The 144,179-nt window shown below is 38.6% G+C and overlaps 1 protein-coding gene across 1 annotated transcript; it reads left to right on the top strand.

Moving 5' to 3' along the window:
- Window positions 1-51,798: 51,798 nt before the first annotated feature.
- On the top strand, window positions 51,799-124,710 carry EDA2R (ectodysplasin A2 receptor; the record flags this gene model as incomplete). The annotated part of the gene is made up of 5 exons (XM_080795288.1): window positions 51,799-51,876; window positions 118,383-118,561; window positions 119,117-119,202; window positions 121,234-121,398; window positions 124,346-124,710. 5 exons carry the CDS (start codon window positions 51,799-51,801, stop codon window positions 124,708-124,710), a joined length of 873 nt encoding a protein of 290 aa, XP_080651414.1.
- Window positions 124,711-144,179: the final 19,469 nt, after the last annotated feature.

The following is a 144,179-nucleotide window of genomic DNA, read 5'->3' as shown; positions in this document are numbered from 1 at the left end:
TTTTATTTTATTATTTTTATTTTTATTTTTCCAGTGTTCCAAGATTCATTGTTTATGCACCACACCCAGTGCTCCATGTAATGCGTACCCTCCTTAATACCCACCACCAGGCTCACCCATCCCTTCACCCTTCCCTTCTAAAACCCTCAGTTTGTTTCTCAGATTCCACAATCTCTTATGCTTCATCTCCCCCTCCAATTTCCCCCAATTCACTTATCCTTTATTCTCCTAATGTCCTTCATGTTATTTCTTATGCTCCACAAGTAAGTGAAAACATATGATAATTGACTCTCTCTGCTCGACTTATTTCAGTCAGCATAATCTTAAAAAAACAAAAACAAAAACAAACAAACAAACAAACAAACAAACAAAAATTTATGCATAGGGGCGCCTGGGTGGCTCAGTCATTAAGCATCTGCCTTCCGCTCAGGTCATGATTCTGGGGTCCTGGGATTGAGTCCCACCTCAGACTCCCTGTTTGGCCAGGAGCCTGCTTCTCCCTCTCCCACTGCTTGTGTTCCATCTTTCACTGTGTCTCTCTCTGTCAAATAAATAAAATCTTTTAAAAAACCCTTATACATAAAAAAAGAAAAGAAAAAGAGAAAAACTTATGCATGTCAAACGACACCATAAATAAAAACAGATGACAATTGACAAGAAATATTTGCAAATAAATAAATATTGCAATAAATATAAATAAATAAAATAAATAAAATCTTCAAAAAAAACAATTGAGGAAGAGATTTCCTTTTTATGGACTACAATGAGGGCAGACATGAACCTTTTACTAGTGGGGGATACCCTATGATGAGAACATTACTAAATGACATCAGTATAGGGAAAAGGGGGGCTGAAAGATATTGGGTCCTGGTGATATGGGTTGGACTCTTAGATAGAGCCATGACTGAAGTCATTTACTCCTACATTTTTTCAGTGTATTTATTTAGCAAATATTTGTTGAGTGCTTATTACATTTCAAGCACTGCTTCAGATATTGAGATATTGCAGGAAACAAGACAGATGTGGTCCTTTGTCCTTAACTACATGAGTTAATAAATTCCTTTCTCTGCTTAAACTCAATCTGAGCTTTTTAAAATTTCTTTCACTTCAACTGAAAGAGTCCTTACCATTACAAGAATGGTAATAATAACTTCTAAGGGTATTTGTGTGGATTGAAATGCTGTAATATTTGTATGTTAAGTGCTTAGCATAGCGTCTGGCATGTACTAAGTGCCCAATAAATAATTTTGTGACTCCATATTGAATATCCTCAGGGACCTTTCTAAATGGATTATTCTACTTCACAATAAAATACTAGCAAATCAAATTCAATAATACACTAAAAGTATTATTCACCATGATTAAGTGGAATTTATTCCTGGGCTGCAGGGGTGGTTCAACATTCACAAATCAATAAACATGATATACCACATTAATAAAAGACAGGTTAAGAACCAAATGATCCTGGGGTGCTTGGGTGGCTCAGTCATTAAGAATCTGCCTTCAGGGACGCCTGGGTGGCTCAGTTGGTTAAGCAGCTGCCTTCGGCTCAGGTCATGATCCCAGCATCCTGAGATCGAGTCCCGCATCGGGCTCCTTGCTTGGCGGGGAGCCTGCTTCTCCCTCTGCCTCTGCCGGTGCTCGCTCACTCTCCCTCTCTCTCTCTGACAAATAAATAAATAAAATCTTAAAAAAAAAAAGAATCTGCCTTCAGCTCAGGTCATGATCCTCCAGTACTGAGATCCAGCCCCACTTGGGGCTCCCTGCTCAGCAGGGAGCCTCTTTCGCCCTCTGCCTGCTGCTCCCCCTACTTGTGCTCTCTCTCTCTCTGCCAAATAAATAAATAAATTAAATATTTTTTAAAAAGAACCATATGATCCTGTCAATAGTTGCAGAAAAAGCATTTGACAAAATATAGCATCTTTCTTGATAAAAACCCTCAACAAAGCAGGAATAGATGGAATATACCTCAACATTATAAAGGCCATATGTGAAAGATCAACAGCTAGTGTAAACTTCAATGGAGAAAAACAAAGAGCCTTTCCCTTATGGTCAGGAACAACACAAGGATGTCCACTCTCCCCATTACTATTTAACATAGTACTGGAAGCCTTAGCCTCAGGAATCAAACAAAAAGAAATAAAAGGGATCCAAATCAGGCAGGAAGAAGTCAAACTTTCACTGTTCACAGATGACATGATACTCTATGTAGAAAACCCAAAAGACTCCACCAAAAACTTTCTAGAATGAATACATGAATTCAGCAAAGTTGCAGTATGTAAAAATAATGTACAGAAATATGTTGGATTTCTATACACCAATAATGAAACAGCAGAAAAACAAATGAAGGACTTGATCCCATTTGCAATTACACCCAGAACAATGAGATACCCAGAAATAAACCTAAATAAAGAGGTAGAAGATCTGTACTTTGAAAACTACAGAATACTTATGAAAGAAATTGAAGAGGACACAAGAATTGAATGAAACTGGACCAATTTCTGATACCATACACAAAAATAAATTTAAAATGTATGAAAAATCTAAATGAGAGAGAGGAATCCATCAAAATCCTAAAGGAGAGCACAGGCAGAAGCCTCTTTGACCTTGGCTGTCACAACGGTTTACTGGTGGCAAAGGAAACAAAAACAAAAGTGAACTATTGAGACTTCTTCAAGATAAAAAGCTTCTGCAGTGAAAGAAACAATTGACAAAACTAAGATGCAGCTTATGGAATAAGAAAAGGTATTTCTAAACTGTGTATGTCATAAAGGGTTAGTATTAAAAATCTATAAAGAACTTACCAAACTCAACATCCCCAAAACAAATAAACTAGTTAGGAAATGGGCAGAATACATGAATAGACAGAGTTCCAAAGAAGGCATCCATATGGTTAACAGACACATATAAAGATCAGGGAAATATAAATAAAAGCCATGATGAGATACCACCTCATACCTGTCAGAATGGCTAAAATTAACACAGGAAACAACAGGTGTTGGTGAGGATATGGAGAAAAGTGAACCCTCTTGCACTATTTGTAGGAATGCAAACTGGTACAGCCACTCTGGAGAACAGTTTGGAGGTTTCTCAAAATGTTAAAAAAATAAGCACGAGGCTTTCTGTTCCCCTCATCCTCCCTCCACAGCACCCGCTCCCCAGGCCTGCAAGTCCCGCCCTGATTGGCTGCCGCTTGCTGGCCTGGCCCCTTGGGCCCTCGGAAGGGTGGCGGGGACAGGTCTAGGGCCATGGCCAGGATCCACAAGCTGGAGCTGGAGGAAGCCTGGTACTGGGGTCTGGCTGGCGGCACACGTGCCACTCGCTGTAATAGGGGCGCCAGACCAGGGATGCTGTTTGGCCGCATCCTGCCCCCTTAGGCCATCTTGAAGAGATGTGCTTTGATGGGCACCTTGGCTTTCCCGGGGGCTTCGTCAACACGCAGGATGGCAGTCTGGAGACCCGGCTGAACCGTGAGCTGACTTAGGATTTGGGCAACACCGTGGCCGACTTCCACGTGGAGCATGCCAACTACTGCAGCTCACTCACGGGGCCTGGGACACGCATCGTGGCCCACTTCAATGCCAAGCGCCTGACGCTCCAGCAGCTGGTCGCAGTGGAGATGGGCACTCCTCGCACCAAGGACCACGGGCTGAAGGTGCTAAGCCTGGTACTGATGCTGCTGTATACCCTACGGGATAGTGTGCGAGGCCTGCCTGCCTATAGAATACCTTCATTGGAGCTGCATAGTAACAGCTGATTTAGAACTGGTGGAACCTGGTTCTCTTACAGCCTGGAAGATCTTCCTACCTTGCTAAAGGAACCCCTTTGTGGACCCATGGAAACTGAGATGAGGATCTTGGTACAAACGAAGGGAGGTGGGTATGGGAGAGGTTTCCTCTTACAGGCCTGGGACCGATGATGATAATAGATTAAAAGAAGTACGTGCAGTTAAAAAAAAAAGTTAAAAATAGAACTACCCTATAGTCCAGGAATTTCACTACTAGGTATTTACCCAAAGGATAAAAAAATATAGATTTGAAGGGGGTATAGGCACCCCAGTGTTTATAGCAGCATTATCAACAATAGCCAATTATGGAGAGAGCCCAAATATCCATCAACTGATGTATGGATAAAAAAAGATTTTTATAGTGGGATATTAATTAATTAATTAATTTTATATTATTTTATTATTTTATTATTTATTTATATTAATTATATATTATTTATATTATTTATATTAATTAATTAATATAATTTTACAGTGGAATATTAATCAGTCATCAAAAATGAATTATTGCCATTTCCAATGATGTGGATGGAGCTAGAGTGTATTTTTATGCTAATTGAAATGACCCAGAGAAAGACAAATACCATATGATCTCCTTCATATGTGGGATTTAAGAAAGAAAACATGGAAAGGGGAGAAAGAAAAAAAGGAGAAAGGGAGAAAAGCCAGAATGGAAAAAATTGAGTGTTGATGGAGAGAGGTGGACGTGGGAGTAGGCTAGATGGGTGGTGGGTATTAAAGAGGGCACTTGTAATGAGCACTGGGTGTTGTATGTAAGTGGTGAATCACTGAATTCTATTCTAGAAACCCATATTGCTCTGTATGTTAACTGACTAATGTTTAAATTAAAAAGTAGATTATCCTATTTCCTATTGAAATATTTCAGGTATCTTTTAAATTTAATAAAAATAAAACAGTCCCTGGAAATCTGTATATAAAGAGAGATTTAAGAGACGTATCAACAGCAACATATGGACTTTATTTGAACAACACACAAAAGTTAGGCAATGGTGAGTGACATTTGAAAACTGATCATAAATTTGATATATTAATATTTTAGGTGTGATATTATTATAGTTACGGCTTTAAAAGCTTTGTTTCAACAATCTGAAAAAACTCACACACAAACTATGTAGCCTAGAAATACCAAAAACAAAGTTAAGAAAAAAGTTAGGTATTATTTTAAAAATACAGTATATACTACATATAACATAAAAAATATGTGTTAATCAAATGTTCATATTCTTGGTATGGCTCCCAGTCCACAGTAGGGTATTAGTAGTCAAGTTTTGGGGGAGCCAAAAGTTATGTGTGGATTTTTTACTGTGCTGGAAGATCAGTACAGTAAAATCTTCTGTTATTCAAGTGTCAGCTATAAAACATTTCTGTCTGCCTACTATGTTCTACACCTATACTGCCAACTACCAACCTGTCTACTGAATATTTCCACTTGTTCCCCTGGGCACCTCAAACTAAGTATGTTTAAAACTAAACTTATAGGGCACCTGGGTGGCTCAGTGGGTTAAAGCCTCTGCCTTCAGCTCGGGTCATGATCCCAGAGTCCTGGGATTGAGCCCCACATCAGGCTCTCTGCTCTGCGGGGAGCCTGCTTCCTCCTCTCTCTGCCTGCCTCTCTGCCTACTTGTGACCTCTGTCTGTCAAATAAATAAATAAAATCTTAAAAAAAACAACTAAACATATTCACACCCCCAACCCTCACTTGACCCCCAAAACTTGATCCCCAGTGCTTCCCTTCTAAATGACTGGCAGCATTATGATTTTGGTAAACTTCTGATCCAAGCCAGAAATACTATACTCTCCCACTCCATTCACACAAGATATCTGCTGCCTTTTCATTCGTTCATTCATTTATTTATTCATCCTGCCTGTGGATTCTATTTAGATGTAACTTAAAAGGTGTATGTTTAAATAAATGATAAACTATACCTGATTACATCATCTTTAACAGTTTACTTATTCATTCTAGTAAAAACTATCTTGGGGTGTATTTTTCCATTAGGAGAATGAGGGATTGCTTATATTGCTTATATTCAGAGGTCACTTTATATTCAGGCATGTATATAGCATACATGTGATGACCATCCATGCTATCTTAGGGGTAAGATCCTTTTTTTTTTCTCTTGTCTTGATGATTGAAATAGCATGTAATTGGTTTCTAGTCCCTTCCACTTCTGTAACACCTACCAGAGTTGGTTTCCAAATGTTTATTTTGTCATCACTCTCCTACTTAAAACTTTCCCATGGCCCAAGTCTTCTACAAAATGATTTTTACACACTTCTAAAATAATGACCTGTAATAGAACTGTGAACTCTTACCTCTAGAAGCATAAGAGTATGATCTAAAGTGGACAGCTTGGAGGCATGAGATTTCTTTAAAATCCTATGTTTTGTCAAAAAAATTAAAGTTTATATATCCTTGTGTGCTCTAAAATATTAAAATAGTTTTTAAAATTATTATTGAACATTAGTATTATTTCAAAAGGATGTGCCAGATAAATTAAAATACTCTCTAACATTTCCATGCATGCTGGGAAACCTCTTGCCAATATTTGCGAAGAATGACCTATAGAATGAAGCCAAAATTTCTGATTTCATGCACAAGGCCCTCTGGGATATATGGCTCTGTCCTACCTTATTAATTTTCTTTATTGACATTCCCTGCCCTTTTGTGCCCCTAGACCACTAGGCTCTAAACACTATAGCCAATGATAGACCCCTGAATTATTTTACTAAAAACAGGAGGAACACCTGGGTGGCTCAGTCAATTGAATGCCCAACTCTTGGGTTTGGTTCAGGTCCTAATATCCCAGTTGTGAGATTGAGCCCCGCATTAGGCTCTGCAATCAGTGTGGAGTCTGCTTGTCCCTCTCTCTCCCCCCTGCTCCTCCCCCTGCTCTATAAATAAATAAACAAATAAACAAATAAACTAAATTAAATGTTGTAAAAAACAGGACAAAAACCCCAGTACACAAAGAAGAGGGACAGATGAACTTATGTCACCTTCACCCCATGAATGGACTCTTTAAAAAATTTTGTAAGTATTTTTGACACACAGTGTTACATTAACTCCAGGTGTACAACATAATGATTCAAATTCTCCAATATATTATACTAAGGTTACCACCAGCATAGCTACCATCTGTCACCATACAATGCTATTACAATATAATTGACTATATTTCTTCTGTGTGTCTTTTATTCTTGTTACTTATTAATTCCATAATTTGATGCCTGTATCTATCACTTCCCTTTACTCATTTTTCTAATATTGCATTCCCTCTCCTGAAGCAACCATTGTTTAGTTTTCTGTATTTATAGGTGCGGTTCTACTTTTTTTATTATGTTAAGTTCGCCACTATAAAGTATATAATTAGTTTTTGATGTAGTGTTCAATGATTCATTAGTTGTGTAAAACACCCAATGTTCATTACAACCCATGCCCTCCTTAATACCCATCACCTGGCTACCTCAACGCCCCACCACCTACCCTCTGAAACCCTCAGTGTGTTTCACAGCATCCATAGTCTCTCATGGTTTTTCTCCCTCTCTTATTCTTCCCCTTCAGTTTTCCCTTCCTTCCACTATTTTCCTCTGTGCTATTCTCTGTGTTCCACAAATGAGTAAAACCATATGATAATTTTCTTTCTCTGCTTGACTTATTCCACTTGGCAAAATCCCCTCCAGTTCCAACTATGCTGATGCAAATGGTCGGTATTCATCCTTTCAGATGGCTGAGTACTATTCCATTGTATATATGAACCACATCTTCTTTATCCATTCATCTGTCAAAAGGATTCTACTTTTTTGTTTGTTTATTCAATTGTTTTTTTTAAGATTACATATATAAGTGAAATCATATTTTTTCTTGACTGATTTATTTTACTTAGCATAATACCCTCTAGGTCCCTCCATGTCATCACAATGTCATAATTTCATCCTTTTTTTTTTTTTAATTTGCTAGCAGGATCTCCTGTATTTCACTCAGTTAGCGTCCCCAATTTAACATCAGTTTGGTCTAAAATAAAATCAGCTTGGTTTTAAACTGAATGCTCTTTAGCATATTTTTTCCCACAGTATTATTTTTTTAAAATTTTTATTAACATATAATGTATTATTTGTCCCAGGAGTACAGATCTGTGAATCATCAGGCTTACCATTTCACAGCTCACATCACAGGCTTACATTTCACATGAGCACTTATCATAGCTCATACCCTCCCCCATGTCTATAAACCAACCACCCTCTCCATACGCCACCCCCCAGCAACCCTCAGTTTCTTTTGTGAGATTAAGAGTCTCTTATGGTTTCTCTCCCTCCTGATCCCATCTTGTTTCATTTTTTCCTTCCATACCCCCCAAAACCTCCCCTGTCTGTCAACTTCCTCATATCAGAGAGATCATACGATAATTGTCTTTATCTGATTGGCTTATTTTACTCAGCATAATACCTTCTTAGTTGCATCCATGTTGTTGCAAACGGCAAGATTTCATTTCTTTTCATGGCTGCATAGTATTCCTGTGTGTGTGTGTGTGTGTGTGTGTGTGTGTGTGTGTGTGTACCACATGTTCTTTATCCATTCATCTGTTGATGGACATCTAGGTTCTTTCCATAGTTTGGCTATTGTGGACATTGCTGCTATAAACATTTGGATGCACGTGCCCCTTCGAATCCCTACATTTGTATCCTTAGGATAAATACCAAGTAGTGTGAATGCTGGGTCATAGGGTAGCCTATTTTCAACATTTTGAGGAACTTCCATGCTGTTTTCCAGAGTGGCTAAACCACCAACAGCGTAGGAGTTTTCCCTTTTCTCCACATCCTTGCCAACATCTATCATTTCCTGACTTCTTAATTTTAGCCATTCTGACTGGTATGAGGTGGTATCTCATTGCGGTTTTGATTTGTATTTCCCTGATGCCAAGAGCTGTTGAGCACTTTTTCATGTGTCTGTTGGCCATCTGGATGTCTTCTTTGCAGAAACGTCTGTTCAGGTCTTCTGCCCATTTCCTGATTGGATTATTTGTTCTTTGGGTGTTGAGTTTGATAAGTTCTTTATAGATTTTGGATACTAGCCCTTTATTTGATATGTCGTTAGCAAATATCTTCTTTCATTTTGTCAGTTGTCTTTTGGTTTTGTTGACTATTTCCTTTGCTGTGTAAAAGCTTTGATCTTGATGAATTCCCAATAGTTCAATTTTGTCCTTGCTTCCCTTGCCTTTGGTGATGTTTCTAGGAAGAAGTTGCTGTGGCTGAGGTCAAAGCGGTTGCTTCCTGTGTTCTCCTCAAGGATTTTGATGGATTCCTTTCTCACATTGAGGTCTTTCATCCATTTGGAGTCTGGTTTTATGTATGGTAGAAGGAAATGCTCCAGTTTCATTCTTCTGCATATGGCTGTCCAATTTTCCCAGCAGCATTTGTTGAAGAGACTGTCTTTTTTCCATTGGACATTCTTTCCTGCTTTGTCGAAGATTAGTTGACCATATAGTTGAGCGTCTATTTCTTGGCTCTCTATTCTGTTCCATTGATCTACGTGTCTGTTTTGTGCCAGAAACATACTGTCTTGATGATGACAGCTTTGTAATAGAGCTTGAAGTCTGGAATTGTGGTGCCACCAAATTTGGCTTTCTTTCTCAACATTCCTCTGGCTATTTGGGGTCTTTTATGGTTCCATATAAATTTTAGGATTATTTATTCCATTTATTTGAAAAAAAATGATGGTATTTTGATAGCAGTTGCATTAAATATGTAGACCGCTTTAGGTAACATAGACATTTTCACCATATTTGTTCTTCCAATCCATGAGCATGGAATGTTTTCCCATTTCTTTGTGTCTTCCTCAATTTCTTTCATGAGTACTTTAGAGTTTTCTGGGTACAGATCCTTTGCCTCTTTGGTTAGGTTTATTCCTAGGTATCTTAAGGTTTTGGGAGCAATTGTAAATGAGATCGACTCATTAATTTCTTTCTTCTGTCTTGCTGTTGGTGCATAGAAATGCAACTGATTTCTGCACATTGATTTTACATCCTGACACTCTACTGAATTCCTGTATGAGTTCTAGCAGTTTTGGAGTAGAGTCCTTTCGGTTTTCCACATAAAGTATCATATCATCTGCAAAGAGTGAGAGTTTGACTACTTCTTTGCTGATTCTGATGCCTTTTATTTCTTTCTGTTGTATGATTACTGAGGCTAGGACTTCTAGTACTATGTTGAATAGCAATGGTGATAGTGGACAGCCCTGCCATGTTCCTGAGCTTAGGGAAAAAGCTCTCAGTTTTTTCTCCATTGAGGATGATATTCGCTATGGGTTTTCCATAGATGGTGTTGATGATATTGGAGAATGTTCCTGCTATCCCTACCCCTCAAAGAGTTTTGATCAAGAAAGGATGCTGTAATTTGTCAAAGGCTTTTTCAGCATCTATTGAGAGTATCATATGGTTCTTGTTCTTTCTTTTATTAATGTATTGTATCCCATTGATTGATTTGCAGTTGTTCGACCAAACTTGCAGCCCAGGAATAAATCCCACTTGGCCGTGATGAATAATCCTTTTAATGTACTGTTTGGTCCTATTTGCTAGTATTTTGGTGAGAATTTTTGCATCCGTGTTCATCAAGGGTATTGGTCTGGAATTCTCATTATTGCTGGGGTCTTTGTCTGGTTTGGGGATCTAGGTAATGCTTGGCCCATATAATGAATTGGGAAATTTTCCTTCCATTTCTTTTTCTTTCTTTCTTTTTTTTTTTTTTTGGAACAGTTTCAGGAGAATAGGTATTAATCCTTCTGTAAATGTTTGGTAGAATTCCCCTGGGAAGCCGTCTGGCCCTGGGCTCTTGTTTTTGGCAGATTTTTGATGACTGCTTGAATTTCCTTTCTGGTTATGCATCTGTTCACGTTTTCTATTTCTTCCTGGTTCAGTTTTGGTAGTTTATATGTCTCTAGAAATTTATCCAATACTTCCTAGTTGTCAAATTTGCTGGCGTATATTTGCTTGTAATATGTTCTTATAATTGTTTGTATTTCTTTGGTGTTGGTTATGATCTCTCCTCTTTCATTCATAATTTTATTTATTTGGGTCCCTTCTCTTTTCTTTTTGGTAAGTCTGGCCAGGGATTTATCTCTTATTGTTTTTTTCTAAGAACCTGTTCCTAGTTTTGTTGATTTGTTCTACTCTTCTTTGGTTTCTATTTCATTGATTTCTGCTCTGATCTTTATTATTTCTCTTATCCTTCAGGGTTTAGGCTTTCTTTGCTGTTCTTTCTCCATCTCCTTCAGGTGTATGGTTAGGTTGTGTACTTGAGACCTTTTTTGTTTCTTGAGAAAGGCTTCTATCGCTATATACTTTCCTCTTAGGACCTCCTTTGCTGTATCCCCAAAATTTCGAACAGTTGTGTTTTCATTTTCATTTGTCTCCAAAAAATTTTTTTTCAATTCTTTAATTTCCTGGTTGACCCATTCATTCTTTAGTAGGATGCTCTTTAGCCTCCACGTATTTGAGTTCTTTCCAGATTTCCTCTTGTGATTGAGTTCTAGCTTCAGAGCATTGTGGTCTGAAAATATGCAGGTAATAATCCCAAGGTTTTGGTACTGGTTGAGACCAGATTTGTGACCCAGGATGTGATCTATTCTGGAGAATGTTCCATGTGCACTAGAGAAGAATGTGTATTTTGTTGCTTTGGGATGGAATGTTCTGAATATATCTGTGGTGTCCATCCGGTCAAGTGTGTCATTTAAGCCTTTATTTCCTTGTTGATCTTTTTGCTTGGGTAATCTGTCCATTTCGGTGAGGGGGTTGTTAATGTCCCCTACTATTGTGTTATTGTCAATGTGTTTCTTTGATTGTGTTATTAATTGGTTTATATAGTTGGCTGCTCCCACGTTAGGGACATAGATATTTAAAATAGTTAGATATTCTTGTTGGACAGACTCTTTGAATATGATATAGTGGCCTTCCTCATCTCTTATTATAGTCTTTGGCTTAAAATCTAATTTATCTGATATAGGGATTGCCACTCCAGCTTTCTTCTGATTAGCATGGTAAATTGTTTTCTGCCCCTCCCTTTAAATCTGTAGGTGTCTTTGGGTCTAAAATGGGTTTCTTGTAGCCAACATATCAATGGGTCTTGTTTTTTTAACCATTCTGATACCCTGCATCTTCTGATTGGGGCATTTCATCCATTTACATTCAGGACAACTATTGAAAGATATGAATTTAGTGCCATTGTATTGCCAGTGAGGTGACTGTTACTGTATATTGTCTGTTTCCTTCTGGTATACTACTTTTAGGGTCTCTCTTGCTTAGAGGACCCCTTTCAATATTTCCTGTAGGACTGATTTGGAGTTTGCAAATTCTTTTAATTTTTGTTTGTTCTGGAAGATTTTGTCTCTCCCTTTATCATCAATGACAGTCTGGCTGTATATAGTGTTCTTGTCTGAATACTTTTCTCATTTAGTGCTCTGAATATATCATGCCAGTCCTTTCTGGCCTGCCAGGTCTCTGTGGATAGGTCTGCTGCCAGTCTAATACTTCTACCATTGTATGTCACAGACCTCTTGTCCTGAGCTGCTTTCAGGATTTTCTCTTTGTCACTAAGACTTGTAAGTTTTACTATTAGATGACAGGGTGTGGAACTATTTTTATTGATTTTGAGGGAGCTTATCTGTGCCTCTTGGATTTTGGTGCTTATTCCCCTTGCCATATTAGGGGAATTCTCTATTATAATTTGCTCCAATATACCTTCTGCCCCTCTCTCTCATTCTTCTTCTTCTGGAATCCCAATTATTCTAATACTGTTTTGTCTTATGATATCAGGTATCTCTTGAAATCGTCCCTCATGGTCCAGTAGTTGTTTGTCTCTCTTTTGCTCAGCTTCTTTATTCTCCATCATTTGGTTATCTATATCACTAATTCTCTCCTCTGCCTCATTTTTCCTGGCAGTAAGAGGCTTCATTTTTTATTACACCTCATTAATAGTTTTTTGTTTTATTTCAACTTTGTTAGATTTTAGTTCTTTTATTTCTCTAGAAAGGGATTTTATTTCTATAGAAAGTGTTCTTCTAATATATTCCATGCCTTTTTTGAGCCCAGCTAGCACTTTGATAATCATCATTCTGAAGTCTAGTTCTGACATATTACCAATGTCCATATTGATTATGTCCCTAGCCATCGGTACTGCCTCTTGGTTTTTTGTTTTTGTTTTGTTTGCTTTGGTTTGGTTTTTGTGGTGAGTTTTTCTACCTTGTCATTTTATCTAGACAAGAATATATGAATGAGAGAGTAAAATACTAAAAGTGTGGCAGGACCCCAGAAAAACATATGCTAACGAAATCAGAAGAGACCCAAAAGTGGGGGGAGAAGAAAGGGGAAAATTTTATATATATATATATATATTTTTTTTTTTTTTTGATTAGTGAATGGAGCAGAGCCATGCACTTGATTTTGGGCATATTCTGGTCTCTTAGAAGAAACTACCTCCCAAAATTTTAAAGAAAGAAAACTCATATATATACAAAAAAAGGGTAAACATGATGAAGGGATGGGATATGACTGTAAAGATGGAAATTTTAAAAAGATCCTAAAATAGGAAGTGATAAGATAAGTTGGTTCGAGAAAGAAAATAAAGAAGGGAGAATGTTATCAGACTGGAGACTAGAGCAAAGCCATGTGCTAGATTTAGGGTATATTTTGATCTATTAGAAGAAATTGTATCCTAAATTTTAAAGAAAAAAAAACTATATGTATACTAAAAATAAGATTAAATACAATGAAGGGATAAAATATGACTATAAAAATGAAACCTTAAAAAAGATTTTTTTTTAGAAAAGGTATTTTTAAGGTAAAATAGTTAAACAACATTAAAAGCAGAAAGAGAAAAAGTTTAAAAAGTAGAATAAGAAAAAAATAAAATAAAAGTAATTCAATTTGCAAGACTAGAGGATCATGGGAAAAATGCTATGAATTCTTTATGTTGCTTTCCCCTAGCTCTGGAGTTCCCAGTTCTCATTGATAGGCGAACTTGGTCTTGGCTGAATGTTCTTACTGATCTTCTGGGGGACGTGTCTGTTGTAGTAATTCTCAAATGTCCTTGCCTGAGGTGGAATTGTGCCACCCTTGCCAGGGGCCAGGCTAAGTAATCTGCTCAGAGTCACTCTCGGGAGCTTTTGTTCCCTGAACACTTTCCATAGAGTTTTGCAGGACAAGAGTAAAAATGGTGGCCTCACAATCTCCTGCAGGAGGAACCGAGAGCTTGAGGCTCCACTCCTTGGTGTGCTCTCAGAGAAAAGCAGTCAATCTCTCCTGTCTCCTTGGTCTCTGGCCCCACTCTGTGCTTGCCCAGCCTGAGACCGAGCATTTCTGTCCCTGGTGCATGGCCCCATTTGGAGTCTCCAAACCCAGCAAATTCTTTCAGCATGCTCCTGTGCCAGTCCTCCTGAAGGAGGAAGGAGGGGGGTCTCTCCAGATCTGCCACTTGTGGGGTCTCTGCTCAAAGGGCAGTGGTCCAACTGTGCCTTGGATCACAGCTTAATGTAACTCCGAGCTGAGCACTCACTCCTCAGCTCCAACTCTGTCTCTGCAACCAGCTTCCCTGCTCTGATACCTGGAAGCACTCCCACATTCAGGCACCCCTGGTCTTTCTGTGACCCCGTGGGTCCTGAAACCACCCTGTCCCTGTGAGGTCTCTACCCCTGCTTAGCCTCTGGAGCGATGTCCATCAGTGGAGCAGACTTCTAAAAGTTCTGATTTTGTGCTCCACTGCTCCAGTGCTTGCCAGCAGTCAGCCCCTATTCCCGGGATCTATACTCCTGTCTCATTTGGATTCACTTCCCCACACATCTTACCTTAAGGAAAGTGGTCGAATTTTTGCTCCTAGAATTGCTGCTCTTCTTCTCTTCTATCTCCTGTTGAGTTTGCAGGTGTTCAGAATGATTTGATAACTATTTAGCTGAACTTCTGAGGCCTAATGCTGTTTCAGTCTGCTACTTCTCCACCATCTTGCTTCCTCCCTCATCCTTTTTAAATACCTGCATAATATATATGCCACACCTTCCTTATACATTTATCTATTGATGAATACTTAGGATGCTTCCATAACTTGGCTATTGTAAAAATGTTGAAATAAACATAAGGGCCCATATGTATTTTCAAATTGGTGTTGTTGTTGTTGTTGCTTTTAATTTTCTATGGGTAAATAACCAGAAGTAAATTATTGGATTGTATGGTATTTCTATTTTTTAATGTTTTTGAGAAAAGATATTTCAAAGAAAGTTTTTTTTTCACTTCAATGACTTTATTGAAAAGTATATCCCTTTGTACCAATGCAATCTTGAGATAGAAGAACAAAGCTGGAGGTATCACAATTTCAGATTCAAGATATACTATGAAGACGAAGTAATCAAACACCATAGTACTGGCAGAAAAATAGACATATTGATCAATGGAACCAGATAGGGAGCCCAGAAATAAACCCACATTTATATGGTCAATTAATCTGACAAACCAAGACAAGATTATACAATGGAGAAAAGACAATCTCTTCAATACATGGTCCTGAGAAAACTGGACAGATATATGCAAAAGAATAAAACACGATTACTTACATCATACAGAAAAAAGCAAACTCAAAATGGATGAAAAATCTAAATGTGAAAAATGAAATCATAAAACTAGAAATCACAGACAGTAATTACTTTGACATCAGCCCTTGAAATATTATTATTCATGCCACTACTATACTATTTTGATAAGTAGAGCTTTGTAGTATATATTGAAATCTGGAGTTGTGATACCACTACCTTTGTTCTTTCTCAAGATTGCTTTGGCTGTTTGGAGGGGGTCTTTTTTGTTTCTGTATCAATTTGAGGATAATTTCTTCTAGTTCTGTGAAAAATGCATTTTGATAGGAATTACATTAAATCTGAAGATTGTGGGGCACCTGGGTGGCTCAGTTGGTTAAGCATCCTACTCAATTTCAACTTATGTCATGATCTCAGCGTCATGAAATTGAGCCCCATGCTGGGCTCCATACTCAGTGTGGAGTCTGCTGGAGATTCTCTCTCTCCCTGTGCCTCTCAAATAAATAAATAAAACCTTTAAAAATATCCATAGATTGCTTTGGGCTGAACAGGCATTTCAACAAAGTTGATTCTCCCAAATCACGAGCATAGAGTATCTCCATTTGTTTGTGTCATCTTCAGTTTCTTTCATCAATGTTTAATAGTTTTCAAAGTACAGGTCTTTCATCTCCTTGGTTAAGTTTATTCCTAGGTATTTTATTATTTGTGGTGTCATTGTAAATGGGATTTTTTTTTGCAATAGAGTGCTCTTTACTGAATGCCTTCCATGTGCCAGATATTGTAATGCATAAATTGTGTTACCTAATTTTATCCTCACGGCAGCACTGCTTACTGAATGTCAACAGCTAAGAAGCATGAATAAGAACTAAACCCATAATACAAAGGTCCCTATTCATAACCTTCATATTGCCTCACTTTTACTGATAGCCCAGAGAGAACTGTCCAGCCTAGTGAGCCAGATTCTATCCCTTCCCATTCTGCTTCTCTTTGCTCTTCTATAAACTAAGCCTAATGCCAGAGTTTTAATGTTAAAAGCAGTAATTCTCGCAAGTATTCCTGTAGATGTCAACAAGCAATTTTATCAAACAGACCTTGAACTGAAGCAGGGGTGACAGGTCGAAGTACATTGGGTTGCTCTATTATGTCACACCAGCAGCCATTCCACATGCCTGCTAAAAGAGTTGCCCCCTAAGAAACTGCTCCCAGCAACTGGTCTTTGCCTTTGGAGTTTGTAAAGCTGGTTTGATGGTGTAGTTTGGGGATTAGATTACTCTAATTTGTATTTTCCCAGAGAAAGCTGCTACTGATGGAAGCCTCAATGGAATAGGGCATAGGATGGATAGTGCCTTTTTTCCTACGGGAAATCCAGAATTATCTTAGTAGATGATGTTGAGGAACAACTACTTGATTGATATTTTATTTGCGCTCACCTGTCTTCCTCAAAATTATTGCCACACACAGAAAAATTGGCCTCATCCATCAAATGGACAAGGCACTGCCTTTGGAGATGGTCTGAAAGCATAGGGAAGACTACCTGTGAAGACTCTCTACCATCATTAATGGCTGACATTTCAAAACAGATCCATATAAACATATGTATCAATACCAGTGTCCAGATAGTTTTATTAAATCCTTTTTTAAAGATTTTGTTTATTTATCTGACAGACGGAGATCACAAATAGGCAGAGAAGCAGTCAGAGAGAGAGGAGGAAGCATGCTCCCTGTTGAGCAGAGAGCCCGATGTAGGGCTCAATCCCAGGACCCCGGGATCATGACCTGAGCTGAAGGCAGAGGCTTTAACCCACTGAGTCAACCAGGCATCCCTTTTTTTTTTAAATTTATTTTCAATGTACCAGAATTCATTGTTTATGTACCACACCCATTGTTCCATTCAATATGTGCCCTCCATAATACCTACTACCAGGCTCATGCAACCTCCCAATCTGTGCCACTTCAAAACCCTCAGATTATTTTTCAGAGTCCATAGTCTCTCATGGATCATCTCCCCCTCCAATGTCCCCCAACTCCCTTCTCCTCTCCATCTTCCCATGTCCTCCGTGTTATTTCTTATGCTCCACAAATAAGTAAAACCATATGATAATTGACTTTCTCTGCTTGACTTATTTCACTCAACATAATCTCTTCCAGCCCACACCATGTTGATACAAAATTTGGGTATTCATCCTTTCTGATGGAGGCATAATACTCCATAGTGTATATGGACCGCATCTTCCTTATCCATTCTTCTGTTGAAGGGCATCTTGGTTCTTTCCACAGTTTGGTGACTGTGGCCATTGCTGTTAGGAATGTAGAGGTGTAGATGGCCCTTCTTTTCACTCCATCTGTATCTTTGGGGTAAATACCCAGTAGTGGAATTGCAGGGTCATAGGGAAGCTCAATTTTTAATTTCTTAAGGAATCTCCACATGGTTTTCCAAAGTGGCTGTAACAACAGTGTAAGAGGGTTCCTCTACTCCACAACCTCTCCAACACATGTTTTTACTGTATTGTTAATTTTGGCCATTCTAACTGGTGTAAGGTGGCATCTCAACGTGGTTTTGAATTGAATCTCCCTGATGTCTAGTGATGATGAACATTTTCTCATGTGTATGATAGCTATTTGTATGTTTTCATTGGAGAAGTGTCTGTTCATGTCTTCTGCCCATTTTTTGAAATGATTATCAGTTTTGTGTGTGTTGAGTTTGAGGAGTTCTTTATAGATCCTGGATATCATCCTTTTATCTGTACTGTCATTTGCGACTATCTTCTCCCATTCCTTGGGTTGCTCTTCATTTTGTTCACTATTTCCTTTGTTGTGCAGAAGCTTTTGATCTTGAAGTTCCAAAAATTCATTTTTGCTTTTGTTTCCTTTACCTTTGGAGACATATCTTGAAAGAAGTTGCTGTGGCCGATATCGAAGACGAACAGCCTATGTTCTCCTCTGTAATTCTGATGGATTCCTGCCTCACACTGAGGTCTTTTATCCATTTCAAGTTTATCTTTGTGTACGGTATAAGAGAATGGTCGAGTTTCATTCTTCTGCCTATAGCTGTCCAATTTTCCCAGCACCATTTATTGAAGAGACTCTCTTTTTTCCACTGTATATTTTTTCATGCTTCCTTGAAGATTATTTGGCCATAGAGGTGAGGGTCCATATCTGGGCTCTCTACTCTTTTCCACTGGTCTATGTGTCTCTTTTTATGCCAGTACCATGCTGTCTTGATGATCACAGCTTTGTAGTAAACCTTGAAATCTGGCATGCATGCCCTACATGCTGGGGACACCTGAACAATACCAGAGGACTCCACCTGTCACCCACTGATGCCCGCACTTTTGTTTTTCTTTTTCAACAATTCCTTAGCAATTTGGGGTCTATTCTGATTCCATACAAATTTTAGGATTGTTTTCTCTAACTCTTTGAAAAATGCTGGTGGAATTATAATCAGAATGGAATTAAAAGTATAGATTGCTCTAGGAAGTATAGATATCTTAACAATGTTTATTCTTCTGATCCAAGAAGATGGGATGGTCTTCCATCTTTTTGTGTCTTCTTCAGTTTCTTTCATGAGTGTTCTGTAGTTCCTTGAGTACAGATCCTTTACCTCTTTGGTTAGGATTATTCCCAGGTATCTTATTGTTCTTAGTGCTATAGTAAATGGAATTGATTCTCTAATTTCCCTTTCTGTATTTTCATTGTTAGTGTATAAGAAAGCAACTGATTTCTGTACATTGACTTTGTATCCTGCCACATTACTGAATTGCTGTATGAGTTCTAGTAGTTTGGGGGTGGAGTCTTTTGTTTTTTCCATATAAAGTATCATGTAATCTGCGAAGAGAGAGAGTTTGACTTCTTCATTGCTAATTTGTATACCTTTTATTTCTCTTTGTTGTCTGATTGCTGTTGCTAGAACTTCTAATACTACGTTGAACAAGAGTGGTGAGAGTGGGCATCCTTGTCGTGTTCCTGATCTCAAAGGGAAGGCTGTCAGCTTTTTCCCATTGAGGATGATATTGAGGATGAGGATGATATCCCTCTATCCCTAAACTTTGAAGCGTTTTAATCAGGAACGGATGCTGGATTTTGTTAAATGTTTTTTCTGCATCAATTGAGAGGACCATGTGGTTCTTCTCTCTTCTCTTATTGATTTGTTCTTTCACATTGATTGATTTGCCAATGTTGAACCATCCTTGCAACCCAGGGATGAATCCCACCTGGTCATAATGGATAATCTTTTTAATGTGCTGTTGGATCCTATTAGCTATGATCTTGTTGAGAATCTCAGCATCCATATTCATCATGAATATTCGTCTGAAATTCTCCTTTTTGGTGGGGTCTGTACCTGGTTTAAGGATCAGGGTAATGCTGACTTCATAAAAAGAGTCTGGAAATTTTCCTCCTGCTTCAATTTTTTGAAACAGTTTCAGGAGAATAGGTATTATTTCTTCTCTGAAAGTTTGGTAGAATTCCCCAGGGACTCATTCAGGTCCAGGGCTTTTGATTCTTGGGAGGTTTTTGATCACTGCTTCAGTCTTGTTACTAGATATTGGTCTATTCAGGTTGTCAATCTCTTCCTGGTTCAGTTTTGGAAGTTTATAGTTTTCCAGGAATGCATCCATTTCGTCTAGGTTGCTTAAGTTATTGGCATGCAACTGTTGATAATAATTTCTGATGATTGTTTCTATTTCCTTGGTGTTAGTTGTGATCTCTCCATTTTCATTCATAACTTTATTAATTTGGGCCTTCTCTCTTTTCTTTTGGATTAGTTTGGTCAATGGTTTATTGATCTTATTGATTCTTTCAAAAAACCAGCTTCTAGTTTCATTGATGCATTCTACTGTGTCTTTATTTCTATCTCATCGATCTCTGCTCTAATCTTGATTATTTCCCTTCTTGTGTGTGGAGTTGGCTTAATTTGTTGTTGATTCGCCAGTTCTTTAAGGTGTAAAGACAGCTGCTGTATTCTGGATTTTTCCATTTTTTTTTTTTTAAGGGAGACTTGGACAGCTATGTATTTCCCCCTTAGGACCACCTTTGCTGTATCCCATAGGTTTTGGAGTGAAGTGTCTTCATTCTCATTGGTTTCCATCTATTGTTTAAGTTCTTCTTTGATCTCCTGGTTGATCCAAGCATTCTTAAGCAAGGTGGTCTTTAGCTTCCAGGTGTTTGAGTTCCTTCCAATCTTTTCCTTGTGATTGAGCTCCACTTTCAAAGCATTGTGATCTGAGAATATACAGGGAATAATCTCAGTCTATTGGTATCAGTTGAGCCCTGATTTGTGACCCAGTATGTGGTCTATTCTGGAGAAGGTTCCATGTGCACTTGAGAAGAATGAATATTCTGTTCTTTTAGGGTAGAATGTTCTCTATATATCTATGCAGTCCATTTGGTCCAATGTGCCATTCAATGCTCTTGTTTCTTTATGGATTTTCCGCTTGGATGATCTGTCTATTACTGAAAGAGGCGTGTTAAGATCTCCTATTAATGTATTCATAACAATATGACTCTTTATCTTGATTAATACTTTTCTTATGTAATTGGCTGCTCCCATATTGGGGGCATAGATATTTACAATTGTTAGATCATCTTGGTGGATAGTCCTTTTAAGAATTATGTAGTGTCCTTCTGTATCTCTGACTACAGTCTTTAGTTTAAAATCTCATTTATCTGATATGAGAATCGCTACCCCGGCCTTCTTTTGAGGTCCATTGGCATGAAAAATGCTTCTCCATCCCTTCACTTTCAGTCTGGGTGTATCCTTAGGTTCAAAATGGGTCTCTTGTAGACAACATATGGATGGGTCCTGTCGTTTTATCCAATCTGCAACCCTGTGTTTTTTTATGGGCGCATTTAGGCCATTCACATTGAGAGTGATTATTGATAGATACGTTTTTATTGACATTGTGTTACCTTTGAAGTCTTTCTTTCTGTAGATTGTCTCTATATTTCTGTTCAATGCTATTCTTAGGATTTTTCTTCTTTTATAGAACCCCCCCTTAATATTTCCTGCAGTGTCGGCTTGGTGGTTGCATAGTCTTTTAAGTCTTGCAAGTCTTGGAAACTCTTTATCTCTCTATCCATTTTGAATGTCAGTCTTGCTGGATAAAGTATTCTTGGTTGCATGTTCTTCTCATTTAGTGTCCTGAATATATCTTGCCAGCCCTTTCTGGCTTGCCAGGTTTCTGTGGACAGGTCTGACGTTATTCTGATGGGCTTTCCTCTGTATGTAAGGAGCCTCTTTGTCGTAGCGGCTTTCAAGAAATTGTATCTACAATTATGATTTCTCAATTTTACTATCAGGTGCCTTGATGTTTTTTTGGAATTTATAATCTTGGGGAGAGACTGTTCTGCCTCTAGTACATGAATGCTGGTTCCATTTGCGAGATTGGGAAAATTTTCATGAAGAACTTGTTCCACTATATCTTCTAGACTTCTTTCTTTCTCCTCCCCTTCAGGGATTCCAATAATTCTGACGTTGGAACGTTTCATGGCATCATTTATTTCCCTGATTCTGTTTTCGTGGCTTCTAAGCTGTTTGTTCCAGGCTTCCTCCTGATCCTTTCTCTCCATCTGTTTGTCCTCCAGATCACTAATTCTATCTTCTGTCTCAGTTACCCTAGCTTTTAGAGAATTTAGATTAGATTGAAACTCATTGAGAGCATTGTGAACATCATCCCTGGTGGCTTTCAGTTCATCCCTAATCAATTCTGTTAGGTCATCCATGACTTTCTCCAACCTAGCTATTGCCTGGATAATTGTTAGCCTGAATTCTCTTTCTGACATATTGTCTATGTTGATAGCCATTAGCTCTGTTGCAGATGGCCCATCCTCTGTATTTTTCTTCTGTTGGGCATTCCTTCTCCTAGTCATTTTGGTGAGAGATGGCTGAATGGATGTAGCTGGATATATCTACCATGGTGCAGTCAAGGTGCACCCTGGAATGCTTCTGAGCATCAGGATTCCCCACCCAAGTCAGAGAAAAAAGAAAAAAAGAAAAAAGAGAGAGAGAGTGAGAGGAAAGAAAGGGAAGATAATAGAGAAGGCTCAGCCCAAATGGGCCCCAGGGTAAGATTTATGAAGCATACAAACAAAAACAGACAAACAAAAAGACTGATAAAAGTATATGACAATATATATATATATATATATATATATATATATATATATAAAAGCAAAAAAAAAAAAAAAGGAAGAAGAAGAAGAACTTTGTCAAAAAGAACCCCAAGTATAAGATTTATATACTATCAAGGACAAACACAAATACTCAGAATCACTGGCAGAAGAAAAAGATGGGAGAGTGGTTATAAATTCTCAGTGTGTGCAAGGAAGGTCATTTTGATTCTTCCTGGATGTATCTTGATATCTTTGTTAAAGGACTCAACTTTCCTAAGATAAAGGGGGATTAAAAATTGGTTTACCTATAGGGGTAGCATTGGTTGGGGAAAGGGTATTACTTTGAAGTTTAACTCTATATGAATATTAAAAAATAAAATAAAAAGAGAATAAACAAAACTAAACTAAACTAAAATTAAAAAAAATTAAAAAATAGAAAAGCAAAAGAAAAACACTGGTATATGTATCAAAAAGGTCAGGTTAAAAGGTTATTATGGAATTTGATGTACTGGACATCTCACTGTGATGGTAAGTAGGTTAAAAAATTATCTATGTAAAAAAAAAGATCCAGAAAAGTGGGAACGAACAAAAACAAAAGTTGTATCTATGAAGTAGTGGTGGTTGATCTCTTGTCGTCTTTTTTTTTTTTTTTTTCCTGGTTGGTTTTCTAGGGGAGGGGCCTGCCTCTTGGGTTTTCTGACAATGTTCCCTGAGTTAAGTCCTCCCACCCCCCTCAAGGGGGTGGGCTCTGAGGAAACCGGTTTTTCAGGCTTTTGTTCTCTGGAGGTTTTTATGTTTGTTTGTTACTTTGTTTTCTCTTGCCTTGACAGCTTTTGATGGTTTTTCGAGGTTTAGAGGAAAGAAAACTGCACCCCGACCTCCCTCTCAGAAAGAAGCCTCAGTCTGTTCCCCTCTGGGTCTCCAGAGCACATTAAGTTTCCCCTCGGCCACTGGCAGAGCAGGTTCCGAGTCATGGTCCCTGGGGACACAGGAACTCCTGCTTGTACCCAAAACCAGTGGCAGCTCTCTGAGCAGCTCCAGACCACCAGAGAGGTTCCAAGCAGGGATCACACACTGAGATTTTCCCGCTGGCCTGGGTTGGGGGTGCCTGGTCTTTCCGGGTCTGAGAGCACCTGGCTGGCTCCTGCGCACACCTCTCTCAGGGGAAGGTGTGGGGTGCATGTGTCTTAGGCTCTGATAGTACGTTGTGGCATTCTGCTGGCTGGTGAGGGTCCCAGCCCCTCACAGGACCTGGACCCCACGCATTCTCAGGTGCGCTGGTGGCTCAGGGACCAAGACATGGTTTCTCTGCCGCACTCTCTCTGGCTCAGCACCAGGGGTGGCTGTCCTCGGTCTGGGGACTTAAACCCCTGTCCCTAACCGCCCCGATTCCCACAATTACCCCCAGTGATCCTTTGCTCTTTTTGAGGGCTTTCAACCAGACTCCAAATTAATGCTGGTCCCCAGATGCAGGGCACTCTTGTATTGGGGGATTACTTTCCAATGGGTCGCCTCTGGTGGCTCCCTCCCACTTTTGTTTATCTTCTGATATCAGTCTCACGTTCCCACTCTGCTTTACCTGCCCACTGGCATCTTCTGTCCCCGTAGAGATCCAGACGTGTATAATTCTGATCTCAGGCTGATTTCATGAGTGATTGGAGTTCTTTAGTAGGTAATCAGCTCACTTTAGGGTACAGGCTGAACCGGCACCTCCTCCTACTTCCCCGCCATGTTGTCGCCCCCATAAAGAACTTTTTAAATTCAACACCCAAAAAACAAATAATCAAGTCAAAAAAATGGGCAGAAAACATGAACATACACTTCTCCAAAGAAGGCATACAAATGGCTAGCAGACACATGAAAAAACATTCATCATCATAGTCACTAGGGAAATACAAATAAAAACCACATTGAGATACCACTTTACACCAGTTAGAATGGCCAAAATTAACAAGGCAAGAAACAACAAATGTCGGAAAATTTGTGGAGGAAGGGAAACCCTCTTACACTGTTAATGGGAATGAAAGTTGGTGCAGCCACTTTGTAAAACAGTGTGGAACTTCCTCAAGCCATTAAAAATTGAGCTACCCTACCTATGGCTCAGCAATTGCACTACTGGGTATTTACCCCAGAGATACAGATGTTGAAAGAAGGGCCTTATGTACCCCAATGTTCATAGTAGCAATGTCCACAACAGCCAAACTGTGGAAAGAGCTGAGATGTCTTTTAACAGACAAATGGATAAAGAAGATATGGTCCATATATACAATGGAATATTACTTAGCCATCAGAAAGGATAAACACCCAACTTTGGCATCAAGATGGATGGGACTGAAGGAGATTATGCTAAGTGGAATAAGTCAAGAAGATAAAGTAATTATCATATGGTTTCACTTATTTGTGGTATGTAAGGAATACCATAGAAGATATCAGAAGAAAGAAGTGGAAAATGAAGCGGGGGGATTGGAGGGGGAGATGAACCCTGAGAGACTTTGGACTCTGAGAAACAAACTAAGGGTTTTAGGAAGGAGGGGGTGGGGGGGATGGGTGAGCCTGGTGATGGGTATTAAGGAAGGCATGGATTGCACGGGGTACCGGGTGTAATATGCAAACAATGAATCATGGAACACTACATCCAAAACAAATGATGTACTGTATGGTGACTAACATAACAAAATTAAAAAAAAATCTTTTGAAAACAATAAAACATTATTGAGAGAAATTAAAGAAGGCCTAAAGAGAGGGATATAGCATGTTCATGAACTGAGAGACTCAACATTTTAAAGGTGTATATGTCCTTCCCAAAATAAATATAGTTTTAACACAACCTCACACAAAATCCCAAGCAACAGATTTGTTGGTTTATTTCCTTTTTAGCCAATTTTTCAAGCTCATTCTAAAAATCATATAGACTTCCTATCCTTTCAACCCCATCTTGATCAAAGTACAATCAGCATTTTTCAAAGTGCTGGAACAAACAATCCTAAAATTCCTATGGAACCAAAAAAGACTCTGAATCACCAAGGAAATGTTGAAAAAGAAAAACAAAGTGGGGGACATCACATTGCTTGATTTTAAGCTTTATTACAAAGCTGTGATCACCAAGACAGCATGGTACTGGCACAAAAACAGACACATAGACCAATGGAACAGAGTAGAAAGCCCAGATATTGACCCTCAACTCTATGGTCAAATAATCTTTGACAAAGCAGGAAAAAATATCTAGTGGAAAAAAAAGATGGTCTCTTTAATAAATGGTGCTGGGAAAATTGGACAGCTATGTACAGAAGAATGAAACTTGACCATTCTCTTACACCATACACTAAGACAAACTCAAAATGGATGAAAGACCTCAATGTGAGACAGGAATCCATCAAAATCCTAGAGGAGAACATAGGCAATGACCTCTTTGATATCAGAGACAGCAACTTCTTTCAAGTCACATCTCCAAAGGCAAGGGAAACAAAAGCAAAAATGAACTTTTGGGACTTCATCAAGATTAAAAGCTTCTACACAGCAAAGGAAACAGTAAACCAAACAAAGAGGCAACACATGGAATTGGAGAAGATATTCACAAATGACACTACAGACAAAGGGCTGATATCCAAGATCTAAAAAGAACTTCTCAAACTCAACACCCAGAAAAGCAGATAGTCAAGTCAAAAAATTGGCAGAAGACATAAAGGGATACTTTTCCAATGAAGAAATAGAGATGGCTAACAGACACATGAAAAAATGTTCATCATCATCAGTCATCAGGGAAATACAAATAAAAACCACATTGTGATACCACCTTACAGCAGTTAGAATGGCCAAAATTGACAAGGCAAGAAACAAAAAATGTTGGAGAGGATGTGGAGAAAGGGAATCCTCTTACACTGTTGGTGGGAATGAAATTTGGTTCAGCCACGTTGGAAAACACTGTGGAGATGCCTCAAAAATTTAAAAGTAGAGCTACCCTATCACCCTGCAATTGCACCATGGGTCATTTACACCAAAGATGTAGTGAAAAGAAGTGTCGTATGTACCCCAATGTTCACAGCAGCAATTGCCACAATAGCCAACCTATGGAAAGAGCCAAGATGCCCTTCAACAGATAAATGGATAAAGATGTGGTCCATATATACAATAGACTATTACTCAGACATCAGAAAAGATGAATCCCCAACTTTTGCATCAACATGGGTGGCACTGGAGGAGATTATGCTGAGTGAAATAATTCAAGCAGATAAAATCAATTAGCATATGGTTTCACTTACTTGTGTAACATAAGAAAGAACATGGATGATATTAGGAGAAGAAAAGGAAAAGTGAAGGGGGGGAAATCAGAGGGGGGGATGAACCATGATAGACTGTAGACTCTGAGAAACAAACTGAGGTTTTATAGGGAAGGGGGGTGGTGGGATGGGTGAGCCTATTAGTGGGTATTAAGGAGGGCATGTATTGCATAAAGCACTGGGTGTAAGGCATAAAGAATGAATCTTGGAATACTACATCAAAAACTAATGATGTATTTTATGGTGACTAACATAACACAATAAAAAAGGAAAATGATGAATAAAAATAATATAGATTTCAAAGGGCTAGGAATAGCCAGGGCAATCTTGGCCACAGGACTTATATTCCTATCAGAAAGCTATAGCAAATAAGACAATTTGGTATACTAGCACAAGAATAAACCAACTTACCAATGAGGCAGAATAAATAGTCCAGAAACATACCCACAGATATATAGACAACTGATTTGTGATGAAGGTAACACTGCAGTGTAGTGAAGAAATAATTTACTCTTCAATAAATGGTGCTGTGTCAGTTGGATTGCCATATTGGGAAAAAATGTAAATCTGGACCATACCTGGCAATCAATGTCAGATGTATTATAATATTAAAGGTTAAGAGTAAAACAATAAACCTTTAGTTAAAAAAAGATATAGAATATTTTCATGATCTTGAAGTAAGCAAAGATTTCTAAAGCATAACAAAAGCTCTATCCATAAAGGTAAATTTTAGCTCAATAACATGAACTACATTAAAATTACTAATTTCTGTTCATTAAAGATGTCATGTCAAGAGAAATAAAACACCTCCAAGTTGGAGAAAATATGAGCAATATATCTGGCAAAGGGCTCATATCCAGGCTGTATAAAGAATACCTATAAATTAATAAGAAAGACAGTCTATTAGAAAAAATAGGCAAAAGACTTGAAGACGCTTTAAAATCTATATGCAAATTCCCAGTAAGCATACAAAGAAGTGACTAATTTCATTGGTCATCAGCAAAATACAAATTACAATGACATCAAACACTCACCAGAATGAATAAAATAAAAAAGATGGAAAATACCAAGTTTTGGTAAAGACACGGAGCATGTCATCTACTGTTCAGTGGCAGTGTAAATTGATTCGAATGCTTGGAAAAACTGTTGGATAATATCTGCTAAAACTGAACATAGGCATACCTCATTCTTAGGTTAACCAAAAGAAATGGATAAATAAGCTCAGCAAGAGACCTGTTCAGGGATATTCATAACAGTACTATTTGCAATAACCCAATCCTGGAAACTCCCCATATACACAACAACAATAAGGTGGAGAATATGAATAAATACAATCTATACAAAGAATACTCTACAGTAATTCAGTGAAATTTCTGCAGTTACATACAACAATGTGGATGAATCTCACAAACAAAGCAAGCCAGAAATGAGTATAAATTTTATGATTCTATTCAAATAAATCACAAAACAGTGAAATCTAATCTGTGCTGTTAGAAGTCCTATTAATGGTGACTTTGGAGGTGTTTAGTGACTAGAACGGAGCAAAAGGGGGAACTTCTGGGATGGTGGTGGTGATTTTTTAAAATATATGTTCATGTATTATACTTTAATAGGGGAAGATAAAGTGAGGCAGTGTATTAGTTAGCTAGGGCTACCATAACAAATTACTACAAAGTTTGTGGCTTAAAACAACAAAAATTCATTTTTTCATAGTTCTTAGGGACTGGATGTTTGAAATCAAAATGTCAGCAGGGTTGCACTTTCTCCAAAAGCTCTAGAGGAAAATCTGTTTTTGTCTCTTCCAGCTTCTGGTGGCTGTAGGTGTTGCTTGGTTTGTGGCTACATAATTCCAATCTCTGCCTCCACCTTCACATGGGTGTCTCCTTCTCCCTGTGTGTCTTTCTTCTGTGTGTCTCTCATAAGGATACTTGTCATTTGCTTTAGAGTCCACTTGGATAGTCCAGAATGATTTCCTCTCAAGTTCCTTAGCTTGAAGGACCTAAACTGTAAAGGTGATCCAGAATATTATTTTCCTTCTCCTTCTCCATCTCCAGAACTTTGGAATTGTTATTTGTATATGTGTGTGTTGGGAGAGGAGCAGGGTCAAGTTCTAAAGGTACTTTATTCACTTCCTTTTTCAAGAACCCACTGTTCTGGTCTTGGGAAAAAGGAGACCAGGGAAATAAGGGCAAACATCTCTTAACTGCTCATATTTATAGTTCTCTCTGTTGGTTTTCTTGGCCTCTCTGGATAAATTTGACTGGATATTGATGAGCTCAAGAGGTTCACCTATGAATCATTAAAGGACTTCTCTATTGATTATTTTCTTAATGCAAAAGATTCAGCCCCAGTTCATCCTTTTCCATCCTATTTTAGGTGCTACTTCCACCTGTAAACTCCCTTAATTAACTATCAATAAATCAATGTCTAATACATACTATTTATAAAGCGAGGTCCATATTGATGAATATAGAGGTTCTGCAGCAGGGACTATATAACAACTAGTGGCATTTTGGTGTTGAAGGGTCAATTCTAGGTGGCCCTCAGGTGGCTTTTGAGCTTAATGAGGTGGTTTTCCACAGGTGTAGTGCTAGGGTGAGGGAGATGAGGTTATCAGAGGGAAGTAGAAGGAAGTGGTTGGATAGAAGCATGCGTAGGGTTATTGCTGGATAATCTTAAAGTCCCTTGAAATAAACCCAGAGGCACAGTAATCTGAGAAGTAGTTAAAGTAGTGGTAAGGTTTCCTCCACTTTAGTGGGAAGAATTTGAATATGTTTATGGGTAGGGAAGCAGACAGAAGAGAGAAGGTGGGTGATAAAAGTACAATGAGAGAGTGGTTAATAATAAAGTATGGCCCAAAGCGGATAGGGGAGAGGAAAGAGGCTCACACTCCCCTTGTCTCCACCAAGAGGAAAGGCCAGGATGGGTGGAGAGAGAGAGAAACTTACAGGGTAAGAAAAAGAGGTGGAAGGGCTTCATAACTTAAATAATCTTTTTTTCTGGATGATAAGGAGAGGGTCCATTTTCTTGGACTGACAACTAGGTGCCAAAGTAAGGACCTTAGGAAAGAGGTAGAAATTTAGAATAGCTGTGCAGGAAGCATGGGGAAAATATTTGATTGGGAAGGAGAGAAAATGTTTCATTTATTGCTTTAGAACAGTGGTATTCAAAATTGAATGAGCATCAGAATCATCCCGAAGATATTATTAAAACAGATTTCTGGGCCTGCCTCTGGAAATTTCTGATTCATTAGGTCTGGGGTGGGACTAGATAATTACATTTCAAACAAGTTTCCCAGTGATGATGATTTTGCTGGTTAAAAACCTGAATTAAAGTTCTTGAATCGATTACTGTTTTTTGGTTGTATGATTACGAACAAGTTTCCTGGTTTCTCTATATCTTAGTTTCTCATCTGAAAAATAAGGATGATAATCATAATACTTCTCTTATAAGGTTGTTGTGAAAATTAAATTAGTTAAGACACAAAAAACACCTCTATGTGTTTTATATTTATCAGGGCCTGATAATAGCTTGACTGTACTCAAAATTAGTCCAAGAAGACTGAGCATTTTTCTGGCAACCTCTCCTCTCTGCCCTATCCTCATCTCTACATTCAGGGCCTAAGACTGCCTTCACCTCACTCCTGGATGCTAACTGCTTTCTAGGGAATTTCTGAAGATGCCAGCTTCCTGAGGCTAATTTATAACTCTGTATCTTCTACACTTAAGCCTGCATCTACTTCATCTTTAGATCATCTATTAGAATTATTCCAGAGCAGACTGAGAGCCCCAGCCTGCACTTAGCCTTGAGACTTGCCATGAGGGGTCAATTTGCAACTTACTGAAGGGTAACACAACTGAGGCCTGCAAAGCCCGACTGAAGAGAAGTCTTGAGAAATAGCTTGAAGGAAATCTTAGGTCTGAACCTTCTCTTGGAAGAATCACTTTGAATCCAGACAGGCTAGAGACTAACACTAAGGAGAATGACCATGGCTGCCCCACTCCATGCTAAAAACATTATATTAGTGCAGATAAATGGAAGAAGAAACTATTATCTGGAGCCCTAGACACTGACTTGACTCTTCATTGTGATTATTAGAAAATTGTTCCTTATAGTGACCATAAATCTGTAAGTCTGTACATTTTAGCCATAGGCCCTTACTTTGCCCTCTTTAGATATACGAATCTCATTTGTTCCTTCTAGCCTATGACAGCCCTTCAGATATTGGCTGAAAGTGACCACATCTTCCTGAATTTTCTCAAACCAAAGAACACAGTGGTAGTGGAGTGGCAGTGCAGTGGATGTCTGGATAACTCACCAATACTAAGGAGAATAAGAATATTAGAACCTGCCCTCTTGACACCAGATAAATCACACATGATTATGAATCTTCTATATGATTATGTATCACTTAATGTTGTCATTCACAACAATAACTTTTACCCTTTCCTTATTTATTTATTTATTTTCATCCAGACATATCATGCTGCAGTTTTTTTTTTCTTGGAAATTAAAGCAAGCTAAACAATCTTGATATTTTACACAAATGGTGCTGTAAAGTTCTCCTATAAGTAGGATTTTAGAGTGAACTATCTAAACCTTTTTTACATTCTCAGTGATAATTTTTTTATCCCCACAAGGCTCTTTGTAAGTAAGAAGTAGCATGATGCAGTGAAAAGAGCTTTGTGTAGGGGCACCTGGGTGGCTCAGTGGGTTAAACCTCTGCCTTTGGCTCAGGTCATGATCTCAGGGTCCTGGGATCAAGCTCCACATCAGGCTCTCTGCTCAGTAGGGAGCCTGCTTGCCCCTCTCTCTCTGCCTACCTCTCTGCCTACTTGTGATATCTCTCTCTGTCAAATAAATAAATGTGATTTTTTTTAAAAAAAGAGCTTTGGGTAGCCTTAGAAAACTCAGATTCAAATCTCAACACCCCTGCTTAACAATGCTGTACTCATTTGGATGTTACTCGGTGTTTTATATAATCATTTTTTCTTATTTTTTCTTCTAAAGTTTTAATTTAAATTGCAGTTCTTTATCATACAGTGCAATGTTAGTCCTTTTTTTTTCATTTTAAAAAATGAAGCTAATAATCCCCAGATGATGGAAGTGCTCTAGTGTTTGTGAGGTAACCTATAAATTGTCCATCAGGGTGCCTGCATAAAGTTCACATTCAAGAGATTGCATTTCTGAACTTTCCAATTAGTAAACTGGCATAATAGTAATACTGCTTTCCTGTGGTTATAAATATTAGATGAGTTTTGTACATGTGCACAGAACTCTAAAGGACTATACTACCCAATATTTTAAAATACATGTGTAGAAGAGTCAGAGTTGCACAGCCTTCTTGTCAGTGTGTATGCTGAGCTTCTAAGCTTCAGCCTGTGGAAGTAGCGCAAGAAAGACACAAGGGTTTGTCTACTTGCCTCAGTCAAAATTACAAATTTCTCTCGAAGGAGGTTTGAGTTGGGCAAAACAAATAAAGACAGAAACTAGAAATAAAAAATAGACTAATAAGTTTAGACAAAAAGGTGGAAAAATTAGTTGGGGGACAAAAGGTTAATAACTATAGTCATCATTATAACTATCATCCTAACAGATCTCAGTTGTTAAGTTCCTGTATCTGGAACTGGGTTAGGAAGCCCATAATGTTCCTCTTTAATCTTCCCATCTGACTTTTTTCTTGTCATATTTTCTAAATGAGGGAACTGAGGCTGCAAGATGTTAAGTACTTTCTTAAGATCACACAGAACACAGATTAGTAAGTGATAGACCTAGGATCCCAATTCAAAATCCAAAGCCACTTTACTGCTGTGCCATGCCCTTGAGGTTAGAGATATAGAGGAAAACCAGGAGACCATGATGTTTCCCAGCAAGGAAATAATGTTTCCCAAAGAAAACAGTGACCAACGCTTGGGGTGGGGGTCAGGGGAAGGACACTGCAAATATACCTTAAAAATGAGTGAAAATTTTCCTTAAAATTTGTCAGTAAAAGAGGTCATTTGTGACCGCAAGGAGAGAAAATAGAGCTAGAAGCCAGGCTGCAGTAGATTGGGAATCTAAAGGAAAGTGAAGGCATGGAAACAAGGAATGAGGATTACTGTGACCAGAAATTTGACTGAGAAAAAAAGAAAGAGGTGGCTGTTATTTGAGGAGGAGGCAGCATAGAAGAAGGTTTGATTTTATTTTGCAGTGGGAAGAATTTGAATACGTTTGTGGGTAGAAGGGCTGGACACAAGAGAGAAGGTGAATACTAAAGATAACATGAGAGAGGTGTTAAAAAATGAAGCATGGGGATGCCTGGGTGGCTCAGTTGGTTAAGCAGCTGCCTTCGGCTCAGGTCATGATCCCAGTGTCCTGGGATCGAGTCCCGCATCGGGCTCCTTGCTGAGCAGGAAGCCTGCTTCTCCCTCTGCCTCTGCCTGCCTCTCTGTCTGCCTGTGCTCACTCTCTCTGACAAATAAATAAATTTTAAAAAATGAAGCATGGTCCATAAGAGGCAGGAAACAGGGAAAATGCTAATGATCTTTTCCTGTCCCCCCAGAAGAAAAGCTAGAGTGGCTGAAGAGAGAGACAACATTATAAGCATAAGGGAATGGGATAGAGGTAATTCATGTCTAACAAAATCTGTTTTTTGTTTTGGTTTGGTTTGGTTTGATTTGGTTTTGGTTTTGATTTCTTTTTTTCTTTTTATGAAGAAGACAGGAGTGCATTTTCTTTTTTTTTTTTTATTTATTTATTTATTTATTTATTTATTTGACAGACAGAGATCACAAGTAGGCAGAGACGCAGGCAGAGAGAGAGGAGGAAGCAGGCTCCCCGCCAAGCAGAGAGCCCGATGCGGGACTCGATCCCAGGACTCTGGGATCATGACCTGAGCTGAAGGCAGAGGCTTTAACCCACTGAGCCACCCAGGTTCCCAAGGAGTGCATTTTCTAGACTGTAAATTAGCTGCCAGAGTAAGAACTTTAAAAAAAGTAGTCATTTAGAATAGTAGTCCAGGGAAAATGGGAAAACTTCAGACTGGGAAGGAAAGATTCTACTTTTGAGTGTAATAGTGAATAATTGAGATATCAGCTATCCTTGAGAGTCTTGGGCCAGATGACACTAGTTGTGGCCCCATGGACAGGTTACCTTTCATTTCTGTGACTCAATTTATTCATCTGTAAAATAGGAAGGATATGATAGTTACCTCATAGGGTTATTGTAAAGATTAAATGAGGTATTGGACGTAGAACACTTAGCACAGGGCCTGACATACAGAGTTAATCCAAATGCTGATCAAGTGTTGGCTGTTGTTAGTATTTTGGGTGCAGGCATGAATGTTCTTTTTTTTTTTTTTTTTTTTTTTGCTATTTTCTTTGTATGGTCACTCACCTGGGGTCAGAGAACTCATTAAAGATGGGTGAATACAAAGGTTAACATTCTACTTTCAGTTATTTTTTCACTCATTTATTCAACAAAGATATATTGAACCCTTAGTATGCTTTAGGTTCTGTTTTGTGTGAGATAATTAACCAGTCACATGACAGGTAAGATCTCTGACACATAGGTTCCAGTAAGAGAAATTAGAATCAAGAAAGAAGGGCAATGTTGTGGGGTGGGGGACTCTGGAAAACCTCAGCATTTGAGGGATAAATGGAGAAGGAGAATCTGGGAAAAGTTATAAAAAAAGAAATGAAACCAGGAAATATAGGATGAAAGTCAAGAGAGTCAGTAAAAACAAACAAACATAACAAATAATATAGAGGACAAGGGTAGATGGAGAGGAGAAGGGAGTTGAGGGAAATTGGAAGGGGAGGTGAACCATGAGAGACTACAGACTCTGAAAAACAACCTGAGGGTTTTGAAGGGGCGGGGGGTGGGAGGTTGGGGGAACCAGGTGGTGGGTATTAGGGAGGGCACAGATTGCATGGAGCACTGGGTGTGGTGAAAAAACAATGAATACTGTTATGCTGAAAATTAAAAAAAATAATAATAATAATAAAAAAATGTAAGTTACAAAAACAAACAAACAAACAAAAACTTTGGATGCTTCAGAGAATTCAAATAAGACAGGAAGAAGCTGTGGGTTTGACTATAAAAGAATTCATGGGTGATCCTGAGGAGATCAGAATATAATGAATTTAGAAATTATGAGATGGGGTAAGGATATGGAAGCAATGACTATGGAAAACCCCTTCCAGAATCTTGGCTCAAAATGGAAAGAACAAGTTTAGGGGAATGATCCAGAGAAAGAGGGACTGTGAAGATACCAGATAGAGTAAAGCAGGGTAAATGGGGGAAGGAAACACAGATAGATTAATCTGGAACAGAAAGGAACTCTCATATAAAAGACAAGAATAAGCTCAAAGTGGGAGGGATCTGAAGTAGTTTAGAGGGTTTTAACATGGTGCTATGCTATGGTATTAGTGAAATTGGAGGTGAAGTCTTACCTACTAGGAGTTTTGAATAGGATATATTAATGTTGGGTGCTTGAGTAAGAGGAGTAAGTTTGAAATAGCCATCTTGGGCAGGTGAAAAGAAAGATGATTAAGGACGAAAGAAAAAACTATTGAAATAAACTATGGTCCACCTGAACTGTGAAAACTCCCAGGGATAAGAGGAGCTCTTTCTTATGTCCTACCTTTTGAATTCAGAATATACAGGATTGTAAATGCCATTGCCTCAGACGACTATGGCCATAGTTATCAATACATATCACACAGGCTGACAAAAGGAGCCGATCTTGGTATCCAGGTATATATATCCCTATAGATGCTGGATTCCATAGGGACTGCCCCATACACGTCAGTATCTCCTGGTACTTTCAGTCTCTGATTCTGCTTTCTGTTCCTAGTCTCCAGAGGGTCTTTGAGGTCCCCAATGTGTCTATATCTCACATGAGATGTCACTCTGCCTGCATCAAACTCTAGAATTAGAGGCTGACCTGGCTTTTCTAAGACATAGCCAAGGTCAGCATTCCCCTAAGTGACCCTATGTAACCTCTGAGAAAAAGCTGAGGGTAGCATCAGGGAACCTCAAATCTCTCACTGGGCCCCAGAAGAACATCTCTGACCCCAGAGATATGCAGGGGGGAGGCTGACCCTATCTATTCTGTGTCATTTCAGGCTGATTCCAGCAGTGAAGTGTAATCAGAGAAACCCTTTACCTGTGAGTACTTGATTTGAGTTCACGAAGTGACTCCTGCCCATCTTGAGAGTAGGGAATGAGAAATCCCCCAAGAGATGAGATAACTGAACCTCACTTCTACCACTCAGGTATGGGGGCTAAAGTGGATCCCTCATAGAGAGCACAGCTAAGAGCCTTAGCTCTACTGACCCCCACATCCCACCTCAGGTTCTTGGGGGCTAGTGCTGAGGAAAAGTCCAAAAGACATTGGTAATTCCATTACTCTATATTAGATAGATTTAAGAGTGTTCTTCCTTATAAAGTAAAATTTGAGCAGATACTAAGAGGAAGTGAAGGAAAGATCCATGCAGATGTCTGGGGAAGAGTTGCCCAGACTGAAGCAAGGATTACAAAGTCTGAATTTAGAGATTGCTTTGAGTGTTGGGAGAAACAGCAAAGAGGCCAGTGTGGTTGGATATGGTGGTTAACGGGCAGTGGTAGATGATATTAAAGATATAAGGGTAGGGTGGTGGAGGTGGGATGGAGTTGGATGGAATGTAGACTATTGTTAAGGACTTTGGCTATTACTCTGAATTAAAAGCCAGCCATTTAAATGGTTTGGACAGACTTGAACTGATCTGCATTTTCAAAAGATCACTCTGACTGCTGTGCTAAGAATTGATGGGAGTGGAGTAAAGTCAAGAGCAAGACCAAATGTAGGTTATGGCAATAATCTAGCTGAAAACTGATGGTGGCTTGCAGCAGAGTAGTTGAATGAATATGCTGAGAAGTTGTGGGATTCATAGTATATTTTGAAGACAGAGCTGATCTGCTGTGTTGAGGGATTGAATATGAGATGTGAGAAAAAAAAGAGGAAAGAAAGATTCTAGTGTTTCTGGATTCACAGAGTTTTTGTGAGGATGAGATAAATGAATCCATGTAAAACATTTAGAACACTACCTAGCAATTGCTTGTTGAAGGTTAGTCACTGTTACAGTATTATTAGAAAAGTAATGGTGGAGGACAGTAGTTTCAAACATGCTGCCTAAGGTTACTTTCCAAATAATGAAACAAGAGCTTGTGGACTCTGAAGTTTCCCTCATACCTTTATCTCAGGCTTCTTCCTATTCTCCTGGAAGGGAAACATTATGGAGTACAAGTACAAGTACAAGTCTCTTAATCTGTAAAATGGGGATAGTAATCCCTATTTTGTAGGCTGTTGTAAGCTACAAAGGAGCACATTGCATGATTTATAACTGCTCAGTAAATATTCCTTCCCACCTGTTCTTCAAAAAATAATTTTGATTATATTTTCCCCTAGCTAGTGTACCAGTGACTGTCCTTTCAATTCAGTTCACTCAGGTAAGTGTCACCAATGGCCTAACATAGTTTCCTGTCCTTGTACTCAATTCGCTAAGTAGGATCAAAGAAGTAGAGCAGTGTACCTGAGAGCACAAAAGTTGGGTAAGCGCTTGAGCCTGAGGTTGTAGAAAGGTCACTAATCCTGGCCTTGAAGGATGCTCTTATCTTAGCTGGAAGGGGCTTGTGTTTAAAAAATAAAAGACAGCATGGCTGTGCCAGGTAGGGGACAGTCTAAAGGGTCCCTCTTGCTCCCAACTAACTTTTCTTCATCTGTGAAAAATTTCAACATATGGGTCCCCCTGGCAATTGAAGTTCAATATATTCAAAGTCTTCCTGGCCTCTTGCATTTTGTCTTTTGCCTCCCGGCTCTTCCACTAATTTGTTTTGTTCCTTCTGTTGTGTATCAGTCTCCTTCACCCCTTTATGTCCTTCCCTGGACATATTTTCTCTCTTATTTTTCCTTTTTCTCTGCTCCCTTGCTAGGCTTCTAGCCCCTCATTCAGCATTGTGTACTGTTCTCTATGCCCAGTCTGTCTTATCTCTCCTATTCCTCTGTAGGTTCTTCAGGGTCAGGTATTAGTAACATTCCAGTACTTCTCCACTGCTGACTCTGTGATTACAAACTTCTAAACTCCCAGAATGTCATTGCTGGAAAAAAAGCCAAACCAAACCAAAACAACCTTAAGAGTCTATCTAGTACAATCTAGTACAATCTCTTTTTTGTATAGAGACTCTGGGGCCCAGAGAAGGCGATTCCCCAATCAAATTCTCTTTAATTTTGAGTGGGCTTTCCCCTGTTCTATGTCTCCTTTCCTCCTGTCCAAATCCTATCTAACTTTCTGAACAAAGGAGTAGGGGAAAAAAAAAAAGGAGGGCCAAAGCTGGGAAGTGACTTATCCATGTGTCTGAAAATTGTTAATTTTCCAACACTAATTTTCTGAAAAATTCCAGGCCTGCTAACTTTCATGTACAGAACTTTGAAGAGCTCAGCTGCATCCTACCATGCAATAATTACAAGAAAAGAAGTCTGCACAGTGCCTCTGACCAGTTGACCCTCCCTCTGTTCCCACAGACCAGGCAAAACCTAACTCCCTGTCTGCCCACAGTCCCTGGAGCTTTTTTATTCCTTCAGTAGTAGTGGCTTGGTCTCTGTTTAGCTCCCCCCTTCCCCGCCTCCCAGTAACACTGTGTCCCTTTCAGGGGTGGGATTTCTTTGCATAGCCACGCCTAGACACTCGAATAACCTAGTAGCTGCTTTGGGAGCCTGGGGCGGGGGGAGAAATAGGCATAGCATTAAAGAAAAGGAGAATGGGTTTAGGCTGTTGTTGCTACACAGGGATGCGAAATGAGCCTGAGTGATTGCAACAGATTTCATCTACTGTGAGTGTGTTATGTAGGCTGGGGGCTGAGGGGTGGGGGCTTGATGGTATGTCTGACTTGCACTGAGGTGTGTTTGTCTAGATTCTGTAGCTGGAACAAGATCCATCCATCCATATATTTACAGGGTAAATGCAGAAACACTCCCTGGCCTGTCAAGGCAGCTCAGACCTGTGGGACATAGGGATGGAAGTTCAGGATCAAGTTAGGGTGACCCTGGTAAGGAGCTACAAAATCAAAATATCTGCAAAGGCATTCTGGTGGTTTGTCTGTCCATCCAGTATCCAGAGAATGCTGTCTAACATGCTGAGGACCTGAGTTAATACCCCAATGGCTTTGGAGGGCCAGTGTGCCCCTGTGTAGGCTTTTACTGGACCTGCATGGCCTTTGGGAACATGCCTGGACATATCCAAACACCCTGAGCACCTGGGGTTTAGAGCTAAGGAAAAGAAGACTGTGAGAGAGGGAGGGGTTGGATCAGACATGTGGAGCATCCGGAGGGAAGTTGAGCTGCCAGCTCACACACGTGGCCCCTGGGCAAGTCAGGGCTTGTGTAAAGAACACTCAGGGTCTATTTGGGGGCTTTCAGTCTGCCCCTTTGCCCACTCACTAGGTTTTCCTAGATCCCTCACTCCTGGAAGCTGAGCCCCGGGCAGTGATATTTTGATCTTGTTTTACCCCAAACACTAAAGCAGCTGTGCGACTGGGGGTACAATAAGAGACCTGCCAGAAACCTGGGGAAACAGAGACTGCAAATTCTCATTTGGACTGGTGTTAGCAGTGATGGCCAGTGCCCTGTCATGTAGGGTAGCTAAAGCAAGAAGAATGTGGAGCTTCTTCCCCTATATAACTCTCCTATCCCCTCCTTTACACCTATATATCTTCAATTCAATGTAACAAGCTCACTGAGCAGCTACATTTTGTCACTACTGTGTGAGATAGATACTTAAAATCTCTTAAAATGATGACAGTTTCACCATGGGTGTAAGAACAAATATATATGACACAAGATAGGCTTTAAAGTTTTACTCAAAATCCTTTGAGGTTGTCAAACTTCAAGTTGAGCCAGGGTAATCAGAAAGACATTTTTGACATTTTCACACCTTTTAGGGCTCCAGAGACACACTACTTGAGTTCAAATCCCAACCCCACCATTTATTAACTTGTGTGACATTGGACAATTAGAATTACTTACCCCTTTCAGAACTCTGGTTTACTCCAGGCTAAAATGGAGATAATAATAGTGCTTACTACATAGTTTTTGTGAGGATTAAATTAGATAATCCATGTAAAATATTTGTACACACTTAGCACAGGACTGCACCAAAACAAACTCAATAAAGGTTAACTATTATTATTATTTAAGATGGACCATGGAACACAGATAGTATTTCAACAGGTGGAGATAGGAGAGAAGGCAAATGAAGCAGGAAAAACAACAGGAACAACTGTTTGGAGGCAGGGAAGATCAAGACATGTGAAGAGAACACAGATTAATCAGGATTTTAGAGTACAGTTAGGGAAAAGTGGAAGTTAAGTTTGCTGTGGTAGATTCGGTGGCAAACCGGAAAACTTTTGGAGGCTAGACTTTCTGTTTGATTGGACAAACAATGGAAAATCATTAAAAATTTCTGAACTAAAGAAAAAAGTCAAATTTATGTTTTGGGGAAAAAATCTGGTAAATATGAGTCAGCTGGATTGCAGTAGAAAAGCGTGAGAAATGGATAAATGAGATGCAGAGAGGGGATGGGACCTGGAGCTGAGGTGGTGGTTTTGGGACTAGAAAGGAGGGTGAGTCTGGTGGTGGGTATTATGGAGGTCATGTAGTGCATGGAGCACTGGGTGTGGTACATAAACAATGAATCTTGGAACCCTGAAAAAAATAAAATAAAAAAGAAAGGAGGGAATAAATTCCCTTGACACACAAAGTTAATCTACAGAATTAAAAGTTGATAAATCATATGAGGTTAAAAAAGGAGGAATGAAAAGAATCAGAATCTCTTGGGACTGGCTTAAACTTCAAAAATGTACATTCCAATCCCAGTGCCATCTATTTCTCTGGATGGTTTAATAAAAAGTATATCCACTTTCTGAGTTAGCTGTGTTCAAGTCCTAAGTCTGTTACTTGTCTGCTCTCTGTGATCCTCAACATATTATTTATCCATCATTCCTAGAAGGAATGTATTTCTATACAACATTTAGAAATATGTTGGGGGAGCATGATTTTTTTACTTTTTAAAAAATGTTTATTTTTAAAGATTCTATTTATTTGACAGAGAGAAAGAGCAAAAGTAGGCAGAGTGGCAGGCAGAGGGAGACAGAGACGCAGGCTCTCTGCTGAGCAGGGAACCCCACATGGTTCTCAATCCCAGGATCCTGGGATCATGACCTGAGCTGAAGACAGATGCTTAACTAACTGAGTCACCCAGGTGCCTCAATAATTTATTAATTCTGAAGTTCCCACTATGTGACAGATATTTTCAAACCCAAAAAATCCAACTAGGAAAGGTAAAGTCTTCTTGTTTTAATTGTACAGGTGGCCGAACAAGCCAAAGGAAATAAAACTTTCTAGAGATTGTTTAGTCAGTGTCTGAGCCATAACTCAAAGTTAAATTTTTCTTACTCCAAGGTTAATGTCATTTTTTTTTCCATTTTCCAGTTTTTTGTGTTTAAAATATAGGCTGGGAAATTAGGCCAACTTTGACACTAGGGAAAGAGACTAGAGGAGAATGGATTATCTAATTGCTTTATACTAGTTTTTCTTTCTTTGGAAGACCTCATTTAGAAAAGCTCTTTAAGGGAGAAAAGGTCCCTAGTGCCAGAGGAAAGGCAAGCAACGCCTCTACCTGGGAGCACAAGCTAGGCCATAAAACCTTCCTTTAGATGTCTTCTTGACCTGCTCCACTTGAATGGCTTTTGCAGAGAATGAAACATTTTTTGGAGATATTCCTCAGAGCTGAATCCAGAGGTTGAAGCAGAAGCTACTTTACTCTGCTTCCTTTCTGGAGACTAGCTCTATCTATCACTTTTCCCATTGGATATGTAACAGAAGGGATGTGAGTCAGCTTCACCATCGGTCTGCAAAACGGAAGGTATTTTTCTGTGTTCATGGGAAATATGAGGATGGCTATAGTTTGTCTTGGATTAGAACTAACAATATATGTTTTCTATGTTCCTCATAAGACCATGATTTCTTAAAGTTAAAGAAAATGTTTTATTCACCTCTGTCTTTTTTTTTTCCCTCTTGCCACCATGTCCTAACAGAATGCCTAGCATAGAAGGTATTTAAGTATTTTTTTGAGTAAATGGAAATCCATCCTTCCCTTCCCAGGGTGACTACATTATGATATCCTTTAATTATCCTAAAAGATATCATGACATTCTCAAAAATAAAGAAACTGTCATGTAACATATATGGTGGAATTAAAGACTAAGATGTCTTCACTTATAGGGGATTGTTAGTCACCATGGTAAGGTGAGTAAGCCAAAAGGCCCACTTCCCTTCCATGGGCCATATCTTCCTGATCCAATTCCTTCCTGAACTTTTTTGTGTTGAGGATAAAATGAACCAAGTTTAGGTGGTGGGACTGTGGGGGAAAAAAGAGAAGCTACAACCTAATTATTCACCAAGTAATTAGTCTTAAACCTGGGCCCACCCCTTCTTTAATTATGGGGAATAAACAAGCCACTGGGCCCTGAATTTGGTTACTTGGATTCTAGTCCTGTCTCTGCTACTGATCAACTATGTGACTTTGGGAAAAATTTTTCCCTTCTCTGGGCCTTCGTTGTCCTATCTAGATCATCAAGGAATGGGGTTAGTTTGAATCCTTTTGGGATTCCATGACAATACATTTTCAATTATCTGGTTCTTTGAAGTTTTAACCAGCTGCCAAAGAGGAAAAAAAAAATAATAATGGAATATGCTGTCATGTGAATAGAGGTACCTATTTCTAAATAAAATAAAATAAAATAAAATAAATCAAGTAAAGCTAGATGGCAAGTCTTTATTGGGCAACAGGCAGTTGTGGCTGTTTTAAACTTCCTTCTAACTCTAAGAATTAGAGTTTTAAACTTCCTTCTAACTCTAAGATTGTAGGATTCGGAAAATTGTCTTATAGAATGTATGTTTACATACAAGATCATAGGTTTCTTGCTATATGTCTCACCTTTTCCCCACTACCCTGCCAAGTCTTATGTGTGTCTTCTTTTTATTGGGAACCCTTTAAAAAGGCAAAAAAAATTTGGGTATCAATATCTCATATCCTATAAAGGCAGGCTTTATTTTATGGACTGGTTCTCCCATTTCTGTTAGAAGGATAAGTGGACCTTCTATCCTTTGAGAGCTATACTCTCAAATGCTCATCAGGTTGTATGTCTGCTTCTTTAGGATATTTTATTCTATGGCCAATAAGGAAGGGATGGTGTGCTTGATTGGATTTAGATTGCTTCCAGAGATAGGGCACTGCTCTTACTGAATAGTTACCTTTAAAGAGATGTAACTATTCTAGATTGCTTGGTAAATTGGACAGGCTGGAGATAATGTGAAGAAAAAATTTTAAAAATGCTAATAGAAATCAGAAATTAATACCCTTGACTGAGTTTTATCCAGTTCCCAGCCCTGCAAAGAAATCATACCATGAATCAATTTTCCAGTTGGGATAACTCAGCCAAAAGCATATCCTCCTTAGGAAGTCAATAAATATTCATCCCCAGTCCTTCTGACAGGATACTGAACTTTTGATGATCCTGTAATTTCATGGTGCCTGTGGTTGTTGGTACATTAATAAGTGACTCACTTTGGCTAAGACCACAGTGGACCAAAACAGGGACTTTGCATATTGGCTAAGTGGTTATCTGGCCTGTGGCTTGTCCCAGTTTCCTTTCTCCCCCGCACTGGATAGGATAGTAACAACAATCAAAGGAAATCTCACATGTGTAGCACAAGCCAGAGTTTCCAGAGTACTCTCACATGCATTATCTCATTTTCCCCTTGAACATTATCCAGGGAAGTCTGTGTCTTTGCTCCCACTTGGAAAGACTGTTTCAATAATCATTAAAATGATATTTCCCCCCCTTATAATCAGCCCAAACTTTGCTGGCCTTAATTTCATCCCACTTATTTTATTAATTATATTGTTATATTCTTAGCTAAACACTTCTTTTCAATGATCCTCTACTGCCCTGTACCAACAGTTGACACTGAAGTTCACCTCTTCTTAAAACTTTGCCCTGTACTACCCTATCTGAGTTTTATTCTTTCTTCCCTGGCTACGCCTTCTTGGTTGCTGCTGGTTCTTCTTCCTCTTCTAGCTTCAGATATGGATGTCCCTCAATATTTTGTTCTTGATATTTTTCTTTGTTCATCTAAGCCTCCACTATAATTTACCTACACCAGTGGTTCTCAAAGTCTCTCAGAGGTTTTGATTTAATTAACCTAGGATATAGGTATTTTTTAAAAGTCCTCTTGATGATTTTGGTGTGTATCCATCTTTTATGCATTTGACTTATCTCTAAGCTCAACCTATGTTCTGCATATTTTAATTGCCTGCTAGGTACCACCACTGACATTTCCTCTGTCCCCTCCATACTTAAAATGATTTGAAAACCCAACTACATTGACTTTTTTTTTTTTCTAACAAGGAAATATCCTTTCACACTCTTCATGTCCTTGAGGTTCTTCTGGTTTCCCTCAATCTTCTCTGACTCATATTTTTCTTTTGACTCTCACATCCATGGAATTGTAAGGTTCTGTTTGTGCTTTTTATAAAGCCTGTTCCCCTCACTTTTTATAAAGTCTGCTCCCCCCATTACTTTCTATTATTGCTACCACCCATGTCCTGGTCCTTATCTCTTAAGGCTTGGGAAGTAACCCTGTCTAACCATTCTTTTAAATATAATCAGATTAGCATTCAGGAAATACCTTCTTGCCAAACAAAGATATAACTAATGAAAAATTAAATTTCAGTGATAGCCTGGGAGGGCCTCAATTCCCTATTTTAGAGTTCACTGCCTTAGAAAGCATGCCAGATTCATAGATCCTAAATTCCCTGTGGTCTGGTATTGTTTCTTACTATATAAATAAATTCAGAGGAATCATTTTTTCTTTGAGACGTTTTAAAATTTATTAATTGGTGATGATAATCTCTGGCTTACTCCTGGGGTTATTGTAAGGATCCATTGAACTGACTGATAGGAAACCTTTTAGAAATTGTGAAACTTCTCACTGAGGCAGAAGATTGGTGGTCATTATTTCATAGTCTTTAACCACTTATTAATTCAACAAATATTAATTTAGTGCCTATTATGTGCCAGACACTGTTCTAAGTATATGAGATAAAGCAGTGTGATCTCATGGTACTTACATTCTGAATGGATGAAGAACAGGCCATAACAGTGTACATAAGATGTATAGGATGTTAGATGGTCATAAGTAATATTGAGAAGAATGAAATAACAAAAGGATATAGGAGATATGGAGGAAGTTATAGTTTTAAAGGAATGGCCAGAGAAGCCTCACTAGGAAGAGAGTATAATAAAGAACTGAAGAAGATAAGGGGGGAGGGTTATATGGATATTTAGGGGAAAACCTTCCTGGCTGAAGGAGCAGCAGGTGTGAAGAACTTAAGTTGGGAATAGTTCTGGTTAGTTTGAGCAATAGCAAAGAGGCCAGCATGGCTGGAGCTAAGAGAATAGGAGGAAGAGTAGTAGATCATAAAGTCGAAGAGGTAATGGTATAAGGAGAAATAGGCACATCATCTAAGGCCTCACTGACCATTCTAAGGACTTTAATAGTATTGTGTGAGGTGCAGAGCCATCAATAGGTTTTGAGATTGGAAATGACATGATCTAACATGTTTAAAAACTAACTCTCCACTCTAAACCCCTTTGTCTTCATCACCCAATTTTTTTCTAAAAACAAATAAAACAAACAAACAAACAAAGAGAAAACAATAGGTAGACTCCAGTTCACTCCTTCACCAAGTTTCCTCTGAATGTGGGGGAGACAAAAAACAAACAAAAAACCCTAACTTTTTCTGACTACACCTTATAGTCAGGCAAAAGAGACAAGAACAAGAACAAGAACAAGAACAACAAAAATAACAACAACAAAAGCCCTTAAAGCAGTGATTTTCAAAGTTGGCTCCACACAAAAATCACCTGATAAACTTTAAAAATTCCAAATAAAGGCCCCACCTCTGACTGGTTACATTAGAATCTCAGGAATGGGATCCAATTATCAGTAATTTTTGAAGCTCCCAAGGTGCAACCTATACAAAGAACCACTGGTCAAAGAGATCAGCCAAATTCAGTATGAATGGGGACCTTGAGTCTAGCACTGGGGAGGAACATGCTTCTGATGGGAGAGCTGGGCCTGGGATCATTCACTATACTGAGGAATGTAAAATTAACAGATAGTGGTGCAGGAGGAAGGTAAGATACTTGATAGTTTGGAAGTAGGTTTTAAGCAAGAGAAAGCTGGGATAGGAGTGGCCATATGTAAGGCCAGGAAATGAAGGGTTGAGAGTCAGCACCAAATGATAAAGCAACAACTGGATTATAGGCCAAATGTCTGGAAATAATAAAGGCACACATTATTATAATGAGATTAGAAGTTTAATTTTCAAAGAAAGCAGTGTTCTCAAGGCCAGACTGAGCAACTGCTTTTATTTTTATCAGTCTTATGCATGTGCACCACTGGGTAGGCCCACAGGAAAGGAATGTACAGTGTGTGGACCAGCTGCTGTCGTCCTCAATCTCTTTAATACCACACCTCCTGCACTGCTCAGGCAAAGTAAATATGTTCCCTGAAGTTCTGAGTTCTTAATTTAGACCTGTCATCCTGTCCTGTCCACCCATCCTAGATACAAAGAGCATATTTCACCCCACAAGCATGCGCAAGTTGAGAAGAGCAGCAGCCACAAGCTACGGCCAAAGGCAGCTGCAGCAGCAGCAGCCTGAGTACATTACATCTACTGGAAACTTGGCCAACATTGATTATTCAGGGCACAATGAGCTAATGTGAGGATTATTATTAATGTCAGTCTCACGATTTCTCCTCTTCCCTGTCTACTTGCATTCTTACTCTCCTAGGTTATTGTTATTATTTATTATTATTATTTTGGAATCAGGACAGAGGGACGAGCAGGGAGAGTAGCCACATGACAAAGAAACAAAATACACTAGTTATTTTGCCACTTGTCAGCAAGTGATGTATTGATTGGTTAAGCCCAGTCAATATACCCAAACAACACTAGATAAATGTGGGTGAAAAGTTGAGTGGAAAAAAAAATCACAGTTAGAGGCACATATAAGCATATTCATAGTAGTTATTTAAAATTTTAATTTTGGGGCTAACTTAGATAGGTAAAAACTCCTGGATAATACAGGGTAGCTCATAGTATTAAAGAAAAAGCTGAAGAACCAGCTTTAGAAAAAAATTGAGGTATCATTTGCATACCATAAAACTCACCTTTGTAAAATGTTCAATTCACTATTTCTTTAACATATTCACAAATTTGTGCAAACATCATGACTGCCTAGTTCTAGGCCAGTTCATCACCCCAAAACGAAGCTCACCCATTAAACATTCCCCATTCTCTCTTTCCCCCAGTCCGTGGCAACTACTAGTCTACTTTCTTTCTCTATGAATTATCTATTCTGGTATTTCATGTAAATGTAATCATACAGTATTTGTCCTTTTTTGTCTAGCTTAGCATAGTGTTTTCAAAATTAATCCATGTTGTAACACATATCAAGTACTGCATTCCTTTTTGTGGCTGAATAATATTTCATTGTGTGGTTAGAGATGGACATTAAATTGTTTCTACATTTTGGCTACTGTGTGTAATGATACTAGGGACATTTGTGTACAAATTTGTATGTGGATATATACTTTCAATTATTTTGGGTATATACCTAAGGGTGGAATTGCTGGGTCACATGGTAACTGTGCTTAACATTTTGAGGAAATGCAAAAACATTTTTCAGAAGGATTGCACCATTTCATGTTCTTTTTTACATTACATTTTGCATTATATTTATGTTACAAATTTTTTGGAAAAAATATTATTCGGTGTTTAAGATTAAAAATTACAAGATTTTCCTTGAAGCTGATGAGTAAAAAGAAAAAAAGTTAAACATGAATTACCAACTGATTAGCTAGTTAAAAATGTTTTGACTCAATGTAAAATTATAATAGATATACCAGTTACTTTATATAGGCTTAAGAATTCTGGAGCAAAATAGGTCTAAACAAAATATATCATCTGAGAACATAGGGCTAATGGGTATTTAAAATACTAAATAAGAAAACTGATAAAGAGAGGTTGTGGCAGACCTTTGATTCTTTAAGGCTTCTAGCACTTGGTTATGACGTGCAAGGATCCAGCAGCCAGTTATTTCACCTTTTTATTTGTCTGAGTTAAAAAACTCTAACCCACTAAGCAGGTATAAAGAGACACCTTATAGATCAGCTGGAAAACAAAGAAGTCCCAATTCTCCAGCAATATATGAGAGTTCTAATTTCTCCACATCCTTGCCAACACTCCCTTATCTTCCCTGTTTTTTATTATAGTCACCCTAGTGGATGTGAAGTGGGATTTCGTTGTAATTTTGATTTGCATTCCCCTAATTGCTAATGACGTTGAGCATTTTTTCATATGCTTATTGGCCATTTGTATATCTTCTTGGGGTAATATATATTCAGATACTTTGCCCATTTTTGAAGATTTTATTTATTTATTTGTTTGAGAGCTAAATAGAGAGAGATTGAGAGTTTGAGCAGGGGAGAGGAGCCGAAGGATTCTCAAGCAGAATCCATACTGAGCATGGAGCTCCACTCAGGGCTCAATTCCAAGACCCTGAGATCATGTCCTGAGCCAAAACCAAGAGTTGGATGCTCAACTGACTGAACCACCGGGGCACCCCCACTTTGCCCACTTTTAACTGGGTTGTCTTTTTATTTCTGAGTTGTAAGACATAACTACATATTCTACGTGTGTTTTATCAGATCTCTAGAATTTTCAGGGTTTTTCTCCCATTATATAGATTGTCTTTTTATTTTTAAGTGTCCTTTGACCCACAAAATTTTACATTTTGATTACATATAATTATTTTTTTCTTTTCTTGCTTGTGCTTTTAGTGTTATATCAAAAATTTTGCCTAATCCGAGGTCACCAATATTTAAATCTATATTTTTATAAGAAAAAAAGAGAAATTATTTTAAAAAAGTTTGCTTAAAAAGAAAATTCTTATAAATAAGCGTTTTATAGCTTTGTCCCTTACATTTGGGGCTTTGCTCCATTTTGAGTTAATTTTGCATATAATGTGAAGGGTTTAATTTGACCAGTTTTCATGTGAATATTCAATTGTTACAACACCTTTAAAAAAACTGTTCTTTTCCCATTAAATAGCCTTAGCACTCTTTTTGATAATTAGTTGACCATAGCATAACAAGTTTATTTATAATGGCCACAAACTGGAAAAAGTCCAATGTCTATCAACCCAAAAAAAGTGTAAATAAATTATGGCAAAGCCATATAATGAGATGATAAACAACGATGGTCAGAAAGAAATGTTGCTGAGCACGTGATGGATGAATCTCACAGAAATAACATTGAGCTAAGAAAGCCAGAAAGAAGAGGGTTCTTGTATTAATTCAATTTATATGAAGTTCAAGGACAGATAAAACTAAAAACAGTGTTAGAAGCCAAAATACAAATTACTGGGGAGAAGGGGATGGTATTGACCAAGAATGGCCATGAGACAGCTAGTTGAGGCAATGAAAAGATTCTGTATTTTATCTGGATAGTGTTTATATGATTATATACTAATGTAAAAAAAATTATAGACCTGTCTATTTGATTTTGGATGACTCAGTCTCATCCTCTGTGACATTTTAGAAGTATGTCAAGGTGTAGTTATGAGACACCTCAGAGTAGTCCTAATTTTCTCAAAACCTAATTGTTATCTCTCACCTTCTCTTACAATAAAAAGGCAATTACATCTGCCAGAGGACAATTGATGATCACAGAGAAAAATTTGTCATAACTTCTGAGTTTGTCTTGGATAATAGTACTTAACCATTATTAAACAGTTTTCCTATATGCCCTGACTTCAAAACACTCCAGAGTCTATGTGATTTTGTTCTCTGTAATAAAGACAACTTCTTAAGTTTATAATGAAAGACAATTTATTTTATATCCTTTAGATAAGCAATTTGACCAAAAAAAGGGGGGGCTGTCTGTTCATTCCCTGGATTCTGCTATGAGGATTTAGTAATAAACCTAAACATAGGTCTTAAAGCCCATGTTAGAGGGATGTGTTAAGATTCATGACAAATGACATTTATTAGAGAAATGGGGCTGTGGAAGTCAAACAAAATAGGGTGTTTTAGACACCCAGAGGCTAGAAGCAGCTGCTGTGGAGATTTCACATGCCTATATCAGGAGCTTATCTCAAGGTCAGGGATGCTCTTTGGTTTCTGCCAATGTTTTTCTGCTTTTGTGGGTAAGGAAATCATACAGGGTAGTTGTCCGGGCCAGTATACTGGCTCTGTGCCCATGACACTTAATTCCCTTTTCATAAGGCCCATGAGACCAATGATGGTTTTGGTCCTTACTAAGAAGTGTAGGTATGGAGGGGACTATGTTTATTGAGGCTGACAACTACAGGCCTGTAATTAAAACAACACAAGTGGGAACATTTTTTAATTTGTGCAAAAATGAATTTTGTGGCCCACTCTCTTTTGAATAAAGGAATGAAGAAGAATGGTCCAATTGATGGTGGAGAAAGACACATTCAAGCAAGAATGCCAGCCAGGATGACTAACCCTAATACCACTGGAGAGTTTTAAGGGGAAGAGGGGTGGCCTCTCAGGGTTCACATTCACTCTCCTCTCTTCCAACATACATACTTGGGATTTTTAGCACTTTGAATAGCCACCTGAAGTTCACCTTGCTATGAGGTTAAGGAACAAGCAAAAGAATCTCCCTCCAACTTTGTCTTTTTACAGTGCAAATTGTCTGTATCAATTACTTGAGTTTCCTTCATTAAAATTCATCTCTGTAGAAACCTATCTCTCTGTGTACTTAACTCTGTCTTGTTTCGTCTATATTTTTAAAGACTTCATAATGGTCTGATGGGCCTTAGCTCATGTAATCTTCCCAAGAACTATATAAGGTAGGTAAGAAACATATTGTCCATTTTTTTTTTTCAGATTAATTGTGGCCAGGAAACACAAAGTGACTCATCCAAGGACATAGGTTGAAAGAAAAAGAGATAGGTGTGTTGAACCATCCCAGTTTGCCTGAAACTATCCCAGTTTTAGCACTCAAAACCTCATATGCTGGGGAAGCCTCTTGGTTCTAAGCAAACCTGGATGATTGGTTACCCTATAGCCAGGATTAAAATCTATTATCTCCCAGGTCTCGGGCCAATACTAGTGATGCTGCCCTATGTCATCTGTATTCTGAGAGTTGTTATCTGAGTAGTGTTTCTCCTTCTCTATACCTTAGTGTACCAGGATATTTCTTCATGATGGGTCACCTCCCGTCCCACTCTCCCTAGGACAGAAACAATGGCAGCTAGTAGTGGCCCTCAAAGGTATTCAAGACAGTTTTGGCAAAAGAAAACCATGTTTCAGTTTTCTTATCCACAAAACAATGACAATAATCCCTGTATTTCTTACTTCACATGGTTGTTGTGTGGATCAAATAATAATGGATGTGAAAGTGCTTTCTAAACTGTTAATAGCTGGTCACATGTAAGAAATTGTGGTTATTCTCTACCCACTGAGGTAGACGCTAGCTCCCTGTCTTACTCTCCTTCAAGGTCAGCAAGTTGTACAGCAACTAATAGTGTGAACTTTGGGAAATATCTTGGCCTCTGTGCCTCAGTTTCCTCATACAGGGATAATAATAATCTCTGATATGGTGGGGTAAAGTATTCAATTAATTATTATTAAGTGTAAAGCATTTAAAAGAGTTCCTGGCACATGGTCAGAGCTATATAAGTGTTAGTGGTTTTGGACTGGCTTTCTCACCCTCTGTAACTCAGAGCCAGAGACTATATAAAGTGGACCCATAAACCAAGTGACCCATAAAGCAAGCCACCACCTTCCCTTTTCACTAGCTCCCTATTTTTTGTGTTATGTACCCACAGCCTTCCCACCATGGATTGCCAAGAAAATGAGTACTGGGACAATGTCCCAATGGGGACAGTGTGTCACCTGCCAGCTGTGTGGACCTGGACAAGAACTCTCTAAGGTAAGTACCTCTGATCAGGATACTTACTTCTGTCATATTCTAGGACTCAGCCTCACAACTGAGTGGGTCCACGATTAAGAGAGTCATTAACCTGTGGCTAATCCAGTTTAGTAGACAAAACATGGAATCCAAAGATTATGATAATAGCAGTGACAGTGCCAACAAAAAGTCCACTTGACAGGATCAGGGTCAGGGGAGGATTCCACGAGATAATGGCATATATCAAGAGCAAATATGGAATGCAGAGGCCCAAGAAGACTGTTTAGTATTAGGGAAATCTGTCAACTAAATTAGGGCCCACCCTCTTGGGATTCAGGAGCCAGATATCAGGTCTGATCTGATACAGAGGTAGTTCAGCAGGTAGCAGAGGAAAGCCTCTCTAAGGAGGTGTCTTCTGGGGACAGAATATAGCTAGTACAGAATCCCAAGGTGGGAATGAACTAGTTATATACAAGGAAAAAGAAGAAGGTTAGTGCATCTGATGTAAAGTGAAATAAAGCATGGTACACAATGAGGTTGTAGAGGAAGGTCTGGGCCGAACCATGTGGAGTCTTAAAATCTGTGATGAGAAATTTTCACTTTTTCCCTAGCTACACCAGGTAACCCTTGGAGGGTTTTGATTAGAAAAGCGACATGATCCTATAAGTAAAGTAAAATACAGTTATTTAGCCCATCTTCCTATCTCTCTATTTCACATATTCTTCAAGGTAGAAAAATTAGTCTATCTATCAAACTGCTGTTACCAAACTCTTAAAACATGACCCATGATGAAATGTACATTTGTGTATTTCAACACCACTAGAAAGCTCAGAGAAAACCAATGAGATGCAATGTTGTGTTCCTGCAAAAGCTTTATATATAAACGGATTGTACTTGTATAGCAGTCTGTACCTTGTAAAGGACTTTCATGTGCATTGTCTAATTTGGCTCTAAGTCCCACCAAGGAGGTATTAAGAACCCCATTTTAGATTAGGAAACTAAGACTCAGGATGCATGACTTTCCCAAAGTCAAAATGGCTCAGTAAAAATAAACATGAGCCAGATAAACAAGGGTTTGAGTCTCAGCTTTGCTATGAGGAAATTAGTTTATCTCTGACTCAATTAGGATGTGCTAAGTTAAAAGTAACATAAAGCAACAGTGACTTGAATGCTAAACACATTTATTTATGTAATGAAGTCTAGAGGTCAGGAGACTGTGTTTGGTTGAGCAGATCAACAATGTTTTCAGGGACCCAGGCTCTTTTTATTCTTCATCTTCAGTATCTTGTTTTGTCCTCATGCTTGTGTCCTCTTTTGCCATAACTCAAAGCATCACATCTTCACAGCATAGTCAAAGTCAGAAAGAAGGGGCAAGGACAAAGTAGCTTGACTTTTATTAGGGAAGAATTATTTTCCTAGAAGCTCCTCAGAGTAGATTTCTCCTTTTATCTTATGGGTGCAAATTCGATGTTGTATCTCTAAACTGCAAGAAAGGCTAGGAAACGAATACCTGGCAAGTGGTAATGGGATTACCAAGATTAACTAAGGTCAACCAAGAATCAGTTCTTGAGACTGGTTACCTTGCAAATGAGAATGAAATCAATGTGCTATTAATAAATAAGAAAATGGGCAATAACGTTTAGATAAGCAGCTAACATCATCTGGCACAGCCTTGTTTTCCAGTTAGGTATATTTAGTTTTAAAATTTACTCATATGGATTGTAAACATTACTATAAATAAATCTTTACAGAAAATCAACACTATTTCCTCAGGACTTATTTCTAGAAGTGTGATTACTATGCAAATTTATGCACACTATTTAGAAATTCTTGAAATATATGAGCAGATAATATTTCTGAATTTTTTTTTACTAATGTCCATTACAATTATATTATTTTGAATAGTGCATGGATTTCTTATATCCCAAAAGCCAAACCACACATGAACAATGCATGTTTCTATCATCTATTAATTTTATACCTCCCTTTGTAATTTAAAATTACTAATTTATGAGAACTTTATATTATCTTACTCTTTCTTCTATTTGATGGGGGAAATTTTTTTGAGTTTATTATCTATTTGCATTTTCAATTTTGTGAACTATTTCAGATTGTTTTACTCTTCATCATTTATTGTTTCTTCTTTTTTATTGTGTTATATTAGGCACCCTACAATACACCATTAGTTTTATGTTATATGTAAACAAGATTCTTTGTTTACATATAACACCCAGTGCTCCATGTAATATGTACCCTCCTTAAAATCCACCACCAAACTCACCCAACGCCCCATCCCTCTCCACTTGAAAATCCTTAGTTTGTTTCTCAGAGTCCACAGTATCATGATTCATCTCCCCCTCCGATTTCCCCCCTTCCCTTTTCCTTTCCTTCTCCTAATGTCCTCCATGTTATGCCTTAAGTTCCACAAGTGAAACCATATGATAATTGATTTTCTCTGTTTATTACTTACTAGTTTAAGGCACATCATCAGTAGACATACAATATGGCAGCATATGGAGTGTTTTTTAAATCTTTTATATAATATATAATATTTTTAAAAATAAGAAATGGTTTCAAATATTGTCACATTTTATCAGCATTTGCTGACAATTTCATCTATTCTCCCCTTAACATGTTAATTCGATTGTATATATCAATAAATTCCAAATATTGAAATATCTTACATTCCAAGGATAAGCCCATTTTGATTGTGATTTTGGGTTGCATGTCATTTTATGTTTTATAAATTAATATTTTATTTATAACCAATAAATATATTTATAACACTATCAGCATCAAAATTTATGTAAGAATTGTGCTAGCTGGATTCTCATATCAGATAAATTAGATTTTAAACTAAAGACTGTAGTCAGAGATACAGAAGAACACTACATAATTCTTAAAAGGACTATCCACCAAGAAGATCTAACAATTTGTAAATTTGTATGCCCCCAATATGGGAGCAGCCAATTACGTAAAAAAACTATTAATCAAGATAAATAGTCATACTGATATGAATACATTAATAGTAGAAGATCTTAACACCCCACTCTCAGTAATAGACAGATCATCGAAGCAGAAAATCAATAAAGAAATAAGAGCATTGAGAGACACATGGGACCAGATGGACCTCATAGATATATACAGAACATTCCACTCTAAAACAACAGAATACTCATTCTTCTCGAGTGCACATGGAACCTTCTTCAGAATAGACCACATACTGGGTCACCAATCAGGGCTCAACTGATACCAAAAGACTGAGATTATTCCCTGCATATTCTCAGATCACAATGCTTTGAAACTGGAGCTCAATCACAAGGAAAAGTTTGGAAGGAACTCAAACACCTGGAAACTAAAGACTACCTTGCTTAAGAATGCTTGCATCAACCAGGAAATCAAAGAAGAACTTAAACAATTCATGGAAACCAATGAGAATGAAGACACTTCAGTTCAAAACCTATGGGATACAGCAAAGGCGGTCCTAAGAGGGAAATACATAGCCATCCAAGCCTCCCTCAATAAAATGGAAAAATCCAGAATACACCAGCTGTCTTTACACCTTAAAGAACTGGAGAATCAACAACAAATTAAGCCAACACCACAAACAAGAAGGGAAATAATCAAGATTAGAGCAGAGATCGATGAGATAGAAAGTAGAGACACAGTAAAATGTATCAATGAAACTAGAAGCTGGTTTTTTGAAAGAATCAATAAGATCAATAAACCATTGACCAAACTAATCCAAAAGAAAAGAGAGAAGGCCCAAATTAATAAAATTATGAATGAAGAGGGAGAGATCACAACTAACACCAAGGAAATAGAAACAATCATCAGAAATTATTATCTGCCAATAACTTAAGCAACCTAGATGAAATGGATGCATTCCTGGAAAACTATAAACTTCCAAAACTGAACCAGGAAGAGATTGACAACCTGAATAGACCAATATCTAGTAACGAGACTGAAGCAGTAATCAAAAACCTCCCCCAAAACAAGAGCCCAGGACCTGAATGATTCCCTGGGGAATTCTACCAAACTTTCAATGAAGAAATAACACCTATTCTCCTGTAGCTGTTTCCAAAAATTGAAGAAGGAGGAAAATTTCCAGACTCTTTTTATGAAGTCAGCATTACCCTGATCCCCAATCCAGGCAAAGACCCCACCAAAAAGGAGAATTTCAGATGAATATTCATGATGAATGTGGATGCTAAGATTCTCAACAAGATCCTAGCAAACAGGATCCAACAGCACATTAAAAAGATTATCCACCATGACCAGGTGGGATTCATCCGTGGGTTGCAAGTATGGTTCAACATTGGCAAATCAATCAATGTGATAGAACAAATCAGTAAGAGAAGAGAGAAGAACCACATGGTCCTCTCAATTGATGCAGAAAAAACATTTAACAAAATCCAGCATCCGTTCCTGATTAAAACCCTTCAAAGTTTAGGGATAGAGGGATATCATCCTCATCCTCAATATCATCCTCAATGGGAAAAAGCTGACAGCCTTCCCTTTGAGATCAGGAACACGACAAGGATGCCCACTCTCACCACTCTTGTTCAACATAGTATTAGAAGTTCTAGCGACAGCAATCAGACAACAAAGAGAAATAAAAGGTATTCAAATTGGCAATGAAGAAGTCAAACTCTCTCTCTTCGCAGATTACATGATTCTTTATATGGAAAAAACAAAAGACTCCACTCCCAAATCATTAGAACTCATACAGCAATTCAGTAACATGGCAGGATACAAAGTCAATGTACAGAAATCAGTTGCTTTCTTATATACTAACAATAAAAATACAGAAAGGGAAATTAGAGAATTGATTTCATTTACTATAGCACTAAGAACCATAAGATACCTGGGAATAAACCTAACCAAAGAGGTAAAGGATCTGTACTCGAGGAACTACAGACCACTCATGAAAGTAATTGAAGAAGACACAAAAAGATGAAGACTATCCCATGCTCATCGACAGGAAAAATAAACATTGTTAAAATGTCTATACTGCCTAGAGCAATCTGTACTTTTAATGCCATCCTGATCAAATTTCCACTGGTATTTTTCAAAGAGCTGGAGCAAGCAATCCTAAAATTTGTGTGGAATCAGAAGAGACCCCAAATTGCTAAGGAAATGTTGAAAAAGGAAAAAAAAAAAACCTGGGGGCATCACGTTGCCTGATTTCAAGGTTTACTACAAAGCTGTGATCACCAAGACAGCATGGTACTGGCATAAAAACAGACACATAGACCAGCGGAACAGAGTAGAGAGCCCAGATATGAACCCTCAACTCTATGGCCAAATAATCTTTGACAAAGCAGGAAAAAATATACAGTGGAAAAAAGACAGTCTCTTCAATAAATGGTGCTGGGAAAATTGGACAGCTATATGTAGAAGAATGAAACTCGTCCGTTCTTTTACACTGTACACAAAGATAAACTCGAAAGACCTCAACGTGAGACAGGAATCCATCAGAATCCTATAGGAGAACATAGGCAGTAACCTCTTCGATATCGGCCACAGCAAACTTCTTTCAAGATATGTCTCCAAAGGCAAAGGAAACAAAAGCAAAAATGAATTTTTGGGACTTCTTCAAGATCAAAAGCTTCTGCACAGCAAAGGAAACAGTTAACAATACAAAGAGGTAACCCATGGAATGTGAGAAGATACTGGCAAATGACAGTACAGAAAAGGCTGATATCCAGGATCTATAAAGAACTCCTCAAACTCAACACATGCAAAACAGATAATCAGGTCAAAAAATGGACAGAAGACATGAACCGACACTTCTCCAATGAATACATACATATGGCTAACAGATACATGAAAAAATGCTCATCATCACTAGCCATCAGGGAGATTCAAATCAAAACCACATTGAGGGGATGCCTGGGTGGCTCAGTTAGTTGAGCGGCTGCCTTCAGCTCAGGTCATGATCCCAGCATCCTGGGATCAAGTCCCACATCAGGCCCCTAGCTCTGCAGGGAGCCTGCTTCTCCCTCTGTCTCTGCCAGCCACTCTGTCTGCCTGTGCTCACACACTCTCTCTCTCTCTCTCTCTGACAAATAAACAAATAAAATCTTTGAAAAGAAAAAACACATTGAGATACCACCTTACACCAGTGAAAATAGCCAAAATTAACAAGACAGTAAACAACGTGTGTTGGAGAGGATGTGAAGAAAGGGGAACTCTCTTACACTGTTCATGGGAATGCAAGTTGGTACAGCTGCTTTGGAAAATAGTGTGGAGATTCCTTAAGAAATTAAAAACAGAGCTTCCCTATGACCCTGCAATTGCACTACTGGGTATTTACCCCCAAGATACAGAGGTAATGAAAGAAAGGCCATCTGTACCCCAATGTTCATAGCAGCAATGGCCACAGTCGCCAAACTGTGTAAAGAACCAAGATGCCATTCAATGGACAAATGGATAAGGAAGATGTAGTCCATAGACACTATGGAGTATTATGCCTCCATCAGAAAGGATGAATACCCAACTTTTGTATCAACATGGACAGGACTGGAAGAGATTATGCTGAGTGAAATAAGTCAAACAGAGAGTCATTTATCATATGGTTTCACTTATTTGTGGAGCATAAGAAATAACATGGAGGAAAGAGATGGAGAGGAGAAGGGAGTTGGGGGACATTGGAAGGGGAGACAAACCATGAGAGACTCTGGACTCTGAAAAATAATCTGAGGGTTTTGAAGGGGCAGAGGGTGGGAAGTTGGGTGAGCCTGGTGGTGGGTATTATGGAGGGTATGTGTTGAATGGAACACTGGGTGTGGTACATAAACAATGAATTCTGGTACACTGAAAAGTAATTTAGAAATAAATAAAAATTGAAAGTAAAATAATTGTCCTAGCTGGGTAAAATTAATTAATAGTATTGATATTCTTCTAATTATAAAACTTGTTAGTTTGGGGGACCACATCATTTGGGATAATTACCTTTGCCACATAATTAGGAAAGAAAAGTCTCAATATAATTTTTGCCTTATACTTTTTTTTTAATTTTCTAGAAAACAACTCATTCATTTATTCAAGAAGTTATTATTGAGGATAATTTGTTAGTGTTTATTTTTTATTTTTTTCAGATTTTTTTTTAAAAGATTTTACTTATTTATTTGAGAGAGACAGAGAGACAGAGAGAGAAAGAGAATGCCTGGGGGAGGGGCAGAGGGAGAGAAATAAACAGACTCCCTGCTGAGTAAGGAGCCCCATGTAGGGCTGGGTCTCAGGACCCTGAGATCATGACCTGAGCCAAAACCAAGAGTCAGATACCTAACTGACTGTGCCACCCAGGCATGCTCCCTAAAATATAGGAATAAATTTAGGTAAGAAGGGGAAAGTGTTCTGCACTGAAAACTATAGAACACTGATGAAAGAAAGTGAAGAGAACATATACAAATGGGAGGCTATTTCACATTCATGGATTGGAAGAATTCATATTAAAATGTCAATACTACTGAAAGTGATCTATAGATTCAATGCAATCTCTATCAATATACCTATGACACTTTTATAAGAGTAGAAAAAAACACTCATAACATTTATATTGAACCACAAACGACCCCAACTAGTCAAAGAAATACTGAGAAAGAACAAAGCAAAAGGTATTGTGCTTCCTGATTTCAAGTTATACTATAAAGCTATAGTCATCAAACTGTATTGTACTCCTGTAAAAATAGACATATAGATCAATGGGACCAAATTGAGGGTCCAGAAACAAACACAAATGTATACAGCCAACTAATATTTGACAAGGGAGCCAAAATACTCAATGGAGGAAAGACCGTCTCTTCAATAAATGATGCTGCAATAATTGGATATTCATATGTATGAAAATTAAACTGACCTCATGTCTTAACACCACTCACAAAAATTAACATTAAATGAAAAAAAAATTAACATTAAATGAATAAGAGACTTAAATGTAAGACCTGAAACCTTAAAACTTCTAGACAAAAACATAGAAACAAAGTGACTTGATGTGGGTCTTGGTAATGACTTTTTTTTAATATGATACCTAAAGCACAAACAACAACAACAACCATAGATAAGTTGGACTATATCAAACCAAAAAGCTTCTGCACAGCAAAAGAAACCATCAACAAAGTGAATAGATGACATAAGAATGAGAAAAATACTTGCAAGTCATATATGTCACAAGGGGTTAATAACAAAATATATGAAAACTCATATAATTCAATAGCATAATAATAGCACAATTAAAAATGGGCAAAAATGCTGAACAGACATTTCTCCAAAAAGATATATAAAATTCCAGCAAGATGCATGAAAAGATGCTAAACATCAATAGTCATTAGGGAAATGCAAAATAAAACCACAGTGAGGTATCACCTCACACCTGTTATAATGGACATCATCAAAAAGAAGAGATAAAGCCTGGCATGAATGTAGGAAAAAGGAAACTTTCTGAACTTTTGATGAAATTGTAAATTGGTACAACTATTGGAAAAGAGTATGGAGGATCCTCAAAAACTTAAAAATAGGACTAACATATAATTCAGCAATTCCACTTCTGGGACTATACCCAAAGTGTACAAAAACCCTAACTTGGAAAGGCATCTGTAACCCCATGTTCATAGCAGGCTTATTTACAATAGCCAGGATGTGAAAACCACCTCAGTATTCATGGATGAATGAATAAATAAAGATATTGTGGCATACACACACACACACACACACACACACACACACACACCCAGGGATATTGTTAAGCCATAAATAATGAGAAAATCCTGCCATTTGTGACTACATGGATGGACATTGAAGGCATTATGCTAAGTGGAATAAGTCCGACAGAGAAAGACAAACCCTGTACAATCCCACTTACACGTGGAATCTAAAACAAACAACAACTCAGAAAAAATAGATCAGACTTGTTACCAGAGTCAGGGTGAGGGGGTAAATAAAGATGATCAGATGGTACAAATTTCCAGGTACAAGATAAAAGAGCACTAGGGAGGGGCGCCTGGGTGGCTCAGTGGGTTAAAGCCTCTGCCTTCAGCTCAGGTCATGATCTCGGGGTCCTGGGATCGAGCCCCACATCGGGCTCTCTGCTCAGCAGGGAGCCTGCTTCCCTCCCTCTCTCTGCCTGCCTCTCTGCCTACTTGTGATCTCTCTCTCTGTGTCAAATAAATAAATAAAATCTTTAAAAAAAAAAGAGCACTAGGGACATAATGTGCAATGTGATGACTGTAACTGACACTGCTGCATGCTATATAGAAAAGTTATTAATAGAGTAAATCCTAAAAGTTCTTATCACAAGGAGAGATGTTTTCTCTTCGTTTTATTGTATGTACATGAGAAAATGGGTATTAGTTGAACCTACTGTAATCATTTCACAATATATGCAAATCAAACCATCATGCTGTATGACTTAAATTTATACAGTGGCACATGTGAATTATTTCACAATAAAACTGGTAGAAATTTATTGTTCTGAGTAAAATTTCAAAACACTACTTCCATTTAGGTTTCTTTACTTTCTCCACTTTTAAATAAATACTGCCTTGAGAATCAAATAGTGTGATTTTTCCTTTGAACATGGGACATAATTTATAAAACTTATAAAAATAATTTATTGTTATACCTATGTTTTTATTCTTTCTTCCTGTCTCTAAATTCCTTTTAAAAATTTATCATTTCTTTTTTTTTTTTTTGTTTAAAGAACTCCCTTTAGCCATTCTTTAAGTGTAGGTTTACTACAAACAAATTATTTTAGGTTTTTGTTTTGTTTTGGTTGTTGCTGTTGTTTTGGGATCTTTTCATTTGTTTTGTTTTGTTTTGTTTTGCCTTAGGATGCCTTTCCTTCCCCTTCATTCCTTAAGGGTAGCTTAGCTGGATGTATAATTTATACTTGGAAAAGTTCTTTTCTTTCATCACTTGAAAAAACGTTGGTCACTTCCTTCTGGACTTTTCAGTTAGAAACTCACTGTCATTCCAATTAGTGTTGTCTTTAGGTAATGCCTTTTTTTTTTCCTGTCTATTTCCGAGATACCTCATTTGTCTTTAGTTTTCAGAAGTTTCATTGCAATGCTTACAGTTATATATTTATTTGAATTTATTCTACTTGGGATTTGCTTACCTGCTTGAATCTGTAGGTCTTGTGCCAAATTTGTGAAGTTTTCAGGCTTTATTTCTTTGTTCTTTTTTTAGATACATATTCTTTTATTTTTCTTTTCATGAAACTCTGATAATACAATTGTTTAACTTTTTGTTATTGCCCCAAAGATCCATTATATTTTCAGTCTGCTTTCTTCCTGTTGTTTATTATATGTAGATTCAATTGCTCTGTCCTCAAGTTTGGTAATTCCTTCATCTGTCAGTTCTCTACCATTGAGCCCATTCAGTGAGTTGTTTCAATTCTTTATTTTTACATGAAAATATATATTTTATAACTTGTTGCTGTGATTTTCTAATTCTTTTATTGCAGGACAATTTTTAATTGCTTGTTGAAGCATTTGTATGATGGCTGCTTTAAAATCCTTGTCAGACAATTCCAACATCTGATTTATTTAAGTGTTGGTATCAGTTGATTGTCTTTTCTCTTTTATGTGATTTTTCTTAACTCTTGTTATGATAGAAGGTTTTAAAAAAATATGTCTTGGTTATTTTGATAATCATGTTAAGAGATTGAGGGTTTTATCTAAATTTTAGTAGGTGATCACTAGGTTTAGCACATCTGTCTTGACCTACTTTTGTGAGTATGGTTCTAATGACACTTTATTTTTCAGGTCTTTGTAGTATAAGTTTAGTCTATATAGTTTATCTTGTGCTGCTGTGGCTCCCACTACTCTTTACTGGTGGTGCCTGAGGGGTAGAAGAAATTTCCCTGGGTTAGGAACTAACTGGTGGTTTTCTATTGTAAAAAAAAAAAAAAAAAAGTCTCTGAGTTGTAGAAAGGAAGAACACTTCCCTGGTCAAACAGCTTGTTGTTGGTGGAGGAGTCAAGATGGCGGAGAAGTAGCAGGCTGAGACGACATCGGGTAGCAGGAGATCAGCTAGATAGCTTATCTAACCATTGTGAACACCTACAAATCCAACGGGAAATTGAAGAGAAGAAGAGCAACAATTCCAGAAACAGAAAATCGATCACTTTCTGAAAGGTAGGACCTGCAGAGAAGTGAATCCAAAGCGACGGGAAGATAGACCCCGGGGGGAGGGGCCGGCACCCGGCAAGCGGCGGAGCGACGGAGCACAAAATCGGGACTTTTAAAAGTCGGCTCCACTGGGAGACATCGCTCCAGAGGCTAAACTGGGGGGAAACCCAGGCCAGCATAACCCCAGGTCCCACGGGGTCACAGAAGGACTGGGGGTGTCTGAGTGCCGCAGAGCTCGCAGGTATTAGAGCGGGGAAGCCGGCTCCAGCGACAAAGCCGAGGAGTGAGCTCTAAGCCCACGGTTACCTTGTGCCGGTCGCAAGCTGGGTGGGCTCGGAGCGCGGCCGGAGGCCACGGAGACGAAAGCCACCCAGCGCTTTTCTCCAGCTCCAGCAATTGACTGCTTTCCTCAAGGCGCGACCGCAGGCCAGGGAGGCGGGGCGGTAGGCGCTTTGCTCTGAGAGCGCCCTGAGGAGCAGAACCCCAAGCTCTCGGCTCCTCCGGGCCGGAGACTGGGAGGCCGCCATCTTCATTCCCGTCCTCCGGAACTCTACAGAAAGTGCTTAGGGAACAAAAGCTCCCGAAAGCAAACCAGAGCAGATTACTTAGCCCGGCCCCTGGCAAGGGTGGTGCAATTCCGCCTGCGGCAAAGACAATTGAGAATCACTACAACAGGCCCCTCCCCCAGAAGATCAACAAGAAACCCATCCAAAACCAACTTCAGTCACCAAGAACAGCGGAATTCCACAGCAGGAGAAAGCAAATATTATCTGGACAAAATGACAAGGCGGAAAAACTCACCTCAAAAAAAAGAAGAGGCCGAACCGAAGGCTGGAGACCTAATCAATACGGACATAGGTAACATGACAGATCTAGAGTTCAGAATGACGATTCTCAAGGTTCTAGCCGGGCTCGAAAAAGGCATAGAAGATATTAGAGAAACCCTCTCCGGAGAGATAAAAGCCCTTTCTGGAGAAATAAAAGAACTAAAATCTAACCAAGTTGAAATCAAAAAAGCTATTCATGAGGTGCAATCAAAAATGGAAGCTCTCACTGCCAGGATAAATGAGGCAGAAGAAAGAATTAGTGACATAGAAGACCAAATGATAGAGAATAAAGAAGCTGAGCAAAAGAGAGACAAACAAATACTGGACCACGAGGAGAGAATTCGAGAGATAAGTGACACCATAAGATGACACAACATTAGAATAATTGGGATTCCAGAAGAAGAAGAAAGAGAGAGGGGAGCAGAAGGTATATTGGAGACAATTATTGGAGAGAATTTCCCTAATATGGCAAAGGGAACAAACATCAAAATCCAGGAAATGCTAAGAACGCCCCTCAAAATCAATAAAAATAGGTCCACACCTCGTCACCTGATAGTAAAATTTACAAGTCTGAGCGACAAAGAGAAAATCCTGAAAGCAGCCCGGGAAAAGAAGTCTGTAACATACAAGGGTAAAAACATTAGATTGGCAGCGGACCTATCCACAGAGACCTGGCAGGCCAGAAAGAACTGGCATGATATATTCAGAGCACGAAATGAGAAAAACATGCAGCCAAGAATACTATATCGGGCTAGGCTATCCTTGAAAATAGAAGGAGAGATAAAGAGCTTCCAGGACAAACAAAAGCTGAAAGAATTTGCAAACACCAAACCAGCTCTACAGGAAATATTGAAAGGGTTCCTCTAAGCAAAGAGAGACCCTAAAAGTAGCAGATCAGAAAGAAACAGAGACAATATAGAGTAACAGTCACCTTACAGGCAATACAATGGCACTAAATTCATATCTCTCAATAGTTACCCTGAATGTTAATGGTCTAAATGCCCCAATCAAAAGACACAGGGTATCAGAATGGATAAAAAAACAAAACCCATCAATATGCTGCCTACAAGAAACTCATTTTAGACCCGAAGACACCTCCAGATTTAAAGTGAGGGGGTGGAAAACAATGTACCATGCAAATGGACATCAGAAGAAAGCTGGGGTGGCAATCCTTATATCAGATCAATTAGATTTTAAGCCAAAGACTATAATAAGAGATGAGGAAGGACACTATATCATACTCAAAGGGTCTGTCCAACAAGAAGATCTAACAATCTTAAATATCTATGCCCCTAACATGGGAGCAGCCAACTATATAAACCAATTAATAACAAAATCAAAGAAATACATCAACAGTAATACAATAATAGCAGGGGACTTTAACACTCCCCTCACTGAAATGGACATATCATCTAAGCAAAAGATCAACAGGGAAATAAAGGCCTTAAATGACACACTGGACCAGATGGACATCACAGATATCTTCAGAACATTCCATCCCAAAGCAACAGAATATACATTCTTCTCTAGTGCACATGGAACATTCTCCAGAATAGACCACATCCTGGGTCATAAATCAGGTCTCAATCGGTACCAAAAGATCGAGATCATTCCCTGCATATTTTCAGACCACAATGCTCTGAAGCTAGAACTCAATCACAAGAGGAAATTTGGAAAGAACACAAATACATGGAGACTAAACAGCATCCTTCTAAAGAATGAATGGGTCAACCAGGAAATTAAAGAAGAATTGAAAAAAATCATGGAAACAAATGATAATGAAAACACAACGGTTCAAAATCTGTGGGACACAACAAAGCAGTCCTGAGAGGAAAATATATAGCGGTGCAAGCCTTTCTCAAGAAACAAGAAAGGTCTCAAATACACAACCGAACCCTACACCTAAAGGAGCTGGACAAAGAACAACAAAGAAAGCCTAAACCCAGCAGGAGAAGAGAAATCATAAAGATCAGAGCAGAAATCAATGAAATAGAAACTAAAAAAACAATAGAACAAATCAACAAAACTAGGAGCTGGTTCTTTGAAAGAATTAATAAGATTGATAAGCCCCTGGCCAGACTTATCAAAAAGAAAAGAGAAAGGACGCAAATAAATAAAATCATGAATGAAAGAGGAGAGATCACAACCAACACCAAAGAAATACAAACAATTATAAGAACATACTACGAGCAACTCTACGCCAACAAATTTGACAATCTGGAAGAAATGGATACATTTCTAGAGATGTATAAACTACCACAACTGAACCAGGAAGAAATAGATAACCTGAACAGACCCATAACTAGTAAGGAGATTGAAACAGTCATCAAAAATCTCCAAACAAACAAAAGTCCAGGACCAGACGGCTTCCCAGGGGAATTCTACCAAACATTTAAAGAAGAATTAATTCCTATTCTCCTGAAACTGTTCCAAAAAACAGAAATGGAAGGAAAACTTCCAAACTCATTCTATGAGGCCAACATCACCTTGATCCCCAAACCAGACAAGGATCCCACCAAAAAAGAGAATTACAGACCAATATCTTTGATGAACACAGATGCAAAAATTCTCACCAAAATACTGGCCAATAGGATGCAACAGTACATTAAAAGGATTATTCACCACGACCAAGTGGGATTTATTCCAGGGCTGCAAGGTTGGTTCAACATCCGCAAATCCATCAATGTGATACAATACATTAATAAAAGAAAGAGTAAGAACCATATGATACTCTCAATAGATGCTGAAAAAGCATTTGACAAAGTGCAGCATCCCTTCCTTATTAAAACTCTTCAAAGTGTAGGGATAGAAGGCACATACCTCAATATTATCAAAGCCATCTATGAAAAACCCACCCCAAATATCATTCTCAATGGAGAAAAACTGAAAGCTTTTCCGCTAAGGTCAGGAACACGGCAGGGATGTCCGTTATCACCACTGCTGTTCAACATAGTACTAGAAGTCCTAGCCTCAGCAATCAGACAACAAAAAGAAATTAAAGGCATCCAAATTGGCAAAGAAGAAGTCAAACTATCACTCTTTGCAGATGATATGATACTATATGTGGAAAACCCAAAAGGCTCCACTCCAAAACTGCTAGAACTTATACAGGAATTCTGTAAAGTGTCAGGATATAAAGTCAATGCACAGAAATCAGTCGCATTTCTTTACACTAACAACAAGACAGAAGAAAGAGAAATTGAGGAGTCAGTCCCATTTACAATCGTACCCAAAACCATAAGATACCTAGGAATATATCTAACCAAAGAGGCAAAGAATCTATACTCAGAAAACTATAAAGTCCTCATGAAAGAAATTGAGGAAGACACAAAGAAATGGAAAAATATTCCATGCTCATGGATTGGAAGAACAAATATTGTGAAAATGTCTATTCTACCTAAAGCAATCTACACATTTAATGCAATCCCTATCAAAATCCCATCCATTTTTTTTAAAGAAATAGAAAAAATAATCCTAAAATTTATATGGAACCAGAAAAGACCTCGAATAGCCAAAGGAATATTGAAAAAGAAAGCCAAAGTCGGTAGCATCACAATTCCAGACTTCAAGCTCTATTACAAAGCTGTCATCATCAAGACAGTATGGTACTGGCACAAAAACAGACATATAGACCAATGGAACAGAATAGAGAGCCCAGAAATAGACCCTCAACTCTATGGTCAACTAATCTTTGACAAAGCAGGAAAGAATATCCAATGGAAAAAAGACAGCCTCTTCAACAAATGGTGCTGGGAAAATTGGACAGCCACATGCAGAAAAATGAAATTGGACTATTTCCTTACACCACACACGAAAATAGACTCAAAATGGATGAAGGACCTCAATGTGAGAAAGGAGTCTATCAAAATCATTGAGGACAATGCAGGCAGCAACCTCTTTGACCTCAACCGCAGCAACTTCTTCCTAGGAACATCGCCAAAGGCAACAGAAGCAAGGGCAAAAATGAACTATTGGGATTTCATCAAGATCAAAAGCTTTTGCACAGCAAAGGAAACAGTTAACAAAACCAAAAGACAACTGACAAAATGGGAGAAGATATTTGCAAAAGACATATCAGATAAAGGGCTAGTATCCAAAATCTATAAAGAGCTTATCAAACTCAATACCCAAAGAACAAATAATCTAGTCAAGAAATGGGCAGAGGACATGAACAGACATTTCTGCAAAGAAGACATCCAGATGGCCAACAGACACATGAAAAAATGCTCCACATCACTCGGCATCAGGGAAATACAAATCAAAACCACAATGAGATATCACCTCACACCAGTCAGAATGGCTAAAATGAACAAGTCAAGAAATGATAGATGCTGGCGAGGATGCGGAGAGAGGGGAACCCTCCTACACTGCTGGTGGGAACGCAAGCTGGTGCAACCACTCTGGAAAACAGTGTGGAGGTTCCTCAAAAAACTGAAAATAGAGCTACCCTATGACCCAGCAATTGCACTCCTGGGTATATATCCTAAAGATACAAACGTGGTGCTCCAAAGGGGCACGTGCACCCGAATGTTTATAGCAGCAATGTCCACAATAGCCAAACTGTGGAAAGAGCCTAGATGTCCATCAAGAGATGAATGGATAAAGAAGAAGTGGTATATATACACAATGGAATACTATGCAGCCATCAAAAGACATGAAATCTTGCCATTTGCGACAACGTGGATGGAACTAGAGGGTATCATGCTTAGCGAAATAAGTCAATCGGAGAAAGACAACTATCATATGATCTCTTTGATATGAGGAAGTGGAGATGCAAGGCGGGGGTTTGGGGGGAGGTAGGAAAAGAAAAAACAAAAAGATGGGATTGGGAGGGAGACAAACCATAAAAGACTCAATCTCAAGAAACAGACTGAGGGTTGCGGGGAGGAGGGGGGACGGGAGAGGGTGGTGGGGAAATGGACATTGGGGAGGGTATGGGCTATGATGAGTGCTGTGAAATGTGTAAACCTGACGATTCACAGACCTGTACCCCTGGGGATAAAAATACATTATATGTTTATTAAAATTAAAAAATTTAATAAAAAAGAAAAAAAAAGCAAAAAAAAAAACTGCTTGTTGTTGTAGGATACCATTTGCCAGTGTGCCATGGTGACCTGTCTCTAGGTGGGGAAGAAGAATCTCAGACCTACAAGACAAGGAGGCTTCTTGGACTGGGCACTTGTGGCTTTGAGATCCAGCTATATGGTACCCTGGCTGTCTGGTTTCTCTGATTGTGGATGAGGAGACTCAGGACTGTAGGTAAGAAGCTTCCCAGGCCAGACCACTTGTGACAGAACCATTTGTGTCTCATGTTTGTTTATTTGTGAAACAGAAAATGATAAGGCCCAGTTTTGTGGAGAATATACAAGAATGTAAATACATTGGGCAGGGATTTTTGTCTTATTGATAAATTCAATTACCTAGTCACAACATCCTGAATAGCATCCTTGCACATAGGAGTTGCCCAATAATAAATTCTGAATTAGTAAAATGAGAAGTAGCTGACAAATGATTGATTCTCAATAAATACTAACTTGCTCCCATCATTCCCTTCTCTAGTAAGTGAGTAAGTGATGAGTCAGGTTTGTGTATACTGATTCCAGTTTTGCTGATAATATAAAAATTAGCCTTATAGAGGAAAATACTGTTATAAAAATTAGCCTTATAGAGGAAAATCCTGTTTATTCAGGACATACAACTGCCAAGCATGATGACAGTATGTTATAATCATTCATATTCTCTATCCCTCCACTTCTTCCTCTCCACTCCTTCTCTCTCTCATTCATTTTTTTCCAAGATTTATTAAATTCTGCTTAGTTAACATACAGTGTAATAGTAGTCTGAGATGTAGAATTTAGTGATTCATCACTTGACATACAACACTCAGTGCTAATTACAACAGATGCCCTCCTTAATAACCATCACACATTTAACACATCCCCCCACCCACCTCCTCTCCAGAAACCCTGTTTGTTCTCTATAGTAAAGAATCTTTTTCTGGTTTGACTCTCTTTTTGCCCCCACTATATTCATCTATTTTCTTTTATAATTCCACATATGAATGAAATTATATGGTATCCATCTTTCTCTGACTGACATTTTTTCCTTAGCATAATACTCTCTATCTTCATCCATCTCCCCACAAGTGGCAAAATTCATTTCTTTCTGATGGCTTAGTTGTATTCCACTGTATAAAAATACCACATCTTTATCCATTCATCAGTCCATGGACATTTGGGCTCTTTGCATAATGTGGCTATTGTTCATAACATTGCTATAAACATCAGGGTGCATGTATCCATTTGAATCAGTATTTTTGTATCCTTTGAGTAAATACCTAGTAGTACAATTGCTGGATTTTAGGGTAGTTTGATTTTTAACTTTCTGAGAAACCATCATACTATTTTTCAGAGGGGTTGCACCATCTGCATCCTACCAGCAGTGTAAGAGAGTTCCCTTTATCTGCATCCTTGCCAACACCTGATGTTTCTTCTATTATTAATTTTAGCCATTTTGATAGGTGTGAGGTGGTATCTCATTGTAGTTTTGATTGTATTTCCGTGATGATGAGTGATGTTGAGCATCTTTTCATGTGTCTACTAGCCATCTGTACATCTTCTTAGGAAAAATGTTGATTCATGTCTTCTACCCATTTTTTAAATGGGTAGATTTAAATCTACCCATTTAATGTTGATTCATGTCTTCTACCCATTTTTTAACTGGGTTGTTTATTTGAGTATTGAGTTTTATAACTTCTTTGTATATTTTGGACACAACCTGTAGTTGGATATGTCATTTGTAAATATTGTCTCCCATTCTAAAGGTTGTCTTTCTGTTTTATTGATTTTTTTGGTTTGGTGTGCAGAAGCTTTTTATCTTGATGAAGTCCCAATAGTTTATTTTTCCTTTTGTATTCCATGCCTCAGGAGACATATGTAAAAAGAAGTTGCTAAAGCCAACCTCGAAGCAGTTACTTCCTGTGTTCTCCTCTAGAATATTGATGGTTTCCTGTCTCATTTTTAGGCCATTCATCAATTTTTAATTTATTTTTCTATATGGTATAAGAAAGTGGTCCTGTTGCATTCTTTTGCATGTAGCTGTCCAGTTTCCCAACACCATTTGTTGAAGAGCGTGTCCTATTTCCACTGGATATTCTTACTTGCTCTGTTGAAGATTAGTTGACAATATAGTTGTGGGTCCACTTCTTGATTCTCTATTCTGTTCCATTGATCTATCTATTTGTCTATATTTGTGCCAGTACCATACTGTCTTTTTTTTTTCTTTTCAGCATAACAGTATTCATTGTTTTTGCACCACACCCAGTGCTCCCTGCAATATGTGCCCTCCCCAATACCCACCACCTGGATCCCCCAACCTCCCACTACCTGCCCCATCAAAACCCTCAGATTGTTTTTCAGTGTCCATAGTCTCTCATGGTTCACCTCCCCTTCCAATTTCCCTCAACTCCCTTCTCCTCTCCATCTCCCCATGTCCTCCATGCTATTTGTTATGCTCCACAAATAAGTGAAACCATATGATAATTGATTCTCTCTGCTTGACTTATTTCACTCAGCATAATCTCTTCCAGTCCCGTCCATGTTGCTACAAAAGTTGGGTATTCATCCTTTCTGATGGAGGCATAATACTCCATAGTGTATATGGACCACATCTTCCTTATCCATTCATCCATTGAAGGGCATCTTGGTTCTTTCCACAGATTGGCGACCGTGGCCATTGCTGCTATAAGATCCTTACATCTTTGTCATATAACTTGAAGTCCAGATTTGTGATGCATCCAGTTTTGCTTTTCTTTTTCAAGGTTGCTTTAGCTATTTGTAGCCTTTAGTACTGTATACAAGTTTTAGAATTTTTTTGTTCTAGCTCTGTGAAGAACGCTGGTGGTATTGTGGGATTGTATTAAATGTGTAGATTGCTTTGGGTAATAGAGACATTTTAATGATATTTGTTCTTCCAATACATGAGCATGGATTTTTTTCCATTTTTTGGTGATATCTTTAACTTCTTTCATCTGTATTTTATAGTTTTGAAAGTACCAATCTTTTTTCGCTTTGGTCAAGTTCCTTCCTACATATCTTATGGTTTGGGGTGCAATTGTAAATGGGATCATTTCCTTGATTTCTCTTTCTGCTGCTTCATTATTGGTGAATAGAAGTGAAACAAATTTCAGTACATTGATTTTATATCCCACAACTTTACCCAATTAGTGTATCAATTCTAGTAATTTTTTGGTGGAGTTAGATTTTCTGTACAGAGTATCATGTCATCTGCAAATAATGAACGTGTGACTTCTTCCAAATTTGGATGGCTTTTATTTCTTTTTGTTGTCTGACTGTTGAGACTAGGCATTCCATTACTATGTTAAATAACAGTAGTAAAAGTGAACATTCCTGTCTTATTCCTGACCATATAGGTAAAGCTCTCAGTTTTTCCCTTTTCAGGATGTTATTAGCTGTGGTTTTTCCATATATCACCTTTATTATGTTGAGATATATTCCATCTATCCCTACTTTGTTGAGGGTTTTTATCACAAATGGATGTTATACTTTGTAAAATGCTTTTTCTACATCTATTGAAAGGATCATATGTTTCTTATCTATCACACTGATTGATTTATGGATATTGAACCACTCCTGTATCCCAGGAATAAATCCCTCTTGATCATATTGAATGATTTGTTTAATGTACCATTGGATTCAATTTGCTAGTATTTTGTTGTGAATTTTTATATCCATATTCATCAGGGATATTGGCCTGTATTCATTTCACTTTTATAGTGGAGTCTTTGTCTGGTTTTGGAATCAAAGTAATGCTGGCCTCAAGGAATGAATTTGGAAGTTTTCCTTACATTTTTGGGGGGTGTACTTTGAGAAAAATAGGTGTTAACTCTTCCATAAATTTTTGGTAGAATTCTCCTGGGAAGTCATCTAACCCTGAACTTCTGTTTGTTAGGAGATTTTTGATTACTGATTCCATCTCTTTGCTGGTGATCAGCCTGTTCAAGTTTTCCATTTCTTCCTGTTTCATGTTTTAGTAGTTTATATGTTCTTAGGAATTTATCAATTTCTTTCAGATTGTCCAATTTGATGATATATAATTTTTCTTAATATTCTTTTATAATTTTTTGTATTTCTGTGGTGTTGGTTGTTATTTCTCCTCTCTCATTTGTAATTTCATTTGGGTCATTTATCTTTCTTTTTCATAAATCTGGCTAGAGGTTAATCAATCTTACTAATATTTTTAAAGAACCAGCTTCCAGTTTTATTGATCTGTTCAAGTGGTTTTTGTTTGTTTTTGCCCTTCTACATCATTTAATTCTGCTCTAATCTTTATTATTTCCCTTCTTCTGTTGTCGTTAGGCTTCATTTTCTCTTCTTTTTCTGGCTCCTTCAAGTGTAAGGTTAAGTTTCTATTTGCTTCTTGAGGTAGGCCAGTATTGCTATATACTTTCCTCTTAGTACTGCTTTTGCTGCATCCCAATGGTTTTGGACCATTGTCTTTTCATTTTCATTTGTTTCCATGTATTTTTTAATCTCTCCCTTAATTTCCTCATAGACCCGTTCATTCTTTGGTAGCATGTTCTTTGACCTCCTTGTATTTGTGGTCTTTTAAATTTTTTTTTCTTGTGGTTGACTTCAAGTTTCTTCACAGCATTGTGGTCAGATAGTGTTCATGGTATGATATCAGTCTTCTTGTACTTGTTGAGGACTGATTTGTGGAATAGTATGTGATCTATTCTGGAGAATGTCTGCTGTGCACTTGAAAAAAAATGTGTATTCTGCTGCTTTAGGATGGAATCTTTGGAATATATCTGTTATGTCCATCTGGTCCAATGTGTCATTCAAAGTCATTGTTTCCTTGTTGATTTTCTTAGATGATCTGTCCACTGATGTAAGTGGGATGTTAAAGTCCCCAATATTATTTTATTAATATCAATGAGTTCTTTATGTTTGAAATTAATTATTTTATATAATAGAGTGCTCCCATGTTGGGGAAAATATTTGAGATTGTTAGATCTTCTTATTGGGCAGTCCTCTTTATTACGATATAGTGTCCTTCTTCATCTCCTGTTACATTCTTTGTTTTAAAATCTAGTTTACCTGATATAACTATTGCTACTCTGGCTTTCTTTTAATGTTCATTTGCATGGTAATTGATTATCCATCCCCTTTCAATCTGCAGTGTCTTTATGTCTAAAATGAGTCTTTTGTAGGCAGCATATACATGGGTCTTACTATTTTTTTTCCAATCTGCCACCCTATGCCTTTTAGTAGAAGCATTTAGTCATTTACATTCTGAGTAATTATTGATAAGTATGTATTTAGTGTCATTGTATTATTTGTTGTTTCTGGAGATTTTTCTCTGTTCCTTTCTAGTCTTAGTCACTTTTGGTCTTTCCTTATTTAATATTTCCTGCAGGCCTGCTTTAGTGGTTAGAAACTCCTTTAGTTTTAATTTGTTTGAGATGTTTTTATCTCTCCTTCTCTTCTGAATGTTAGTCTTATTGGATATGGTATACTTGGCTGCAAATAGTTCCCATTCCACACATTGAATATATCATGCCACTCTCATCTGGCTTGCAAAGTTTCTGTGGAGAGATCTGCAGCTATCCTTAGGAGTCTCCCATTGTAAATCAGGGACTTCTTTTGTCTTGATTCTTTTACCACTTTTTCATTATACTATATTTTTCAAATTTAATTATAATATGTCTTGGTGTTAGCCTGCTTTTGTTGATTTTCATGGGAGTTCCCTGGGCCTGCTGGATTTGTATGTCTGTTTCCTTCTGCAGATTAGCTATAATTTCTACCCCTTTTTCTCTCTTTTATTCTGAGACTCCTAAAATATGAATGTTCATACATTTGATGGAGTCACTGAGCTCCCTAAGTCTGCATTTGTAGTCCAAAATTTGTCTTTCTATTTTTTTGTTCAACTTCATTACTTTATATAATTCTATCTTCTATCACATATATGTTCCTCTGCTTCTTCCATCCTTGTGGTAATTATGTCCAGTGAGTTTCTAATCTTAGCTATTGTATTTTTCATTTTGGTCTGATATCTTTTTTACCTCTTTTTTCTCTGCAGTAAATGTCTCCCTGATGTCTTCCATGCTTTTCTCAAACCCAGCTAATATCCTTTTGAATGTTGCTTTAAATTCTGGATCAGGCATGTTACTTATATCTGTTTCGATTTGATCCCTGGCTGTGATGTCTTCCTGTTCTTTTTTTCTGGAATGAATGCTTACATTTTGGCATTTTATCTAGGTCTCTGTGTTCTTCTCTGTGTTATGAAAACCTGTTATGTTTCCTGCTCCCAAGAGTAATGGCTTTATAAAGAAGAGTCCATATAATATCCAGGGCCTGCCATTTAGTGTCTCTGGTGTGTGCTGTGTGCACTCTGCTGCTGTGTTTTGTTTTCTCTACCCCTCAGGTCAGTCATCTGCAGAGTTTCTCTTTACCTGCTGTGGGGAGTGTGTGACCTTGGCCAGAGAGTGGCAAGTTTTAACTAGGTGTGCTCTGGTCTGCTTGTTAAAAGAGAGCTGATGCTATTTCCACTAGAACTGAAGCTTTGCAGAACTCTGGTTAGTAGACACGGTGCCTCTGATGGGTTGTTCTGGTCTTCTTGGAGAGGAACCCTCTGTGCTGGTTGCTAGGCAAAATTTGCCCAAGAAAAGCAGTAGAAGTAGACAACAGGAGTAAAAATTTGGTGTAAGCATATTAGGCAGCCAATGTTGGCCCCATATTGTTCACTGAAGTTGGCTTATAATGAGGGGTGGAGGAAAGAAATGGCAACAGTCAGCTCCTTTGTCCCTGGACAGGGAAGTCCATGCTTGCTGCTCTCAGGGAGCCACTTTCAGAGGAGCCAATAATTTCCCCTTATGTATCATAAGCATTTATCAGATTGCTGACTTCATACTGTCTCTGGGTCACTTGCTTGTCTGGAGCAGAACAGCACAACTTTGGCTCTACCATAAATAGGCCTGGAGATTTTTAAAATTACATGAGTGTGAGGACCTACACTGGTCCCCTGGAAAGGCTCTTGCCCTACTGAGACTAATGCAGGTTTGACCCAGAACTGAAGCCATGACAGAGTCCAGAGGCATGGATTTGAAACAAACATGCCAAATAACCAGTGTATGGGTTGGCTGCCCTTAGCAACTGTCTCTGCACCTATGCTGGGGGGGTGGGGTGGGAATGGTGCCTGCTGTTTCTTTTGTCCCCATAGAAGCAATGTCACCTCTCACAGATGTGCTTCAAAAAGTATGAACGGAGGCACAGAGAATCCTCCTCAAAATCAATAAAAATAGGTCCACAACCCATCATCTAATAATAAAACTTACAACTTTTGTGACAATAAGAAAATCCTGAAAGCAGCTTGGGACAAGAAGTCTATAACATACAATGGTAGAAATCTTAGATTGGCAGCAGACTTATTCACAGAGACCTGGTAGACCAGAAAGAACTGGCATGATATATTCAGAGCACTAAACGAGAAAAACATGCAGCCAAGAATACTATATCCAGCTAGACTGCCTTTGAAAATAGAGGGAGAGATAAAAAGCTTCCAGGACAAACAAAAATTGAAAGAATTTGCAAACACCAAACCAGTCTTTTTTTTTTTAATTTTTTTTTATTTTAATAAACATATAATGTATTTTAATCCCCAGGGGTACAGGTCTGTGAATCGCGGGTTTACACATTTCACAGCACTCATCATAGCACATACCCTCCCCAATGTCCATTTCCACACCACCCTCTCCCATCCCCCCTCCCCCCACAACCATCAGTCTGTTTCTTGAGATTGGGCCTTTTATGGTTTGTCTCCCTCCCAATCCCATCTTTTCATTTTTTCTGTTCCTACCTCCCCCCAACCCCCCGCCTTGCATCTCCAATTCCTCATATCAAAGAGATCATATGATAGTTGTCTTTCTCCGATTGACTTATTTCGCTAAGCATGATAACCTCTAATTCCATCCCCATCATCGTAAATGGCAAGATTTCATGTCTTTTGATGGCTGAATAGTATTCCATTGTGTATATATACCACTTCTTCTTTATCCATTCATCTCTTGATGGACATCTAGGCTCTTTCCACAGTTTGGCTATTGTGGACATTGCTGCTATAAACATTCGGGTGCACGTGCCCCTTCGGAGCACCACGTTTGTATCATTAGGATATATACCCAGTAGTGCAATTTCTGGGTCATAGGGTAGCTCTATTTTCAGTTTTTTGAGGAACGTCCACACTGTTTTCCAGAGTGGTTGCACCAGCTTGCATTCCCACCAACAGTGTAGGAGGGTTTCCCTCTCTCCACATCCTCGCCACCATCTGTCATTTCTTGACTTGTTCATTTTAGCCATTCTGACTGGTGTGAGGTGGTATCTCATTGTGGTTTTGATTTGTATTTCCCTGATGCCGAGTGATGTGGAGCATTTTTTCATGTGTCTGTTGGCCATCTGAATGTCTTCTTTGCAGAAATGTCTGTTCATGTCCTCTGCCCATTTCTTGACTGGATTATTTGTTCTTTGGGTATTGAGTTTGATAAGCTCTTTATAGATTTTGGATACTAGCCCTTTATCTGATATGTCTTTTGCAAATATCTTCTCCCATTTTGTCAGTTGTCTTTTGGTTTTGTTAACTGTTTCCTTTGCTGTGCAAAAGCTTTTGATCTTGATGAAATCCCAATAGTTCATTTTTGCCCTTGCTTCTGTTGCCTTTGGCGATGTTCCCAGGAAGAAGTTGCTGCAGTTGAGTTCAAAGAGGTTGCTGCCTGCATTCTCCTCAAGGATTTTGATAGATTCCTCTCTCACATTGAGGTCCTTCATCCATTTTGAGTCTATTTTCGTGTGTGGTGTAAGGAAATAGTCCAATTTCATTTTTCTGCACGTGGCTGTCCAAGTTTCCCAGCACCATTTGTTGAAGAGGCTGTCTTTTTTCCATTGGATATTCTTTCCTGCTTTGTCAAAGATTAGTTGACCATAGAGTTGAGGGTCTATTTCTGGGCTCTCTATTCTGTTCCATTGGTCTATATGTCTGTCTTTTGTGCCAGTACCATACTGTCTTGATGATGACAGCTTTGTAATAGAGCTTGAAGTCTGGAATTGTGATGCCACCGACTTTGGCTTTCTTTTTCAATATTCCTTTGGCTATTCGAGGTCTTTTCTGGTTCCATATAAATTTTAGGATTATTTGTTCTATTTCTTTAAAAAATGGATGGGATTTTGATAGGGATTGCATTAAATGTGTAGATTGCTTTAGGTAGAATAGACATTTTCACAATATTTGTTCTTCCAATCCATGAGCATGGAATATTTTTCCATTTCTTTGTGTCTTCCTCAATTTCTTTCATGAGGACTTTATAGTTTTCTGAGTATAGATTCTTTGCCTCTTTGGTTAGATTTATTCCTAGGTATCTTACGGTTTTGGGTACAATTGTAAATGGGACTGACTCCTCAATTTCTCTTTCTTCTGTCTTGTTGTTAGTGTAAAGAAATGCGACTGATTTCTGTGCATTGACTTTGTATCCTGACACCTTACTGAATTCCTGTAAAAGTTCTAGCAGTTTTGGAGTGGAGCCTTTTGGGTTTTCCACATATAATATCATATCATCTGCAAAGAGTGATAGTTTGACTTCTTCTTTGCCAATTTGGATGCTTTAATTTCTTTTTGTTGTCTGATTGCTGAGGCTAGGACTTCTAGTACTATGTTGAACAGCAGTGGTGATAACGGACATCCCTGCCGTGTTCCTGACCTTAGCGGAAAAGCTTTCAGTTTTTCTCCATTGAGAATGATATTTGCGGGGGGCTTTTCATAGATGGCTTTGAAAATATTGAGGTATGTGCCTTCTATCCCTACACTTTGAAGAGTTTTAATAAGGAAGGGATGCTGCACTTTGTCAAATGCTTTTTCAGCATCTATTGAGAGTATCATTACTCTCATTACTCAATTACTCTTTCTTTTATTAATGTATTGTATCACATTGATGGATTTGCGGATGTTGAACCAACCTTGCAGCCTTGGGATAAATCCCACTTGGTCGTGGTGAATAATCCTTTTAATGTACTGTTGGATCCTATTGGCCAGTATTTTGGTGAGAATTTTCGCATCTGTGTTCATCAAAGATATTGGTCTGTAATTCTCTTTTTTGGTGGGATCCTTGTCTGGTTTTGGGATCAAGGTGATGCTGGCCTCATAGAATGAGTTTCCATTTCTATTTTTTGGAACAGTTTCAGGAGAATAGGAATTAATTCTTCTTTAAATGTTTGGTAGAATTCCCCTGGGAAGCCGTCTGGTCCTGGACTTTTGTTTGTTTGGAGATTTTTGATGACTGTTTCAATCTCCTTACTGGTTATGGGTCTGTTCAGGTTATCTATTTCTTCCTGGCTCAGTTGTGGCAGTTTATACATTTCTAGAAATGTATCCATTTCTTCCAGATTGTCAAATTTGTTGGCGTAGAGTTGCTCGTAGTATGTTCTTATAATTGTTTGTATTTCTTTGGTGTTGGTTGTGATCTCTCCTCTTGCATTCATGATTTTGTTTATTTGGGTCCTTTCTCTTTTCTTTTTGATAAGTCTGGCCAGGGGCTTATCAATCTTATTAATTCTTTCAAAGAACCAGCTCCTAGTTTTGTTGATTTGTTCTATTGTTTTTTAAGTTTCTATTTCATTGATTTCTGCTCTGATCTTTATGATTTCTCTTCTCCTGCTGGGTTTAGGCTTTCTTTGTTGTTCTTTGTCCAGCTCCTTTAGGTGTAGGGTTCGGTTGTGTATTTGAGACCTTTCTTGTTTCTTGAGAAAGGCTTGCACCGCTATATATTTTCCTCTCAGGACTGCTTTGTTGTGTCCCACAGATTTTGAAGCATTGTGTTTTCATTATCATTTGTTTCCATGAATTTTTTCAATTCTTCTTTAATTTCCTGGTTGACCCATTCATTTTTTAGAAGGATGCTGTTTAGTCTCCATGTATTTGCGTTCTTTCCAAATTTCCTCTTGTGATTGAGTTCTAGCTTCAGAGCATTGTGGTCTGAAAATATGCAGGGAATGATCTCGATCTTTTGGTACCGATTGAGACCTGATTTATGACCCAGGATGTGGTCTATTCTGGAGAATGTTCCATGTGCACTAGAGAAGAATGTATATTCTGTTGCTTTGGGTTGGAATGTTCTGAAGATATCTGTGATGTCCATCTGGTCCAGTGTGTCATTTAAGGCCTTTATTTCCCTGTTGATCTTTTGCTTAGATGATATGTCCATTTCAGTGAGGGGAGTGTTAAAATCCCCTGCTATTATTGTATTACTGTTGATGTATTTCTTTGATTTTGTTATTAATTGGTTTATATAGTTGGCTGCTCCCATGTTAGGGGCATAGATATTTAAGGTTGTTAGGTCTTCTTGTTGGATAGACCCTTTGAGTATGATATAGTGTCCTTCCTCATCTCTTATTATAGTCTTTGGCTTAAAATCTAATTGATCTGATATAAGGATTGCCACCCCAGCTTTCTTCTGATGTCCATTAGCATGGTACATTGTTTTCCACCCCCTCACTTTAAATCTGGAGGTGTCTTCGGGTCTAAAATGAGTTTCTTGTAGGCAGCATATTGATGGGTTTTGTTTTTTTATCCATTCGTATACCCTGTGTCTTTTGATTGGGGTATTTAGCCCATTAACATTCAGGGTAACTATTGAGATATATGAATTTATTGCCATTGTATTGCCTGTAAGGTGACTGTTACTGTATATTGTCTCTGTTTCTTTCTGATCTACTACTTTTAGGGTCTATCTTTGCTTAGAGGACCCTTTTCAATATTTCTTGTAGAGCTGGTTTGGTGTTTTCACATTCTTTCAGCTTTTGTTTGTCCTGGAAGCTCTTTATCTCTCCTTCTATTTTCAAGGATAGCCTAGCCCGATATAGTATTCTTGGCTGCATGTTTTTCTCGTTTAGTGCTCTGAATATCTCATGCCAGTTCTTTCTGGCCTGCCAGGTCTCTGTGGATAGGTCCGCTGCCAATCTAATGTTTTTACCCTTGTATGTTACAGACTTCTTTTCCCGGGCTGCTTTCAGGATTTTCTCTTTGTCGTTCAGTCTTGTAAATTTTACTATCAGGTGACGAGGTGTGGACCTATTTTTATTGATTTTGAGGGGCGTTCTTAGCATTTCCTGGATATTGATGTTTGTTCCCTTTGCCATATTAGGGAAATTCTCTCCAATAATTGTCTCCAATATACCTTCTGCTCCCCTCTCTCTTTCTTCTTCTTCTGGAATCCCAATTATTCTAATGTTGTGTCGTCTTATGGTGTCACTTATCTCTCGAATTCTCTCCTCGTGGTCCAGTATTTGTTTGTCTCTCTTTTGCTCAGCTTCTTTATTCTCTATCATTTGGTCTTCTATGTCACTAATTCTTTCTTCTGCCTCATTTATCCTGGCAGTGAGAGCTTCCATTTTTGATTGCACCTCATGAATACCTTTTTTGATTTCAACTTGGTTAGATTTTAGTTCTTTTATTTCTCCAGAAAGGGCTTTTATCTCTCCGGAGAGGGTTTCTCTAATATCTTCTGTGCCTTTTTCGAGCCTGGCTAGAACCTTGAGAATCGTCATTCTGAACTCTAGATCTGTCATGTTACCTATGTCCGTATTGATTAGGTCTCCAGCCTTCGGTACGGCCTCTTGTTCTTTTTTTTGAGGTGAGTTTTTCCGCCTTGTCATTTTGTCCAGATAATATTTGCTTTCTCCTGCTGTGGAATTCTGCTGTTCTTGGTGACTGAAGTTGGTTTTGGATGGGTTTCTTGTTGATCTTCTGGGGGAGGGGCCTGTTGTAGTGATTCTCAAGTGTCTTTGCCACAGGCGGAATTGCACTGCCCTTGCCAGGGGCCGGGCTAAGTAATCCGCTCTGGTTTGCTTTCGGGAGCTTTTGTTCCCTGAGCGCTTTCCGTAGAGTTCTGGAGGACGGGAATGAAGATGGCAGCCTCCCAATCTCTCAGCCTGGAGGAGCCGAGAGCTAGGGGTTCCGTTCCTCAGTGAGCCCCCAGAGCAAAGCGCCCAACCACCCCGCCTCCCTGGCCTGCCGTCGCGCCTTGAGGAAAGTAGTCAATTGCTGGAGCTGGAGAAAAGCTCCCGGTCACTTCCGTCTCTGTGGCCTCCGGCTGCGCTCCGAGCCAACCCAGCCTGCAACCGGCACAAGGTAACCCCGGGCTGAGAGCTCAGTCCTCAGCTCTGTCGCTGTAGCCAGCTTCCCTGCTCCAATACCTGTGAGCTCCGCGGCCCTCAGACACCCCCGATCCTTCCGTGACCCCACGGGACCTGGGGTTATGCTGACCCCGCCTGGGTTTCCCACGGTTTAGCCCCTGAAGCAATGTCTCCCAGTGGAGCAGCCTTTTAACATTCCCGATTTTGTGCTCCGTTGCTCTGCTGCTTGCCAGGAGCCAGCCCCTCCCCCCAGGGTCTATCTTCCCGTCGCTTTGGATTCACTTCTCCGCAGGTCCTACCTTTCAGAAAGTGATTGATTTTCTGTTTCTAGAATTGTTGCTCTTCATCTCTTCGATTTCCTGTTGGATTTGTAGGTATTCACAATGGTTAGATAAACTATCTAGCTGATCTCCTGCTACCCATTGTCGTCTCAGCCTTCTACTTCTCTGCCATCTTTCTCCCCTCCCAACACCAAACCAGTCTTACAGGAAATATTGAAAGGGGTCCTCTAAGCAAAGAGAGAACCTAAAAGTAGTAGACCAGAAAGGAACAGAGACAATATACAGTAACAGTCACCTTACTGGCATTACAATGGCACTAAATTCATATCTTTCAATAGTTACCCTGAAGGCAAATGGTCTAAATGCCCCAATTAAAAGATGCAGAGAATCAGAAGGGATTAAAAAAAAGAACAATATCCATCAATATGTTGTCTATAATAAACTCATTTTAGACCCAAAGGCATCTCCAGATTTAAAGTGAGGGGGTAGAAAATGCTTTACCATGCTAATGGACAGTAAAAGAAAGCTGGAGTGGTAATCCTTAGATAAAGTAAATATTTTAAGCCAAAGACTAGAGTAAGAGATGAGGAAGTACACTATATCATACTAAGGGTCTGTCCAATAAGAAGGTCTAACAATTTTAAATATCTATGCCCCTAACATGGGAGCAGTCAAGTATATAAACCAATTAATAACACAATCAAAGAAACACATTGACTATAATATAACAATAGTAGGGAACATTAACACTCCCCTCACTGAAATGGACAGATCATCCAAGCAAAAACAAAAACAAAAACAACAACAACAAAAAAAAAAAACAAGGAAATAAAGGCTTTAAATGACACACTGGACCAGATGGACACCACACATATATTCAGAACATTCCATCCCAAAGCAACAGTATACACTAGTGCACATGGAACATTCTCCAGAATAGATCACATCCTGGGTCACAAATCTGGTCTCAACAGTACCAAAAGATTGGGATTATTACCTGCATATTCTCAGACCACAACACTCTGAAGCTAGAACTCAATCACAAGAGGAAAGCTGGAAAGAACTTAAGTACATGAAAGCTAAAGAGCATCCTACTAAAGAATGAATGGGTCCACCAGGATATTAAAGAATTTTAAAATTCTTGGAAAAAAATGAAAAGGAAAACACAACTGTTCGAAATCCCTGGGACACAGCAAAGGCAGTCCTAAGAGGAAGCTATATAGTGATACAAGCCTTTCTCAAGAAAAAAGAAAGTCTCAAATACACAACCAAATCCTACACAAAGGAGCTGGAGAAAGAATAGCAAAGAAAGCCTAAACCCAGCAGGAGAAGAGAAATAACAAAGATCAGAGCAGAAGTCAATGAAATAGAAACAAACAAACAAACAAACAAAAAAACACAGTAGAACAAATCAATGAAACTAGGAGCTTGTTCTTTGAAAGAATTAATGATATTGATAAACCCCTAACCAGACCTATCAAAAAGAAAAGAGAAAGGACCCAAATAAATAAAATCATGAATGAGAGAGATCACAACCAACACCAAAGAAATACAAACAATTATAAGAACATTTTATGAGCAACTCTACGCCAACAAATTTGACAATCTGGAAGAAATGGATGCATTCCTAGAGACATGTAAACTACCGTAACTGAATCAGGAAGAAATAGAAAACCTGAACAGACACATAACCAGTAAGGGGATTGAAACAGTCATGAAAAATCTCCAAACAAACAAAAGCCCAGGACCAGATGGCTTCCCAGGGGAATTCTACCACACATTTAAAGGATTAATACCTATTCTTCTGAAACTGTTCCAAAAAATAGAAATGGAAGGAAAATTTCCCAACTCATTATATGAGTCAAGCATTACCTTGATCCCAAAACCAGACAAAGACCCCAACAAAAATGAGAATTCCAAATCAATATCCTTGATGAACATGGGTGCAGAAATTCTCACCAAAATACTAGCCAATAGGATCCAACAGTACTTTAAAAGGATTATTCAGCACAGCCAAGTGGGATTTATTCCTGGGCTGCAAGGTTGGTCGAACATCTGCAAATCAATGTGATACAATACATTAATAGAAGAAAGAACAAGAACCGTATGATACTCTCATTCGATGCTGAAAAAGCATTTGACAAAGCACAGCATCCTTTCTTGATCAGAACTCTTCGAGGTGTAGGGATAGAAGGTATGTGCCACAATATCATCAACACCATCTATGAAAAACCCACAGTGAATATCATTCTCAATGGGGAAAAAATGAGAGCTTTTCCCCTAAGGTCAGGAACATGGCAGGGCTGTCCACTATCACCATTGCTATTCAACATAGTACTAGAAGTCCTAGCCTTTGCAATCAGACAACAGAGGCATCTGAATCAGCAAAGAAGTCAAACGTTCACTCTTTGGAGATGATATGATACTTTATGTGGAAAACCCAAAGACTCCACTCCAAAATTTCTAGAACTCACACAGGAATTCAGTAAAATGTCAAGATAAAAAATCAATGTGCAGAAATCAGTTGCATTTCTATGCACCAACAGCAAGACAGAAGAAAGAAATTAAAGAGTCAATCTCATTTACAATTGCACCCAAAACCTTAAAATACCTAGGAATAAACCTAACCAAAGAGGCAAAGAATCTGTACTCAGAAAACTCTAAAGTACTCATGAAAGAAATTGAGGAAGACACAAAGAAATGGAAAAATATTCCATGCTCATGGATTGGAAGAACAAATATTGTGAAAATGTCTATGCTACCTAAAGTGGTCTACACATTTAATGCAATCGCTATCAAAATACCATCTTTTTTTTTTTCCAAAGAAATGGAACAAATAATCCTAAAATTTATATGGAACCAGAGAAGACCCCAAATAGCCAGAGGAATGTTGAAAAAGAAAGCCAAAGTTGGTGGCACCACAATTCCAGACCTCAAGCTCTATTACAAAACCGTAATCAACAAGACAGTATGTTCCTGGCACAAAAACAGACACATAGATCAATGGAACAGAATAGAGAGCCCAGAAATAGACCCTCACCTCTATGGTCAACTAATCTTCGACAAAGCAGGCATCAATGTCCAATGGAAAAGAGACAGTCTCTTCAACAAATGGTGCTGGGAAAATTGGACAGCCACATGCAGAAGAATGAAACTGGACCATTTCCTTACAGTACACACAAAAATAGACTCAAAATGGATGAAAGACTTCAATGTGAGACAGGAATCTATCAAAATCCTTGAGGAGAACATAGGCAGTAACCTCTTCGACCTCAGCCACAGCAACTTCATCTTAGAAACATTGCCAAAGGCAAGGGAAGAAAGGGCAAAAATGAATTATTTAAATGAACTTTTAAAAAAAGGTATAAACAGGGACGCCTGGGTGGCTCAGTTGGTTAAGCGGCTGCCTTCGGCTCAGGTCATGATCCCAGCGTCCTGGGATCGAGTCCCACATCGGGCTCCTTGCTCAGCAGGGAGCCTGCTTCTCCCTCTGCCTCTGCCTGCCTCTCTGTCTGCCTGTGCTCACTCTCTCTGACAAATAAATAAATAAAATCTTAAAAAAAAAAAAGGTATAAACAGGGTTGCCTGGGTGGGTCATTGAGTTAAGCCTCTGCCTTTAGCTCAAGTCCTGATCTCAGGATACTGGGTTTGAGCCCCACATCAGGAATCTCTGCTCAGCAGGGAGCCTGCTTCCCTCTCCCCCTTTTCCTGCCTCTCTGTCTACTTGTGATCTCTCTCTCTGTGTCAAATAAAATAATTAAAATCTTTTTAAAAATGTATTAACTCTCTGTCCCCATACCTTTTAGGCAATCCTGAGATCATACAGTCTGCCACAGGTTTGTTTTCCTGCCTCTGCCCCAGGAGTAAGGTAGTGTCCTCAGGTTTCCATCCCAGTCAGTCCTGGGGATCTCTAAAACTCCAGCCTGTGAGGCCCATGGATGATGAAACCTCATGAAATTCAGCACCTCTTTTTCCCTGCCAAATGCTTTGGGGAAGTGTTTACTTTGTTTGTATCCGTAAGCGCAATGCTCTCTCACCTTTCTCTGTAACCAGGGCTCCTTCCCCCCCACAGAACCTAAGACCCATTTATCCCCCAAACCATTTCTCTGCACTTCCCACCTTCCTCAAAGTGACCTCTTCTCTCCCTGTATTTGTGCAGATTGAACTATTAGTCCTCAGGTAGTATTTGTGGGATGAGGAGAGCCACCACCTTCAAACACTCTGCTCTCTTCATTTTAGGTTACTTTTTTTAACTTAAAATTTTAGGGATTTTTTTCTTAATTTAATTTTGTTTTATAATTATGTAAAAATATAGTATTCCAAATTCAAATGTATAAAACAAAGCATATTCTCAAATTCTCACTTCTATCATTGTTCTGTCCCTCCTAATCTTTACTTGCCTTTAAAGTTAATTTCCCTCTTGCCTTTATTTTGTCATTTTTAGTTTTATGGTTTATATTTCTTTTGTTTATTTCTGTAATATAAGCAAAAGTCTCTGTGTGTGTTTGTGAACTGTTACCAACCTTACCTAACCCACCTGTTAGATAAATGATATCATGCTTTTCACTTCCTTCATGTTTTTCAATTGATAATATGTTTAGGAGATCATCCATTCCATTATCTAGATAATCTGCATTCCTTTATACCTGCAAATTTTTCCACTTTATGTATGTGTGTGTGTGTATATATATATATTTCACAGTTTATGCAAGCAGTCTTCTCTTGATGGACAGTTTTGTTATTAAAAACAGTACTATGAGTAGAGTTATACACACAAATTTTTATATGGTTGCAGTTGTACCTACGTGATAGATTTCTAAATGTACAATTGTTGGATTGAGGAGTAAATGCTTATGCAATTTTGTTAGATATTGCCAAATTCCCTTATCGAGAGGCTGTGACATTCTTTTTCCCTTTTTTTATTATAAAAGATTTTGTTACATTTGGCTCATATTTATGTTTCCCATAATGCGATTTTTATCTTATGGTGAGTTTGCAATCCACCATACATCCTAATACCTCTCCTATTCTTTTTTTTTAATGCTCAGTTAACCAACATCTATCACCACCACAATATGCCTGTTTCCCTATAGCTTTGGCAACAGTGCTGTGAAACATTTTAAATTTTTGTTAATCTAATAGGTTAAAAAAAGCTACTGCAAAATACTTTTATTTTTTAATTTTTAAAATTTCATTGAATTTTTTTTCTTTGCTATCATTTATCCTATTAGTTTCAACTGTAAACCATATTGATTGCATGTGTCTATATATTATGATTGATCCCCACAAAGTACATTTACCATCTGTAACCATAAAAAGTTATTTCAATATTATTGGCTACATTTCCTATTATGTACAATATATCTCCATAACTTGTTCATTTTATAACTGGAAGTTTGTACTACTTAATCTGCTTCACCTCTTTCCCCCACCCCTAATCCTTCCCCCTCTAGTAACCAACAGTTTGTTTCCTGTATCTATGAATCTGTTTCCATTTTGTTTTGCTTACTTGTTTTGTTTTGTCTTAAATTCCACATAAAAATGAAATTATGTGGTATTTGGCTTTCTCTGTCTGATTTATTTGAGTTGGCATAATACCCTCTAGGTCCATCCACATTGTCACAAATGTTAAGATTTCATTACTTTTTATGGCTAATATTCCATACCCACTGCATCTTCTTTATCCTTTCATCTATAGATGGACACATAGTTTGCTTCCATAAGCCACATAGCTTGGCAAATGTGAATGATGTTACAACAAACATGGGGGGGGGACGTGCATATATCTCTTTATATTGAGGTATTTGTTTTCTTCAGACAACCACACAAAAGTGGAATTGCTGGACTGTATGGTCTTTCTATCTATGTTTTTTTGAGGAAATGCCATACTGTTTTCTATAGTAGTTGTGCCTATATATATATATATATATATATCCTCAGAAACAGTGTATGAGGGTTCCCTTTTCTCCACATTCTTGTCAACACTTATTTTTTTGCCTTTTTGATGAAAGCAAATCCAATGGCAATGACATGGTCCTTCATTCTGGTTTTGATTTCCATTTCTCTGATGATTAGTGATGTCAAGCATCTTTTTATATGCCTGTTGTATATCTCTACATCTTCTTTGGAAAAATGTTTCTTCAAGTCTTGTGCCAAATATTTAATCAGACTATTTTATTGTATGAAGTTATGTAAGTTCTTTATATATTGGATATTAACTCCTTATCAGATGTATGATTTGCAAATATCTTCTCCCTTTCAGTAGAATACCTTTTTGTTTTGTGGATAGTTTCCTTTGCTGTGCAAAAGCTTTTTAGTTTGATGTAATTCAATCTGTTTATTTTAGCTTTGTTGCTCTTGCCTGAGAAACCTGGTCCAAAGAATATTGCAAAGAAAATGTCAAACTGCTTATTGTGTTTTCTTTTAGCAGTTTTATGGATTTAGGACTTACCTTCAAATCTGCAATCCCTTTTGCATTTGTTTTTATTGTGGCATAAGATGGTGGTCCACATCCATTGTTTTCCATGTAACTCTCTGTTTTTTTTTTTTTTCATCACAAGGAGTGCGCTCTTTATTTTTTATTTTTTTAAATTAATAGGATATATATTTTATTGCTCAATAGCACACAAAAATGTTCATGCTAAAATTTAAAAAATCATATGTAATGGTTTCAATGTAGAAAAGATCAATTCTGTCTCAGTTATTAACACAAAAGAACCTCAAAACATAAAATTGGATGACACACATTCAAATGCAATCAGTTCAGTATTTTTTTTTTTAGTTCCTACTATTACTTCTCTTTTTTTTTTCTAATTTATTTTCAGCATAACAGTATTCATTGTTTTTTCACCACACCCAGTGCTCCATGCAATCTGTGCCTTCCCTAATACCCACCACCTGGTTCCCCCAACCTCCCACCCCCCGCCCCTTCAAAACCCTCAGGTTGTTTCTCAGAGTCTGTAGTCTCTCATGGTTCACCTCCCCTTCCAATTTCCCTCAACTCCCTTCTCCTCTCCATCTCCCCTTGTCCTCTATATTATGTCTATACTGCCCAGAGCAATCTATACTTTTAATGCCATTCCAATCAAAATTCCACCAGTATTTTTCAAAGAGCTGGAGCAAATAATCCTAAAATTTGTATGGAATCAGAGGAGACCCCGAATTGCTAAGGAAATGTTGAAAAACAAAAATAAAACTGGCGGCATCACGTTACCTGATTTCAAGCTTTACTACAAAGCTGTGATCACCAAGACAGCATGGTCCTGGCATAAAAACAGACACATGGACCAGTGGAACAGAGTAGAGAGCCCAGATATGGACCCTCAACTCTATGGTCAAATAATCTTTGACAAAATGGGAAAAAATATCCAGTGGAAAAAAGACAGTCTCTTCAATAAATGGTGCTGGGAAAACTGGACAGCCATATGTAGAAGAACGAAACTCGACCATTCTCTTACACCATACACAAAGATAAACTCGAAATGGATAAAAGACCTCAACGTGAAACAGGAATCCATCAGAATCCTCGAGGAGAACATAGGGAGTAACCTCTTTGATATCAGCCACAGCAACTTCTTTCAAGATATGTCTCCAGAGGCGATGGAAACAAAAGCGAAAATGAACTTTTGGGACTTCATCAAGATCAAAAGCTTCTTCACAGCGAAGGAAACAGTCAACAAAACAAAGAGGCAACCCACGGAAATTGAGAAGATATTTGCAAATGACAGAACAGACAAAAGGTTGATATCCAGGATCTATAAAGAACTCCTCAAACTCAACACACACAAAACAGACAATCATATTAAAAAATGGGCAGAAGATATGAACAGACACTTCTCCAATGAAGACATACAAATGGCTACCAGACACATGAAAAAATGTTCATCATCACTAGCCATCAGGGAGATTCAAATCAAAACCACATTGAGATACCACCTTACACCAGTTAGAATGGCCAAAATTAGCAAGACAGGAAACAACGTGTGTTGGAGAGGATGTGGAGAGAGGGGAACCCTCTTACACTGTTGGTGGGAATGCAAACTGGTGCAGTCACTTTGGAGAACAGTGTGGAGATTCCTCAGGAAGTTAAAAATAGAGCTTCCCTATGACCCTGCAATTGCACTCCTGGGTATTTACCCCAAAGATACAGATGGAGTGAAAAGAAGGGCCATCTGTACCCCAATGTTTATAGCAGCAATGGCCACGGTCGTCAAACTGTGGAAAGAACCAAGATGCCCTGCAACGGATGAATGGATAAGGAAGATGTGGTCCATATACACTATGGAGTATTATGCCTCCATCAGAAAGGATGAATACCCAACTTTTGTAGCAACATGGACAGGACTGGAAGAGATTATGCTGAGTGAAATAAGTCAAACAGAGAGAGTCAAGTATCATATGGTTTCACTTATTTGTTTTTTTTTATCATTTATTTAACAGATTCTCTTTTCACCATTGTATTATACAGTTACCTCTTTCATCATAAATTAATTACACACACACACACACACACACACACACACACGTATATATATTTCATGCCAGTGCCATATTATTTTGATTACTATAGTTCATAGTATAGTTTGAAATCAGGGAGTGTAATGCCTCCAGATTTGTTATTTCTCAAGAATGCTTTTACTATTTGGTGTCTTTTGTGGTTCCATCCAAACTGTAGGATTCTTCTACTTCTTGTAAAATGCCACTGATATTTTGACAAGGATTACATTAACTCTGTAAATTGCTTGGTTAGTATACATGTTTTAACAAATTAATTCTTCCAATCCATGAGAACAGAGTATTTTTCCAGTGTCTTCTTCAATTTTTCTGGTCAGTGTCTCATAGGTTTCATTGTACAGGTCTTTCATCTCTTTGCTTAAATTTATTCCCAAGTATTTTATTCTTTTTGAAGCAATTGTAAATAAGATTATAAGATTATTTTTTCTCAATTTCTCTTTCTGATAGCTCATTATTAGTGTATAGAAGCAAAACCAATCCCAATACTAATTTTGTATTTTGTGATTTTACTGAATTCATTTATTAGTTCTAATAGTGGTGTAGTAGAGTCTAGGGTTTCCTATACTTATATTTTTATGTATCATGTCAACTGCAAATAGTGATACTTTCACTTTCACTTCATCCTTTCACTTTCACTTCATCCTTTCCAATTTGGATGGGTTTTATTTCTTTGTCTTCCCTAATTGGGCTGACTAGGACTTCCAATAGTATGTTGGATAAAAATCAGAGTAGACATGTTTGCCTTGTTCTTGACCTTATAGGAAAAGTTTTTTCACCATTCAATAAAAGTTGAGGTGTGGTTTTGTCCTATATGGCCTATTATACTGAAGTACTGTCCTTATGTACACATTTTATTAAGAATTTTTATCATAACTGTATGCTGAGTTTTTTCAAATTTTTTTCTGTCTTTATTGAGACAACCATATGATTTTTATCCATCGTTTTGTTAATGTGGTATATCATGTTGGTTGATTGGTATGTAGATGCTGTACCATCCTTGCATTCCTGTAATAAATCCCACCTGGTTATAGTGTATGATACTTTTATTTATTTATTTATTTATTTTAAGAAAGGAAGAGAAACTCTTTTTGTTTTTCTGGTTCGGGTTTTTTTTTAATTTTTTATTTATTTTTCTTTCTTTCTTTATTATTTTTTTTAAATAGAGGGAAACAGAGAGAGAGACCACAAGCAGTGGGTAGGGGCAGAAGGAGACGAGTAGAGAGAATCCTAAGGATTCTAACAACCTGAGATCATGACCTGAGCCAAAATTAAGAGTCAGATGCTTAGGGGCGCCTGGGGGGCTTAGTGGTTTAAGCCTCTGCCTTTGGCTCAGGTCATGATCCCAGGGTCTTGGGATAAAGCCCCGCATTGGGCTCTCTGCTCAGCAAGGAACCTGCAACCTTATCTATCTCTGCCTCTCTGCCTACTTGTGATCTCTGTCCGTCAAATAAATAATCTTTAAAAAAAAAAGACTCAGATGCTTAACCAACCAAGCCACCCAGGTGCCCCATGATCCATTTAATGTATTATAGGATAGGGTTTGTTAACATTTTTTGAGGATTTTTGCATCTATGTTCTTCAGGAATATTAGCCCTTATTTTTTTTTTTTATGGTGTCTTTGGTTTTGGTAGCCTTATAATTCTGGCTTTGTAAAATGACCTCAGAAGTATTCATTTCTATTCAATTTTTTGGCATAATTTAAGAAAGTTAAGTATTAACTCTTCTTTAAATATTTAATGGAATTCAACTGTGAAGCCATCTGGTCATTGGATTTGTCTTGGGGGAAGTTTTTATGTTAATGATTCAATTTTATTGTGTGTAGTAAGTCTATTCACATTTTCTTTCTTCATGATTCAGTCTTGGAAGGTTGTATGTTTAAAGAAGTTTATCCATTTCTTCTAGGTTTTCAAGTTTGTTGGTATATAATTACTCATAGTAATCTACTATGACCATTTGTATCTCTATGGTGTCTATTGTAACTTTCCCTTTTACATTTCTGATTATTTATTGGGGCACTTTCTACTTGATGAGTTGGGCTACACATTTAGCCATTCTGACAGGTGCAAGTTGGTATCTCATTGCAATTTTGGTTTGTATTTCCCTGATGAGTGATGTTGAGCATCTTTTCATGTGTATCTTAGCCATTTGTATGTTTTTGGAAAAAAAATGTCAATTCATGTCTTCTGCCCATTTTTTTTGTTTTTTTTTATTTATTTTCAGCATAACAGTATACATTGTTTTTTCACCACACCCAGTGCTCCATGCAATCTGTGCCCTCCCTAAAACCCACCACCTGGTTCCCACAACCTCCCACCCCCCGCCCCTTCAAAAACCCCCAGGTTGATTTTCAGAGTCTGTAGTCTCTCATGGTTCACCTCTCCCTCCAATTTCCCTCAACTCCCTTCTCCTCTCCATCTCCCCTTGTCGTCTATATTATGTGTTATGTTCCACAAATAAGTGAAACCATATGATACTTGACTCTCTCTGCTTGACTTATTTCACTCAGCATAATCTCTTCCAGTCCTGTCCATGTTGCTACAAAAGTTGGGTATTCGTCCTTTCTGATGGAGGCATAATACTCCATAGTGTATATGGACCACATCTTCCTTATCCATTCATCCGTTGCAGGGCATCTTGGTTCTTTCCACAGTTTGACGACCGTGGCCATTGCTGCTATAAACATTGGGGTACAGATGGCCCTTCTTTTCACTCCATCTGTATCTTTGGGGTAAATACCCAGGAGTGCAATTGCAGGGTCATAGGGAAGCTCTATTTTTAACTTCCTGAGGAATCTCCACACTGTTCTCCAAAGTGACTGCACCAGTTTGCATTCCCACCAACAGTGTAAGAGGGTTCCCCTCTCTCCACATCCTCTCCAACACACGTTGTTTCCTGTCTTGCTAATTTTGGCCATTCTAACTGGTGTAAGGTGGTATCTCAATGTGGTTTTGATTTGAATCTCCCTGATGGCTAGTGATGATGAACATTTTTTCATGTGTCTGGTAGCCATTTGTATGTCTTCATTGGAGAAGTGTCTGTTCATATCTTCTGCCCATTTTTTAATATGATTGTCTGTTTTGTGTGTGTTGAGTTTGAGGAGTTCTTTATAGATCCTGGATATCAACCTTTTGTCTGTTCTGTCATTTGCAAATATCTTCTCAATTTCCGTGGGTTGCCTCTTTGTTTTGTTGACTGTTTCCTTCGCTGTGAAGAAGCTTTTGATCTTGATGAAGTCCCAAAAGTTCATTTTCGCTTTTGTTTCCATCGCCTCTGGAGACATATCTTGAAAGAAGTTGCTGTGGCTGATATCAAAGAGGTTACTGCCTATGTTCTCCTCGAGGATTCTGATGGATTCCTGTCTCACATTGAGGTCTTTTATCCATTTCGAGTTTATCTTTGTGTACGGTGTAAGAGAATGGTCGAGTTTCGTTCTTCTACATATGGCTGTCCAGTTTTCCCAGCACCATTTATTGAAGAGACTGTCTTTTTTCCACTGGATATTTTTTCCCGTTTTGTCAAAGATTATTTGACCATAGAGTTGAGGGTCCATATCTGGGCTCTCTACTCTGTTCCACTGGTCCATGTGTCTGTTTTTATGCCAGGACCATGCTGTCTTGGTGATCACAGCTTTGTAGTAAAGCTTGAAATCAGGTAACGTGATGCCGCCAGTTTTATTTTTGTTTTTCAACATTTCCTTAGCAATTCGGGGTCTCCTCTGATTCCATACAAATTTTAGGATTATTTGCTCCAGCTCTTTGAAAAATACTGGTGGAATTTTGATTGGAATGGCATTAAAAGTATAGATTGCTCTGGGCAGTATAGACACTTTAACGATGTTGATTCTTCCGATCCAAGAGCATGGAATGGTCTTCCATCTTTTTGTGTCTTCAATTTCTTTTAGGAGTGTTCTGTAGTTCCTCGAGTACAGATCTTTAACCTCTTTGGTTAGGTTTATTCTGAGGTATCTTATGGTTCTTGGTGCTGTAGTAAATGGAATCAATTCTCTAATTTGCCTTTCTGTATTTTCATTATTAAAGTATAAGAAAGCCACTGATTTCTGGACATTGACTATGTATCCTGCCATATTACTGAATTGCTGTATGAGTTTTAGTAGTTTGGGGGTGGAGTCTTTTGGGTTTTCCAAATAAAGAATCATGTCATCTGCGAGGAGAGAGAGTTTGACTTCTTCCTCGCCAATTTGGATACCTTTTATTTCTCTTTGTTGTCTGATTGCTGTTGCTAGGACTTCCAATACAATGTTGAACAAGAGTGGTGAGAGTGGGCATCCTTGTCGTGTTCCTGATCTCCAAGGGAAGGCTGCAAACTTTTTCTCATTGAGGATGATATTTGCTGTGGGTCTTTCATAGATAGATTTGATGAAGTTCAGGAATGTTCCCTCTATCCCTATACTTTGAAGCGTTTTAATCTGGAACGGATGCTGGATTTTGTCAAAAGCTTTTTCTGCATCCATTGAGAGGATCATGTGGTTCTTCTCTCTTCTCTTATTGATTTGTTCTATCACATTGATTGATTTGCGAATATTGAACCATCCTTGTAACCCAGGGATGAATCCCACCTGGTCGTGGTGGATAATCTTTTTAATGTGCTGTTGGATCCTTTTTGCTAGGATCTTGTTGAGAATCTTGGCATCCATATTCATCAGTGATATTGGTCTGAAATTCTCCTTTTTGGTAGGGTCTTTGCCTGGTTTGGGGATCAGGGAAATGCTGGCTTCATAAAAAGAATCTGGAAGTTTTCCTTCTGTTTCAATTTTTTGAAACAGCTTCAGGAGAATAGGTGTTATTTCTTCTTTGAAAGTTTGATAGAATTCCCCATGGAATCCGTCAGGTCCTGGGATCTTGTTTTTTGGGAGGTTTTTGATCACTGCTTCAATCTCGTTACTAGATATCGGTCTATTTAGGTTGTCAATTTCTTCCTGGTTCAATTTTGGAAGTTTATAGTTTTCCAGGAATGCATCCATTTCATCTAGGTTGCTTAGTTTATTGGCATATAACTGTTGATAATAACTTCTGATGATTGTTTCTACTTCCTTGGTGTTAGTTGTTATCTCTCCCTTTTCATTCATAATTTTATTAATTTGGGCTTTCTCTCTTTTCTTTTGGATTAGTGTGGCCAATGGTTTATCGATCTTTTTGATTCTTTCAAAAAACCAGCTTCTAGTTTCATTGATATGTTCCACTGTATCTCTGGTTTCTACCTCATTGATCTCTGCTCTAATCTTGATTATTTCCCTTCTTACCTGTGGGGTTGGTTTGAGTTGTTGTTGATTCTCCAGTTCTTCAAGGTGTAGAGACAGCTGGTGTATTCTGGATTTTTCAATTTTTTTGAGGGAGGCTTGGATGGCTATGAATTTCCCCCTTAGGACCGCCTTTGCTGTATCCCATAGGTTTTGGAGTGAAGTGTCTTCATTCTCATTGGTTTCCATAAATTGTTTAAGTTCTTCTTTGATCTCCTGGTTGATCCAAGCATTCTTAAGCAAGGTGGTCTTTAGCTTCCAGGTGTTTGAGTGCCTTCTGAACTTTTCCTTGTGATTGAGCTCCAGTTTCAAAGCATTGTGTTCTGAGAATATGCAGGGAATAATCTCAGTCTTTTGGTATAGGTAGAGCCCTGATTTGTGATCCAGTATGTGGTCTATTCTGGAGAAGGTTCCATGTGCACTTGAGAAGAATGAGTATTCTGTTGTTTTAGGGTGGAATGTTCTGTATATATCTATGAGGTCCATCTGCTCCAATGTGTCATTCAATGCTCTTATTTCTTTAATGATTTTCTGCTTCGATGATCTGTCTATATCTGAGAGAGGCATATTAAGATCTCCTACTATTAATGTATTCATATCAATATGACTCTTTATCTTGATTAATAGTTTTCTTATGTAATTGGTTGCTCCCATATTGGGGGCATAGATATTTACAATTGTTAGATCATCTTGGTGGATAGTCCCTTTAAGAATTATGTAGTGTCCTTCTGTATCTCTGACTACTGTCTTTAGTTTAAAATCTAAGTTATCTGATATGAGAATCGCTACCCCGGCCTTCTTTTGAGGCCCGTTGGCATGAAAGATGCTTCTCCATCCCTTCACTTTCAGTCTGGTTGTATCTTTAGGTTTAAAATGGGTCTCTTGTAGACAACATATGGATGGGTCCTGTCGTTTTATCCAATCTGCAACCCTGTGTCATTTTATGGGCGTATTTAGGCCATTCACATTGAGAGTGATTATTGAGAGATACGTTTTTATTGACATTGTGTTATCTTTGATCTTTGATGTCTTTCTTTCTGTCGATTGTCTCTATATTTCTGTTCAATGCTATTCTTAGGGTTTTTCCTCTTTTATAGAACACCCCTTAATATTTCCTGCAGTGTCGGCTTGATGGTTGCATAGTCTTTTAAGCCTTGCCAGACTTGGAAACTCTTTATCTCTCCATCCATTTTGAATGTCAGTCTTGCTGGATAAAGTATTCTTGGCTGCATGTTCTTCTCATTTAGTGCCCTGAATATATCTTGCCAGCCCTTTCTGGCTTGCCAGGTCTCTGTGGACAGGTCTGACGTTATTCTGATGGGCTTTCCTCTGTACATAAGGAGCTTCTTTGTCCTAGCGGCTTTCAAGAGATTGTATCTACAATTATGATTCCTCAATTTTACTATAAGGTGTCTGGATGTTTTTTTGGAATTTATAATCTTGGGGGAAGACCTTTCTGCTTCTAGTACATGAACACTTGTTGCATTCGCAAGATTGGGAAAATTTTCATGAAGAACTTGTTCCACTATATCTTCTAGACTTCTTTCTTTCTCCTTCCCTTCAGGGATTCCAATAATTCTGACATTGGAACGTTTCATGGCATCATTTATTTCCCTGATCCTGTTTTCGTGGCTTCTAAGCTGTTTGTTCCAGGCTTCCTCCTGATCCTTTCTCTCTATCTGTTTGTCCTCCAGATCACTAATTCTATCTTCTGTCTCAGTTACCCTAGCTTTTAGAGAATTTAGATTAGATTGGAACTCATTGAGAGCATTGTGAACCTCATCCCTGGTGGCCTTCAGCTCTGCCTTAACATTATGAACTTCATCCCTGGTCGCTTTCAATTCTGCCTTAATCAATTCCGTTTGGTCATCCATGGCTTTCTCCAACCTAGCTATTGCCTGCATAATTGTTAGCCTGAATTCTCTTTCCGACATATTGTGTATGTTGATAGCTGTTAGCTCTTTTGCGGAAGGCCCATCCTCTGTATTTTTCTTCTGTTGGGGATTCCCCCTCCTAGTCATTTTGGTGAGAGATTACTGGACAGATGTAGCTGGATGTATCGACCGTGGTGCAGTCAAGGTGCACCCTGGAACACTTCTGAGCAGTCAGGAGTCCCCACCCAAATGAGAGAAAAAAGAAAAGAAAAAGAAAAAAGAGAGAGAGAGAGAGAGAGGGAAAAAAGGGAAGATAGAAGAGAAGGTTCAGCCCAAATGGGCCTCAGGGTAAGATTTATGAAGCATACAAACAAAAACAGACAAACAAAAAGACTGATAAAAGTATATGACGAGAGAAAATATATATATATATAGGTAAAAAAAAGTAAGAACTCGTCAAAAAGAACCCCAAGTATAAAATTTTATACTATCAGGACAAACATAAATACACAGAGACACTGGAAGAAGAAAAAGATGGGAACATGGTTATAGATTCTCAGTGTGGGCGAGGAAGGTTATTTTGATTCTTCCTGTATGTTATCTTGATATCTTTGTTAAAGGACTCAACTTTCCTAAGATAAAAGGGGGATTAAAAATTGGTTTACCTATAGGGGTAGCATTGATTGGAGAAAGGGGGTTACCTTGAAGTTTAACTCTATATGAATATTAGAAAATAAAAATAAAGAAGGAATAAACTGGACTAAACTAAACTAAATTTTTTTTAAAAATTAAAAAAATAAAAAAGCAAAAGAAAAACACATGTGTATGTATCAAAAAATTCAGATTAGAAGTTTATTATGGAATTTGATGTACTGGACATCTCACTGTGATGATAAATAGGTAAAAAACATTATCTATATAAAAAAAGAAAAAAAATGAACCAGAATAGTGGGAATGAGTTAAAAATAAAAGTTGTATTTATGAAATAGTGGTGGTTGTTCTCTTGTAGTCTTTTTTTTTCTTTCTTTCCTGATTTGTTTTCTGGGGGAGGGGGCTGCCATGTGGGTTTTCAGTCAGTGATGTTCCCTGAGTTAAGTCCTCCAGCCCCCCTCAAGGATGTGGGCTCTGAGGAAAACAGTTTTTTCAGGCTTTTGTTCTCTGGAGGTTTTTATGTTTGTTCACTTCTTTTCTCTCGCCTTGACAGCTTTTGATGGTTTTTGGTGGTTTAGAGGAAAACAAACTGCACCCCGACCTCCCTCTCAGAGAGAAGCCTCAGTCTGTGTCCCTGCAGGTGCTGCAGCAGCTGGGCCGCTGGCAGAGCAGGTTCTGAGTCATGGTCCCTGGGGAGGCAGGATCTCCTGCTTGTATGCAAAAGCACAGCAGGGGCGGCTGTCTGGGCAGCTCCAGACCACCAGAGAGGTTCCAAGCAGCAATCGCACACTGAGATTTCCCCGCTGGCCGGGGCTGGGGCTGCCAGATCTTTCCAGGTCTAAGGGTGCAGGGCTTGCACGCACCTCTCCCAGGGGAGGTTGTGGGGTGCGGGACGGCGGGGGTCCCAGAGCACCAGGCTGGGCGTTCGTGCACCTCTCTCAGGGGAGGGTGAGGCGCCCGCGTGCTTGTATCTCAGGCAAGGTGCACTTTCTGCCATCTGGTGTGGCTCCCAGCCACTCATGGGAGCCGGATTCCACTGGTTCTCGGGCGCGCTGGCGGCTCAGGGACCAAGACCTGGTTTCTCCGCCGCACTCTCTGGCTCAGCGCCAGGGGAGGCTGTCCTGGGTCTGGGGACTTAAGCCCCTGTCCCTAGCCGCCCCAATTCCCACAATTTCCCCCCCGCGATCTTTTGCTCTTTTGAGTGCTTTCAACCAGACTCCAAGTTAATGCTGGTCCCCAGACGCAGGGCACTCTCGTATTGGGGTATTATTTTCCAATCGGTCGCCTCTGGTGGCTCCCTCCCCCTTTTGTTTATCTTCCGATATCAGTCTGACGTTCCCACTCCACTTTACCTGCCCACTGGCGTCTTCTGCCCCCCGTAGAGATCCAGACGTGTATAATTTGATCTCAGGCTGATTTCATGAGTGATCGGAGTTCTTTCGTAGGTAATCAGCTCACTTTAGGGTACAGGTTGAAAAGGCGCCTCCTCCTACTTCCCCGCCATCTTGTCCTCCTGCCCATTTTTTTTTTAATTGGACTTTTTGTTTTTGTTTTTGGGGGTGTTGAGTTTCATAAGTTCTTTATATATTTTGGATACTAATCTTTATCTGATATGTCATTTGAAAATATCTTCTCCCATTCCTTAGGTTACCTTTTAGTTTTGATGATTCTTTCTTCACTCTGCAAAACCTTTTTATTTTGAAGAAGTCCCAATACTTTTTTTTAAAGATTTTATTTATTTATTTGACAGATAGAGATCACAAGTAGGCAGAGAGAGAGAGAGGAGGAGGAAGCAGGCTCCCTGCTGAGCAAAGAGCCGAATGTGGGGCTCGATCCCAGGACCCTGGGATCATGACCTGAGCTGAAGGCAGAGGCTTTAACCCACTGAGCCACCCAGGCCCCCCCACCAATACTTTTTTATTGTTTTTCTTTCCCTTGTGTCAGGAGAAATATCCGCAAAGAAGTTGCTACAGCCAATGTCAAAGAGGTTACTGCCTCTGTTTTCCTCCAGAACTTTTATGGTTTCAAGTCTTACATTTAGGTCTTTAATCCATTTTGAATTTGTTTTTGTGTTTGGTGTAAGAAAGTGGTCCAGTTTCATTTTTTTTTGCATGTTGTGTCCAGTTTTCCCAAAACCATTTGTTGAAGAGACAGTCTTCCTTCCATTGGATATTCTTTCCTGCTTTGTCAAATATTAATTGACCTTATATTTGTGGATATGTTTCTGGGTTTTCATAAATGTTCCATTGATCTATTTGTTTATTTTTATGCCAGTACCATACTGTTTTGATTACTAGAGCTTTGTCAAGGCTGGCATTGTGATGCCCCCAATTTTGCTTTTCTTTTTTTAGGTCGTTTAGACTATTCAGGGTCTTTTGTGGTTCCGTACAAATTTTGGTATTTGCTCTAGCTCTGTGAAAAATGTTATTGTTGTTTGGATAGCATTGCATTAAATGTGCAGATTGTTTTGGGTAGTATAGACATTTTAACAATATTTGTTCTTCAAATCCATGTACGTGGAATGTTTTTCCATTTCCTTGTTTCATTTTCTATTTCTTTGATCTGCGTTTTATAGTTTTCAAAATAGAGGTCTTTTACCTCTTTGGTTAGTTTTATTCCTAGATATCTCATGGGTTTTGGTGTGATTGTAAATTGGATTGATTCCTTGCTTTCTCTTTCTGCTGCTTCATTGTTGGTATATAGAAATGCAACAGATTTCTCTACATGTATTTTTATCCTGTAACTTTATTGAATTCTTGTATCAGTTCTAGCAATTTTTTTTGGGGGGGAGCTTTTCAGGGTTTCTGTATAGAGTATCATGTCGTCTGCAAATTGAGAAAGTTTAACTTTTTCCTTGCTCATTTGGATACCTTTTATTTCTTTTTTCTGTCTGCTTGCTTTGGCTAGGACTTCCCGTACTATGTTAAACAACACTGGTGAGAGTGGACATTCCTTTCCTGTTCCTTACTGTAGAAGAAAAAAGAAATAAAGACCATATATGAAAAGCTGTTTTCCCCATTATGGAATAGAATAGGTGTAGAATTTTATAAGTTATTTTTATATTTTAGGTAGTAACCCTTTATCAGATATGTCATTCATAAATATCTTCTCCCATTCAGTACATTGCCTTATAGTTTCTTGTGATATAATTTTAACCTGGTGTTTGATTAGCCTACCTCATAGGATGTTAAGATATATTCCCTCTTCTTTAATTTTTTGGAAGGTTTTGAGTAATACTAGTATTAATTATTCAAATGCTTGGTGGAATTCACCAGCAGAGCCATCTTATGATGGACTTTGCTTCATTGAGAGTTTTATGATGATTCATTTAATCTCTTTGTAATAGCTCTGTTGATACTATTTCTTCTTGAGTCAATATAGGTAATTTATGGATTTCTGGGAATTTGCCATCTCATCTAGATTATATACTTGGTGTATAATTATTCATATTATTCCTTAATAATCCTTTTTATTTCTGAAACTTGGTAGTAAAATGCCCACTTTCATTTTGAATTTTAGTTATTCTTATCTTCTCTCTTATTTTTTATAGCATATCTAAAAGTTTATCAATTTTGTTGGTCAATTTTGTTATTCACTAAAATAATGAACTTTTTATTTCATTTATTATATAGTTTTTCTACAGTATTTTATTTATCTCTACTCTGTTTTGTAATTTCTTTTTTTTCTTCTAATTTTTGGTTTACCTTTCTAATTTTTCAAGGTGTAAAGTTAGATTATTGACTTGAGATAGTGTTTTTTCTCTTTTGTAATGTAGGCATTTACTGGTTTTAATTTCCCTCTAAGTACTACTTTATTTGCTGTATACTATAATTTTTAAATATTGCATTCTTATTTCCACTCATCTCTAAGTAATTTCTAGTTTTCCCTGTGATTTTTTTTTCTCTGACCCATTGGTTATTTTAAGAGTATATCATTTAGGGGCACCTGGGTGGCTCAGTGGGTTAAGCCTCTGCCTTCAGCTCAGGTCATGATCCCAGGGTCCTGGGATCAAGCCCCGCATCAGGCTCTCTGCTCAGCGGGGAGCCTGCTTCCTCCTCTCTCTCCCTGCCTGCCTCTCTGCCTACTTGTGATCTCTCTCTGTCAAATAAATAAATAAATAAATAAATAAATATTTTTAAAAAAGAGTGTATCATTTAATTTCATATGTGTGTATTTTCCCACTTTCCTTCTGTTACTGACTTAGAGCTTCATTTTATCATGATCAGGAAAAAAAAAAACAGTTTGTATGATTTGGGCTTTTTTTTTTAATTTTTTTTTTTTAGACTTGTTTTGAAACCAAACATATGGTCTATTCTGCAGGACATTCCATGTGCAATTGAGTATAATGAACATTTTTTCTTTATTGTTTGTAATGTTCTATATGTCAATTAGGCCTAATTGGTTTATAGCATTTAAAGCCCTCTATATTACTATAGATAGTCTCTACAGATATGCAAGCCATTTTGGAAAGTGAAGTATTGAAATCTCCAAAGAATTTTGTAGAAGTTCTATCACTGGACTTGAATTTTGTCAGTGGTTGCTTAACAAATTTTGGGCTCTGTTTGGTTTATAAATATTCATAATTACATTTTCTTGATATAGTGATACTATATTAATATATGTTGTTCCTTAAATATAGATGGTCTTTCTTTCTTTCTTTCAGACTGTATTTAAATTCAAGCTAGTTAACAAATAGTGTAGTGTTAGTTTCAGGGGTAGAATTTAGTGATTCATCACTTCCATATAACACCAAATACTCATTACAACAAATGCTTGCCTTAATGCCTATCAATCATTAAACCCACCCCCTTACCTGCCTCCCATCCAGCAACCCAAGTTTTTTACCTTATAGTTAAGAGTCTGTTATGGTTTGTCTCCCTCTCTGCTTTTTATTTTTTTTAAGATTTTATTATTTATTTGACAGACAGAGACACAGCGAGAGAGGGAACACAAACAGGGGGAGTAGGAGAGGGAGAAGCAGGCTTCCTGCCGAGCAGAGAGCCCGATGTGGGGCTCGATCCCAGAACCCTGGGATCATGACCCAAGCCGAAGGCATATGTTTAACGACTGGGCCACCCAGGCGCCCCTCCCTCTCTGCTTTTATCTTATTTTATTTTTCATTCCCTTATGCAATGTTCGTCTGTTTTGAATCTTAAATTTACACATATGAGCAAAACCATATGGTATTTGTCTTTCTTTGACTGATTCATTCCACTTAGCATATTACACTCTGATTTGATCCACATCATTGCAAATAGCAAGATTTCTTTTTTTAAATATATTTTTAATATATTTTAATATATTATTTATTTATTTAACAGACAGAGATCACAAGTAGGCAGAGAGGCAGGCAGATAGAGAGAGGTAGGGAAGCAGGGTCCCTGCTGAGCAGAGAGCCTGATGTGGGGCTCGATCCCAAAGCCCTGGGACCATGACCTGAGCCAAAGGCAGAGGCTTTAACCCACTGAGCCACCCAGGCACCCCACAAATAGCAAGATTTCATTCTTACTGATGACTGGGTAATATTCCATTATACATATATATTTATATATATATATATATAAAATATATAAATAAATATATATATTATATATGTATATTTTATATATATAACACATATATAATATATGTTATATACATATGAGTATATATGTTGTGTATATGTATGTATATATGTTATATGTATATATATGTTATGTACATATGTATATGTATGTATATATGTAGCATATACACATATATACACACACACATATATATATATCTATATATAATCTCATAATATAGTACCTCTTCTTTATCCATTCATCAGTGGATGGACATCTAAGCTCTTTCCATATTTTGGCTATTGTGAATAATGGCTATAAACACTGGAATGCATATGTCCCTTTGAATCACTCTTTTTTTATCCTTTGAGTAAATACCTATTAGTAAAATTCCTGGGTTGTAGGGTAGCTCTATTTTTAACTTTTGAAGGAAACTCCACACTATTTTCCAGAGTGACTGTACCAATTTGCTTTCCCAGTAACACCATAAGATGTTTCACCTTTCTCTGACCCTCACCAATATTTGCTGTTTCTTGAGTTATTAGTTTTAGCCATTCTGACTAGTGTGAGGTGGTATCTCATTGTGGTTTTGATTTTTATTTCCCTCATGATGAGTGATATTGACATTTTTTTCACGTGTCTGTTAGCCATTTTTGTGTCTCCTTTGGAGAAATGCCTGTTCATAGCCCCTGCCCATTTCTTAACTAGATTTTTTTGGGGGGTGGAGGGTTGAGTTTGGTAAGTTCCTTATCTATTTGGGCACTAGCCCTTTATCTGATTTTTTTTTTTCATTTGCAAGTATCTTCTCCCATTCCACTGGTTGCCTTTTAGTTCTATTGACTGTTTCCCTTGATGTGCAGAAGATTTTTATCTTGAGGAAGTCCCAACAGTTCATTTTCACTTTTGTTCCTTTGCCTCCAAAGATGTGTCTAGTAAGAAGTTGCTGCAGCTGAGGTCAAAGATATGGCCACCTGTATTCTCTGGGATATCGATGGCTTCTTGTCTCAGATTTAAGTCATTCATCAATTTTGATTTTATTTTTGTGTATGGTATAGGAGAGTGGTACAGTTTCATTCTTCTGAATGTTGCTGTCCAATTTTCCCAACACTATTTGTTGAAGAGACTGTCTTTTTTTCCATTGGATATTCTTTCCTGCTTTGTCAAAAATTACTTGACAATAGAGTTGTAGGCCCATTTCTGGGTTCTCTGTTCTGTTCCATTGATCCATGTGTCTGTTTCTTTGCTAGTAACATACTCTCTTGGTTGGTTTTTTTTTTTTTTTTCCATTTCTGGTGATGTTAGCATTGATCATTTTTTTCTTCTTTTTTCAAAATTTTTATTTATTTATTTTTAATTTCTTTTCAGTGTTCCAGAATTCATTGTTTATGTACCACACCCAGTGCTCCATGCAATACGTGCCCTCCATAGTACCCACAACCAGGCTCACCCAACCTCCCACCCCCCGCCCCTGATTGAGATTATTCCCTGAATATTCTCAGATCACAATGCTTTGAAACTGGAGATCAGCCACAAGGAAAAGTTCAGAAGGAATTCGAACACCTGGAAGCTAAAGACCACCTTGCTTAAGAATGTTTGGATCAACCAAAAAATCAAAGAAGAACTTAAAAAATTCATGGAATCCAAAGAGAATGAAGACACTTTGGTCCAAAACCTATGGGATACAGCAAAGGTGGTCCTAAGGGGGAAATACATAGCCATCCAAGCCTCCCTCAAAAAAATGGAAAAATCCAGAATACACCAGCTGTCTTTACATCTTAGAGAACTTGAGAATCAACAACAAATTAAGCCATCTCCACACACAAGAAGGGGAAAAAATCAAGATTAGAACAGAGATCAATGAGATAGAAACAAGAGATACAGTAGAATGCATCAATGAAACTAGAAGCTGCTTTTTTGAAAGAATCAATAAGATCGATAAACCATTGACCAAACTAATCCAAAAGAAGAGAGAGAAGACCCAAATTAGTAAAATTATGACTGAAAAGGGAGAGATCACAACTAACACCAAGGAAATAGAAACAATCATCAGAAATTATTATCAACAGTTACATGCCAATAAGTTAAGCAACATAGATGAAATGGATGCATTCCTGGAAAACTATAAACTTCCAAAACTGAACCAGGAAGAAATTGACAACCTGAATACACCAATATCTAGTAATGAAATTGAAGTAGTGATCAAAAAACCTCCCAAAAAACAGAAGCCTGGGACCTGACAGATTCCCTGGGGAATTCTACCAAACTTTCAAAGAAGAAATAATACCTATTCCCCTGAAACTCTTTCAAAAAATTGAAGCAAAAGGAAATATTCCAGACTCTTTTTATGAAGCCAGCATTACCCTGACCCCCAAACCAGGTAAAAACCCCACCATAAAAGGAGAATTTCAGACCAATATCCCTGATGAATATGGATGCTAAGATTCTCAACAAGATCATAGCTAATAGGATCCAACAGTATATTAAAATGATTATCCACCATGACCAGGTGGAATTTATCCATGGATTGCAAGGGTGGTTCAACATTTGCATAACAACCAATGTGATAGAACAAATCAATAAGAAAAGAGAGAAGAATAACATGGTCCTCTTAATTGATGCAGAAAAAGCATTTGACAAAATCCAGCTTCTGTTCCTGATTTAAATCCCTTCAGAGTATAGGGAAAGAGGGAACATCCTTCAACTTCATGAAGTCTATCTATGAAAAATCCGCAGCAAATATCATCCTCAATGGAAAAAGGCTGACAACCTTCCCTTTGAGATCAGGAACACAACAAGGATGCCCACTCTCACCACTCTTGTTCAACATAGTAGTAGAAGTCCTAGCAACAGCAATCAGACAATAAAGAGAAATAAAAGGCATTCAAATTGACAATGAAGAAGTCTAACTCTTTCTCTTCACAGATGACATGATACTTTATGTGGAAAACCCAAAGACTCTACTGCCAAACCACTAGAACTCATTCAGCAATTCAGTAATGTGGCAGGATACAAAGTCAATGTACAGAAATCAGTTGCTTTCTTATACACTAACAATGAAAATACAGAAGGGGAAATTAGAGAACTGATTCTATTTACTATAGCACCAAGAACCTTAAGATACGTGGGAATAAACCTAACCAAAGAGGTAAAGGATCTGTACTCAAGGAACTACAGAACACTCATGAAAGAAATTGAAGAAGACACAAAAAGATGGAAGACCATTCCATGCTCATGGATGAGAAGAATAAATGTTGCTAAAATGTCTATACTGCCTAGAGCAATCTATACTTTTAATGCCATTCCGATCAAAATTCCACGGGTATTTTTCAAAGAGCTGGAGCAAATAATCCTAAAATTTGTATGGAATCAGAAGAGATGCCGAATTGCTAAGGAAATGTTGAAAAAGAAAAACAAAACTGGGGGCATCACGTTGCCTGATTTCAAGGTTTACCACAAAGCTGTGATCACCAAGACAGCATGGTACTGGCATAAAAACAGACACATAGACCAGTGGAACAGAGCAGAGAGCCCAGATAAAGACCTTCAACTCTATAGTCAAATAATCCTCGATAAAGCAAGAAAAAATATACAGTGAAAAGAAGTCTCTTCAATAAATGGTGCTGGGAAAATTGGACAGCTATGTGTAGAAGAATGAAACTCGACCATTCTCTTACGCTGTACACAAAGATAAACTCGAAATGGATAGAAGACCTCAATGTGAGGCAGGAATCCATCAGAATCCTAGAGGAAGCCACAGCAACTTCTTTCAAGATATGTCTCCAAAGGCAAAGGAAACATACCCTCTTGTTAATTACAGCTTTGTAATACCGCTTGAAGTCAAGAATTGTAATGCCTCCCACATTGGTTTTCTTTTTTAAAAGATTATTTTGACTATTCAGGATCCTTTTTGGTTCTATACAAATTTTAGGATTCATTGTTCTAGCTCTGTGAAAAATGCTAGTGTTATTTCGATAGGGATTGCATAGAATTTGTGGATTGCTTTGGGAAGTATGGACATTTTAAGAATATTTGTTCTTCCAATCCATGGTCATGGAATGCTTTCCATTTCTTTGTGTCGACCTCAATTTTTTTCATATGTGTTCTATAGTTTTCAGACTACAGTCTTTTACCTCTTTGGCTAGGTTTATCCCTAGGTATCCTATGGTTTTTGGTACAAATGTAAATGGGATCAATTCCTTGATTTCTCTTTCTGTTGCTTCATTATTGGTATATAGAAATGCAACACACCTCTGTGTATTGATTTTATATCTGGCGACTCTGTTAAATTCCTGTATCAGTTCTAGCCAAATTTTGGTGGAGTCTTTTGGGTTTTCTACATAGAATATCTTGTCATCTTTGAAGAGTGCAATTTTGGCTTCTTTGATGATTTAGATGCATTTTATTCGTTTTAGTTGCTGATTGCAGAGGCTAGGACTTCCAGTACTATGTCAAACAGCAGTGGTGGGAGTGGATGTCCCTGTATTGTACCTGACCTTATGGGAAAAGTTCTCAGTTTTTCCTTTTGTATATGGCTTTTATGATGTTGAGCTATGTTGCCTCTACCCCTACTTTGTGGAGGGTTTTTATCAAGAAAGGATGCTGTATTTTGCCGAATGCATGTTCTGCATCTATTGAGAGGATCATTTGGTTGCTATGCTTTCTTTTATTGATGTGGTGTATCGCTTTGATTTTTAGGGGATATTGAATAACCCTGCCATCCCAGAATAAATACCATCTATCCTTTTTATTATTATCATTATGTTATGTTAGTCACCATACAGTATGTCATTATTTTCTGATGTAGTGTTCCAAGATTCATTGTTTATGTATAACATCCAGTGCTCCATGCAATAGGTGCCCTCCTTAATACCCATCACTGGGCCAACATACCCCCCCACCCTCTCCTCTGAAACCCTGTTTATTCCATGGAGTCCACAGTCTCTCATGGTTTGTCTCCCCCTCCAATTCTACCCCCCCCTTCATTTTTCCCTTCCTTCTTCTAATGTCTTCCATATTATTCTTTATGTTCCTTAAGTAAGTGAAACCTTATAATAATTGACTTTCTCTGCTTGATTTATTTCACTTAACATAATTTCCTCCACTCCCATCCATGTTGATGCAAAAATTGGGTATTCATCATTTCTGATCACTGAGTAATGTTCCACTGTATATATGGACCATGTCTTCTTTATCCATTCATCTGTTGAAGGGCATCTTGGCGCTTTCCACAGTTTGGTTAATATGGACGTTGCTGCTATAAATATTGGGGTACATGTGGCCCTTCTTTTCACTAGACCTGTATCTTTGGGGTAAATACCCAGTAGTGCAATTGCTGGGTCATAGAGTAGCTCTATTTTTAATTTTTTTGAGGAATATCCACACTGTTTCCCAAAGTGGCTGCACCAACTTTCATTCCCACCAGTAGTGTAAGGATGATCTCAGTCTTTTTGTAGAGGTTGAAGCCTAATTTGTGATCTTGTAATTGATCTATTCTGGAGAATATTACATGCGCACTCGAAAAGCGTGTATATCCTGCTGCTTTTGGATGTAATGCTCTGAATCTATCTGTTAAGTCCATCTGGTTCAGTGTATCATTCAAGACCCTTGTTTCCTTGTTGATCTTCTGCATAGATGATCTGTTCATTGATGTGAGTAGGGTGCTAAAGTCCCCTACTATTACTGTATCATTATCAATCAGTTTCTTCAAGTTATTTTTTTATTAATTGATTTATATATTTGGCTTCTCCCAAGTTAGCAGCACAAATATTTAAAATTGTTGGGTGTTCTTGCTGAATGGACCCCTTTACTATGATATAGTGCCCTTTTTCATCTCTCATTATGGTGTTTGTTTGAAAATCTAGTTTGTCTGGTATAAGTATGGCTACTCCAGCTTTCTTTTGATGTTCATTAGCATGATAAATGATTCTCTACCCCCTCACTTTCAAACTGGAGGTGTCTTTGTGTCTAAAATGAGTCTCTGGTAAGTGGTATATCAATGGGTCTTGAGTATTTTTTTTTAATTCATTCTGATACTTTATGCCCTTTGGAGAATTTATTCCATTTGCATTCAGAATAATTATTGACATATATGAGCTTAGTGCCTTTATATTACCTGTAAAGTCTCTGTTTCTGTCTAGACTGTGTTGCTTTTGGTCTCTCTTTCTCAGTCAAATGGTCCCCTTCAATATTTATTGCAGAACTGCAATATTTATTGCAGAACTGGTTTAGTGTTCATGAACTTTTTTAGTTTTTACTTATCTGAGAAACTATATCTTTTCTTCTATATTGAATGACAGACTTTCTGGATAAAGAATTCTTTGCTGCATATTTTTCCTTGTAGCATGTTGAATATTTCCTTCCACTCCCTTCTGGCCTGCCAAGTTTCAAGGGACAGGTCTGCTGCTACCTTATGTGTCTACACGTGTAGGTTAAGGACTTTTTTTTTTTTTTCTCATGACATCAAATAATAAAGATGTAATATATGTTAGCTAACACAACAAGTAATTAAAAAAAAAAAAGATCCTTTCCCTAGCTGCTTTCAGAATTCTCTTTTACCCTTGTATTTTACAAGTTTCACTGTGATATGTCTGGGTGTTGACTTGTTTTTATTGATTTTGAGGTAAGTTCTCTATGCTTCTTGGATTTGAATGCATATGTCCTTCCCCAAATTTGGGAAGTTCTCAGTTACAATTTGTGTCAAATAAACTTTATGCCCATTTTTCTCCTCTCTTCTTCTTCTGGGGCTCCTATGATATGGATATTATGTTCCTTTATGGATTCACTGAGTTCTCTAAGGCTACATGCATGATCTAGTAATTTTCTTTCCCTCTTATTTTCAGCTTCATTATTTTCCATAATTTTATCTATTTATTTATCTATGTATATCACCAAATCTCTCTTCTGTTTCTTCAGTTCTTGTTGTAATTGTATCCAGTTTTTCATCTCAGTTGTAGCACTTTTTATGGCAACCTGACTAATTTTAATTCTTTTATATCTGTAGCAAGGGTTTCTCTGGTGTCTTCTGTGCTTTTTCAAGTCCAGCTAGTAGTCTTATGACTGCTGCTTTAAATTATTGTTCAGATATATTGCTTTTATCAGCTTTGAGAAAGTCCTTAGCCGTGATTTCTTCCCGACCTTTCTTTTAGGGATTAGAGAATTAGAGAATTTCCTCCATCTTTTCATTTTGGGTAAGCTTCTATCTTTTGCATGTTTTATAAGTGTGTTATCTTTCCTACACCTGAGAGTAATGCTATATTAAAAAGGGGTCATACACTGTCCAGGGTCTGACACTTTAGGAAGTGTTTCTCATGTATGCTATGTGTACTTTGTTGTTGAGTTTTGTCTACTCTTTCTCACTGGTCCAACCCTGTAGAGTTCCTCCTTACTTGTGGTGGGGAGTGTTTGGACCTTTAACTAGGCGTATTTTGATTTGTTTGTTCAAATAAGCCTGGAAAAAAGGGGAAAACATCTGATTAAAAAAAAGAAAAAAGATGTGCTCGCTTCGGCAGCACATATACTAAAAAAAAAAAGAAAAAGGAATAACAGGAATAAGAACAAATAAAAACGATCATAAAACTATAAGCCTGATTCCTAAGAAAAGAAAGAAAGGAGAGAAAAACAATTCTGACCCCCCCCCACCCCGCAAAGAGAAAAGGAAGGAAAAAAAAAAAAAACTATAAGCCTGATTCTAAAGAATAGAAAAAAACTAAAAAGTAAACCCTGGTCCTATTTCCACCAGAAATGCTGCTGACACTTTGAAGCACCCTGTGATCAGTAGACCTTGTGCATGCGGGATGCTGCCTATGCTGGTCTTCTGGGGGAGAGGCCCCATGCACTGGCTCAGAATCAAACATGTTTCAGTACATATGCAGTCGTTAGGCACAGGGGGTAGGTTTTGGTATAAGCAGGTCTCACCTCCTCTTGGGGCCACTGTGTTGCACTCTGAAGTCTGACTCTGTTGTTTTTGAGAGGAAAAATGGCTCCACCCCACTCTCTTGTCCCTGTCAGGAAGACCTTACAAAGTAGCAGGGGACCTCAGCCCACCCAACACCACAGTTCTCCTGCATTTTATCTTTGCTGCTTGATGAATTCAAAACTCCAAATTTTAGAGGACCTGGCACTGTTTGGGCCTATCCCCATCCTTTACCATGGAGCCTCACCCTGCTGTATCTGGTGTCCTTTGCCCCAGAAAAATAGTCCCTTGCCTGTGCAGTGCATGGAATCTATGCTGTAGCACAATGAAATGCAGCAAACAGGTTAGCCACCCTCTGCATGTGCCTCTGTCCCCTATTGATGAAAGGCCCTTTGCTGGCACCTGAAGTGTCTTTTGTCCTTAGAGAGGCAATATACCCTCTTCCAAATGTACTCCAAGAGGGGAATATTCTCTCCCAGTGTGACCCAGGATATTCCTACACCACATTATATGCTCCTAGGCTAGCTCCCTCCTCCCCAGGAGTGCATGTCATAGTTGCACTCTGGTGAAAGTCATGTTCTTCCAAAACCTCAGAGTTTGAGCTCCATACACTATTTGCAAAAATCCTGCAACACTCAGCAACCCTCCCTCTCCAGTCCTTGGTCCAAAGAGGTTTTCTTCTTGTGTGAACCTGATGCTACATTCTTTCAACACCTCTCTCTTTCTCTCTTTTTTCTCTCTCCATGGAAATTATTCCCTCCTCCCTAAAGCACCACAGTTTTTATCTCCTCAAGTTCACTTCCATGCACTTGGCACTTGCCAGGTTATCTCTCTCCAACCATGGGTATCATTCTCCCATTCGTCAGGTTGATTTCATGGATGTTCTAAGTGATATGACCTCAGTACAGCTGTCTTCAAGGGATGAGGAAAAGCACAAGGTCCCCCTACTTCTCTGCCATGTTAACTGCTCCCCCCTTTTCTTTGTTTCTTATAGATTTGTTGTTGTTGTTGTTCATGGTCTATTTTATATGGCATCAATACAGACACTCCAGGTCTCTTTTTGTTACTATTTGCAAGGAATATGTTTTTCATCCTTTTACTTTGAATCATTTGTGTCTTTGAATCTTGTATGCAGCATATGGATGGGTCATGCATGTATATTTTTGTTGTTATTGTTGTTGTTTACCTAGTCTGCCAATCTCTGCCTTTGGAGCATCTAGAACATTGACATTAAAAGAAATACTTAAAAGAGAGAGAGACAGAGAGAGAGACAGAGACAGAGATTGTTAAGGGAGTATTTCTTACATCTTGTTATTTGTCTTATGTATGGTTTATACCATTTTTGTACCTCATTTCCTACATTATTACCATTTTTGTTAGTTGATTTTTTTGCAGTGAGTTTTATTAATTTCCTTTTCATTCCTTTTATATGTGTTTTAGTTGTTTTCTTTCTGTTACCATGCAGATTCCCTTCAACATCCTTAATTTTAACAATGTAGTTTAAATTGAAACCAAGTTAACTTCAATGGCATACAAAACCTCTAATTTATACAGCTTTGTCTCACTTCTCTTTATGTTATTATTTTCACTTTTTTAATATTTTATTTATTTATTTGACAGAGAGAGAAGGAGATCGCAAGTGGGCAGAGAGGCAAGCGGTGGGGGCGGGGAGCAGGCTCCCCACTGAGCAGAGAGCCTAATGTGGGTCTCGATCCCAGGACCCTGAGATCATGACCTGAGCCAAAGGCAGAGGCTTAACCCACCGAGCTACCCAGGCACCCTTCACTTTTGTCTTAACTATGTGCCAATATCATAGATTTATAATTATTGCATTTTCTTTTAAATAGTATAGGAAATAAAAGGTGGAGTGGAAAACTTAAAATGCAATAATGATGCCTTTTATATTTGTTCATGTATTTACCTTTACCAAAGATATTTATCACCCTGTGTGGCTTTAAGCGACTATCCAGTATCCTTTAATTTTTTTTTCTTAGAGATTTTATTTATTTATTTGACAGAGAGAAAGAAGGATCACAAGTAGGCAGAGAGGCAGGCAGAGAGAGAGAGTGAAGCAGGCTCCCCACTGAGCAGAGAGCCTAATGTGGGGCTTGATCCCAGGACCCTGAGAGCATGACCTAAGTGGAAGACAGAGGCTTAACCCACTGAGCCACCCAGGGGCCCCCAGCACCCTTTAATTCTAACCTAAAGGATTCCCTTTAGCATTTCTTGCAGTATAGGTCTGTTAGTATTAAACTGCCTCAGCTTTTGTTTATCTAGAAATATTTTAATTTCTCCTTCATTTTTGAAGAATTTTTTTCCTGGATAAAGAATAATTTGTTAGCAGTCTATTTCTTTCGATACTTAAATATGTCATCTTATTGCCTTCCAGGCTCCATACTTTTTTAGGAAAAATATGATCTCTTGTACCTGACAAGTTGTTTCTCTATTGTTATGTCAAGGTTTTTTCTTTGTCTTTGGCTCTGTATATCTTATTTTTAATATGTCTTACTATGGGTCTCTGAATTTTTCCTATTAAAGTTCATTGAGCATTATGGATGTGTTTATTAATGTTTTTCATCACATTTCATAAAATTTTAGCCATTATTTCTTCAAATATGGTTTCTGCTTGTTTATTTCTCTCTTTTCCTTCTAGGAATCCCCATTGTTTGTTACTCCACTTTTTGGTGTCTCTTAGGTTTTGTTTACTCTCTTTATTCCTTTTTTTATTTCTGTTTTTCACACTTCATAATTTCAACTGTCCTCAAGTTTGTTTATTCATTTTTCTACCTGCTGAGAGCTGCTGTTGAACTCTTATAGTGAATTTTTATTCCACTTAGTTTATTTTCTGATCCAGGATTTCTGTTTGGTTTCTCTCTTATAATTTTTATATTACAATTTTGTTCAAACACTTATTTCTAATTTCCTTTTTTCATGATTTTTTGAATATATTTAAGATATTAGTCTTCTAGTCTTTGTCTAATAAGTCCAATGTCTGGACTTCCTCAGAAACACTTTCTATCAATTTTATTTGTTTCTTTAAATGAGCCATACATCCCTATTTCTTTATATGCTTTGTCACCATTTTGTTCAAAACTAACCATTTTCTTATTATAATGTGGTGTTAATCAGTTTTTTTCCATCTTCACATTTAGTTTATTTTTTTTTAATGAATTTATTGAAAGCTATATTGGGTCACTTATTTAGGTGTTTTTTCCAAACTCTTTTTTCAGACACTGTATTCTTTGCCATATGTTGTCATGTAATCTGTGTTCATTCAGATCATGGTTAGGTAATATTTTTATTTTTATTTATTTATTTATTTATTTGAGAAGGAGTACATACAGGGGGGAGGGGCAGGGGGAGAGGGAAAAGCAGACTCCCTGCTGAGCATGGATTCCCTATGTAGGGCTGGATCCCGGGAGCCCAAGATCATGACCTGAGCTGAAGGCAGACACTTAGCAGACTTAGCCACCCAGATGCCCCAATTATATTTTGATAGTGATTTCCTTGAGTGTTATAAGTTAAGCAAAATAACCAAAAAATAAACAAAAACACACCTTTCCCAGTCTTTGCAGATTGGGTTTGTGTTGAAGCATTCCCTAGCCAAAATTGCATTTAGCCTGTGGATCAGCCCGATGTAGAAGCTTTGGGTCTTCTCCTTTTATAAGCATTTCTCATGCCCTAGGAATGCATGTGCCTTTCTAAATTCCCCCATATATATGGGTGCTTCTGAATGTTTTCATTTCACAACACATTTCTCATTTATCCCACATTTCTTTCATCTTTCTAACCCTTCCAAGGTTAGGATGTCTATTGTGTTTATTTGCTCATAATTTCTTGCCCTAGGTATCTGTTGTTCATTAGTTTGCTTTGCAATCTTTTTTTTTTTTTTTTAATGCCTACCCCTTTCCAAGTCTTAATTCTGAATTGAATGAAACAGAGGTGAATACTTTGTACCAGTCTTTCAGGTAGCCAACAGACAGGTTAGAACAGTCATACATAATAATTTCGAATAAGTTTTGCTCAATTCACTCTGGAACTAGGGATGAAGTCTTCCCACTAAGAACACAGGCTGTTGCCAGTTTAAGATTGCCTCCACTTTATGCTGGTGCTGCTCAGGAGAGGGGTGTAGTAAAGGCAAACAAAAATGGCATAAAATTTCCCTTTCGTTTTCAAGTCATCTTTTTCTTGGTTCAGCATTTGCTTAATTGCTGTAAATCTTTGTTTCCCAGAGTCCTGAAGTATTGATTGTGACAATTTCTGCATACTTTGTGTAAAGAATTATTTATTTATTTGAGAGAGAGAGAGAGAGAGAGAGAGAGAACACGGGCCAGGGGAGGGGCAGAGGGAGAGGGAGAGGAACCCTCAGGCAGACACTTTGCTGAGCATGGAGCCTGATGTGGGGCTCAATCCTGGGACCTTGAGATCATGACCTGAACTGAAATAAGGAGCTGAATGCTCAACCAACTGAGCCACCCAAGTGTCCCTCTGCCTGTTTTTCTGTGTTACTATGAGGAAATGAAAGTTTGGAGCTGCCACCTCCTCCATTTTCCTGATGTCCTGTCATTTTTAATATATTGAATTCAGCATTTCTCTGGGTGTTCCTGTGTTCCAGAAAATCACAGTATAAATAAAATTAAATCATTTTTAAATATAAAATAAGTATAAAGAAAAAAAACAGGCAGTTTTCTTGGGGGCAGGCCTAAGGGAGGCAAACATCACTTTATCCATATTCCATTAGCTAGAAATTAGGCACATGGATCCACCTAACTACAGTGGGGTTAGAGAATGTTGGCTAGTGGTATTCTCAGGAAGAATGGAGACTTAGTTTGGCAGTCAGCCTACTTCTGCCATAACTAGCAAATAGTTAATATCCCTTAATAACTAGAGTTGTATTTTTGAAAGAGCTATGATATATCAGGCAGGTGCCTTATACTTAAGTTAGAATGTCAGAGCTGGAAGAATATTTAGAGACTATCTACTTCACCCTCTTCAAATGTTGGGGCTTCTGATCTTTAGAAATAGAGAGGGACTGGCTAGAGTCACACTGAGTCAATATTAGACCCAAGGCAAGAATCAGCTGGATCACTCATCTCTCCTCTATATCATTGCCATTCAAACATATTTTTTAACCATTACCAAGAGTAAGGAATACATTTTTTTGTCACATTCTAACATATACTTGCATCTATTTTATCTCTAAAAGTTTTGTAAGATGATATTGAGGTATTGGTAGTGATTACAGCTGTTTGTCAAATATTTCCACCTCCTTACCCTCTAGAACATTGTGGAATTGCACTTTCTTTTACTTGTGTAGTTACTAATGGTCAGATGGTATGTGTGGTCAAAGACATGCGAGCAAAGTGAAATGGATCATTTCTGGAAGAAAATAAGAGCCAGTGGCAATTCACAATGTTCTCTTTTCCCTGATGTTCCAATCATGGCAACACAAAGATAAACCTCTGTTACCTTGTGTAGCCCAATGAGAATAATGTAAAGCATAGCTCCTACTAGATCTCCGGTAGGCTAATAGGGTGATTGAGAAATAAACTTTTGTTCTTTCAAGGCATTGAGGTTTGGAATTTGCTTTTTGCCAATGTCAGGTTTGGCCATCAAACCCAGAGGATGGCGAATGAAAAGATTTCTCCAGACACCTTAGTAGGAGAAAGAAGAGGCCTGAGGACAAGACTCTCTAGTGGCAAAAGACCCTGTGCCAAGCTTTGTCTCCACTTTTATTGGGATCTTAGAAATATATGAGGTGCAAGTGCAAAGTGAGGAATAAAGTGTAACTTTAATGGTCAGGATATTAATACATGGGGCAGTGTGTGATAAGGGCAAGAAGGCAAGGAGTCTGTAAAGTATGTAACCACAACAGGTGCCTTTTTTCTCCTTCAAAACTTAAACATTTACTCCCTAGATAAGAACCTTGAGCCTCAGTGAGAATTTGGTCATTTTCAGCCAAGAAACTTCAAAGGAGGCCGGTGTTCTGGGCACTCCTCCTTTGCTTTTCAATTAGTCTCATCCAGGGAGGCATATATAAGTCAGATTTTATCTATCCAGGCACTGTAAATTCCCACATGCCATATTATAACCTAGCCTATGTTGACTGATATTTAGCATTAGTATATACACACTGATATTTTATATCATTATTTTGGTTTGTTTTTCAATTTTAATGCTGATCTCAAACTAGTAAATTGATTTTGTGATTCATAAACGTATTGCAACTTGCAGTCTGTAAAGCTCTACTATATACGATGTCCATTTGTCCCATAGCTGATCCTCTCTCTAACTTTCTATAGAGCTGTGTTAGTGATTCCCATCTCTCTGCAGGACTGTGGCTATGGAGAAGGTGGAGATGCATACTGCACAGCCTGCCCTCCCCACAGATTCAAAAGCAGCTGGGGCCACCATAGATGTCAGACTTGCATCACCTGTGCTGTCATTAATCGCATCCAGAAGGCCAACTGCACAGCTACCTCTAATGCTGTCTGTGGAGACTGTCTGCCTAGGTGAGCCTGCTGTGGAGACCAAGATTTTCTGGACCTTTTATATTCCTTGGAGGTCTTCTTAATCCTGACCTCTCAAAGTCTAGTTGAAATATCCTAACTGTCCATATCATGATGAGCTCAAAGTCCCATGAGAGAGAAGCAGTGTCTTCCCATGATCCCCTTACAAAGTGCCTAGCACATGGTCAGTCACAGATGAATACTTAACAATTTTTTCATCATGCTGGCATGCTTAAGCCAATGCCCAAGATTCAAGGTAAATCTCACTGTAGACCTAAAAGAGATCATGAAGCAGTTGATTTCAAAGCAGTGCTCCCCTCTCTTATAAGATTAATTCTGCCTCTTAGCTATTGGGTATGGTGAATGAAGGAGGAGGTAGAACATGTAGGACTCTGATTCAGAATCAGATATTGAGGCAGAGCATTCATGAGGGTTGGAGATGGGTACCAGCTTCCAGGAGGGCAAGACTTTCAGAAGTTGCTTATGGTCTCAGTAAGGACCAGCCCATGTGCATGGCTTATTTTATTACTTTGCCATTCCTTATTGCTCTGACCATAGGTTCTACCGAAAGACATGCATTGGAGGACTGCAAGACCAAGAGTGCATTCCATGCACAAAGCAGACACCCACCTCTGAGGTTCAGTGTGTGTATCCAGTTCTCTTCTCCTGTTTTCCTCCAACCCATTGGGTGGTAGCAAGATAGGGTAGTAAAGGCTTCCCTACCCCCTTGTACTCCTTCCTGTAGAGCAGATTGGCAAGGGAAGCAGTTAGATTTGAATTCTTATTTTATAATTCTTATTTTATAATGCATAACCTTCTTTACATCATCTGAAAAGAATGTAAGTCATGATAATCACCATTCTTCATACCTTATGGGATGGCGGTCTAGGTCTAATGAATTAATAGATTTAGAAAGCACTTTATAAATTATACTATTCGTACACTTATAGATGATAATGATGAGGTAATATGAGGTTTAAAAGAGTCTCTATTGCTTAGGAATAGAGAAGCCTGAATGAAGTACTAGGATCTAGTCTATGCCCATACGACCATCCATTTTTCTATCTATCATTTTTCTCTATTTATCATAGATAGATAGATAGATAGATATACTCACTCCTTAAAATTATTGATATGTTTATATTATGAAATATCTCAAATATGTAAATGCTGCCCAGAGCAATCTATACTTTCAATGCCATCCCGATCAAAATACCACTGGCATTTTTCAAAGTGCTGGAACAAACAATTCTAAAATTTGTATATAGAGATATTTAAAATGAAAAAAATATATAAAAATTGTTATTTGCAGGTGCCTGGGTGGCTCAGTTGGTTAAACATCTGCCTTTGGCTCAGGTCATGAGTCCTGGGATGGAGTCCCATGTCAGGCTCCCTGCTCAGCAGGGAGTCTGCTTCTCCCACTGCATCTACCTTCTGCTTGTGCTTTCTCTCTCTCTCCCAAAAATAAATAAATAAAATCTTAAAAAAGGTTAATTGCACAACATCCAAAATTAATAAATTTTAACATTTTGCACACTTATTTCAGGTTTTCTTAAAAAGAACAAAGATTACACAGATTTAATAGGATTTATTTTTTTCTAAAGATTTTGTTTGTTTATCTGAGAGAGAGAAAGAGCATGAAGGAGGGGCAGAGGGGGAGGGAGAAGCAGACTCCCCTCTGAGCAGGGAGCCTGATGCAGGGCTCAATCCCAGGACCTTGGGATTGTGATCTGAGCCGAAGGCAGATGCTTAACTGACTGAGCCACCCAGGAATCCCTATAGAATTTCCTTTTTGATCCTCTCTGAATTTCATTCTCTCCCTATTCCCCCAAAGACAACCTTTGTCATAAAATTGTATGCATCCTTTTGGTAGGCTATGCTACTGTAACAAACCCCTAACTTAATACAAAAGTTTATTTTTCACTATATAAAGACATTCCTCCATCTCGTGACTATACCATCTAGACCATGTGGCTCCTAAGTTGATGGAACAGGGAAGATATGGAAGAAACATAGTGGTTCTTAATTACTTAAGTCTGCAAGGGACACACATTACTTTCACTCACCGTCCATTGGCCAGAAGTACTCTGATGGCCTAACTACAAAGTGTATAGGAAATGCAGGGAAGCATGTGGATAATTGGTGAGCACTATGATTCTGCCAAACCCTTCACCCATGTTTTAATACTTGTATTTTTGTTACATAATTTCATATTTGATATTTTATATAATTTTTTTCAAGCTATATCCTCACTTTCCCCAGTTTTCTTTTTCCCTTCTGGATTATTTATATTGATCCATACAGGTCATTTATTTTAAATTATATAATAATATTATGTCATTACATGATTTATTTATCCTGTACTCTACTGATGAACATTTTAATTTATTTCTAGTTTTCTAGGTTATATAACTAGATATGACATGGAAAGACCATAAAACATGTTTGTGTTTGAATAATTGTATTAACTTATACTTTACCAACAGTATTTGCAAGTTCTTCTATTTCATTCTTTATATTTTTGCCTTCTCTGTGAAGAATTAAAACCAACTTAGCAGCCCTAACTGGGGGAGGTCCTAGGAAGAGGACAATAGCTTAAAGAAGTTCAGGCCCAGTGTCAGGGTGACTATTAACTGCCCATAGTGACTGACTTCCCCCATTTTCTTATCTCACAGGTGCCTTCCAGTTGAGCTTAGTGAAGGCAGATATACCCACAGTGCCCCCTCAGGAGGCCACACTTGTTGCACTGATGAGCAGTCTGCTTGTGGTGTTTTCCCTGGCCTTCCTGGGGCTCTTCTTCTTCTACTGTAAGCAGTTCTTCAACAGACATTGCCAGCATGGTAAGGGTAGCTACTTCACATATCACACGAATCAGGAGCAAGGCTCTGATTAGCAGAAGAGAGGAATTTTCTGGGGTTGAGAGTTAATGGGCATTCCCTACAGTGCTGAAAAACCTCAGGGGTGGACTATCTGTGGGTGGCAATAGAAAGCATGGGAATTCAGAAACTACTGAGGCCAACCCTGCAAGTTTATGGAACTTGATTCCTTAAGGTAAAGGGGTTCATAAAGGAACACAACATCATGAGAAAACCCTTGGGGAAGAAATGTGGATACCTAGGTTCTAAATCAACCGATGCATTACTATGCAACTTTCGACACGTCTAGCTTCTTTGGGCCTTTTCATTCCTAATCTTTAAAATGAGAGTTGGTGTTGGATTAGTTGGTTTCTAAGTTCTTTTCCAATTCTTCATTTCTACTTATAGGTATAGATTCTGGAGCTTATCAGGAATAGAGGATGAATGGCTGTTTTTGAGACATGACTGTAATAAAAATGGGTGAGGTCTTGGGCAACTGTTATCAGTATAGTTATATCTCAAATGTGGTAACTGAGAATCCAGTTTCCAGAGGAGCTGGTGGACCCAGACATTTATCCCCAGACAATACTGACACCCAAAGAGGTCTGGCCCAGCCCATAGGAGATTGCCATGGAAATTGCCAATGGAAGGTCATAAAGTCAGGAGTACCACTGTGATCTGCTTTCAGCACAGCTCTAGCCATTATCCAAAAATGTGGGACAGAAAGTCCAGGTCAATGAAGGCAAAGATGGGAAGAGATGGGATGATGGGCTGGCCAGTAATAGGCAAAGGGTTAGAACAAGAGCCCAGAGTATTAAGGTTCTGTGCAGCTTTCGTGTCATTGAGAGAACTGAGAGCTAGGCAGAGACACCTAAACAGGAATCCAGGCTAATGAATAGAGTTTGTTTAGTAAGAAATGGGGAGGATAAAGTTTCTTAGATATACTGGTGCTTAGATTCCTCCTCAGCCCACCGGATACTGGGCCCAAAACAGTATCACTTTTTTAACTTCTCTCTATGTGGGAAGATCTCTTTATATAGACCTGCTTGTGTAAGTTTGGTTTTAGGACATGCCAGATAATCTATAGAAGGCCTAGCATATAGCTTTGGCTTAAGCAATGGTGAATCTAGCATTTCATGGGCTGCAGAGATGCAAAGGGAACACTGTTATCCCTTTATCACCCCTCTCAAACTCTGTTTCTTTCTCCTCTACTATTTGGTGGATCTTGGAACATTGTGGTTCAGGGTGGACCTTTGTGACTTTGGAGACAGTTTCTCAAATAAGAGAGCTGTTGCCCAGCCCCTGGGCATGGGCCTGAAACATAGACAGTGAAGAATTTGGGCTCCACACCTCAGAAAGATGATGAGGCAACATCTGAGAGTTGCTTATGTCCCTCCTCTTGCCTCAGGAAAGGAGAAATGGGTAACCCTTCTCTGCTCCTCTCCTGTCTTCAAGATAATAATTAAGTAGCCTTCTCTGAGGATATGAGAGCAAGTATTTCCCTCAGAGTCTTCACAGGAGAAAGAGGATAAAACTTTATTTATTTATTTATCTATTTATTTTCATTTGGAGAGGGTGTTTATCACGAGTCACTGACTAATACGCATACTGGATTCATATAGGAGAAATCATTGTGTGAATTAGATCCAATATATTACATAATAGAGAGGGGTAGGGACTATGGCAAACTAAAGAGTTAGTTCATTTTTTGCCCAAAGGCGAATCTGCTACTCAACTCCAGGTGGTTCATTCTTTCTTTCTTTCATCTTTCTTTGTCTCTTTCTTCCTTTCTTCCTTTATTTCTTTCTTCTTTCTCTTTATTTTACCATGGGAGAATGTTCAATGTTTTAAGATTTTCTGCATTTTCAGAGGAATACAGAAATCCAAATTTCTGTATGTTAGTTTGAAGCTCTGATGATGAATTCTAGTAATAAAATACATGCATACATACTGAATGAATAAATGAATAAATAAATAGATAAACAAACAAATAAAACAACCACAATGCAGTGAGTCAAACAAATACACACCCCCATGGACTCTCAGTTTATAACCTGATGCTGTATTAGACTTATGCATGAAGCATGTACTCCTTTTCTGTCACTGCCATAACAAATTACCATAAATTTAATGGCTTAAAACACCTATTTATTATCTCACCATTTCCATGGATCAGAAGTTTTGTAGACTTAGCTGGATCTCTACTTAGAGTCTTACCAAGGCCAAAATAAATGTGTTCACAGAACTGTGTTCCTTTCAGGAAACTGGAGGAGAGAATCCATTTCCTTGTTCATTAAGAAAGATGGAATAATTCAGTTACTTGCAGTTATAGGAATGAGGTCCCATTTCCATGCTGTCTTTCAGCTGAGGGCCATTTCTACTTTCTAGAGACCACCTGCATTCTTTGGCTTACGACCCTTTTTCATTTTCAAAACTGGTAATGATGGGTCAAGTCCTTTTCATGTCACATCTCTCTGATGCTCTCTCCGATTCTTCTGCTTTTAAGAGCACATATAATGACATTGGGGCCACCTGTGTAATACAAGACAATATCACTATTTTAAGAGCCATAATCTTAATTCCATCTGCAGTGTGCTTTTGACATATGACACAATATAACACATAGGCATAACACTAAGGGATGAAGGTCATGGGAAAAGAGGGTCAAAATCCTGCTGCCTACAAACGGTTTCTCATTCTGTGGAGAAATTGACTCTTTTTGCTGATCCACCACTAGGTAGCCTCAATTTGATACCCCAGTGTAAATGTGTTTCCCAATTGTATTACCTCAGCCTAGTGCTAGGTACTTTGATCTCCAGGGAGGGGAAGGGGAGCACTACTTCCCAGGCTCTGCCCATCTTGTACTCCGGACAAGGTCCTCTACTGAAAGGATCTCCTTCCTTTGTGTGACCCAGTGGCTTTCTGCTTCAAGTTGCAGGAGGTTCGCTGCAGTTTGAGGCTGCTGAGGCAGCAGAAGAGGAATCTCTCTTCACCATGCCACCTGGCCAGGAGACCAGTCCTGAGTCCCCCCTGAGTGAAAGCATCTGTGAGACCCAGCCACTTAACCGCATCCTGGATGACGACTGCAGCTCAACTTGTGGCTTTCCCACACAGGAGTCTTTTACCATAGCCTCCTGTGCCTCAGAGAGCCACTCCCACTGGGTCCACACCCCGATCGAATGCACAGAGCTCAATCTACAAAAGTTTTCTAGTTCATCCTCCTATACTGGAGCTGAGACCTTGTGGGGGGGCAGAGCTGAAAACTCTGAAGACAGACGAGTTCAAGATGCCATTTGAAGTCTCCAGCCCTTAGCTCTAGTGAGGTGAGCTGGAAAGGTGGGACAGAAAGACCAGAAACTGGGGACCACCCCCAAGGAATTTTCCTCTGGAATATTGTTGTTCAGTAGGGCTAGGGGTAGAGGAAGAGCAAGTTAGAAACACTGGAGGGGCAAAAGTGGCTATGCTAATCTTTGGAGTCTGTCAGCTAAATATCACATTTCTGAGCCTACAATGGTCAAGGAAGTAGCCAGTTTGACATGGTACTGGTCTTTCTATCCTGGATTTTTACAAGCTCTCTTGACCTCACTGTCTAATATTCATATTCAGTTATCTCCACTCATGTGTAGAAGCACCATGACACAATGGAAAAATAAGTAAGCCTTGCCATCTGGCATCCCTATATTTGAAATCTACCTCTATACCTTAATAGCTCTGTGAACATTGTGTACATCTCTTTACCTCTCTGAACCCCAGGTCTTTAAACTATAAAAAGGTAGAGAGCACTACTTACCCCATAAGATCTTGTGGGAGGTTGAACAAGAAATGTATGTGCAAGCATCTTTTATAGTGTCTGAGGCATTCAAAATGTTTAAATCTTGTTAATTTTCTTTCCTTCCCCAGCCCTAGTTCAATTTGTATACCCTTCCATATTGACTACACTTGTCTGATCTAACACCCTTTTGTGGTAAGCAGGTCAGAGTTTGTTAGCCTCATTTTATAGAGATAGAAACCGAGACAGAGAGGGAAAGTGATTTGCTCAAAGTCATGGAGCAAATCAGTGCTGGAATTAAGCTAGAGCCCAGCTGAGGGCTCCATTCCAGAGTTTGTCTAACCATATCAATGTGAATGTTCCATAGCCAATGTTACTTTCTCAGAGGCTTAAGTAGTATGAGGTAATATGAGGCAGGAGAGCAGGTAGATTCGTACTTTTCAACTAACCAACTACCTTTTAAAACCCTTTTCCATATTTTTGCAGGTAAGATACTATCTAGGCCCTCTAATGTCTCCCCCTCCCCTATATATACTTAAGAAAATGTGAACAACATGTAGGTGAAATCTAACACTGCTATCAAACAAGTCAGCTTATTTATCTTCAGGGTTATCCAGTCCAACTTCCCTTCCAAGTCCTCCAATCCATGTTTGAGTTCAGTTTGTAATGTCTCCAACAAATGTTTGTATCTCATTTGCTCACATACTTAGTGTCAGAGAGCTTACTACTGCCCAATGTGTACTGCAGCTATAACTGGTAGATTGGAGCTCAATGTAAAGAAAAACCTTCTGTCTCCCTATAATATCTACTCATGGGTCCTGGATCTGTTCCTTGGGCCACACAGACCTCATCTGCTTTCTCTGCCTTGTGAAAGCCCTGAAGAGGTCTAAAGATAGCCTTTCCTCTCTGGGAGGTACCACTTTGTGTTTCTCTGGAGAATGTGGGGCTTAAAACTGAGCCCAGTTTCATGATGAATGGTATCACCTAGATAGAACAGGGTAGAACTATCATCAACCTAGCTAAGTGATGCATTTCTACTGTTGAATCTTCAACCATTGACCTAAACTATAAGTGGCTTTTGTTTTTTGTTTTGTTTTGTGTGTGTTTTGTTTTGTTGGAGACATAAGGAGAGCAGAAGAATAATGAGATTGCTCCAAAGATGTTTAAGTTGCTCTGCTCCCTCCCTAGGTCTCTTGGGCTTCAGCAACCTTGCCCAGTCATTCTTTCTGGAATCTCCTGCTTTTTGTCCTATACACAACAGTATCAGGGGCCTGGGATGTGGTATCCACAACAGCCATTACTCTATGAATGGGGACATCCATCCCATTCCACCAAAGGATTGATTCTTTGCCATTTTCCCAAGACTGACCTGCAGCATTTCTTGCTTCCTTATTATAGCTAGCCCAGAGAGCAAGATTCTTTGCCATGGAACTACCAGACATGTTCCTAGCTTAGCTTAATTATAGAGAAAAAAGGAGGGGATGCCAATGAATGGGGTAGAGCTTTACTGTTTGGATGTTTGTCAGGTGGACCTTGAGGAGAGGCCTCTCAGGATAATACAGATACTGATATTTCTACCTAGCACTTCAGGGAAAAAATCAAACCCTTCCCCCTTTAACTCCTTCACACTGCCCCCTCTATAACACACACACACACACACACACACACACACACACACACACACACACACACTCCTTTACACACATCTTGGGGGAGGCCTGACACCTTGATTTCCCACTCATCTCCTAGACTTCTGTGGTTGGGACAGCTCTGGAGCTAGCCCATTTGCCAGGGTCTTCCTCCCCACATATCGGTCATTTACCCATCTTTAGTGAAGATTGAACTCAATATTTTTTGATCTTTTAAATGGTACTTCCTAAAGTTCCTTTTATTTTTATTTATCTTCCTTCTTTTGCCTCTTTTGTCCCTTCCTGGTACCTGGTCTTCTAAAGCCCAAGGCTAAATATCTAGATCCCAATGACCAAACTCACTTCAGAGATTTGATCTTTGAAGTGACAGTGAAGTTATTGAGGTCTACAGTGGGGGCACTGTGGACGGAAGGTTCTCACTGAGGCCTGATTTTAGGGGAGCTCAAGGGTTATTGGTGCTTTCTTGGTTTAGAGTGGAACAAAATCAGTTTCTGACCCCTCACCACCAGTTTCATATGCTTCTTATAATAAAGTGGAAACTCAGTCTCCAAGGCTGATGACACAGGACATATGAGAAACTCAGTATAGAGATCTGAGCATTGTGGAATGCTTTTAAGTCCCTCTTAGGTCTATAATGGGTCACTTGAGCTGATGCCCACTCCCTCACAGTGGATCAGATTTGAAGAAAAACAGTTCTCAGATGAGTGGAGTAACAATCTTCTTTCTCTGGGAACAGTATGTATAGTCCAGAATGTTGGGTGTAACTTAATTTATAAAAACTCAGGATAGAGATAGGGCAGAGTTATCCTAGGGTGGAAGTGTTGAAATTTACTGCATATACAGGTGCTGCACTTTACAGTTTGCAGTATGTGTCACAAACATTATCTCACAGGATCTTTTTTTTAAAGATTTTATTTATTGTTTTGACAGAGAGAGAGCATAAGCAGAGGGAGCAGCAGACTTCCCACTGAGCAGGGAGCCTGATGCAGGGCTTGATCCCAGGACCCTGGGATCTTGACCTGAGCTGAAGGCAGCCACTTAACTGACTGAGCAACACAGCCACCCCTCATTGGATCTTTATAGAAACCCTGAGATGAGCAAGGCAAGGATTACTATCCCCAGTTTGCAGATAAGAAAACTGAGGCCCATAGATGGAAAATGACTAACCTTAAGTCACTTGGTGATGTAGGGGTAAATAGCAAGCCCTCTCCAATATCTTAAAATTTTAATTTTCTGAAAGACAGTGTTGTGGAATAAGGAGATACTGATTTTCTGGCATATCTGTTCCAGAAAACAACAATCTTTGGCAGGAAAAAGATGGAGATACAAATAAGGCTCTTATGTGAATGAAGTAATGTCCTTGCCCACATGCCAAACCTATTCTCACCCCTTCCCTACAACTCCACTACACCTACCCTGCAGCCAGCCTTGATGTACGTTTTCTGCCAGGTCTGACCCTAGTGTAAATCTAAGAGATTTCCCTTTTAGTACTGTCCCTCAAGAGGTCAAAAAGTGAGAAGGGCTGCAAGGTCAGACAAGACACTTTCTACCTGTCTTATTTTATTTTGCCTCTGAAATATGAAAAGATTGGCTAAAGGCTGGAGGTAGTAAGAACATCCATTCTATCGCCCCCTCCCCATATTCCACTGTCCAGTTTAAGAGTATCTGATCTTAGCTTGGACAAATATTTGAGACTTTTCTTTATTTAGAGCTGGGAGGAGTACAATTATTTCATCTTTAAAAGCCTCCTCCAGGTAGATTGCAGATATTGGAGTAAATATGTCAACTATAACTTCATTACTTTATAGTCTCTAAAAGTTTATTTTTAAAAAGGTTTATTCACACATTATGCCCATTTTAAAGGAGGAAAGTGAGGCCTAGAAAGACTAATAAATTATCCAAAGCAATGCATATTTGGGAAATACAACCTGCCCCACATACCCACTCCCACTCCCAGACCCAAGTGTTGATCCCATGGCTTAGTGTATTGTCCAGGGAAGAACAAGTAGAGCAGAAACTGCTCTTGGCTATGAAAGGACAGGGAAGGACACTAGTCCTTTCTCTCCATTAGATACTGCCTAAATAACCCCAAAGGATCACTAAGGAGCTTAGGGAAGAGACTTAGGAGATGGATTAAGGCAGCTCATCCCTACTACCAGGAAAAACATCTGACCTAATATTCTGTAAATTGTGGCTGAGTTAACAGTGATCTTCCATCGAAAAATAGCATATGACTTCATCTGCATCCAAAATATAGAGGTCTTTCCTTTTTTTTTTTCCTTTCCTTTCCTTTCCTTTCCTTTCCTTTCCTTTCCTTTCCTTTCCTTTCTTTCCTTTCCCTTCTTTTCTTTTACTTTTCTTTCTGTAGTTATTACGTCCTAGGGCCTATAAAGTTTCCTCTGCTTTCCTCTTCTTCTGTCAGGTTTCTTCAGACTCATTGCACTCCCTGGGTCAGCTGGAAGCTCGTAAGACATGTTTGAAGAGCAATGTTTCTGCATTGCAGCATAGAGCAAAGAAAGTGATTTCCCAGTGGATCGATTATCTGGGTCTCACTCTTTATTTGAGGTGGTATAACTCTCCAACTCCAGCAGGGAACAGGGCTAGGTCTTACTGTCTTTGAAACTTACAGAAAATTTCTGAGCCAAGTTGACCTTCTTTCTGGGGCCTGACTTTCCTTTTTTTTTTTTTTTTTTTTGAGTTATCATTTTTTTTAAAGATTTTATTTTTATTTTTATGAGAGAGAGAGAGAGGGTGCACAAGCAGAGGGAATATCAGGCAGAGGGAGAGGGAGAAGCAGACTCCCTTCTGTGGGGGGTCGCGATCCCAGGACCCTGTGATTGTGACCTGAACGGAAGGCAGATGCTTAACTTACTGAGCCACTGAGGCACCCCTGGGGGCTGATTTTCCCAAGCTATCTCCCAGTGGTCTCCCAGAAAGATACTCCAATTAACTTGGGGGCAGCTGAGTGGGAGAGGAAAAGGAGCCCCATTGTGTTTTTGCTTTAGGTCCTACTTATACACCCCATGACCAGAGAGGAATAAGCTCCTTGGAGGCTGTATTCTTCTTTATTGTCTGGTTATTTTTCTGAATCCTGTAAAGCCAGATCCCATCCCATAAGTACTTGGTGGTTAATGAAGTGACTTAGGCACCATGAGCACTTAATCACCATGTTTTAACCCCGGAAAAAGACTGTTCTCTACAGCAAGACCTCTGCTTTCAGGATTTTATTGAATGCATCTTTGGGGATATTCTATCTATAATCACCAGTTAAGGGCTCCTGGGGCAACCCATTGATGAGAGTGCTAAAAGCACCTGAGAAAAAGTAAAATGGCCCATTCTACTGGACTGGGAACTAGAAGCAATAGATTTACAAGGCTGCACCACACAGTCTGACATCACACAGTTATTAGCAAATATGTATGAGCCAAGGCTTTCAGCCATGGCATTTAGATTCTCTGTTCTTTTATTTCTGGGATGGTTTATTTTTCTCACTGGCTTTAATTAGTCTTGTCTACACCTTCTGGTAGGGTAAGAACTAGTACCCAAACAGAAGATGGTTCAGCTTGAGCAGGCCTTAGGTGTGTTCAAAGGTCACCACGCACCTGACAGTGGCTCAAGTCCAACACTACTGTTCTATGGGAAAGATGGTGATTGTAACACAGCAATAATAACAATAATACAATCATAAAAACGACACAGCCCTCTTCACTATGCCTGCTCTAGACTTTATAATTTATGAAGCACATTTACACCCATTTCATCCTCTTAAAACCCTGAATTGGCTGTTATTTTATCCCTTTTTAAAGAAGAAGAAGCCATCTCAGATTAGATACATGGTTTGTTAGGCCAGAGGTCAGTTGCCCAAGTCTTCTAATCCCCAGAGCAAGGCTTTCTCCTCTGCTTCAAGGCCTCCCACTAACAACTGCTTTAGGACAGTACATAGTACACATACCATAGTGGAAACAGGCCAACATTGCAGAAAACAAAACAAAACAAACAACATGCAGGTATCAAAATATCCCATTGGTGTATCTATAAACACAGTAACTACAAAGCTCAATGTGAGCCCCACCCAAGACAACAAACTTCCTGGCTGGAATACCTAGCCTAGAATAGCTTCTTGGCACTGACTTTTTTCTGTAGCAATGCAGATAGATACTAGCCTTGGTTGCCAAGGCTACCTCAGTGCACAGGTGTGCCAGCCAAGAGCAAAGTCCTAATGATATGAACATTGTGTGACCATCCCAAGCCATATCAAGAATTATCTTGATTCTAATTCCTTTTCCAAAGTTCAAAAATTGGAGTTGGCAACGGAAATAGGGAAATGAAGTTTTACTTTGCTTTTTAAGGTATCTTGTGTGGAGGTGAGGTGAAACATACTTTTTTTCTTTGTAATTGCTCTTTGGCCATGACAAATATCACACTCAGCTGTTTGCTTTTGGAGAGTGCTTTTAAAGATTTTCTTTTCATTGCTTTTAAGTATGGACACCTTTCTTTGAACACCTTGCTTTTATGTATTTTTGTTTTACTGGAGAGTTATTCGTCAGTGGAAGCACAAAGGGCACTTAATAAAAACATTTTCCACATGCCTCGAGCCCACATAATAGTTGAGTTGTCTGTATTGAACTAGTAAAGTAAGTTCTTTTTTGTTTGTAAGGGAAGGTAGTTGTTTACAAGATATGAGTTTGCTTTTTGGTTTGATATTTTCCTCTCTGTATAACTGGATTTGGATTTTGACAGGGAATAATCTAGGAGAGCAACTTTCTCCTCCAAGGTTCTCAGACCCAGGTTAAGTAACAGTGTCAATACTGTGGCACTGTCCCCAACACATAGCCCTACTATACTGGGAAGATAATCTCTCATGCCTCTAACCTCCTGCCCACCTTACTATCAAGGTCTTTGGTGTTTTACACTGAATGTAGGTTAATTTTAATTACTTTTCCATCATAAATTGGTTATTTATAGAAATTTTGTTAAATCTTGAGCCATATATATGTGTGGCTACTGGCAGATGGCAGAGTTCTGTTTTGTTCTTGATGCTCTGGAAATATTTCTTATTAACCAGTAAACAGAAATACTTCCACACACGTCCCCTCCCCACTTAAAAAACAAAAACGAAAAACAAAACAACAACAACAACAAAAACAAGATACTTCCTTTGGCTGGTGTATCTTTGCTCAGTGAGTACAGCAGGGAAATAAGAAAATGTTTGTTTGTTTGTTTGTTTTTACTGTGGATATACCATCAGGGGTAGTGGAATCCACTGGCCTGTCTCTCAGGAGATCTGGTTTATAGTCCAAGGTCTCCTTCTATCTTTTTAAACTGCTTATAACATTTATCTTCTCATCTGGGCTACAAATCTATTAGAAATTTTTGTGTTCTAAACTAATACTTCTTAAACAGGGTTCCATGACCCTAGGAGATATATGCACATGTCTTCTGAGGTCTGCAAAATTTCTAGGAGTGTGTGTTTGTGTGCGCTTTAATTTTGATAATAAAATTTTAAAAACAAAAGCATATTCTAACTAGACTTTCTGAAAATATTTACACAAATATTTATAGAAGCATTAGTTTTAACACCTATAAAGTAGAAACAACCCAAAGTCTATCAGTTGGTGTATGGATAAACAAATTGTCATATATATGTATTATGGAATACTATTCAGTCATAAAAAGGATTGAACTGACACACAGTATGTCATAGATGAACCTCAAAGTATGCTAAGTAAAAAAGCCAGATAAATAGAACACATATTGTATGATTCAATTTCTATAAAAACTATAAAAGCAGCTAATAGAAAAAGAAGGTACATTAGTGGTTGCCTGGGGCTAGGAGTGAGAAAAAATGTTGAATATAAATTGGGAAAAGGGATCTTATTTGGAGATGAAAATGTTCTAAAATCGAGTTACGATGATATGGCTGCAACACTCAGTAAAGTTCATAGAAATCATTGAAATGTACACTCAAAGTGAATGAATTTTATAATATGTAAAATATACCTCAATAAAGTTGTTTTAAAAATATTCTATGATCACTGATTTATGAGTAGGCTGGTGTTTGCCAGTGTGATTACTTTCTAAACACCTGCATTGCCAGAAATCATCTCAATCTCAATCTTTCTCCCTCTCATCTTCCCTCCTTCCCCACCCCAGCACACACACACTCACACACACACAGGCATACACACCACCCAGTTACTCAATTCAAAACAAAAGAAAGAGAGAGAACCTGAGTCCTATTCAGTTCTTTTAATTTTGAGCTCTTACACATTACCTCTCATATGCTTTCTCACTTTCATATGTTGTCTCATTCAATCCTCATGATGTTCCTGGGTGGTTGGTGTTCTTTACAACCTTTATTTTACAAAAGAAACTCAAACAAATGTCATGCTTTTTCTATGGCTGTATCAGTAAGTGCCATGTTGGAATTCTAGCCCAAATCTGTCTGACTCTGAGGCACAAGCGTTTCCCACTATCCACAGCGGCCTTCCTAAGACAGACCCCAAAAAAGAGACATGCCTTTACCCCCACTGAATTTCTCACAGTTCCCAGCTTAGAAAGCTACATCAAATGGGGGAGGGGATCTGAGAAGGAGATGGACCATGAAAGACTATGGACTCTGAGAAACAAACTGAGGATTTTAGAGGGGAGAGAGGTGGGAGGAGGGGTTGGCCCAGTGACAGATATTAAGGAGGGCATGTATTGCATGGAGTACTGGGTGTTATATGCAAACAATGAATCTTGGAATACTACACCAAAAGCTAACTCACTAGACTCACTCTTTGTGGCAGGAGTTCTCAAAGGAGAGGAAGGATAAAGAATATCACAGGAAAAGGTTACTAGAAAACAATTGAGTGAATGACAAGGACTTGATTTTTTTTTAACTTATGGACCTTATTGATGCTTTCCATTCTCTTTAGGAATCAGCTGTTTTTAATCCCCTGACATTTTAACCACATTTTTATTAAAATGCACTTCTACAGATTACCTTCAGATCTTCCAGCTGCTTCTGAGAAAGAAAGTTTGTCGTAAGTAGGAAGAACAAAGAGACATAGATCATGGTGCATTTTCCTACTCATTCATGTGTTATCTGTAAAATCATATATCTGATTTTTTTAGTTTTTATTTAAATTCTGGTCAGTTGGGCGCCTGGGTGGCTCAGTGGGTTGGGCCGCTGCCTTCGGCTCAGGTCATGATCTCAGGTCCTGGGATCGAGTCCTGCATCGGGCTCTCTGCTCAGCAGGGAGCCTGCTTCCCTCTCTCTCTGCCTGCCTCTCTGTATACTGTGATCTCTCTCTGTCAAATAAATAAATAAATAAAAATCTTTAAATTCTGGTCAGTTAACATACACTGTAATATTAGTGTCAGTTGTACGATTTAGTTATTCAACACTTATATACAACACCTGGTGCTCATCACAACAAATGCACTCCTTAATCCCTATCACCTATTCAATACATCCTCCCATTCACTTTCCTTCTGGTAACCATCAGTTTGTTCTCCAGAGTAAGGAATCTATTTCTTGGTTTGCCTCTCTCTTTTTTTCCCTATGATCATTTGTTTTGTTTCTTAATTTCCACATATGTGTGAAATCATATAGTATTTCTCTTTCTCTGACTGACTTATTTTGCTTACCCTCTAGCTCCATCCATGTCACTGCAAATGGCAAGAATTCATTCTTTTTTATGGCTGAGTAATATCTCATTGTGTGTATGTGTGTGTTTGTGTGTGTGTGTATCACATCTTGCTTATCCATTCATCAGTCAGTAGACATTTGGGGAGAAGTTAAGATGGTGGAGGACTAGGGAAACCCTAAGTTTGCTCATCCTTCAAATATAGCTAGTTATCAAGTCATTCTGAATACCTGAGAAATCAATCAGAGGTCTGAAAGAACAAAAACTACAAGTCTACAAGTAGGAAAATGACCAGCTTTTGGAAGGCAGGAAGTGTGGAGACTTGAATAAGGCCAATGTAGTTGTGAAAACAATGACAGGGAGAGAGTATGCTTACAGAGGTTATCAAAGGAGTGAGTACAAAACCGGAACTTATAAGCAGTGGAGTACAAAATCAGAACTTTTAGAAAACTGTGGAATGTGCCTGGCAAAAAGGCAGTGCAGTGGTGAGGTGGGCAGAATCCCTGGTGAGACACCATGGTCTGAGGATCCCCTGGGTTGCAAGAACAGGTGGTGCCTAAGTGCTGCACTGTTTCCAGGCATAGGAGCCTGGAAGCCAGCTGAGAACTGCAAGTCTAGTTAAAGCTTTCTGCTCTATACTGTCATAAGCTGCGAATCACTGTGTAGTTGTTTGACCACTTTCTTAGAATGGCTCTGGCAAACAGCAGAAATATGGAGAGACACCCCCACCGCTGAGAGGAACAGCATTAGTCCCTGACATGGGAATCCCTAAAATTTGGACTTTCAAAACTTAGTTGCATGCCTGAGATAAAAACCTCAGACAAAGGCAGGGTGAACACAGGGTTCTGACAGAAACCAGGTAGATTAGAATGATTGCTTGCTCTTCTGTAAGGGCTCATGGAATATTAGGGGGTTGTGAATTTTCAACTCCAAGGCTAGAGAGTGGGGCGCCACCATATTCATCCCACCCATCAGTGTTGAGAGCCTTCAGGGAACAAAAAAGTGCCATTTAGTGGACTCTGGAGCCAAGCCCTGCCTCTCTGCCCTCTGCAGGTGCATTTCCACTAGGGCAAGTCCACATGAGAATCAGTGCAACTGGCCCCTCCACAGAAGACAAGCATAAACAACTCACTCAAACAAAGTTTACTAGTCATAGAGGGCTGCAAAACATCAGTTCCAGGGGAAAATAGATCTAATCTCATTTGTACTTTAATTCTTTATTTTTTTATTATTTTTTCATTATTTTCTTATTTTTCAACTCTTTAGTTTTTACAATTTTATTTTTATATATTACTTTATATCTATGTTTGTTTACTTTCACTGTATTTTATGAATTTCATTGTATTGTGTATATGTGTGTATATGTGTATATATATATATATATATATATATATATATACACCAAAAAATATATATACCATATATACCACAAGCAGACCAAAACACACCCATGATCTAGTTTGGTTGCTGTAATTGTTGTTGTTGTTGTTCTAGTTTTTTTCTTGTTCTTTCTTTTCTTTTCTGGACAAAATGATGAGATGGAGAAATTCACCCCAAAATAAAGAACAGGAGGTAGTATTTATAACCAGGGATTTAATTAATACAGATATAAGTAAGATGTCTGAACTAGGCTTTAAAACAATCATTATAAAGATAATACCTGGGCATGAAAAAGTCATAGAAGTTACTAGATTTTAAACTATTTAAAATTAGACTTTTTTCTGATTCAATGATTTTTATTCTTTTTTTTAAGTTTTATTTGAATTCTAGTTAGTTCACTTACAGTATAATATTAGTTCCCTGCATATAATATAGTGATTAAACACTTCCGTACAACATCTGGAGCTCATCACCCGTGACCTCCTTATGAGCAGCTCAATGAATCAAAGGTACTAGATTCCTTCTAAGAAAGTCACAACAATTAGGGAGAGGCATAAATCCCCTGCTTCTCAAATGTGAACATACAGGAAAATCTCCTGGGAATCTTGTTGTAATGCAGATTCTGACTTACAGGGGCTGGGGCCTGAGATTCTGCATTTCTTTTTTTTTTTTTTAATTCTTCTCAGCGTAACAGAATTCATCGTTTATGCACCACATCCAGTGCTGCATGCAGTACATGCCCTCCATAATACCCACCACCTGGCTCACCCAACCTCCCAACCCCCGCCCCTTCAAAACCGTCAGGTTCTTTTTCAGAGTCCATAGTCTCTCATGGTTCACCTCCCCTTCCAATTTCCCTCAACTCCCTTCTCCTCTCCATCTCCCTTTGTCCTCCATGTCATTTGTTATGCTCCACAAATAAGTGAAAACATATGATAATTGATTCTCTCTGCTTGACTTATTTCACTCAGCATAATCTCTTCCAGTCCCATCCATGTTGCTACAAAAGTTGGGTATTCGTCCTTTCTGATGGAGACATAATACTCCATAGTGTATATGGACCACATCTTCCTTATCCATTCATCTGTTGAAGGGCATCTTGGTTCTTTCCACAGTTTGGCGACCGTGGCCATTGCTGCTATAAACATTGGGGTACTGATGGCCCTTCTTTTCACTCCATCTGTATCTTTGGGGTAAATACCCAGTAGTGCAATTGAAGGGTCATAGGGAAGCTCTATTTTTAACTTCTTGAGGAATCTCCATACTGTTCTCCAAAGTGGCTGCACCAACTTGCATTCCCACCAACAGGGTAAGAGGGTTCCCCTTTCTCCACATCCTCTCCAACACAGGTTGTTTCCTGTCTTGCTAATTTGGGCCATTCTAACTGGGGTAAGGTGGTATCTCAATGTGGTTTTAATTTGAATCTCCCTGATGGCTAGTGATGATGAACATTTTTTCATGTGTCTGATAGCCATTTGTATGTCTTCATTGGAGAAGTGTCTGCTCATGTCTTCTGCCCATTTTTTGACATGATTATCTGTTTTGTGTGTTGAGTTTGAGAAGTTCTTTATAGATCCTGGATATCAGCCTTTTGTCTGTGCTGTCATTTGCAAATAACTTCTCCCATTCCGTGGGTTGCATCATTGTTTTGTTGACTGTTTCCTTTGCTGTGAAGAAGCTTTTGATCTTGATGAAGTCCCAAAAATTCATTTTTGCTTTTGTTTCCTTTGCCTTTGGAGACATATCTTGAAAGAAGTTGCTGTGGCTGATATCGAAGAGGTTACTGCCTATGTTCTCCTCTAGGATTCTGATGGATTCCTGTCTCACATTGAGGTCTTTTATCCATTTTGAGTTTATCTTTGTGAACGGAGTAAGAGAATGGTTGAGTTTCATTCTTCTACATATAGCTGTCCAATTTTCCCAGCACCATTTATTGAAGAGACTGTCTTTTTTCCACTGTATATTTTTTCCTGCTTTGTCAAAGATTATTTAACCATAGAGTTGAGGGTCCATATCTGGGCTCTCTACTCTGTTCCACTGGTCTATATGTCTGTTTTTATGCCAGTACCATGCTGTCTTGGTGATCACAGCTTTGTAGTAAAACTTGAAATCAGGTAACATGATGCCGCCAGCTTTGTTTTTGTTTTTCAACAATTCCTTAGCAATTCGGGGTCTCTCCTGATTCCATAAAAATTTTAGGATTATTTGCTCTAGGTCTTTGAAAAATACTGATGGAATGTTGATCATAATGGCCTTAAAATTATAGATTGCTCTAGGCAGTATAGACATTTTTTTTAAAGATTTTATTTATTTATTTGAGAGAGAGAGAGAGAGCGAGCATGAGAGGGGAGAATGTCAGAGGGAGAAGCAGACTCCCCATGGAGGTGGGAGCCCGATGTGGGACTCGATCCCAGGACCCCGGGATCATGACCTGAGCCGAAGGCAGACACTTAACCCACTGAGCCACCCAGGAGCCCCTAGGCAGTGTAGACATTTTAACAATGTATATTCTTCCAATCCAAGAGCATGGAATGATGTTCCATCTTTTTGTGTCTTCTTCAATTTCCTTCATGCGTGTTCTGTAGTTCCTCGAGTACAGATCCTTTACCTCTTTGGTTAGGTTTATTCCCAGGTATCTTATGGTTCTTGGTGCTATAGTAAATGAAATTGATTTTCTAATTTCCCTTTCTGTATAAGAAAGCAACTGATTTCTGTACATTGACTTTGCATCCTGCCACATTGCTGAATTGCTGTATGACTGCTAGTAGTTTGGGGCTGGAGTCTTTTGGGTTTTCCATGTAAAATATCATGTCATCTGCAAAGAGAGAGAGTTTGACTTCTTCCTTGCCAATTTGGGTACCTTTTTTTTCTCTTTGCTTTCTGATTGCTGTTGCTAGGACTTCTAATACTATGTTGAACAAGAGTGGTGAGAGTGGTCATCCTTGTCGTGTTCCTGATCTCAAAGGGAAGGCTGTCAGCTTTTTCCCATTGAGGATGATATTTGCTGTGGGTTTTTCATAGATAGATTTGATGAAGTTGAGGAATGTTCCCTCTATCCCTATACTTTGAAGGGTTTTAATCAGGAACAGATGCTGGATTTTGTCAAATGCTTTTTCTGCATCAATTGAGAGGACCATGTGGTTCTTCTCTCTTATCTTATTGATTTGTTCTACCACATTGATTGATTTGTGAATGTTGAACCATCCTTGTAACCCAGGGATGAATCCCACCTGGTCATGGTGGATAATCTTTTTAATGTGCTGTTGGATCCTATTAGCTACCATCTTGTTGAGAATCTTAGCATCCATATTCATCATGAATATTTGTCTGAAATTCTCCTTTTTGGTGCGGTCTTTGCCTGGATTGGGGATCAGAGTAATGCTGGCTTCATAAAAAGAGTCTGGAAGTTTTCCTCCTGCTTCAATTTTTGGAAATAGCTTCAGGAGAATAGGTGTTATTTCGACTCTGAAACTTTGGTAGAATTCCCCAGGGAATCTGTCAGGTCCTGAGCTCTTGTTTTTTGGGAGGTTTCTGATCACTGCTTCAATCCTGTTACTAGATATCGGTCTATTCAGGTTGTCAATTTCTTCCTGGTTCAATTTTTGGAGTTTATAGTTTTCCGGGAATGCATCCATTTCATCTAGGTTGCTTAACTTATTGGCATATATCTGTTGATAATAACTTCTGATGATTGTTTCTATTTCCTTGGTGTTAGTTGTGATCTCTCCCTTTTCATTCATAATTTTATAATTTGAGCTTTCTCTCTTTTCTTTTGGATTAGTGTGGCCAATGGTTTATCGATCTTTTTCATTCTTTCAAAAAACCAGCTTCTAGTTTCATTGATACGTTCTTCTATATCTCTAGTTTCTATCTCATTGATCTCTGCTCTAATCTTGATTATTTCCCTTCTTGTGTGTGGAGTTGGATTAGTTTGTTATTGATTCTCCAGTTCTTTAAGGTGTAGAGTCGGCTGGTGTATTCTGGATTTTTTTCAGTTTTTTTGAGGGAGGCTTGGATGACTATGTATTTCCCCCTTAGGACCGCCTTTGCTGTGTCCCATAGGTTTTGGACAGAAGTGTCTTCATTCTCATTGGTTTCCATGAATTGTTAAGTTCTTCTTTGATCTCCTGGTTGATCCAAACATTCTTAAGCAAGGTGGTCTGTAGCGTCCAGGTGTTTGAGTTCCTTCTGAACTTTTCCTTGTGATTGAGCTCCAATTTCAAAGCATTGTGATCTGAGAATATGCAGGGAATAATCTCAATCTTTTGGTATCAGTTGAGCCCTTATTTGTGACCCAGCATGTGGTCTATTCTGGAGAAGGTTCCATGTGCACTTGAAAAGAATGAGTATTCTGTTGTTTTAGGGTAGAATGTTCTGTATATATCTATGCGGTCCATCTGGTCCAATGTGTCATTCAATGCTCTTGTTTCTTTATGGATTTTCTGCTTCGATGATCTGTCTGTTACTGAGAGAGGCATGTTAAGATCTCCTACTACTAATGTATTCATATCAATATGACTCTTTATCTTAATTAATAGTTTTCTTATGTAATTGGCTGCTCCCATACTGGGGGCATAGATACTTACAATTGTTAGATCATCTTGGTGGATAGTCCCTTTAAGAATTATGTAGTGTCCTTCTGTATCTCTGACTACCATCTTTAGTTTAAAATCTCACTTATCTGATATGAGAATCACTACCCCAACCTTCTTTTGAGGCCCATTGGCATGAAAGATGCTTCTCCATCCCTTCACTTTCAGTCTGGGTGTATCTTTAGGTTCAAAATGGGTCTCTTGTAGACAACATATGGATGGGTCTTGTCATTTTATCCAATCTGCAATCCTATGTTCTTTGATGGGCGCATTTAGGCCATTCACATTGAGAGTGATTATTGATAGGTACATTTTTATTGACATCATGTTATCTGTGAAGTCTTTCTTTCTGTAGATTGTCACCATATTTCTGTTCTATGATATCTTTAGGATTTTTTCTCTTTTATAGAACCCCCCCTTAATATTTCCTGCAGTGTCGGCTTGGTGGTCACATACTCTTAAGCCTTGCCGGTCTTGGAAACTCTTTATCTCTCCATCCATTTGAATGTCAGTCTTGCTGGATAAAGTATTCTTGGCTGCATGTTCTTCTCATTTAGTGCCTTGAATACATCTTGCCAGACCTTTCTGGCTTGCCAGGCTTCTGTGGACAGGTCTGATGTTATTCTGATGGGCTTTCCTCTGTACATAAGGAGATTCTTTGTCCTAGATGCTTTCAAGAGATCCTGTCTACAAATATAATTCCTCATTCTTACTATCAGGTGTCTTGAGGACTTTCTAGATTCTATAATCTTGGGGGGAGACCGTTCTGCCTCTAGTACATGAACGCCAGTTCCATTCGCGAGATTGGGAAAATTTTCATGGAGAATTTGTTCCACTATATCTTCTAGTCTTCTTTCTTTCTCCTCCCCCTCAGGGATTCCAATAATTCTGACATTGGAACATTTCATGGCGTCATTAATTTCCCTAATTCTGTTTTCGTGGCTTCTAAGCTGTTTGTTCCAGTGTTCCTGATCCTTTCTCTCTATCTGTTTGTCCTCCAGATCACTAATTCTATCTTCTGTCTCAGTTACCCTAGCTTTTAGAGAATTTAGATTAGATTGGAACTCATTGAGAACATTGTGAACATCATCCCTGATGGCTTTCAGTTCTGTCCTTATCAATTCCATTTTGTCGTCCATGGCTTTCTCCAACTTAGCTATTGCCTGGATAATTGTTAGCCTGAATTCCCTCTCCGACATATCATCTATGTAGATAGCCATTAGCTCTGTTGCAGAAGGCCCATCCTCTGTATTTTTCTTCTGTTGGGCATTCCTCCTCCTAGTCATTTTGGTGAGAGATGGCTGAAAGGATGTAGCTGGATGTATCAACTGTCATGCAGGCAAGGTGCACCCTGGAATGTTTTGGAGCAATTAGGAGTCCCCATCCAAATGAAAGAAAAAAAGAAAGAAAAAAGAAAAGGGGGGGAGAGATAAAATAAAAGAGAAGGCCCAGCCCAAATGGGCTCCAAGGTAAGATTTATGAAGTATACAAACAAAAACAGACAATCAAAAAGACTGATAAAAGTAGATGACAAGGGCACTTGGGCGGCTCAGTGGGTTAAAGCCTCTGCCTTCAGCTCAGGTCATGATCCCAGGGTCCTGGGATCGAGCCCCACATCAGGCTCTCTGCTCAGCAGGGAGCCTGCTTCCTCCTCTTTCTCTTTGCCTGCTTCTCTGCCTGCTTGTAATCTCTGTCTGACAAATAAATAAAATAAGAAATCTTTAAAAAAACAAGTAGATGACAAGAGAAAAAATATATACACATAAAAGCAAAACAAAAAAAGACCCTCGTCAAAAAGAACCCCAAGTATAAGAGTTATATACTGCCAGGACAAACACAAATACACAGAAACACTGGCAGAAGAAAAAGATGGGAGAGTGGTTATAAATTCTTAGTGTGGGCGAGGAAAGTTATTTTGATTCTTCCTGGATGTATCTTGATATCTTTGTTAAAGGACTCAAATTTCCTAAGATAAAGGATTAAAAATTGGTTTACCTATAGGGGTAGCATTGATTGGGGAAAGAGGATTACCTTGAAGTTTAACTCTATATGATTATTAAAAAATAAAAATAAAAAAAAGAATAAATGAAACTAAAATAAAATAAAATTTAAAAAAATTAAAAAGTAGAAAAGCAAAAGAAAAACACAGGTATATGTGTCAAAAAGTTCAGGTTAAAAGGTTATCGTGGAATTTGATGTACTGGACATCTCACTGTGATGGTAGGTTAAAAAAATTACCTATAAAAAATGAACCAGAATAGTGGGAATAAGTTAAAAATAAACTTGTATCTATGAAGTGGTTGTTCTCTTGTCTTTTTTTTTTTTTTTTTCCTGCTTGGCTTTCTGGGGGAAGGGTCTGTTCCATGGGTTTTCAGGCAGTGTTCCCTGAGTTAAGTCCTCCCGCCCCCATCAAGGGGGTGGGCTCTGGGGAAACCGGTTTTTCAGGCTTTTGTTGTCTGTAGGGATTTTTGTTTGTTTGTTCGTTTGTTTTCTCTTGCCTTTACAGCTTTTGATGGTTTTTGGAGGTTTAGAGTAAAGCAAACTGCACCCAGACCTTCCTCTCAGAGAGAAGCCTCTGTTCCCCTCTGGGTGCTACAGAGCACATAAATTCCCCCTTGGCTGCTGGCAGAGCACGTTCCCAATTGCTGTCCCTGGGGATGCAGGAACTCCTGCTTGTACCCAAAACCACGACAGTTGCAGCTGTCTGGGCAGCTCCAGACTGCCAGAGAGGTCCCAAGCAGCAAAGCATGCTGAGATTTTCTCGCTGGCCCGGGCTGGGAGTGCTCAGACTTTCTGGGTCTGAGAGCATCGTGCTGGTGCCTGCACGCACCTCTCTCAGGTGAGGGTGTGGGGTGCTACTCAGACTCTGATAGCATGGTGCAGCGTGCGCATGGAGAGTGCACAGGACTGTGGTTCTGCCAGCTGGCGAGGCTCCCAGCCCCTCACGGGAGCTGCCACCCAGGCGCTCTCAGGCTCTCTCACAGCTCAGGGACCAAGACCTGGTTTCTCCACCCCACTCTCTCTGGCTCAGCGCCAGGGATGGCTGTCCTCGGTCCAGAGACTTAAGCCCCTGTCCTCAACCACCCCAATTCCAACAATTTCCCCCCACAATCCTTTGCTCTTTTTGAGTGCTTTCAACCAGACTCCAAGTTAAAGCTGTTTTCCAGTCACAGGGCACTCTCCTATTGGGGTATTACTTTCCAATGGGTTGCGTCTGGTGGCTCCCTCCCCCTTTTATTTATCTTCCAATATCAGTCTGATGTTCCCACTCCTCTTTACCTGCCCACTCACATCTCCTGCCCCCGTAGAGATCCAGTGTATAATTCTAATCATATACTTCTAATATAATTCAGGCTGATTTCATGGGTGATCAGAGTTCTTTAGTAGGTAATCAGCTCACTTTAGGGTACAGATTGAAACGGCGCCTCCTCCTAGTTCCCCGCCATCTTGTCTCCCCTCCTGAAGGTTGCCTTTTAGTTTTGTTCATTGTTTCCCTCACTGTGCAGAAGTTTTTTTTTTGTTTTGTTTTGTTTTGTTTTTTTTTATAAAGTCCTGATAGTTTATTTTTTGCTTGTATTTCCCTTGCCTCAGGAGACACATCTAGTAAAAAGTTGAATTGGCCAATGTCAAAGAGATTACTGCCTGTGTTCTCTAGCATTTTAATGGCTTCCTGTCTTACATTTAGGTCTTTTATCCATTTTGAATTCATTTTTGTATAGGGTATATGAAAGTGGTCCAGTTT

The sequence above is a fragment of the Martes martes genome (assembly GCF_963455335.1).
Source record: "Martes martes genome assembly, chromosome: X".
Taxonomy (NCBI): domain Eukaryota; kingdom Metazoa; phylum Chordata; class Mammalia; order Carnivora; family Mustelidae; genus Martes; species Martes martes.
This window is presented reverse-complemented; position numbering and strand designations above follow the sequence as displayed.